This window comes from Lytechinus pictus, unplaced genomic scaffold (genome assembly GCF_037042905.1).
Source record: "Lytechinus pictus isolate F3 Inbred unplaced genomic scaffold, Lp3.0 scaffold_19, whole genome shotgun sequence".
Lineage (NCBI taxonomy): Eukaryota > Metazoa > Echinodermata > Echinoidea > Temnopleuroida > Toxopneustidae > Lytechinus > Lytechinus pictus.
This window is the reverse complement of record NW_026974140.1, coordinates 17,111,383-17,255,561: the sequence shown is the minus strand read 5'-3', so window position 1 is coordinate 17,255,561 and position 144,179 is coordinate 17,111,383. Positions and strand designations below refer to the sequence as shown.

General features: G+C 35.9%; 5 protein-coding genes across 6 annotated transcripts; 2 read left to right on the top strand and 3 right to left on the bottom strand.

Moving 5' to 3' along the window:
* Positions 1-39,108: 39,108 nt before the first annotated feature.
* Positions 39,109-51,237, top strand: LOC129260784 (F-box/LRR-repeat protein 21-like). Its single transcript, XM_054898755.2, has 4 exons — positions 39,109-39,338; positions 42,609-42,877; positions 47,227-47,506; positions 48,052-51,237. The coding sequence occupies exons 1-4, from the start codon at positions 39,140-39,142 to the stop codon at positions 48,705-48,707; spliced, it is 1,404 nt and encodes a 467-aa protein (XP_054754730.1). The 5' UTR covers positions 39,109-39,139; the 3' UTR covers positions 48,708-51,237.
* An 11,092-nt stretch (positions 51,238-62,329) lies between these two features.
* LOC129260785 (MIT domain-containing protein 1-like) lies at positions 62,330-77,416 on the bottom strand. Its single transcript, XM_054898756.2, has 6 exons — positions 77,350-77,416; positions 71,516-71,689; positions 68,619-68,720; positions 67,911-68,134; positions 67,347-67,456; positions 62,330-66,625 (listed from the first exon to the last, which is right to left on the bottom strand). Exons 2-6 carry the CDS (start codon positions 71,655-71,657, stop codon positions 66,472-66,474), a joined length of 732 nt encoding a protein of 243 aa, XP_054754731.1. The 5' UTR covers positions 71,658-71,689; positions 77,350-77,416; the 3' UTR covers positions 62,330-66,471.
* A 5,875-nt stretch (positions 77,417-83,291) lies between these two features.
* LOC129259918 (vacuolar protein sorting-associated protein 37A-like) lies at positions 83,292-98,754 on the top strand. Its single transcript, XM_064114133.1, has 10 exons — positions 83,292-83,523; positions 87,933-88,154; positions 88,815-88,889; positions 89,275-89,389; positions 90,238-90,332; positions 90,678-91,161; positions 92,515-92,710; positions 93,722-93,849; positions 94,131-94,274; positions 94,492-98,754. The coding sequence occupies exons 2-10, from the start codon at positions 88,045-88,047 to the stop codon at positions 94,558-94,560; spliced, it is 1,416 nt and encodes a 471-aa protein (XP_063970203.1). The 5' UTR covers positions 83,292-83,523; positions 87,933-88,044; the 3' UTR covers positions 94,561-98,754.
* On the bottom strand, positions 98,547-112,520 carry LOC129260351 (2-oxo-4-hydroxy-4-carboxy-5-ureidoimidazoline decarboxylase-like). Of its 2 annotated transcripts, none has more exons than XM_064114134.1 (3): positions 112,034-112,520; positions 103,654-103,860; positions 98,547-102,724 (listed from the first exon to the last, which is right to left on the bottom strand). In XM_064114134.1, the coding sequence occupies exons 2-3, from the start codon at positions 103,838-103,840 to the stop codon at positions 102,366-102,368; spliced, it is 546 nt and encodes a 181-aa protein (XP_063970204.1). In that variant the 5' UTR covers positions 103,841-103,860; positions 112,034-112,520; the 3' UTR covers positions 98,547-102,365. The 2 variants fall into 2 exon arrangements, with proteins under 2 accessions (XP_063970204.1, XP_063970205.1); XM_064114135.1 differs by having other exon boundaries at positions 112,323-112,512.
* Positions 112,521-117,001: 4,481 nt separating this feature from the next.
* On the bottom strand, positions 117,002-131,397 carry LOC129260348 (carbohydrate sulfotransferase 11-like). Its single transcript, XM_064114498.1, has 3 exons — positions 131,177-131,397; positions 122,767-122,882; positions 117,002-118,145 (listed from the first exon to the last, which is right to left on the bottom strand). Exons 1-3 carry the CDS (start codon positions 131,250-131,252, stop codon positions 117,267-117,269), a joined length of 1,071 nt encoding a protein of 356 aa, XP_063970568.1. The 5' UTR covers positions 131,253-131,397; the 3' UTR covers positions 117,002-117,266.
* Positions 131,398-144,179: the final 12,782 nt, after the last annotated feature.

Genomic DNA, 144,179 nt, shown 5'->3' with positions numbered 1-144,179 from the left:
AGAACAAGAAAAAAACAACTTAATAATAGGACAGGGCTGCCGAGGATTGAAAATAAAGAGCGGGAAGAAAAATGGACTGCATGTATACAACATTGTGCTATAAGCTTACCAAATTTTATGCAAAAAAGCTACCATGCAGGGCTTTGCCCCAGACCCCACGCAGAAGGGGCTCTTCATCTATATAGGCCTAACATTCAAATGGCTCTATAACGCCGCACCCTGTAGGGACCCTTCCTACATTTAGCTTTTCGTTCAATCACTGGCGTACAGGCGTGGGGGGGGGGGTCTTGGTTCCACACCCATGCAAGGGGAAATTTAAAAAAAATGATAGGAGACAAAGTAATGAAACGAATGGAAACAATGAAATGTGTTCTTTGCTGAATATAATGGAAAAATCTATCACATAATTAGAATTTAATTTCAATAGGCAATTAATTTTTTTCCAGCTCGATTTGATCGCTGGCGACTTTTTACAAATTTTCCCACATCGCTATGTTTTGCCCCCCTCAAAATATTTGGTTCATTACGCAACTGGGTTGAATAAATGTGTTGTGTAAAAGCTATATCCTGTACATACCCCGATTTGATTAAAAATAGCGGCAATCTGCGAGGTTTAAATGGCTTTGATATCAAGAAGTTCCGGGGCTCCGCCAAGGACCCCAACCGCATAGCACTGCCGTAGATGAGTATAGAAGGGTTGGGCCATGGCCCCCAAAAGTTCTGCAACCAAGAAAAAAAAAGGAGGAAAGAAAATCAAAGGAAAAGTGGAGGACTATGATTTTATTTACTGAATATGATGTCAAAAAATATCTCAGTTAGATTCTCATGAAAAGGTGATTTTTTTTCTCGCTCGCTTCGCACGCTCGGGATTTATATTATGCAGCTTTTTAGCACATGCGCCATACTGCGCCCCTGGTTTTTTTATTTTCTCTCTTCACGCTATTGCCGAATAAATCCTGTTCACAGTGGTGTACAGACCACAAAAAAGGAATGGAAAGAGGAAAGATTGAAATATATTCTCTGGATATCATGTCAAAATCTATCACAAAATTGAATTTTTGCATAAAAAATGTCAAAATTTTTGCTCGCTCGCTTCGCTCGCTCGCAACATTAAAAAAATAAATTCTGCCCGATACGCAATATCTGGCCCTATCAAAATCGTCGCCTCATTACACCATTAAACCTGTTCATACCATGATAATGACCCACTCACACTAGTACGAGGTTAGTATGCTATATGACCGGGAAAATGTTGGCTCTTGCCCCCCCCCCCCTGGCCACCAACCCCTGTTACGCCACTGGCCCCCGCCCCGCAACCAACCTCTTGCCCTTCATTGTCGATGCAAGTTAACGTCACCCTGTTCTATAACTTTTAAGGATTAATGCAGTTGCTGATCATCCGTCGAATCATATATTTCATAGTTCATACTGCAAGTGTGAATCGAAGTAACACAGCTCTGGCAGAGGCAAGTAGTTCATTATAATAATAATAATAATAATAATATAGGGTATTTATATTGCGCACATATCCACCTTGTTAGGTGCTCAAGGCGCTCCTATATTACCCGGCTAAGCTAGGCGTTCATAGCGCACACAGCTTTATTATTATAGGCGGATCCAGGGGGGGCGAGGGGCCCGCCACCCCCCCCCCCCCATTGGCTGAGCAAAAAAAAAAGAAAAAAGGGGAAAGAAAGAAAAGGAAGGGGAAAGAGAAGAGAAAAGAGAAGGGGAAACATACTGAGGAAGACGAGTGAATAAAATAAGATGAGAGGAAGAAAATTTAAAAATATCTTTCATGTCACTATATAACATTTTCGCTCGCGCTTCGCGCTCGCATTGGTGATTTAGATGATTTACGTACTAGTATCTTGCTCAATATGAAGCTTAAAGTATCAAATTTTGAAGTCAATATACAAAACATATTTCAGCTCGGAAATCGAACTTTCATTATTTGGTTTGATTTACAAATTGATTTTTAAAAAGTGTTCTGTAAAAATTTATGTTTTATGGTCTGAATATTAACATTTTTTGCAAGCACTGTGCGCTCGCAAAATTTGATTTGTCAGGTACCTATTACTTTCCTGTATTCCATAAAGTTATCAAAATATCCATATTTAGGTCAAATTGTCAAAAAAAACATCAGCGAGCGTTGCACGCTCGCATTTTGATTGGTGAGTTATGTCTCAATATTAATTCTATATAGAAAACTACTTAAATCCCCGTGACAGCTTATCACAAATTTCGGCTCGCGATTTGATGCGCTCGCATTGATTGTTGAATTAACTCATGCATCTTATTCATAGTTACAAAAGTGCTTTAATGTCCAGTTTCAGGCTATAATATTAACAGATTTCTCGCTCTCATTAGGCTTATTAGAATTATAAACATTAATTTAATGATCAATTTTTTTTCAGAATGGAATATCGACAAGTTTCATCTCGCACTTCGGAAGAGAAATAGGAAGTTAATCATCATTTTCATATGATGACATAATGTTCTTAATATTATGAAACATAATTATCTGCTCCTTTTTTAACTGTGATCCATATCCACCCCACAATACAAAGTGCTTGAAATACAGAGCTTAATTGACCCTTTTTCAGATCGGAATATCAAATATTTTAAGCTCGCTCTTCGCGCTCGCTTTATTGATTTTCATGATTAAAAAAGGGAATTTAGAATGCCCAGATTTTACTGGGTCGAAATCTGAAACACATGCGCGCATGTTTATTCAGATACGCATCTTGTTCTCTATTTAAATCATTATCCAGTTAATAATATAAAAAATGTTCTGCTCGCGCTTTGCGCTCGCATTATAAATGTAGGAAGACTTCCAATTACTCATCCTTTTCATGATTTACAAAACATGAATAGAGTGTTGCATTTTTAGGCGTAAATCTCGAATTTTTCCGCTCGCGCTTCGCGCTCGCCTCAATTGTTTAGTTACATACTGATCCTTTTCACGATTACTAAAAGTTCTTAGAATTTCCATTCTTCTGGTAGAAATGGAAAAGTTTTCAGCTCGCGCTTCGCGCTCGCATTATTTGATTGTTGAAACATGCAACGTCTTCATGGCAAACTGCAAGCAGCCGCGTATCCTTTTTTGATCAGATCAAAACGTCACTGATATCTAACATTTCTGTTCGCGCTCGCAGTAATTATTTAGTTGTATACGCATCTCGTTTAGGATCACAAACATTCCCCAGAATGTTTTAATTTTAGGACAAAATACAAGAAATTAAAAAAAAAAAGCTCGCGCTTCGCGCTCACATTATTTAAATAAGGCTGAGATGTTGTTGTTTCATCATGACTTTATTCAAGTTCAAGGACAATGATATATATACATAAAGAGACTGGTCCACCGTTTCCATTCCAAACAAAATGGCAGGTCAGTACATGAATTACAAAACAAAACAAGTAACACGTACCAATATAGAAATTATTTAGAGTAACATAAATGCAGGAAAATAATCAGTTAAAGCTGTCATTGCTATCACGTTGAAAACAAAAACTTAATCAATTTTCTCAATTAGAATTGGATATGCAAATGGAATTATTAATTGTTGCATTTAATTTGAAATGTACAGATAATATCATGAGAGGTGTAACGTATATACAATGGAACGGTAATGGTCATCCAATTTCCACTACGGTATCGTCTTAATTATAAGACGCGATCAATAGATGTTTTTTTTTTTTAATTCAGATCAACTTGATTAGCTAGTGACATCACAAAGTTATGAAATTAATATTAATAAAGTACATTTGGGTTACGCTAAAAACATAACCATAGTATAGGCAAATTATCTTGGGCCCTTGGGGATTGTTATGGGTCCAAGTGTCGTTTCTCCCCCAGGTTCGCTCTTTTCTTGCGTAAAATATAGAAAAAGAGGAGAGTATGGCGGGTTTAGAAAGGGTATGAAAAAATTCGGTTGGTCGGATTGTTATTCTGATGTGTTTTTTTTAAGGCGGTGTTTATTAGTCCGGTCTACTTAGGCCCCTTGCCCCGACTTAGATCGTAGAATGACACGTGTATCTCTTTTCCTTGATGTCCCTAACAATCGAGTCATACTTTGTGACTTTCCTGTGGTGTGCATCGTTAATTTCAAATGGGATTGTTAATTCGGTGATAATTATCTCTTTCTAACATGTTCTTCCCGTAAAATGACTAAATCTGGGCGCATATTGGTTGTGAGAATGTATAGGGTTTCCCCCGGCGATTGAATGCCCTTTATAAGTCAATATAATATTCCGGTTAGTCAATTTTTCCAGAAATGTTTTGTGCATGAACCTCAAAATGTTAATATGACGCCATTTATATTTATGTTGATTTATAAGAATAAAGCTAAGAAGTGACTATTAGGACTACCCTTCAAAGAAACAAACAAAAATCAGGATTCGAGTGGCCGATCGGGCCGGGGAAATGTGGCAAAAAAAAAATTCTGGGCCCTTCCCCCAATTGGCGGAGGCTGCATGCATGGATCCGCCCCTGTATATAGTTTAGATTGTTGGTGAAGTGGAATCCTATGAGCATCTGGTTGAAGAGGTATGGTATAGAGGGTTGTTGTAAGAGGAATATAACAAGACATGGTGTAAAAGTTAAATTGGTGTAGATTATTTGGAATCACATGAAATGATTTGATACAAAATAAAAAATTATATATTAAACGTTTTGTTTAATAAACTCGCGCGATCACCAACCTTCATGCATGCGTGTAAATGACCTAAAGGTCACCTTTACATGTGCTTCATTTTTTTCTAACCTAGTTCCATTTTCCATAAGCTTTAATCTGATACCAAACATGATCTCTTCATTTTGTACACTATTATAGATAAGTCATAATTAAGAGGTTGACCTATGTGAAAAGGATGGTGTGGTTTATAGCGTCAGAAAATGACGTTGCCCAAGGTTCCCAAAGTCAGGCGCGTAGCCAGGGGGGGGGGGCGGTGGGGGCGGTCGCCCCCCCAAAAAACGTCCCCAAAAAGAAAAAAAAGGGGGAAAAGGAGAGGAGAAAAGGAAAAGCAAAGGAAGGGAAGGGAAGGGAAGAAAGGTAGCTTTGTGGGTTTTCCTTTTATTCTTTATTTTTTTCTCTCAAAAAAGAAACTCCTTCACTATTGCTCTAAATCTATATATATGAATTTTGCTTCCGCGCTGCGCGCGGTTAAATGACAATATTGCAGTTCTCTTTTGTTTCCCTCACCCGTTCTCTAACCCTGTTTTTCCACCTCAGCTATATGTGTTTCTTGCCAGTTAAAGTTCAAATATATACATAAGGGCATGAAATTAGAGTAAGGATAGGCCGAAGTATACGAAGTTATCTTTTTTTTTATTGGTCGCGCAAGTTGGGTCGGCTCCGGGCGGGTAAAATCTTTTTATCAATTTCTGCCGTCACCTCCATATAGGCAACTTTTCCCGCTTTTCAGCTCATTACTAAACAACCATAATTTGGGGGCAAACAGGTTCCTAATTTAAAAAGAGGAAGGTATAAAATTCGTGTCGTAAAAAAGTACAATTTTTTTAAAATCAAATTCTACTAAAAATTTCCTACACATTTCCTACACGTTCATCTCCTGTCCTGTTTTACGCCCTCAGTTTGAAATTTATCATTCAAAATGAAGCGCATCAGGATAAGTCAAAGAAATTATACATCATCCTGTTTTATATCATTTCAACAGATCACAGAAGTTTCAACGTTTTGCGCACCATTTTCCTTGTAATGAAGTTCAATAATCTTAGAGGGAAAAAAATTGTAGAAACGTCCCCCCTTTGAAATTTCAGAGTTTCATTCCTCTGCGCGGGGAGGTCCTCCCGGCATATATCCTTCTTCTCCTCTGTTTTTCGAGTTAAAGATATGCACTGTCGCTAAATTGTTTGTAATCGAATCTGATCTTTCCAAGGGAAGTATTCAATACTGATAACTCAGAGAATACCCTTTTCTCGGGACCCTTTTCTTTAAAAAAAAGAAGCAGATAAAACGCTTTAGCTTCCGCGCTTCGCGCGGGGTCAATATTATTTTAATTTCCTCCATTTCATCCCTTTTTTTGTGCGTTCACAATCACTTTTGAAAACAAGGTTCAAAATCACAATAACGACAACTGAATTGGGGCTGATATAGGTACTAGAGACAAGAGAAACGGCTCCTTTTCATTTTAATTTATGAAACACCGAAAGCTTCGCGCGGGATGGGGAAACTCCCCCTCCCTGGACCCACCCCCTATGGAGCGCGCTTCGCGCGCTCTGTAAGTGTTGGCACGCTTCGCGTGCATTTACCGCCCCCTCCAAAATGAAATCCTGGCTACGCGGTTGCCCAAAGTAGGCCCTAGCTAGCCTTCGTCAGATTCTTAATCTGCACATCTTCAACATAACTTTCAACATCATAACCTACATAATTAATGCCCAACTTGTTTGTATTCCAAACATTATATATTCCACATTATGTTGCATTACATAATGCAACATAGCCCTGGACATTTTTAACTGCGTAGCGATTCATATTATGTGGATTTTATTTTGCATTTCATTTTATGTGATTTCAAACGTGATCCGCTAAATAGAAAAGTCATATTTAAGAGGAATGTAACTGAAAGTTGGTGTGGTTTATGACGTCAGAAAAATAAAATTCCTCAAGATGCCAAGGTAGCATCCATCGGATTCTTAATATGCACACTCTCAAACTTATCCTTTGCAAAAAAGCATGTTTGTATATATTTAAAGTATGGTATTTTCCGCATTATATGTCTTACTTACATTCAGTACATTTGTAAGGCAATTTGACCTTTTATGACCTTAAATGACCTTTACCTGACCTATGCGTGAAATGCCCATTAATCCGTATATTTGCATTTGATTTTTCATTAGCTTTAATTTGATACCAAACGTGCATGACATGATGACGTCAATAAAAAAAATGCCCAAGGATGCCCATGCAGGTGGAATCCGTCGGATTCTTTGAGTAGACACCCTATACTACAACTTCCCAGCAGCCAAAAAAAAAGTAGTCATACCCAAATCGACGGTTATGTTGGGGTTCTACTTGACTATATAGGCATATTCTCTTTATGAATTACACCATAGGTGTCGAATTCTTGTGATGATTGGTGTCGTGGGAGGGGGATACCCCTCCCACGACTATCTAAGAAGCATGCGGAAATCGCATTTTAGAGCATACTAAAATCACTTCCTAAGTCATAACATTGTAGTCCACTTTCACTATTAAATTAACAAACATTGTAAAACACAACAAGTTTCAAGTTTACATGCAATTAGTGTTTTATTTCAAGAAAAAGGACAACTCAAAACATTGACAGAAAAATGAAAGTAGGCCTATATACTTGAATACGGAATAGCATAAGTATAACTCTCGAATAACCAATAAGAACACATTTATTGATCATAAGGTAAAAACAAGAAAATACGAAAATACAGTTCTGTTAGCCTTCGGCATACTTTGTAGAAAAAAATACAGTGATCTCGAGATTGATTGACGGAAAGCAATTTATTGTTTAACGTTTGCTCGGACCGTCTCTATTCATGATATACATTAGTTTGGTATACACGGGAGAATATTTCATTTTATCACCACCTCTCTCTTTTGGCTCGCACTTTCACTAGTTCTTACATCACAATTTCTTTATTTTAAACTCCACTCTGCTACGTGGTATCTTTTGTATCCTATCATTTTCATCCATTAAATATCAGTTTCTTTTGGATAGTACGGTGACAGGTATTTAAAATAAACCCATTACGATTGTGAATATATAGTGACCAGTCGATATTAGGATTTGAAATTAATCCCTATAAAGATTTAAATGTAAATCTTAAAGATTTATTTTAAAATACAAATTATTTTAATCTTTAAGGATTAATTCTAAATTTTAACATCGACTGGTCACTATTCATAGCCGTAATGGATTTATTTTTACAAAATCCTTGTAATTCAGAGTGTATAATTTTTTAGTTGAAAAGTGATATCGGCCTAAATTGCATAGGCCATTACCATATTCTAGGCCTATATAGGATAGTGACCAAAGGGAAAAAATGATGAAGCTATGTTCCCAACCAGTGTAACTTTTGCTAAATTGATAAGAACATAAAATGCATTAATTTGTTGTTAAAACAATTTTGCTTTTATGCACCATCGACATGAAAGAGAGCCTATATCCATTTATCCATGGCACATGAAATTACCCTATATCGGCAAGTTAATATCACATATGAGTGCGTTAACTGTTTTCAAAAACTTCAGGGGAAAAAAAATTGGATTAACCGATTTGAGGAACAATTATTGTTTGCTTTTCTTTCCTTTCTTTGTATTTCTGTGTTTTCAATTTTTATTGATTTTATATATTTTGATAAGTTTATCAAATTTTTTTTTTTTTTTTTTTTTTTTTGGGGGGGGGGGGGGGGGGTGAATGTACAGGCCATCCCTCCACCTAATTTTTTTTTATATATCCCCCATCCCCCCCGGCCTGGATCGACACCGATGAATTACACCTATCAATTCTATGAGTGTCCTCTTTCCAAAATATATCGATTTATTAATTGAGTGGTTGTCATTTTCATTTGAGTTAAAATTAATATGTAATGGTTGATTGTTGTTTGGTAAAACAAAAGCTTTAAAAAGTTTCTTCATAAAAAAATGACCTCCTTACCAATTACCAAACCTGCTAGCCTGAGCTTTTGAAATAATTTTCTGTATGTGAGCATCAAATCCGCCATCTTACCCATCTATGCCCAGACCCTTCATCGATATTAGTGACCCTTAATTCTTTCTTTCCTTTTCTATTTGTTTTTACTAGGTCGTAAAAAAATCTGCACACAACTGGCAAAATGAGATATTTTGTTTGTAAGAATAAAAGTGAAAGAGAACATGGAACCAGGATAGGTGCCATAGCCTTCTCCAGTTGAAGGACAGTGTCGTGCAGTCACACGCGTGGTGCATTTGTTTTCGGTGCAAATTACATAGTGTATCAATAATTTCACACGAGTAAACACGCTCCTTGCACCGAGCTGAAAAGTGTAGCACCCATTTAATATTGTAAGATTCCCAGGCAAAACAAAATATTATTGATATTAAAAAATAAAAATATTTCAGATTAATACTCTTTGTTGATTTCCATGCATATTTTGCAAATAAATACGTCAAATGTTATTTCAGAATGGCATTTCTTGAATAATCTTGAGTAATCTCCTCGATTATAATTTATAACAAATCTTGCTGGAAAAATACTGTCCCCAATTCATGGAACCTAGGCTAATTTAGTAATCTTATGGAAGACGATGACATTGGGTATTCGCGAAGCTCTTCCACTTGTTTGGACATGGAAAATTGTTCTTTTTCAGTTGAAGTAATTGGTATAGGCCTAGCTTTGACTCTCTCTGTGTAAAGCTTAAGATTACCTATTGTTTTTCTGATGAACAATCTCGTTATTACCTAAAAGTTGATCGAATCCAAACGGAGTCCTTGACTGAGTTTGACTGTGTTCGTGTTCAAAAGACATACGGTACCGTACCGTACCGGTATAGCCTTGCCGCAGCTCAGAGCAACGCAGCGCACCGACTTGTTCTAGCTACCCTCACCAGGCCAGGCGGACTTAAGTCTTAAGACAGTTAAGCTGGAGTGGCGAGATAGACCGTCAAGGAAGTAGTTGAGTTTGATTGGAACAGTGCACCGTATGTGACGAGGTTTGTAGAAAATGTTTCATAGACTTCACATTAACATCATTCTAAGTTGGTTTAAAAAAAAGAAACAAGTGAGGCTGAGGCAGGGTTTTTAATGATGAAATCCCTCAACTGTCAGTGTCAGCATGGTCAGTGTGATGTGAAAAACTTGTTTTTTAGTCACAATCAAAGTCAAATTGAAATAACAATCTCACATCAACATGACTAAAAAGTGACACTTTATCATATGATTTTTGAAATTTGAGTTTGGATTACAGGAGTTGAGGTTAATTGTTATTTTCCTCTCCAATCAAGTTAGCGTGATGTGCCATCTATTTTTGCATAACCTTGTTTATTGAACGAGTGGTATTTTGCTGACTCAAGACAATGTCTAACCCAGAGAGCTCCCGCCCGCGCAGCGGGCGGGAGCCCAGAAGCTCACAGTGTATTCTACCATTGCCACCGAACAAGGGTGATTTATGGTCTAAATATTTCTCCAAATGAATTGTGAAAACAAAAAGTGTACAATTACCACGATTATATGGATGAAGGTCTAGCGAGTGGCAGATTCCTGACATCTGAGCACAGTCTGGAACCTCAAAAAAGCCAAAAGTTCTCTCCTTCTACCCAGTCTCGATCGGCCATTTTGTTACGATTTTTAACAAAAATGGCCGATCGAGACGGGGTAGAAGCAGAGAACTTTTCGTTTTTTTGAGGTTCCAGACTGTGCTCAGATGTCAGGAATCTGCCACTCGCTAGACCTTCATCCATATAATCGTGGTAATTGTACACTTTTTGTTTTCACAATTCATTTGGAGAAATATTTAGACCATAAATCACCCTTGTCCGGTGGCAATGGTAGAATACACTGTGAGCTTCTGGGCTCCCGCCCGCTGCGCGGACGGGAGCTCTCTGGGTTAGACAATGTCCAGATTGTGACTGTGATTTTTACTCTGAAGAAGCCGCCTGGCTAATATTACCATGGTTACACCAAAATTTTCTGTCAATGTATCAACTATCATAAAACTTAAATTACCGTACAGAAAGAAATCAGTGTATTCAATTACTCCTCTTCTCATATTAGGCTGCAGATGGCCATGACAAAAATCTATTTCTTTTTTAAATTGATAAAAATAAGAGCGAAATCAAGTTATAATCTGAGGTAAAAAGAATTATTTACTCACTGCTGATTTTCTTCTCCTTCTACAGTTAGACCACTTTCCAGGGTTTGCGGATTATTAATTTAAATCTCTATGAAAAAATCATTTGAATTTTTTTGTGGCAGTTTTATTTTTTACTCAAAAGAAAAAGATTTTATCAACTTAATATCATGAAAACCTGAATAAATCCTTCATATCTACTCAGAGCAATGGAAATCAAGTCAATAAAATCAGGTTAATCTTACAAAACCAAAGATGTACATGTAGCCTATGAGCAGTTAACACTGATCCCTATTCCACTTTAATAAGTGGACTGACAAAATTTTCCCTGTAAATTTTTCTTTGTTGATATCGGTAGTAAACAATGTTCTTGTTTCTTTTATGTCTAAATAAAGTGTTTTTGAAGGACAGTGTTTAAGAAAATAAGAGTATGGTATGGTTACGGTAAGTAAAGGGCTATTGGCAGTTCTTCTATTCTGATCATTCACATGAACTTCATATTGCTCTCTAACACCAAAAATTTGTTCATTTCTGTCCGTAGCAATGGCACTTCAGAACAAGGGGGGGTATTCTGAAAAGTCTCGTAAGTTTCCACTTAAGTTTCCTCATAAGTTACCCATTTAATGGAGCGCTAATGTACCTCCAAATTCGTATTCTGAAAACTCTATTAGCGCTCAATTAACTCCCTTTAGGCCACGCCCCTACTGAGCCGAATTAGCCAATCAAATGCGCTCTTACAACGTAAAATTTTCTCCCAGCGCGTAGTGTCTCTTCACTTTGCTGGCTTGCAGCGCAGCGCCCGGCTGCTGCAGGTGGACTGCACCACGATATTGATACCAGTGTTGTAGTGCCTTGATGCTCGGCCTTGGCCTTAAGGCGCCTTAAGGCCTACTTTTTCAAAGCCTTGGCCTTGAACATTCAAGCCTTGGCCTTGAGAGGGCCTTGGCCTTGAGGATTTTGAGCCTTGAAATTTCAAGGCATTTTCAAGGCATTTTCAAGGCTTTTTCAAGGCATTTTGTTTTTTGTACTTTCATTTGTTTTTAAATAATTAAGTAATTATAAATGTTACTATGTTATTAGTAATTGTTCTGTATATTCAATGGCACTACTTCCAGTCAGCAGTAGTAAGTGTACTAGCAGTGCCATAAATTGTGATTATCACCATCATCAAGAATTATCATCATATTCATGTATGTGACAAAGAAAACAGTAATGATGAAAAATAGCATTATTTATTGGTAACGTGTTGTAATCATGACTAATGATGATAATGATGGTAATAATCATTATGATAAAGATTACAGTGATTTGATGACAGGAATAATTCTGACAGATCTGACAGCTAATTTTGACAACAATTTTTCATAAAGAATAATAACAAGGACTTTCATTGTATTATTTCCTTTGGCCAAGAAGAATGTTTTAAGTATTAATGATATTCTGAAAAGATTTGGTAAACTTGAACACAATCTTCAATTTTATCATATCCAAATGGGTTATGTCAATGGCATGATGAACCAAAAGTTTTGAGGGGCCAAGCATGGCATATATATAGAGCAAAATTTCTGCCAAAAAAAGTTGAAAGCAATTGAAGTGGGCGAGCAAAATTTTTCACCCTCTTACTATAAGAAAAGCTAATTTTTGTGATAGATTGTGACAATATGTTAAGAAAATAATATCACATTTACTCCTTCAATCCATATTTTATTGTTCGAAATAGACACCAGAAATGAAATACTCCTAAAATTTGTTTTGCCCAATTGATCGTGGGCCCGGCAGCCGCTGTGCAGCGCCAGATCGACAAGGCTCTATCCCTTTAATTATTGAACGCCAAACAGGGTAGCAGCAACTTCCATCTTTAAACGTCTTTTGGTCTGACGCGGCCGGGGTTTGAACCCCCGACCTCTTTTTTTTATTTTTTTTTTATAGTAAATTAGGTTCGAAAATTGCCAAATTTTGGATCGCGCTTGCATCATTTATTGTTTAGTACAGTATTAATCCTATTCATGGTTACAAAAATGTTTAGAATTTTCAGGTTAAAATATCACAAATATTTGGTTCGCGTTCTGCACTTGCATCAATTATTGTTAGGTACATGTAAGGTACTCAATATGTTCCTGTTTACAAAAAAATGTTTAGAATGTCCAATTTTCAGGTTGGAATATCACAAATTTTTGAGCTCGCGCTCTGCGCTCGCATTATTTGATCAGTGAGTTATGTATCATATTTATGAGTCACTAAACATGCTAAATGCAGTCCTTATTAACAGCTTACTTTGCAGACCTGTCAGTATATTAAAATTTTCAGCTCGCGCTTAATTCTTAGTTAGATGCACATCTTTTTCATGAGTACAAAAACACCCCGGAATATTTAATTCTTATGTCACAATGTCAAAAAGTTTTTGCTTATGATTCGCGCTGGCAACATCTCGCAATGATGTCCTTTTAAAAGTGATTAGCCCTGTAATTGACCAAACATCAAGTTTTTCAACTTCAAAATTGATTTTTTTTAAACCACTAAATAAAAATATCTGTCTTATCAATGAGAAATCACTAAAAAGGCTTTGGTCAACTTAATTTCCACAAAATACACAACTACTTCACGTAGTTGATAATCTCATTTTGAAAACATCTGTTTGCACCAAATGCCAATTTTGACATATAAGTACCCCCCCCCAAATAAAATACGTTCTGCCGCCCCTGTCCCAGGGAGTGGAGAATGACATACGTTGAGAACGGGCACGCCAGGATCAGATGACCGTGGTAATAATAATTATTGCATTGTAAATCACATAAAAAATAATAAATTATAATAATAATTTAATAATAACATAATAATAATAATTATATGTACAAAGGTAACTATATTATTATTTTAAAATAATGTCTAAATCTACCATGAAATTATTTTTGTTTTTCATGTACAAAAGTCAAAATTTTTGCTCGCTCAGTTCGCTCGCTCTCACCTATTAAAGTTTGAAATGCCTTGGCCTTGGCCTTGAGGTTTTCAGGCCTTGGCCTTGGCCTTGGGTTTCCATGCCTTGGCCTCAGCCTTGGGTATTGAAGCCTTGGCCTTGGGAATTAAAGCCTTGGCCTTGGAGGTTTATGCCTTGACTACAACACTGATTGATACAAAAAAAATTTGCTGAAAAATAATGCTAAAAGCATTTGCATCGGAGATTAACAGGAGGGTCATTATGTTGTTGAAGCTAACTGTTGTCTTTTCCCTTTCTCTCATTTATTGTATCTTTGTGATTTTCTCTTTTTTTTCGAACGCGTTCTGATTTCACATCCACCTATTGTAGCTTTCTTTGTTTTGTTTACAATATTTTATTTGCCTCTGTCTCGGGGTCATGATGGGGGGGGGGTTCTTCTTTAACTTAATTCCTACTTATTTTAAAAATAACATACTTTTCATTTTTATGAGAAATCTTCTTCAACAAAATGCTGATTTGAATAAATTGATTTTAACAATCAAACTAGCATAATCGTTAAAAAAGCCGAAATTTTATTGAAATTGGATGTACAAATGTTATGATATTTAAGATTTTATAGGTGGGGAAAACGATGGCATCCCTCACTATTCTTTTACTTTTGTACCAAAGGGGTCATTGCTTATTTTTTCATTGTCGGAAACAAGGTTTGATTCCCCCCTGAACATTGCTGCATCTATTGTTACGTGGCAATCTCATTATTGTCAAAATAATGTGCAAAAATACTTTATGATGCTTATAATAAAAGAAAATATAGAAAAATAATACTATATTTCCCCTATAAGTACACAATTTCTGTTTTCTTTTTCCTTCTTTTCTAATTTCTTTATTACCAAATATAGCCCCCATTCCTTATTTTACTTGTATAAATTGTGAATATTTTTTGATCAAATTTAAGCCTGAAACATATTGTTTAAAAGTCCGCCAAGTTTGGACACCCATACCACCTTCTTTCCCTTTATTCCCTTTGTATACCTTTCTCCTTTATTCTCTTGCTTCCTCCTAAATTTGGTCGCAGTATTAAACCGTTTGATGATATTTATACGAAATGAAAGCCACATTTACATGTAGCAAGAGAAAATGAGACTTAATGGACCTCTTATCACCATTATCTTTCCCCACTGGAAAGTCCGCTAATTGAGCGCTAAGAGACTTTTCAGAATACCAAAAGTCTCGTAACTACTCAATTAAGTCTTCGCGCGGTCATAACGCGTACTGTTGCAAGTGCGCGCAACGCAACCCTGCCAAATAAGGAAAGGGGCACTTAAGTGACTTTTCAGAATACCAAGATGCTAATTGACCGCTAATTGAGCTTTCAGAATACCGCCCAAGAAATATGTAAAAGTTAAAAAGAGGAATTTAGAAAAAGAAATCCCTAACTTAAGACTGAATTCCATCAGAGATTTTGCCAGAATGGGTTTGAACCAGGGCCTGTTCAGACTTTCTGTATATGAACGTGCTTCATTCAGCTGGAACATTGAGAAAGGTTCAGTTATCCATGAATAAAAAAAATGTATGCATGCTCTTGGTAAAGGACAATAAATCATGGCAACAGCCATAGGTTTTGTGCCCTATGCCAAAAGTGAGCATTTATTTTTTTGCATTTCTCAGTGAATGTGTTGAATTGAGTGAAAAAATACATACAGTCTGCATTGTTCCTGGTAACATATAGTGAAACATTTTATTCTTTTACAATTACATGTATTCAAACTCTTACAATGTTGTAGCTGTAGAACCTGTTTTCTTATTTTTATTAAAACTACTAAAAACTGCTAAATAATTACTACTATTCAAGTTTATTGTAAAAGAAATACTTCAAATCAACATGCAACTTTTTTCCCAATGGCAATCGGTCAGGGCTTTGCAAGTGAATGCTTTGAAAGAGTCAAAGAGTTCAACTATATGGCTCAAAGAACTAAGGAGGTTAAAAAAAATGAATGGAGTTTTCTTTAACATATGATCTTCAGTCCTTGGCTTGAAAAAAAATGTTTCTCTTTGGAGAATGTGAGTGTCAGAGTCATGGAATTCTTCCAAGTAACTGATCCTCATTTCATTTTAATAGCTTTGAATAGCCATGAACAACAACTATGCAGCATTACCTAGATACCAAGACAGTCCATCAACTTGGATTGAACCAGTCAGTAGGAGCTCTCTACATCAGAGGACGCTGACACAAGCAGAAATTGTCAGCGTCTTCATGACGTTAATATTTTCTATAGATTCTATTTTGACTTGATTTAATTATGAAATAGAAAGCTAAGAATGATTGTAAAAATTTAGTGAAATGTATGATTTTATTAAAGTTTATGTCAGTGTAAAGGATATATTTTTGGTGTTTATGCTTTGTTCGAAAAAATGATTTAAATCAAATAAATGTGATTTTTTTTTATTTAAATTTTTTTTACAAAAATAAAACTTAATGTTGCCAACCCTGCTATTTTCAGTTGAATGGAGCTTGTTGTGTTCTTTTTTAATCAAGTGAATTGAGACATTTACCATACCACGATACACTTAAGCCTTGGACTACATGTACACTACAGAAGACAAAGAGGAGATATGATCGAGGTCTTCAAGGTTTTGAACAGACTTCTCAATGTTCACCCTAATTATGAGTGTTCATAAAAGAAAAAAAATAGAAAAAAACAATGGTGAGTGTTTGAATAAAATCTGTTACAAAAATACAGTTAATTTTTTTTAAGTTTTGGTTTTGTGACATCACAGATGGGCACTCTAAAAAATGTCATTTTCTCAAAAAATTGAAAATATAATATATATCTTCAGGCAAATCACTTCATAGACAATTCAATAAGCATATTTTCATTCATCCTGTTCTATTGAAAATTTGGAATTCATGGAATTGGAATTTATATTACATGCATTATGGGGGAGCTGGCTTCACAAATTAACAATCTTTCTTTGTGGATTTTCATCAATCTTCTCCAATATTTCTTAATTTCATTGAATTTAAAACCAACTTATTATCAGGGCGAACTTTCCCTTTAATGGTTACAAATCAAGTAGCTCTACAAACAAAGCAGTGGTAATTGCATCTAGAATGAAAAAATCAAATGGTCTATTTATACATGTATATTATAGTATAATTCTTTAATGTTTGATAGTTGAAATATGTATGGACTAGAATTTTTTCATGAGGACCAATTAGATGGTCTGTCAACATTTTTTATGATAGTCTTATCAGAGTTATAATGCCATAATGAAATGGGTAAATTAGTACCAAAAAATTATTGTTTATTGAGAAATGATCAGATGATCGAATCACTGATGAGCTGATGAATTCAGTATTGAGAGATCATAATCACTATGATTATCATGATGATTATGATGACAAAGATCGTGAATCTGTAAATCAAAATCTTGTGCAGATCATCAATATCATGATCATCTTGCTATTACCTGCCATATCAAGCTGTACAAGTGTGTTTAATGCACCAAAAGTGTTGCTTTTGTAGGGTTTATACTTTGTTTTTACTTCTTCACCCTTGGCCATCCTACATGTATGCCCCCTACAAGGGCGATTCCACACAAGAACTTCAAAAATATCATAAATTTAAACATGCTTTCAATAAGTCATAAGTAGTGTAATGTTTTACTATGATTCCTAAATTTTATGAAAATTATAAGTTTTAACCAAAAGTGAAGTCAGATATAGTTTTTTTTTGGGGGAACAATGGAATTTTCAATTTTCAATAACTTTGCTAATTAAATAGTCAAATACAAACACTGCCTGAAACAATTATTGGCAAAGCACGAGAAGATTGAAAATATTGCAGGTCAATGGAATAATATATCATTGATGGTTCCAAATAATGTCTACAACATTTTCATGATCCATAATAGGGGCAGCCCTGATTTTTCTGAACCTATTTTTGGCAATGTCCCGTACGACACATGAAAATGCAAAAGTTTTTCCTACAATTTTATTTTTGATGATGCAATTTCATAATATCAGTTTCTCTTTCTTTGACCCATGGGTGATCGATTTATCCCATAAAGATCTAATTACTGCCCTTCATTTTTCAATAATTGTCCTATTAAAAGTTGTCCCGTACGACACACAATTTATAATGCATTTAATTGCAGGATTTGGATTAAGAAACTATAAGTTGTAGGCCTATTTTAATTCAAGTAATTGATTTGACATAAAGTGAACTGAAAAAATACCTTTTTTATCTCCATAGAACATGAAATAGGTGATTCTAACCATTTTAATTGATTTCATGTAGGTGTATTCTTTTGTGAATCCCTTCAACTAAACTGGTGATTTTCACTCGTCAGAGCAGGTTAATTTCTTTGTCATTGAGCATGAGAAGAAAACCTTTATAATTGACTCACCATAGCCTGGAAGATGACTTCCTCTTGCATGCTAATGTGGAATTATTATAAGATGTAAAAAAAAATTACATATCAATCATCTATTTGAACTTCCCTTGATGATCACTTATTTTTTTATATACAGTATTGAAACTCCTTACTTTTTTCAAGTTGTAAAAAAAAAATCTGGAAAATAAGACAAACCATATGGTTTCATGAAATGCAGAAAGGTTTGAAAAAGTAGAACCGCATTTCTTTAGAAAAAAATATTTTGTTGAATTACAAGTGACAGTTGTGACATATATCATGTATATATACATTTTATATGAAAAATTATAACATTTTAGCCCCATAATTTACACAAACAGTTTCATTCATTCATTGTTAGTGTATTGGAAATCAATTAATTCACTAAATATATTAACTTCACACAAAACCTCAAGTTTTTCAGCTCGTAAAAATGCTGTGAAAACTTGTACATTTCCCATCATGAAAAAAAAAAGATAACATATTGCTCCCGATTGTATATATTGAGGTTACTTAATTATATGGGCAATTCCATGGAAAATGTTCACTTTAGAGAAAAAATGAAGTTTCAGATTTCACTTAAGCAGTCAAATTTTCTTAAAAAGTAATCTATAAAGTCTCAATTTCCAAAAGAAAAATTGCAATATTGATAAAATTTTGTAGTTTTTTCCATCATCAAAAAAAAATAGAATAGTAAATTGCAAAATGTAAAAAATGTGGCTATTTTTAAACAATTCATCTTTCCTGTCTCTACTAAAAGCAAACAAGGTCCCAGAGGTCTCTTTTAACTTTTGAATAGTTGATTAATGTTTAAATCAACAGAAAATCATTGTTAAATTTTATGCCATTCATCAATTTTAGACAAATCTGTCTTCAGATTTGTGTGATTTCTTTACCATTATCAGTGTCATGTCCGTTACGTTTTTCACTTAAAGTTTTCACAGCTTACAGGAAATTTGTCTAAAGGTACTGCAGATTCAGATTCTATGTTAGAATTAAACCCCCTACCATGTGTAGCAATCATTTTCCCTTACCACTTCTCATTTTCTTTAAAATGGCGTAACGGACATGACAATTCGCGTAACGGACATGACGCCTTATATATGACAAAAGGCAGCATTCACAAAAGCAAAATATTAGGCTCAGTGTCACAGACTGAGGTCAGTCTCAATTGCTTGAGGATAGCTGGATGTAATAACTCCTAGAATCTGCATGTCATTCAAGCTATTTTTAGAAGTTGGTGAATGATGAAAGTTCAGCTCTTGTTCTGGTATATTTTTCAGAGAATTAACGGTATGCCACATAATATTAGGATATTAAAATGCAGCTAGATCTGGCAACATACTCAGATCACAATCTGCATCATTTGTGTTTGAACAATACAATTGATTATCTTAGGTGTTTGCACTGACAGTTTGGAGCATGATAAAACTCCAACTTGTGAATTCATGAGATCATTGATGATATTGCTTCAAAGTATCTGACTTTCACCAACCTCTACTTCTTTAGTGATGGCACGGGCTCACATTTAAAAACAAGTCTGTATTCAGATATCTGTGTTACATGATGTAGCTCTATGAATCCATGAATCTACAGTGGCACTTCTTTGCATTATCACAAAGCAAAGGGGCTGTGGAAGGAATGTGGCGCGATCAATAAATTATGTCATCATAGTATTTTGTTCAGCCAATATCACGATTTGAATGATGTACATGTATCTTCATTTGTACACAAGCAGCAGGGACAATGCAACAAAATTAGATACAGCCACATTTGTCAGCAAGCAAGATCGTAAGATTTAGAACATCCAAGATTTGATGAAAGGATGATTATACTCAGGATGATATTTATTTTGAATGAAAAAAAATCTCAGAAGCCAAGGCTCCACATTAACTTTTTTTGGTGGTGGCCCGTTCGGGCCACCAAAACCATCAAATAATTTTTTTTGGTGGCCCGATATTAAAGTTTGGTGGCCCGAAAAATATAAAGAAAAACATTAATAAAAATGAATAAAACAAACTTCTGAAATATTAATTCTGCAGCCACTACCACTAAGTTCCTTTCACTTTATACATCTTAGTGTAGTAGGTTTCACGGTACACCATGTATCTTTCTTGGGCATATGTTGGTCCTGAAAAGGACCACCCAATCTCGACGTATCGACAAGTGTGTTCTTGTCGTCCTCCTGAGGAGGAAGAAGCCATTACATATATTTTCAACAGCTGTGGCAACAGTCTATTCTGACTGGAATATAATTAAAAGCCAAGCATATAATTTTCACTTACCTTTTGGGAATGGCACATTTCTATTTTTATATCCTTTAGTTTGTATTATTTTATTTTCAGTAGAAACATATTTTTTAATCAGGCATATTCAATGGGAAGGGGTATAAATGGTTTAACCACTGTCAAAAAAAAATGAAAGAAAAAAAAAGAAAACGGAAAAAACTATATTGGAAAAAAAGTGTGAGAAAAGTCCTTCCCTATATTCGCCAAAATGTTGGAAAAAAAATCACATTTCATATCAATGAAATGCCTTCCCAAAGTATTTACTTTCTCAAGAGTGGTTTAAGAAGTCATTTATATAAACAAGAAAGAAAGAAACTGTCTGTTTGTTTAAGGCTAGAAAATACACAGCTTCGAAAGAAACCAAGTATCAACATACATACAAATGCACACGTGGGACTGTGATGTACTTGCCTATGTGTTTTTATGTGTATTAATTCATGAGGAAATCGGTCTTTTTTAGTCAAAAGAGAGGTCATAATTCCTCTTCTTAATACTTGCAAATAATCAAGGTACACCAGATTTTCGTAATATAGACTGTAGAATTTCATTTCATCGGTGTAAAAGGTGACTTTGACTTAGATTTTCAAAGTTCTGTGGAAGATTTCTCAGCAGCAACATTTTTTATCGCAGCTCCCTGAGTCTGAATAGGCTGAGCTAGATCTAGAGCACAGCTAGCTGTATGCAGTGGCTTCATGCAAAGCTCACGCCAGCCGGCCGGCGCGGCTGGCTGGATAATAGCTACTGTATGCTATAGCTGTAGGCCTAATATGCAAACTGTGTGTGTGTGTATTTGTGTGTAGATCAACAAAAAAGGCGCATGACGAACTGGCTTGCAATTTGAGCTGTAGAAAGTTGATAAATGCGTGCAAAATTGGGAGAAAAATTGCGCTACTTTGAAAATTATTGGTTGCCCGATTCGGGCCACCAAAACTTAACATTTTATCAATAATGGTTGCCCGAGGTGAATTTTTGGTGGCCCTGGGCCACCGGGCCACCGCTAATGTCGAGCCTTGCAGAAGCGATATACAAACATTCCGATATTACCTTTCAACTCATACACAATCGATAATGAAAGACTGGTTTACAGGTACTGCTATCAAATTTTAAAATACTTTTTAATATCATTTTTTTTAAATCTTAAAACTGACATTAATACTAGTACATATTCTTTATCATAAAATACATTTCATAATATGTTCATCTTGGATCATACAGGTCTGGTATATTTTGTTTTCTTCTCACAAAAAATGAGACTTGGTCTTCTCAGTGTGCCGTAGTGGTATGTTAAACATTGTATTCTATATAAAATTATCATGTAGGCTATAGCTATTAAATTAATGATACCTGCCAATAATATCTAAATATTTTTCTTAAGAATGTTAGTATAAGGTACTTTGCTGTTACATAATTACATTCATTATTCATATTTCTTTCATTTTGAAACTAAGAAGTGCTGATGAAGTTCACTTCATAAGGGTGTCATGTCCGTTACGCTAGTGTATATTATCAAATAGTAAGCCATGAATAAAAAATAATCTTTACTATCAACTTTTTCTCCTTTAATTAGGTGTGGCGGATGGTAGTAACTGGAAAATACTCATTAACTGTTGTTAACTGGTGTAAAATAAATTTTTCTAAAATTTTTTTTGTTTGATAAATATTGTACAAAAAGCCCCCCTCTCAAATTGCAAAATAATAGGAGATATTACAGATTACCAGTTATGATGTGTGTCTTTAACCTCTAGCCTTAACATGTAAACAATTAGACTTGTACCATATCTTGTAATAAAATAATTATATTCGCTTACAAAAAGTGGACGAAACTGTCATGTCCGTTACGCTTCGTGTGTCATGTCCGTTACGCTACATTTTGAGCTATAAATACAGAATGCACTGCAAAACTGTTGTTAAACACCATTTTATGGATAGAGCATGATCTTAAGGTTAAATTAACACCAACATCAGGTGCATGCAATCTAAGAATTCACAGGAATTTTGATAAGCAATAGGAGGTAAAAATGCTTCGTCCATTTCGTGTCATGTCCGTTACGCTCACAAAGAGTGCAATTTCTCTGCAACTGTTCAACGAAACGATTTGAAATTTTATGTGTATGTAACTGATACTTAAATGTGTCTGATAAGCTTAGTAACAATTCTCAAAAGACTGCTAATTCTACTGTATGAACCTTTGAATTACAAAAATTTGTCTGAACGTCATGTCCGTTACGCTGGAATTGACCATATTGTCCTGAATGACTACTTAATAAAAGACTTTTCATTAAAAAGGAAGAATTTAGGGGCAATGCTCCCCTTCTGATTGATAAAAAGTTCATTGTTTTATTCAGGCTGCCGAGTACAACACGCAAGTGCCTGTACAACACACAAGTGACCAGTACGACACACAAGTGTCCCGTACGACACATTATTTTGTTTATGATAATTGACAGAAATATTCAGCCAATAGCGGTTTCTAAAATATTGAATGTCTTTAGTTTGATAGGATTATCATTATCATCAGCCAAATAAAGTGATTGAAGAAGTCAAAGAGACATAAAGTAAGAAAGTTTGGCTTCAATTTAGAGATGTCCCGTACGACACATTTTGAGTGTCCCGTACGCCACAATGTTCTCGAAAATTGCAATTTGCTTTATGTATTCATGAATGTTTATTTTTTGTGTTTGTTCTTGGGTAATTGAATATCAATTTGAGTTCAGTTTCTATAAAAATTATCTGTCCAACTCACAGACTTTTGAGTACAAACTTGAGGTTTCTAAAAAAGCCACTTTTTCTGCGTCCGTACGACACATTACTATTTTAAATCTGTATTATACAGGATGTGAATTCAAGTCATGTTAAGTCTTGGTTTTTCTAACACTCTGGTAATACTTGATGATCACCTTTAGTTAGTGGAATATTTTTTGTTTTTCATGTCAAAAAACTGTCAAATGTTCTCTAAATGTCCCGTACGACACGTATGGAATCAGCCTGAAGCATTAATTTATTTAAAGTCTCACTTACATGTAACTTACAAACAGCTGTTATGAAACACCCATCAGTATTTATCTTTGCATACATGTACATGTTAGATGATGTACTGTATGTTGTACAAGGGCAGGTCCAAGCTATTGTCCCCTCTGAAGCCAAAATTAAATCTTTGCCTAAATCTAACATATTGTATGTCATTTTAAAGCTTATACTCTGAAGTTTTTTGCCCTATATTTTTTTAATGAATGCCAAGGTCACGATTCCAAGAAATCATTAATTGGCGTGACGTACGGGACATCACATTTTTTGATCTGCAGATAATGCAAATTATATATTTGAAAATATTTCTGTGGGGACTTGTGCTAAGTTCATGCAAACATTTGAGAAAAAAAACGATTTGAAAATTAATTAGTGAAGTTAATTATCTGGTGTCCAACAGGCAGTGTCCCGTACGTCACAATTTAGCATATTTTAGATTGTAATTAAGAAAAAGTTGAACAGTTTTCTTCACACTTTGGAGAGTTCTAATTTATATTACTATACATCCAAAAATTAAATTGAATTTACTGAATTAATTTTATGTTTAATTATATCAGCTAATTAAGCTTTGTGACGTACGGGACAAATGTGTGACGTATGGGACACACCATAGGATTTCTATGTAATTCTAATTAGGGTTATTTTTCAATAAGGAGCAAAGATATTGTAAATTGGGATAAATAATATTATATCAGTGGTTGAATATTGGTAAAGGCTGATAATAAAGTTATGATTTGTAATAAATAACATTAATTATTATTAATTAATTAAGTTATTAATTAAATCTTTCATAATTATAAGGTCATAAAGTTTGTTCATGTTTTGTTTAATCATATACTATAATAGAAATATATATCAATCATAATAATCCATGTAAAATTTACTTACTTTGCTTTACATCCAGTTAATTATAAATTTTGATGAAATTTCTTTTCCCCATTCGTTTAACACATGGAATTATTTGCGAGACATCTTTCATAATACTTAGAAGGTTGTAAAGTGTTTGCTATGTTTTGTTCCAGTGTATGCTATTAAAGAAATATATATATCAATCATGATAATCCATGTAAAACTTAACTTACTTTGGATTACATCCAGTTAATTATAAATTTTGATGAAATTTCACTTTCCCCATTCGTTTTACACATGGACAAATGTCCCATACGTCACATGTCCCATACGTCACAGGATGTTTATATTTCGAGCTATTACATAATAACATCAATGAGTTCTATCATTTCATTCGTGGCTAATGAAACTTGATAAGATACAAGATGAACACATGAAAATGAGAGATTTCCAGCTTATTCCAATTCACAGAGTTTTAATGACAAACTTTTTTTCAAAAAAAAAATCAGCTTTTGTCTGGTCCCGTACGTCACAGTGCATATTAATTAAAATATTACATCGTTAGTGGAATTGTAGATCACTAATTTTTTTAATGAATAAAGAGGGCACGACTGGCCTTCCAAAATCCATAAAAGATTCTCTGTTATGCATTCATTTTTTATGTTACACAACTTTAAAGCCTCTAAATGTCTCGTACGTCACAAGTCAAATAGCTTGGACCTGCCCACAAACAACTATGGAGAGGATACTATTATAGAGCTTTGATAGTCTCACATAGTCATTTCATATGACTGCTTAAATTTTGTCCACTAGGGAAGTACTACAAACATGTATACTGTATGTAGGGGGCAGTGAAAACGCAAAGTTGTATTGGCAAGCACTCTATTAAATAAAGTTTTGATTTGTCCAATGTCCATATGTTTTGAAAGGGTCTTTTTAAATACGCTGTCATAATTGCTGATTGAAGCCTCTTGTCTCTTTGGGTGTGTTCAGTACCATTAGGTATATTTTTGTATCACTACATGTGCGATGAATTTCCTCTTCTCTTCTTATTAATCTACTCCCTTCATGCAGGATGTTTCTTGCAGAATTACCCATCCCTGTATTTTAATCCATCAAGTAAAATTTTCCTAAGAATTTTGGTTGCATGGTGATATAGAGTCTACCAAATACAATAATTTTGATTGAACATTTCTTTCTTCTTTCAGCCATTTTGGCTCTAATACTGTTTGCTGATCATCATGGGCTGATCACCGGAATCGCACAAATCACATTACGATTGATAGATTACCTGCATCTCATTGAAGCTGATTGCCATCTTTGATTGAAGAGAACTAAAGAGGGATTTCTACCAAAGAGTGGTGTATACAACCAGTTGCTACACACTGTATTACAGGTAGGTAAATTCTTCTGAGTATTACATATATGCTGAGGGGTTTGTTGTCAATTATTTTTTTGTCAGTTAGTGTAGAAGTACAAGATTTGGAAAAGATATTGGGGATCTGAATGTACTTAATGTGTATGTTAGAAACAGATTTTGCAGGTTTTTAATTCTTTGTCTATTTCTCTTCTCATTCTCATTGTTATCGATCTTCTCATTTGCCAATGTCTTATTTTTTTCTTCTCTTCCTCCTCCACCACCAACACAACCATCATGCCCTCCTCCTACTCCTCTGCCTCATTCTCCCTGTTGTTTATATCCTTTGCTGCCAATGTCTTATTTTTTTTTTTTACTTTTCCTCCTCCTCAACCACCAGCACCATCACCACCACCTCCTCCTTCTCCTCAACTCTATTCATACTTATTCTCCCTGCTCTTCATCTCTTTTGTTTCCTATATCTGATTCTGTTTTTGTCTCTTCCTCTTTCACCTCCCCTCCTCTTCCTCCTTCTCCCACTCCCACTCCTCCGCCTTCTTCTTCTCCTTCTTATTCTCCCTGCTCTTCATCTCTTTTGTTGCCTATACCTGATTCTGTTTTCGTCTCTTCCTCTTTCACCTCCCCTCCTCTTCCTCCTTCTCCTCCGCCTTCTTCTTCTTATTCTCCCTGCTCTTCATCTCTTTTGTTGCCTATACCTGATTCTGTTTTCTTCTCTTCCTCTTTCACCTCCCCTCCTCTTCCTTCTCCCACTCCTCCGCCTTCTTCTCCTTCTTATTCTCCCTGCTCTTCATCTCTTTTGTTGCCTATACCTGATTCTGTTTTCATCTCTTCCTTTTTCACCTCCCCTCCTCTTCCTTCTTGCACTCCTTCTCCTCCTCCTTATTCTCGCTGCTGTTCATCTTCTTTGTTGCTATTGTCTTATTTTTTTTCTTCTCTTTTTTCCTCCTCCTCTTCCACCACCACCATCACTAGCCTGCAGGCACATACCCTTGGTTTTCACAATTCACATACTGCATAATGCAGAGTCTGAAGTAGTGAGACTAGATTCACTATACATGTACTGTGGCTGGCTCTACATGTACAGACAGTCTTTGGCGCCTAGTCTTTTACACTCTAGACCTGTTATTGGTTAAAGTGTCAGATATGAGCGTGTGCTTGCAGACTTCACCACCACCTCCTCCTCCCACTCCCCCTCCTTCTTCCCCTTCTTGTTCTCACTCTCCCTGTTGTTCATCTCTTATTTTCTTCTTCCTCCTATTCATCCTGCTCCTCAACCTCTTCTACCCCACCTTCCTCCACCTCATTCTTCAGCTTGAAAATTATGAAATTTCAAAGCTTAATTTATTTAACAAATGATATGATATATAATTAATAACCTTATTTTGTAGCTTGGTATAAGTGTCTATTACACCCCCGAACTGGCCAACTTGATCTAAAAACTTCTCTGAGATAATAAAAACATTTCTCAAAGAGAAAAAAAAATGCTCAGGTGAAAAAAAAAAAGATTCCTTTCTAACTTCACCAGGCTTGTTGTACATGTGTTGTCTGTAATATGGTGGATGGTTGCTGATAATGGCAATACATTGAGGGCAGTATTGCATACATTTATTTAAAGGCGTTAAAGAAAATTACAATGTTTCAACTTATCCCACGTTCCAACTGACCCCGATCTCCCTTAAATGCAAGAATATTTGCAATATGAAGGAGCATTTTTTTTCAGTTGAGGTATATTTCAGTACCTTAAAGGTAAAATAAACTTTGCAGCAAATAATTATTTCATGAGAAAGTCTTCAAATCAAAGTTAATTGTGGCCACATAATCATAGATGCAGATCTGGGCCCCGTCTTACAAAGAGTTGCGATTGATCTGATCAATCGCAACTATGAACGGCCAGCAATGTCAACATATAAAATGCTTGTTTGTTCAAAGAATTTTCTAGATATGAATGTATATCCATAATTTCATTGATTTCTTGACAATTTGGTGTGTTCTCCTTTGTTTACATACAGTAGGACATTTTACAAATTTCCTGTGGAAGAAATTGTGACACTGATGGATTTCCATAGTTACGATTAATTAGATCAGTCGTAACTCTTTGTAAGACAGGGCCCTGATAATTAATAACTTCACTTTGTGAAATCATGAAATCTTAGCTAAAAACCAATAACTCTGACTTCAGATTAAACAAAGAATGGCGCATGGGTGGTAGTGTATTAATATTGCTTGGAAAAATACAATTTTATGAAATGTTGTGCTTATGCTCACGGGCGGATCCAGGATTTTCCAAAGGGGGGGACACATTTTCCCCAGGAAAAATTGACAAGCAAAAAAAAAAGGTCCTCGCTTTCAAAAGGGGGGGGGGGGGGCAAGGGCCGGCTATGCAACATTTTCTTCCTAAATAACACATATTGGACTATACAAACACTTGGATGGTAATTTTATTGGATTCTGTTCCAATTTCGAGGTCATTACCACAACTGGCATAATTTATCTTTTAATAATCGTTGTAGGTTTGTAGTAGGCTCGTAGCGTACATCTATGTGTACATGTTACATGTACACTGTACATGTATGTAAACTTAAGCTGTAATTTATGTATAGGAGCCTCTAGGTGCATACAAGTGATTACTCAAGCATTAGTAAGTGGCTGGTAGGATATATTTCACCATATTCACATCTACATGTAGATGAGTGGAAACCTGTAACCTTTAATGGGTGACGCTCGAAGCGGTCTCGGAAGCATACTTACATGTGAGTGGTCTTCCAAGCCAGATTGGAAAACCACCTCGCGATGTGGTTTTCAAGACCGCTTTGCCTTGTTCTTAACTATTTTAAGCGTAGGTGAGCCATTTTTGCGAAGCGATCTTCCCATGAAAGTATTTAAGGGAAATAAATTGTTGTGTTGATGCCGAGTGTGTGCATGTTGGGCATGCTACTGTGTGTAGAATGCCTCCATGTACATGTAGATCTATGCTGCAGATTGAAATTTTGCGCGAAACATGTGACTCCATTGAGAGCATCCCCACAGCAACAAGATGGCCGATTAAGACCATTTGTCTTATAAGCAATTATATTGTGTTATCTTTCCTGGAGAAATTGTGTCTCATAATTCTTATACCAAATATTGTAGAGTACGTGTACCGGGGGGGGGGGGGGGGCAGTCAAATGTATTGCTGTACACATGTGTGACCAAATTATTTCCAAACACCCCCCTAAACGTGTTTGTCTCTGTGTGCAAAATAACCCCCTAAACACATTCTTTCGCTGGCTTTATTTACACATTTTGGCCCCTAAACAAGTTGTTGCCACAATATGATGCCGGGGAATAAGCTTGGGGAAAAACATACCCTAAACACGTTTGGCTAGTCTTAAAAAAAAGCTTTGGAGAAAAATAACATACCCTAAATACGTTTGACCCCACGACTGAACGTTGACCAGTCTTTCAAAACCACCCTTTAAAAAAAAATTGGTGTTTTTGATACCCTAAACAAGTGCACGCACAGGCTGCGTCCAAAACTGAAAAAGCACCCCTTTAAACAGGTTTTTTTTTGGTCTCGCATGTGTACAGCAATATACATGTGTTTGACTGCCCCCCCCCCCCCCCCCGGACATGTACTTTAATACTATAGGCCTTTCAGCCTGGATGGACTATGACTTTGCAAAAAGCAAGGAGATAGCTACATCAGTGTAGCATGTTCAGAAATTTTATTTGTAACTCCACTAGGGACATGTACATATTACATAATAAAGAAATAGGAATCCCATAAACTAGGTAATTCTTATTGTTGACTAAATTTCCTTGCTGTTTTGTAACAGATCATTGAATAGAACATTTTGCCACTTGGGCCTTTTTTGTTACCAAATAATCAAAATTTGTGCTTGTACTGAAACTGGAAATGAAGCTGATGTAGCAGTTACAGTGTATAAAAGTAATATGTCAATGGATGATAGGATTTACTGCATTATCACATCATCATAATCAGAATAAGTTTTTGTTATGTGCAGAGCCTAAGCCTTATCTACAAGAAAACAAAACGAGTGATGCATGTAAACTTTCCTTGAACGGCAGTGCCTGTCTTGTTGGTATGTACAGGAAAAAAGGGCTGAGACCTTTGAAACTGCTAGGTTACTGCACTTTTCATCTCGGAGGGTTAATTTTGTTCTTTCAAATTTCCATGATTTGTTTGTCTATTTTCTCTACATCATGGATGATTGGGGAGTGGGACTTTATTGTATTCAGCATGCCAATGATGCACTCCTTCAAATTTTTAGTGCTAAATTGAATAATCTATCAGATACATGTAGGCCTGAGTAATTATTAAAAACGTAAGTAATAAATTAATGGGTGTACTAGTATTTGGTTTTCCAGCGGGGGTAAAAAAAAAACCTTCACCAAAAGTTGCTGAAATTCTATTTTGCATCTTGAAATCCACGAAATGGCCATCTATTTTCCATTCCTTGAAATTGTCAGTAAAATGAAGAATACATGTATCTACTCTTCCTTACACTAAAAATAGGTAAACATTTATGCTTTTAACGGTCGTTTGAACACTGTTGAAACGTTTTGACTCCACTCTAATTCTGACCATACTTTGTGTACATGTAGGAGAAGGCGGGATATTAAAGCTAAATGAAAGTAGCACAGTAAAACACTGATTTCGTGAGAAAATCTGTAAAACCAAGGTTAAGTATTACTATATCATCCAGGGTTGGCATATTTCCCGCTTCGGAGGCTTATTTCCCGGACGCCGGGAAATAAGCGGTATTTACCGCTTTTTTCCGGTATTTACCACTTTTCACCGGGAAATACCGGGAAATATAATTTTCCACTCACTTTTCTATAGGGATTGTCAAATTTGAACATAAAAACAAAGGTGGTGAGTATGGTTGCTCTGGTGTGTACCATTTGTGTGAGTGTGTGTGTGTTTATGTTTGTGTTTGGGTGTTATCCATGTCTGTTATCATGAAATGCTGGAAAAAACACAATAAAATACTAAAAAGATCCCAAATATACATCTAATTTAGATATGATGTTCTTCATTAAGTAAGTCAATAATTACCATATTCATGAATACCTACATGTACATGTATTAATGAGCATAAACTTGTTTTAGCATATGAACAAAATGCCATGTGCTTCAAAATACATAAATATCATAAACATTTGGGCCCCCATTTTCATTGTCAAATTCTTCAATTTCTCTGTCATCCTCATTGATGTCACTATCTCTGCTATATCCTTCTTCGTCATACATGTATATTGAAGATATCCTTGTCTCAATGTGCACCAGACGTTCTTTTGAAATTTTGTTGATCTCACTATGACTGATTAAAAAGAGAAGCTATTGTAAAGGGAAACAATGGAGCGTGCTCCAAGATTGATTTGTTTACAATAGCTTTCAATCAATATGAATATGACAAACTATACAAGTTGTTTATTTTACATTTCCCATGAAACTTTCAGTAGCTAAAGTATGTCAATTATGTTGTTATTGTATTCATTTTATATTTCTTAAAGGAAACAACTTTTGACACCTCTTTCCACTTTTGTGTACATTTGTATAAGTTATGCTTTTTAATTTTTGTGTTTGCTTTGTTAAACTTCTTTTAAAAGTTATATTAAAAGAATTGCAATATTAAAAATGGCATAATCCGAGTTGTGTAATTTTTTAGGCTACAAAAAGATCTTTTTCTGTAAGCAATATCAAAATTCAAAACCAGCAACCACTAGTACACACTAAAACTCCTTACATACAGTAGAATACTGAGCTTTATTCACACTTAAAAACAAAAATCATATTGTAATGAGATACAATGGCATGTAAAAAGTTAAACCCCGGGAGAAATATTTGTTTGTTTTAATATGATTACCGGTATTCAATTTCCAGGAACATAATTTGAGTTTGTGTACGTATGTGTGGACTTAGACCCCTGTTACATCTGAAAGTTTCCTACCAGAGACCCGACCGAGTCCACTTGCAACCTTGACTGGATTATTGGTGGATTAGCTTCGCGAATGGACAGAGTCCGAAATGTGGTCTGTTTACATCACAGCGTTCATTCCCTCCCCTATCGGTACGGTTTCGAGCGGTATCCGATTGCTGACACCAAAGGGCGCTCTCGATCTAGGCTCTGAATAATTTGCGCGCGCTAATTGAAGTTGTTTACATGTGCCGATCATTTCTAGAGAGAGTCGAAACGACTCCTTACCTTTACCTTTACCCGAGATTCTAGAAGAATGCTGATGATCCCAGCAGTCGTTGAAGATATGATCGACTTGAAAAGGATACGTTTAAAATGCTTCCTTCTTTCCACTCAAATCAAAGACTTTATTAATCACAATTCACATGTCGCATGCCGCAAAACATTCGAAGAACGTCGGGGCTGGGGAGGGGATAGCGCACGCTATGACGTAATTTGACAGCTGGCGAACGGACCGAGATAGGTTCGAAAGCTTGTGTGCGTTTACATCTACGAATCGGTGGACCGGGGCCGGCCCAATACCTACCCGAGACTACCTCTGGATGTGGTCTCCGGTAGGTTCGCTAAAAGGTGGCCCGAGGTAGGTTTGGGATGTTTACATCTGATTTCTTTCCGACCCGAGGTAGGCCCCGGGCCGGCCCGAGATAGGGAATCTCTCAGATGTAACAGGGGTCTTAGATCCTATGTGTGTTTGGGTATGTACATATGTATGCAGTATGGATTTTAACTGTTTGTGTGTTTCTACTATGAGTTATGTGATTCTAATTATTTCAGAACTTTATTTTCATTTGTTGAGGTTAAAAACAACTAAAATTATTGAAAAAAAGGAATTATAAATCATATTTCCCGTTTTTTACATATTTACCGGACGCCCATCTTATTTACCGGACGGTATTTACCGGTATTTACCACCGGTAATTACCGCTTCCGGTATTTACCGCCCAACCCTGATATCATCGTGGATCTAGATCTGGTACAGTTACATAAACTGAACTTTCTGAAATCATAAAATCTAAGCTGAAGGTCTCACGCGCGTAAAACATTCCCCATAGACTTGTGTGTTAAAATGGCACTTAAGAAAAATTCATAAAAAATAAATGTGAAATTAGAGGGTCGAATGTTTACTACCTTTGGATAGGATATATATCTGACATTCCATATCTGACCAGAGAAGGGTATCGTAGCCAGCTCAATTTAAAAATAAATCGCCATTTATGAAGATAACTATGATGGGATCAAATTCATCAACTGAAACAGTAAAATAGCCCCAATTCTTCCGCCAGTCAAAAAATAGTTCCAAATCATTGATATATCTTCCCAATTTGGGCAAAGGAAGTTCAGTAGTTACCATTTCTAGAATCAGTGTTAGATTTTGAATCATATTCATACACTTTTGTCAATCAGCAATATCAAATTGAAAAAATTCGAATGGATTGGGTCGAACGAATATCTTTAGCCCTCCTGATGTAATTAGGCTCATGGCACCTGAAAAACGATCACACTGAAGATCGCCAACACAGATAGGCACACGTGGGACAGTGTATTATTTTTGCTGGAATAAAGACCCGACGGAAGTGTCCAAACTCGCGCTTATTTTGCTTATTTCTCAGCAATTACACAATTTCTTCCAGAATCCTTTGGCACATATTTTTTATTCATACAAACACACACTTGGGTGGTCATTATATTGGATTCTGTAAAAAGTCATTTTGAGATCGTTACCATACCACAACTGGCATTTATCTTTAAGTTGTGACACTTTTTGCATTTTGCATGTTAGAATTGATATGACTAATAATATTGTAGAAATAAGTACCTACATGTAGCCTTTAGATTTGATTCTTGGGAAGTATTTTTCACCTATATAACTTTCTTCCCCCACACTGAAAGTCATTGTGACCTTTGAAAAAAACGATTTCAAATGGCTCAACTTGCCCCATCTATGGGTAAATTGTGCCATCTTCTGGGGTAAGTTGAGCCACAAAAACTATGTACAAAATGTATGCGGAAAGAGCCATCATGTTAATTTTTTATTAAGTCTTTTCACTTGCTAATTCTCTATAAATACTAACATTCTCTAAAAGTAAAAGAATTGTCATGTGAATTTGCTCCTTTCTGCCTGCATATCAATGGCTTTTTAAGGACGTTCCACAGTTAAAGTGAAATCCATGTCATTTTCACCAAACTTTGCACATAGATACTTTAGAACCTTAATATTCGAAATATGCAAAAATTAACATAGGTCCATGTGCTTGATTTTTTGCTATAGAGCTTCAAAGTTCACCCAAATTGATGTTCTTAAAAATTGCGCATTCAAAAGAATTTGGTATTTTTAGACCACCCAAGATTACTACAATGAGTTTAAACCTCTATTACTCAGTCAAAATACATGAAAAAGTCATCAAATTTCGCAAGAGAGTTAATAATTGTATCGTTAGAATGGAGAATCTATTTATAGTGCTATTTGTTTGCAATTTTAAGTTTAACAGCACTGCCATTTCTTAAAAATTGCGTAAAAGATAACAAAATCCCAATCTAAAAAATGTGAAATTTCAGTTACAAACTACAAACGTACAATAAATGCTGCACTTTATTCAAAATCCATGTCATTTTCACCAAAATTTGCAGAGTTGTAGAGGGAGGTATACCTAAGCGGTACAAACATTAAAAAATAGGGGTTCATGTGCTTGTTTTTAAACTATCAGCATTTTTATTAGAGCAAATGTGCTTTTTAAAACACCAAAAATGCGCCGAATGCTTTGTATCTATGTGAAGAAAAAATCAAAACCACTCTACCATTTATTCAAACTCGGGGTAATATTCGTGATTCTTGGCAGCACTGCAGAGTAAAGTATTTTGAAATTGTAGAGAATGTTTTTTTGAATGGTCCATGGAATAATTCCACTTTATAGCTTCATGAAATAACACATCGGATCTGCAGTTAAAGTGCAGAAGATGAGAAAAATCAGCTCATACCCGCAGCTAATTAATCACCTGTTCATCCATTGTGACGTCAGCGCGCAGAGTGTAAACTATGCGCAGATCATAATGCGCACAAACATAACTGTGGAACGGAGACTACATGTATAGGCGCCGCTTTTCCGACGGCGGCGGCGCCGTCAACACCAAATCTTAACCTAAGATTAAGTTTTTGAAATGACAGCATAACTTAGAAAGTATATGGACCTAGTTCATGAAACTTGGCCATAAGGTTAATCAAGTGTTACTGAACATCCTGCCTGAGTTTCATGTCACATGACTAAGGTCAAAGGTCATTTAGGGTCAATGAACTTAGACCATGTTGGGGGAATCAATATCAAAATCTTAACCTAAGGTTAAGTTTTTGAAATGTCATCATAACTTAAAAAATATATGGACCTAGTTCATGAAACTTGGACATAAGATTAATCAAGTATCACTGAACATCCTGCATGAGTTTCACGTCACATGACCAAGGTCAAAGGTCATTTAGGGTCAATGAACTTAGACCATGTTGGGGGAATCAATATCAAAATCTTAACCTAAGGTTAAGTTTTTGAAATGTCATCATAACTTAAAAAATATATGGACCTAGTTCATGAAACTTGGACATAAGATTAATCAAGTATCACTGAACATCCTGCATGAGTTTCACGTCACATGACCAAGGTCAAAGGTCATTTAGGGTCAATGAACTTTGGCCGAATTGGGGGTATCTGTTGAATTACCATCATAACTTTGAAAGTTTATGGATCTGATTCATGAAACTTGGACATGATAGTAATCAAGTATTACTGAACATCCTGTGCAAGTTTCAGGTCACATGATCAAGGTCAAAGGTCATTTAGGGTGAATGAACTTTGGCCACGTTGGGGGTATTTGTTGAATTACCATCATATCTCTGTAAGTGTATTGGTCTAGTTCATAAAACGTGGAAATGAGAGTAACCAAGTATCACTGACCATCTTGTGCGAGTTATAGTAGTTTTCAAAGTCAGCACTGCTGCTATATTGAATCGCGTGATGCAGGTGAGACCGCCAGAGGCATTCCACTTGTTAGTATTATACATTTAAAGAATTACTATGGCTCAACTTGCCCCATGTTGGCTGGCTCAAATTACCCCAGTCCGAACTTAATGCGATATTTTCACATCCAAACATTTCTTACGCATCCAACATCTAAAAGACTATGACAAGAATGAGAATCCATACCTGGACTAACAATATTGTTCTTATTTCTTTATTATATTCAAAGACGTGTGGGGGTAAAAAGCACTTATCAATTTCACACCCTTTTTTACTTTTTTGCTGAAATTTGTATTTTCCCCTCTAAAAAATTACTTTTTGTTTCAAAGTTGAAAACAATGTAGTGGGGTTAAGGGTTATGTAATGGGTCATCAATACATGACACCACCACAATGTCTGACTCATTCATTATTGGCCTGGGGGTGGTGGCTCAACTTGCCCCTATGCTCAACTTGTACCCCGCCTCCCCTACACTGTAGGCCTGTGTGGAAGATGCATCATTTCTTCTTGGGGTGTAAGCCTGTAAGGGATAATTCCTTAGGGTATCAAAAATTTATTTAGAATCATTAGCATCGAAAAATAATTTTAAAACATGTCTCGATTGATCGGCATTGATGTTGGAAGATCTGTCATTTTATCATGTTTTATATATTGTTTCGTCAGAATACTGGAAAGATCTGCATCTTAATCATCCTGACCCAGGCTTGATTTATTTTACTATTTCCATACACAATTGTATTTACTGGTAAAGTGAAAAAATAAGGAAAAAGAAATATGTTTCAGACACTTGCACAATAAAATTTCCACATACAGAGGCCTACATACATATATCTCGTTCAGCAATCATTTGTACACTGTAGGGATGCAAATGCCTCTGGCCCAGAAATTATGGTAATCAGTTGGCTCTACATTTACCTATATGTACATACATGTATCTGAGAAATCTAGGGAGCTAGTGAGCTCTATAGAGGAATATATCACAAGTAGGCGTTGTAAATAGAAGCGGTTCATGATAAGATCTTGAGCATTCATTATTGAAACTTGATTCCCTTCTATTAGATGTGATCAGAAGCTGGAGTTATTACATGTTTTTGTCACAAGTGTTCAGCTCATTTTAATTCATTTCATTTTTTCCCCGCAAAAACGTGCAGTTACAAACATGACACATGTCAATAGTAGTTTACCTGTATACTGAGAGGGTAGCTCTGCCAAAGAGGAATTTAAACCCTATCTGTTGCCAACCTTACTTACAAAAAGCTCTAAATTGAAATTAATGCTATTTTGGTAAAAAAAAAAAAAAAAACTGTGCGTCTGACAAAAAGAAAACCGAGAATTATTGTTCATTTATCTTAACTTAACCATAAATATAATCGACAAATGACCTACATGTATCATTGTAAAGCTTAGAATCTCCTCTTACAAGTATGTCTATAACTCATATAATTACTCTTTCATGAGTTTCATGCATGAATGAGTAAAAATAGTTCTTCGAAGAAAGGATACCCAAAAGTTCCCTGTCACAAAGAACTTGGTCTTGCCTAATTTTAACTTTGAAATAAAAAGTCTAATCTAATTCTTTTAAAGGTCCAGCCAGTCTAACCCAGAAAAAGAATCAATTAGAATCAAACAAACATAATTCTTGAATTTTCTTCAAAATCGGATGCAGAAAAAATAGGTTTATGTTATTTTCAAGTTTCGTTTGTTTTTTTCAAAACAGTTATATGCACAACCCATTGATAAATGAGAGAGAGCCAATAATGTCACTCTCTATATCTTTTTATTGCTTTTATTATTTGAATTATTAAATATTTCAATGTTTGAAGATTTGACAATAAGGACACTCTTTATTATAAAACCCTCAAAATGTTAAAATGATGGATATTACACATGTTCAGGAAGGAATAAAACATTGTGTCACATGACAATCAGGAGGAAGATAAATATTTCATATTTCAAAAAAAAAAGAAGAAGATATAGTGAGTGATGTCACTGACTCTCATAATTTGCATATTACTTACATGTAGTTGTGCATGCATACAATTGTTTAGTGAAAAAGAAGCGAAACTTAAAAATATCACATAACTTTCCTATCTGATTTTAATTTTGTTCAGTCTTATGCTTGCTTGATTTTTCTCTTTTTATTCAAGTCAACTATTTGTTGGGATGGACTTTCCCTTTCATGATACCTGTGGGGCATACCATCCCCCTATAGTAATTATCAGAATGAATGTGTGATTGTGAGTATTGCCATGTCATATGATAGTAACGTTGACCAGCAGCAGAAATTGAGTACCTGAAAGGATTTTCATCGAATATACGAATATCCCATCTTCTGAAATTATTTGATGGAATTTTGTCTTTCCTTTTTTTTAGATGTATCCTCTTTCCCCATTAGTGTCAATCAATCTCAATCTCTAGATCAACCATTTTCTGGTTTAGGAGTAAAATTTTATACCTCAGTCACACTCCTACGGCAAGTAAAAAACAGCTCTGTTTAAACATTTACTAATTTTTGGGTTTGAATAAAAATTGATAAAACGGCTGTTTTGTACGGTCGCTGTAGGGGAAATATGACTGCAGCATAAGGAGTTGCCTTGCCTTTTATTTACCACAGAGTACAGACATTTAGTGCAAGCTTTACCACATTAAAGCATACATGATTCTTCAGTTTTTGTAAATCACATAATTGTCACTAATCCATTTTACTTGAAAACAGTTGTTGTCTGAAAGATAGGTAATATAATAAAATCAAGAATTATACAAATGCAAAAAAATAACAAAAATAGCAAAAACAAAAAAACATTAGTGATGATGTAAATGTGAGGGAGTAGCAAAAAGCAGTTGGATTTATCTTGGCTACTCCCTGTATTAAAGGAGGAGTAAACCCTGGCAAAATGTTATTGTGAATATAGCTGAAATAAAGGATATTGGTGAAGGTTTGAGAAGAATCCATCAAAGAATAATTTGCGAGCAGCTTTCCTATATCGTATGGCAAAAAATCAATGAAATTTTATTTTCTTGAAAATGTTTTTTTATCGTACCTTCAGTATATAATTGACAAATCATTTCACACCCGCTCCAAAAAGAAAAAAAGTCATCATGAACCATTGAAAAAATGAAATTTGTGTATTTTGTTTATTACATTACATACATGTACATGTATGGGGCAGCTGCTCATATTACGTGGTGTCACAGATGAAAAAATTAAAATTTTAATAACTTTCATAATGTTTGACATAATTTCCTCAAACCTTCATTAGTATTTTTATTATTTTTTTCTGCTATTTTTACAACAAACTTTTTGTCAGGGTGAACTTCCCCTTTAACATTCATTAATTGTGCTTCCCTTCAAGAGAAGAGACTTGTTGCATCACTCGCTGTAATTATTATTTTTTCCTTCTTCTTTGCTTCATTTCAGCACTGTAGTAGTGTAGTATCGAGGCATGGCTTACAGCAGTCCTTTCATGAAAGCTGTAACTACCGCCAAGGACCCGATGAGTTGTATCGTTGGTCCTCCTCCTCCACCAATCAGTAGTAAGAAGGTCATCTATACACCTTTCTCCAGGGTAACCACTACTGATAAGAAGCAATGTATCAGAGGGCTCATCTACAAGAATTTGGCTTCATCTTCAGCCAACCACTGTAAGAAGTTTTACTTATTTTTAATAGGTCTATTTTATAAATGCTTGTGGTGATATTATCCAATCCAATGCAGTGATATTCCCGGGGGAGGGGAGGACTCAAATTATATTTTGATGGGGGTGTGCCTCACGGAACCCTGAAATGGGGGTCTAAGGAACTGACCACAAGGGTAAAATACAGGGTATGGGAACTGAATATATACCGGGCGGCAGTGTGAAAAACGGTCTATGGAACGGGATTGCGGTACAGTACATGTGGGTGTAGTCTGCAGGCATGAGTAGGCTGCAATTCAGACCCTTTACTCGAGTGAAGGGTTTGCACAGCAGACTAATGGGGCGCTAGCGTTGCATGGAGCTGCTAGCGGAGGGAGTTGTGAAGCCGTGCGTGCAGCTCTCACATGCCGTGCTCGCGCTGGACAATTTTGACAGGGCTAGGGAACCGAGATGTTTCGTAACGGGGGTCTTGCGAGCGGGGCGGGGCAGCTTCTGAATAGAACTTTTGTCATTCGGAGTATCTAAAGAACTGAAAAAGGGGGTCACCAAAGCAGCACGTCCCCGTACCACCAATATATGTGAATGCCCCCCCCCCCCCGGGTGATATTATCTTTGGTATTTTGGTAACTACCATGGAAATGCTGGTTCCTTTTACTATGGTATGTACTTTGAATAACCACAATAGTTAGTTATATGAAATAAGCCCCTGAATTTCTCATCATTATCATCATACATACATTTTTATTGATATTTTAATCAAAACAAATTGTCATTCTGTTTAATTTCTAGCTAATTCATAAATCTATGGCCAATGATGTATATTTTTGTATACAGAGAAGGTGAAAATATGTGCATTTTTAATCATGAATCATGGTGCATACATGAATTTTGTAGTTTTAAAACATAATTTGGTTTCTCTGTTAAAAATCACGTGGGTTCCGTAACACAAAGGTTTGCAATCAATCGCTAAATACCAATGACCAATCACGATCATTGTTGCATGCGCACTCTGTTTAAAGTACTGACTGGGAACCGAAAAATGCAGTTCTTTCATATTTGCAATTCATCTCAAAACTTTGTGTTACGGAGCCCTGGTCGGCAATCAGCATATCAGGGCATTACAAAATTAGTGCTGATGATAGAATCAGGAAATGTCTGCCAAAAATACACAAATTGGTAACTCAATACATGTATGTTTGCCATATATTATGTCGACCTTTTTGTTTAAATCAAAATCAGACTTTTTGTAAGAACCGTTCAGATTATAAGAAAAACCCCACAACAATCAACTAACAAAGAGAAGTCCAATCCAGTTTCACAATGCTTTGCATAAAGTAAAAATATATATTTTGAGAGGGTAATAAACTTTCACTACTTATCAGTCACATTAAAAGTGCAATTTGAAAAGAAAACAAAAGAGATTATCTGTCAGAGAAGTTTGGATTAATTTTTGTCATCATCGATTGGTAAAGACACTGTAAAAAAGGTGAAAAAACCCCAAAACAATATACAATCAAAAATACCCTTACCCGGAACAAATTGCAACAAATGATTTTTCATCAATTTTTGATGCTATTTGACCTCAGGAATAACATACTAAAAATCTACAAAAATCCGGTTGCGGGAAAGAAGTTATTTTCAAGATGGCTGCCATTCACTGAAAATGGATACAACTCACTCATTATCCACCCTAGAATCCAATATCGGTTCATATTCCATGGTCTAGGGGGAGAATAATTTGTTGATACAGGCTAAAGTATACCTGGAAAATCCAAGATGGCGCCCAAAAGGGCTGCAGTAGGCTAACAATCCACAATTCATATATTACTTATTTAAGTGGTTTTAATTTGGTTTCTATAAAATGGTTTGAGGGTGAAGAAGTACATTGGGATAAGTTACAAGGACAGTTAGTGGTCAGGTGTGTCCAAAAATCCAAGATGGCTTCAAAAAATGAGTTTAACATGAATGTTGATACTTGAAATGGTCATAGCTCATTTCATATCCACGTGGGAGATATGACTATTGACTATGGTTTCAATGGTCAAATATTACATTGGGACAAGGACGGTCAGTGGTTCGGTATGTTAAAATATCCAAGATGGCTTCCAAAAATGGAGTGTAAAATTGATGTTGCAACTTAAAAAAACCCTTGACATTGTTTGTTCAATGTCCGGGAATATGGTTTTTGTGTCTATACCAACTGTAGGGAACACTACCCATGTCCCCATACCCCCCCCCCCCACCAACATCATGCCATATCTTCCTTCCTCAACCACTTCCTCTCTCTCCCTCTGCGAGACTCTCCTATTAATGATTCAGTGGTTTTTAAATCTCACTTTCATGCCCATATTGTGTTTAGGGATGCATACATTGAATTAATTTAATCAGCACTAATTTGCTATCACCAAATCCTCTTTTTAATGCAATATTAGGCTGCTAATGTCTGATCGAGTATACTTCTTAAGAAGTGCTAATTATCTTGTCTTTTTCAGAATACAAATCACATTTGGATAGTGGGGAAAGGGAAATTAATGATTAAAAACTATGCATTTGAGTCAGAATCTACTTTCTGTGGTTTTATCCTAGTTTTTAGGCAAGTACCTGTACTTTTGGTATGCCATAGTGTGTCATGAAGCTGTTCTTATTTTGATGTTACACGCAAGTGGTATCTTATGGATGGTGGATGTTGAATCAGATTATCATTTTTTATTTCCATCAGCTCAAGTTGATATCCAATCTTTATAGATTAAAACATTTCATTATTAACAAAGATTTGAATGGAGAATTCTTTTTTTGTTCAGATCATTGAGGTTTCAGATGCCTGCAATTAATGCAATACAATTATTCAGTATAAAACTAAAAGTCACTTTAATGTTGTATTGATGGAAAAAACAATCCAGTTTAAAAACAAATCATGATGATGAATTAAAAAACAAAAATATTGTTGAGAAGGAAAGGTATTATGGTGCTGAATCTAACTATTATAAGATGAAAAATGAAGGTTCCATGACATTTGTTCCAGCGACAATTGCTCAGTTCTAAATTCCACACACTAATCAAATGACCAACTTCAACCCTGAGTTTAATACTATACCCTACCCTAAACCCTATTGCAACCCTAACCCGACATCTTAGACAAAATCAAAGCCCGGAGCAATTTTCGCAGGAGCAAATGTTGTGTCACCGAAATAAAACCCTACTCAAATGATATCAATATTCAAATATATACGGTGCTGTAAAGTGCTGTTAATGTTATTTTATTGCACTCAATTTTCAGGTCAATTAAATTGGAGCAACATCCCCGATGTGGTGCTGATCAAGATCTACAAGAACCTGTCGTTCTTAGACCGAGCGAGGGCTTCCAGCGTCTGCAAACACTGGCATGACATCTACAAGCTACCGGAACTCTGGCATAAATTTGAGTTTGAGTTTACGCAAGAGTCAACATCTTACATCAAGTCTACTCCACCCAGATTGGTGAAGCAGGTCATCCAACAGTATACTAAGCACCTGAAATATGTCACCATTAAAGTAGATAGCCATCAGGTCAGTTAAAGCACTCTAACAAAGTTCTATGCATTGTTGTCTATTAGCAGGGATCCAGCTCAGTGTCCTTTACTGTACTAGCTTTTCTGCATTCCCCAATGTGCTGTCTATGTTAAAGGAGAATGAAACCCTTGAAACCAGCTGAATCCATATAAAAGAGAAAAATCAAAGAAACATATTGTTGAAAGTTTGAGGAAGATTGAATGAATACTAAGAAAGTTATGAGCATTTGAATATTGAGATCACTAATGCCATGTAGATCCTCCCATTGGCAATGCGACCAAGATCTGTGATGTCACACACGTACAACTCCCTCATTACTTTAGTACTTATTTAACTTATATTCTCACTTTTATAGAGTCTATCACAAGGTGAGGTGTTCTCTTTATGAGAGGACAAGTACAGAGGTTTCACAACATTATATCATTGATGAATCGTTTATCATATGATTAGAATGAGCAAAAAGAGATGTTTTGGGGTATATTTTCAGTGTCCAAAACTGGACAACTCTCCCCTTTTGGACACTGAAAATGTACCCCAAAACATCTCTTTTTGCTCATTCTAATCATATGACAAACGATTCATCATTGATATAATGTTGTGAAACCTCTGTACTTGTCCTCTCATAAAGAGAACACCTCACCTTGTGATAGACTCTATAAAAGTGAGAATATAAGTGAAATAAGTACTAAAGTAATGAGGGAGTTGTACGTGTGTGACATCACAGATCTTGGTTGCATTGCCAATGGGAGGATCTACATGGCATTAGTGATCTTAATTTTCAAATGCTCATAACTTTCTTATTATTCATTCAATCTTCCTCAAACTTTCAACAATATGTTTCTTTGATTTTTCTCTTTGATATGGATTCAGCTGGTTTCAAGGGTTTCATTCTCCTTTAAAATGGTAGGATTATTAAGGAAAAAATGCTTTTAGCAGGGATCCCACCCAGCGTCTTTTAAAGCTGCTTTCCCAACAGTTTTTCTGCATTCCCCAATGTGCTGTCTATGTTAAAACGGTAGGATTATTAAGGGAAAAATGCTTTTAGCAGGGATCCCACCCAGCGTCTTTTAAAGCTGCTTTCCCAACAGTTTTTCTACATTCCCCAATGTGCTGTCTATGTTAAAACGGTAGGATTATTAAGGGAAAAATGCTTTTAGCAGGGATCCCACCCAGCGTCTTTTAAAGCTGCTTTCCCAACAGTTTTTCTACATTCCCCAATGTGCTGTCTATGTTAAAACGGTAGGATTATTAAGGGAAAAATGCTTTTAGCAGGGATCCCACCCAGCGTCTTTTAAAGCTGCTTTCCCAACAGTTTTTCTACATTCCCCAATGTGCTGTCTATGTTAAAACGGTAGGATTATTAAGGGAAAAATGCTTTTAGCAGGGATCCCACCCAGCGTCTTTTAAAGCTGCTTTCCCAACAGTTTTTCTACATTCCCCAATGTGCTGTCTATGTTAAAACGGTAGGATTATTAAGGGAAAAATGCTTTTAGCAGGGATCCCACCCAGCGTCTTTTAAAGCTGCTTTCCCAACAGTTTTTCTACATTCCCCAATGTGCTGTCTATGTTGAAATGAGATTAGTATAAAATGATATTGAAAAGAGGCCGAGTGGGATGCCTGCTGAAAGTTGTTCAGACTGATGTTTAATGTGCCTAATAGTACAATTCACAGGACAAGAGTTAAACCTCAGTTTTACTTGTGGTTATCTTGTAGGTTTTAGGTTTAGCATTTAAGATATGACCAGCATGGATTTAGTGTTTCTTTTTTCAAGGAAAATTTTTCTATTCAAGTGAAAATTCTGATTAGTTTGTTTTCAGAATGCAGCTTGCTCTAGACGTACATTGGGTCATTAAAAAAAGTATTTGTGTTATAGCAAGACCAACACCCCCACAACGTTCCACTTGAAATGAGGCTGATGTTTGGATTGAAACTGTGAATATGGTGTCTGTTAGGTACCTTGTGAAAAGTCAGAGCTGCATATTTTATGGGGGAATCCCGCAAGCAGCCTTTCATTCTTAATTCTCACACTTCATAATAGACAATTTCAAATATAGAATTGACTCATTTGGTTTATTGAAGTGATTTCAGACGTCACATTCTGTACAAAGAGATTTATTCTAATTTCTCTTTATTGTCACAACTTCTGGCATGAAGTTAAGATCATTGGCAAAGGTGTGACATCATCTGGTATTGAGCCTGATGAGTATCGTCTTTCTGAGTTTAGCATGTATTTGAGCTTTGTCAGCAACCATTATTACACTGTCAAGAACACCCACCAACATACTTGAAATGCGCATTTCAGTTAGTATCATAAAATATGTTTTTTGTCTCGCCCACCAGAGGTGAAGGCGAGACTTAGGGATCCAAATGTCGTCCGTCCGTCGTCTGTCATCCGTCCGTCGTCCGTGTGTCACAAAACTTATGACACATAACTCTACAACCGTAAGTCACTTTTCAACCAAACTTGGATGGTAGATGGACTTGGGGGACCTGCATGTTATGCTGCAGTCAGAGGTCACATGATAAGGTCAAAGGTCATTTTCAGGTCAACGTTAACGTTTACATGCAAGACTCTTATGACACCTAACTCCGCAACCGTATTAAAGTCACTTTTCAGCCAAACTTGGATGGAAGATGGACTGGGGGGACCTGCATGTTATGCTGCAGTCGGAGGTCACATGGTAAGGTCAAAGGTCATTTTCAGGTCAACGTTAAAGTTTACATGCAAGACTCTCTTATGACACCTAACTCCGCAACCGTCAGTCACTTTTCAACCAAACTTGGATGGAAGATGGACTTGGGGGACCTGCATGTTAGGCTGCAGTCGGAGGTCACATGGTAAGGTAAAAGGTCATTTTCAGGTCAACGTTAAAGTTTACATGCAAGACTCTCTTATGACACCTAACTCCGCAACCATAAGTCACTTTTCAACCAAACTTGGATAGTAGATGTACTTAGGCTACCTGCATGTTATGCTGCAGTCAGAGGTCACATGGTAAGGTCAAAGGTAATTTTCAGGTCAACATTAAAGTTTACTTGCAAGACTTTTATGACAAGTGTTATTCCATTCCAGTCATTTCACAATGAAGTTTCGATACAATTCTGTTGCGTGCCCTCGCAAATCACGATATTTCTGATTATTTTCATAAGTGGGCGAGACACAAAATCGCTTTTGCCTTGTTTTTGTCTCGCCTGCATAGCAGAGCGAGACTATAGGCGCGGCTTTTCCGACGGCGACGGCGGCGTCAACATCAAATCTTAACCTAAGGTTAAGATTTTGAAATGACATCATAACTTCAAAAGTATATGGACCTAGTTCATGAAACTTGGACATAAGGTTAATCAAGTATTACTGAACATCCTGCCTGAGTTTCAGGTCACATGACCAAGGTCAAAGGTCATTTAGGGTCAATGAACTTTGACCATGTTGGGAGAATTATTTTCAAAATCTTAACCGAAGGTTAAGTTTTTGAAATGACATCATAACTTAGAAAGTATATGGACCTAGTTCATGTAACTTAGGCATAAGGTTAATCAAGTATTAGTGAACATCCTGCTCGAGTTTCAGGTCACGTGACCAAGGTCAAAGGTCATTTAGGGTCAATGAACTTTGGTCAAGTTGGGGGTATTTGTTGAATTACTATCATAACTTTGAAAATTTATTGATCTAGTTCATGAAACTTGGACATAAGGTTAATCAAGTATTAGCAAACATCATGTGCGAGTTTCAGGTCACATGACCATGGTCAATGGTCATTTAAGGTCAATGAACTTTGGCCGTGTTGGGGGTATTTGTTAAATTACCATCCTAACTCTGAAAGTTTATGGATCTAGTTCATAAAACTTGGGATATAAGAGTAATCAAGTATCACTGAACATCCCCTGTGAGTTTCAGGTCACAAAACCAAGGTCAAAGGTCAGTTAAGGTCAATAAACTTAGGCCATGTTGGGGTAATTGTTGAATTGCCATCATAACTTTGAAAGTTTATAGATAGAGTGAATGAAATGTGGACATGGATGTAGTTGACAAGTCTTAAGTCACCGTTCAAATGTCATTTATGGTCAATGAACGTAGTATTATGTCATTATATGAATGGAGTTTTTGTGAATGATTATTTTATAGTAGTTTTCAAAGTTAGCACTGCTGCTATATTAAATCGCGTAATGCAGGCGAGACTGCCAGAGGCGTTCCACTTGTTTATAGAAAACTATTACTAATAAACTACATTGCAATGTGTGTTTTATATGTATGCTATCAAAAACATTTCAAATGAAAGTTTTACACACTGTGACTGTTAGTCATCATTTTCATCTTTTGCAACTCCTCTCTTCTTTCCCTACATAGGCGTCAGCGGAAGCAGCATGTGATATCTTATCTCGGCTGGTCAACTGTTCTCTCAAGACCCTAGAATTGATGTTAACGGCCAGACCTAGCTTTCACTTGGTCAATCCGGTCAAGCTTCTAACTCCATTGACCGTTGTACTGGTCAACTCACCCACCTTGTCATCTCTGGCCTTGGACGAGACACCTGTTGATGATCCATGGCTTGAGAATATGGCTGTCTCAAACAAAGACTCTCTTATGCTCCTTAAGATAGCAAGCTGTCCACTCGTCTCCTCCAAAGGTTAGAATCACATCCAATCCTGATATCTCTTTTATAGACATCTGACCATTTTAATGAAAAAAAACAACCATTATATCTTTCTTATTAATCTTTAAATTCCTTTTCTCTCATTTGAATCTTCACCTATTTTTCTACCTGAATTTAAGATTATGAAAGAAACAAAGAATGGAAATTCATGGTATCAGAGTCAGATTAAATTTCTTATAAAAAGTGAGGAGGGACTCACATTTCACAAAAACTACCACCAGGCCAATATTTTTCTTTGCACTGATTATATTGTAGATTGGATTTTAAAGAAGAGATATCAATCCCTCTTTATTTCTTTCCATAAAATTTTTGTAATGACTGGATATGAAAAAGAATCATGGCACTATTTGTCAAGCAATGTATGATTGGTTCATTCAGATTGTATATTAAGTGTCTTGAAATATCAACATTAAAATACAAGGAGATTGAATGATAAACAGTGTTCTATTTTGATGTCCATGTAATCCATTGGAAAAGAAGTAATTCTTTGAGATGTTATGTGTTTTGTTTTGTTTCAGGCATGCTCCATGTTGCAGACACATGTAGACAGCTGCATGAGCTCAATATAAACTACGTCCATGTGAGTGACAGCTTACTACTGGCTCTATCAAGGGAAGAACACGTCAAGTTGAAGCACCTATGTGTTAATGTCATCTGTGAGAACAATGACACACCAATGCAGCATCATGTCATCAAGAAACAGAGCTGGGACGCCCTCGCCAGCCATTCTCCAAGCACCATTGTCTCAATGTGCTTCTATGTGCTTCGAGACACAGATTTCACACCCTTCTTCACCTATGTGACACCCGCCACGCATGTCTACTTTGGGCGTTCTGTGTCCAGAGATGTCCTGATTCGCATGGGAGAGAACTGCCCCAAGCTTCAAGAGCTGGTGATCTGTGCTAATGGTAATCAACCTCTTGACGAACCAATCGTTACAATCGCTCGTAAATGTAAGGAGCTTCATTCCCTTGGTCTTGGTGAGTGTGAGGTTTCCTGTTCGTGTCTGGTGAAGGTAGCAAGGCTCTGCGGTGAGAGGCTGACAGAGTTCTTTGTCAGAGAAGAAGTAGTCTTTGAAGATGATGAATACGACCTGGACACAATGACTAGCGAGGTATGCCAGTACCTGGGCAGGACCTGGAGTGCAGAGTGCATGCCGTTCTGGAATGAATAAACTCTGAACTTTAAAAGCCTTACTGGACTTTTTAAAAATTGAAAAAGAATCAATATGAACATTATGATCGTCAATGTTGCCTCACGGGAATGATCAGGTGTCTTTCTAGAATGGCTAGATTAACTTCTAGATCTTCCAAGAGGTATGTCATGGAAAAGAACTGATTATTCTCATTGAAGACTAATGACCTGATCTTTTTTTTAACCTCCATCTACAGATGTGTGAGGTTATTTTATATGATCAAGCAAATGCTTGGATCTTCTAAAGAATCATTATTTAGTGCCCATGGATTTTGGTATTATTTGTTCCAACTTGTATAAAATATAGTAGGGAGCATGCAACTAAAATTTGGAATAAGATATATATTATTTTAATGTATTTCCTTGAGGAATGTGGTTGCTTCTGTATCAGTTATGTTGCAATGAGAATTTACAGCAGTCTCTGGGTTTCATCTTGCATGACTGATTGTGTAAAATATTGATAAAGTTATGCCATAACAGCATGGATTTATGTACATAAGTTGACTGCCATTCTGTACAGAAATACATATATATGTTATATATTATATATAAATTTAAACTGTGAAATTAAGGAATGTAATTTATTTTGTTATTCAGAAAGTTTCAAGATCATCTGTGTGAACATCTTTATTACACTTGCACTGATAAGAAAAAAAATGTGTTATCCCCGCACCCACATTAAACATGTATGAATACTATATTGTAATTCAAATTACCACAATTATCAAGAAAAATGTGGGACTGTCAAATCTTTTATGCATTTCAGCTATTTGAATGTCTTTTGTGCTTGATAAATTGTACTCTCCGTGAGTTAAAAATGAATTTCCAAGTAAAGAGTACAAATAATACCTGTAAGTATACATACACACCTATAATTAATAATAATGATAGCTGGATTTTTAAAGCACTTTTTTGCCCGAGGATACAAAGCGCTGCTATTACCCCGGCTATAGCCGCGCTGCTTGCAGGCGCTCTGGCGTCCGAGCTATTTCTTCATCCCGGGCACCCATTCACCTACATGTGGGTTGAGTGCAGCACAATGTGGGTAAATTTCTTGCTGAAGGAAAACAGACCATGGCTGGGAATCGAACCCACGTCCCTCAGATTGAAAGACGAGAGTCATAACCACTACACCACGACTCTGCAGTAAGATATAATTCTAGGATATAACACTTTTCTCCTTTTCTTAAAATCATGAATTAGACAATTTGCCAGAATTTGCTCCCTCCTCTTAGATACATGTACAGTGATAAACTTTTCTAGTTGGTATTGTTTACTTGTACTAGTGGCATACATAATTATGTACAGCCTTTCTTTACGAGAATAGAGAAGTGTATCAGTTTTGCCATTTTGAATTGAATGTGTCAATTGTAATGTCATAGTCATGTTGGTTACTTATACATTATGATGTGCGTAAGGTATGTCATGTAGTTCACTTTGTTCTCCAAAGTATTTCCATTTCATTTGATGCCATCTCTCCCATTAACTTTGGAACAAGATAGCTTGTGCGAAAACAGAAAAATCAAAGAAACAGATCAATGAAATTTTGAGAAAAATCAGACAAATAATGAGGAAGTTATGAGCATTTGAATATTGCGATCACTAATGCTATGGAGATCCTCACGTTGGCAATGCAACAAAGATGTGTGATGTCACTTGTGAACAACTCTCCCCATTAATTTATCATATATTTCACTTAAGCTGCCTCTTTTATCACATCTATCAGTAGGTTATGTGTTCTATCTATAGGAGGGCATGTAATACAGATTTTTAAAGAATACATCATGGATAAAGAGTTTGTATCACCGTAAGAAAAAGCAAAGAGACATTTTGGGGGTATTTTATAGTCCATCAAAGGGAAAGTTGTTCACATGTGACATCACACATCCTTGTCGCATTGCCAATGGGAGGATCCCCATAGCATTAGTGATTGCAATATTCAAATGCTCATAACTTTCTCATTATTTGTCCGATTTTTCTCAAACTTTCTTTGTTCTTATTCTGTGATTTTTCTGTTTCGACATAAGCCTACTTGTTCCAAAGGTTTCATTCCCCTTTAAATATGGGGAGATCAGGCGTGTAGGCAAAAATTGAATTATAAGAAAATTCCAGAAGTAAATGAAGCAATGCTTAATACTGTTGAAAGTAATACACATATTCTTATAAGTGTTTACACTTCACTTTTGGGGTCTAGAACGTTGACAATCAGATGAATACTGTAAGCCTTAGACTTTTCAAGTTAATTTAACTTAGATGTAAACTATTCGGTAAATTTGTGCAGATTTAATACTACTCCCCAACATTGTGCTTTTTGTTACACATGATCTGTAAGTGTATTCTATATTGTGCATTATTAAAGTTTCAAAAGTGCACTTTGTTTTTTCACATCTTTCAAAGCACAGTAGCTTGCGAGATCGATACTCTTCTGCATATAATATCACAGGCACTAAATATGTTAAATGTGTAATGATTTGGCTTTGCAATTTCACTGTACATGTTACTCCCCCCCCCCAAAAAAAAATGTCGATCATTATCTCTGACATACTATTTTAGTACATTTCATAGTGCATACCTGTACTGAATGTATTTGTACTTCATGTGCTTTTCTTATTAAGATGGTTATAAAACAAATATATACATGTAAGACAATTATGTGCACCCACGTATGTACCTGTAGAGATCTGTAATGTGATGTTTGTTCTCCATTGTGTAGTCATGTGTAATCTTTACATAGTAAGATTTCACTAAGATCATCCCTCAAATCTATATACTATCAATCCATTATTATGTGGTACATATGGGAAGTACACCAAAAATTGAATGAAAGCAAGGTCTAGTGGCATACATACTTTTGTGTTTTCATTTATATTTCATGATATCTTGTCAATAAATACCAGATTGATGATGTCATAGTCTTTGTTGCAGCCAGACAGCTGTTTACAAACAAGAAATCCATGCACTTGGACATCAATCAGTATGTTTACTATGCCACTAGCAACCATTGTATAATAAATTATATACAGACATGTGTGTAAATGTATTTCATATTTTGTTCAATAGTTTACCAGATTGTTGATGTCATTGCCTTTTCTTACAGCAAGATGTTTACAAACAAGAAATCCATGCCCCCAGACATTAATCAGTGGGCTCAACCTATGCTGTGAGCAATTATTGTATCATTGATAGAACATACTGTTGGCTCTTTGAAATGATAAAGAACCAGTTTGCCATGGAAATGAATCAATGTGATATCTTACTTTGTATTAATTAGGCAAGTCTATCATGAGCTCTGATGCTTTTAGCTACCGACTTTAAGAATTCCATAGCTACATCTTCCTTGTTTTTTTTTAGAAGAGTCATTTTCTTCCAGAAATCACCATGTAATGAAAGGCACTGTCACACATCGCTGTCTGTCAGCATCTAACAATCTTCATCAAATAGACACAAGTACATTTTCTTTTAATTCCATGAATGGAATGCACATGTTGGAAAGCATTGTCAGTCAGACTCTAGATACGACTATAAACTAAGTGAATAATGAATTAATGAAGTCAAACAATATTATTAAGACAGCATTATGTGACAGGCTTTCATGAGCAGAAATCTAATGTTTGATGAAGAAACTGTTCTGAAGATCAAATGTATGGGCATCACTTGGACATTACCGGTTAAAACAGAGGCCTCTGTTACCGCTAACAATGTCTCTTTGTGGCCAGTAGAGTTGCACAAACTATTGACATATTGTTATAAGGAGTATGTTAAACAAACAATTGCTGTGTACTCAAGTTACATGTCTATGAAGTTTCCTCTTATTCAAGAAAGTTGTGTTATGATTCTAGCTTCTCTCACTTATTATGTGGACTACTTATGAGTATTGACCGGGCTAGAATTCAAAGGCCAAGTTATAAAGAAAAAAATTGATTTGAAGCTCTTAAGCTTGTCTAATGTGAAAATCATACCAGCATAATGCTGACATTGAATAAAAAGAAAGTTATTATAGTTTCCCTTATTTTCACAAAACAGTTGAATACACATCCTGATGAATATGAGGAAGCTGATGATGTCACCCACTCTGACTCTTTTCATTCTTATTTTATCATATCGAATAAACAAATTTGAATTTATAGATTGATGTGAAGATATTTTCAGTCTTTGTATGATAAAGAAGACATCCACCAAACCACACCAGATTATGATAAATATGATTTTAAATTGCTCATGGGGCCTCAAACAAAAATGTGAATAGTTGATATTCCATGAATAAAATGCAAAAAGAGAAAGTGAGTGTGTGGCACTTTCAGCATATCACTTCATTGACTAAAAAGACCCTGTTCATACGGGAGAGTTTTCATAGCCGAAATAAGTGCAAATGTCACCAACAATCAAAGAAAAAGGGATAGGCATGTATACATGGTGTTTTAGCCTTGAACCTTTTGTATACTAGTCTTGAGACCATACTTCGTGGTAAAAATGGTATTCATCTGTAGTGCTAGTCTTGCTCTCCAGCCATTTAATGCTAATGCCTAAACCCAGCCATGCACCTAAAATATACAACCTCAATATTGATGAAATGTTTAGTGTTATGCTTATGTTTTTTTCTTGATTGAAATCAACTTTTTATTTGGGCAAGCTTGACCTTTTAATTGAAGATGCTACTTTCAGATTGAATAGAGGATTTTATATTTATTTAAATCTTATGTAATCGGTATTCCATTTGTCATTGTCAGTTTGATGTAGAGATATTTTCAAAATTTGAATTGGAAAAAGTGAACAGATTCACAGATATGCACTCATTATTTCATTATGTCATTTACTCAATCTAATGTAAGTAAAGAATTTTGTTTTGAAAAAATAAGCTACTAGTTTTAAAGTTTACTATCTCAGAGCATTTATTCTAGACAGATCTGAAGCGCTGGCTAATATTCAGTTGCTTGAATAATTTATTCTTATACAGTATACAGACAGAAACGTGTGGGATACCTGTATGCACCTTTATATGCAGGAAAGCAGTTGTGAATTGTATTTTTGTACACCTGTTGAATGCAATTTGTGCTCAATTCATGGTTTTGTCTTTTGAGTGGTTTTACTTGGATGTCTAAATGTGTAATGGCCTTCAGTGGAGTTTGGCTGCTCTATCATGAAAAAATATTTTTTATGAAGAATTCTGGTTCAAATAAACTTCATATAATTGTGAACTAGAATGTTTTGAGTGTTTTTGTCAGGTGTCGTGTAAGTGCTTTCACCCCAGAAGTGGGATAGGGATTGTGTGTGAGTTGGCAGTGTTCATGATACGATATCTTCCCAGTTCTCCCAATATTGAAGTCAAACCTTATTTTTAGTGCATGTTTGTTGCAAGTTCAAGGGGTGATTTGAAGTTCAGTGATGGTTTTGATATTGATATATCAGACTGTCTACCTTTGATATCTACACCTGATGGTTAATAAAAATGATATTAACCAATCATATCATTGATAGTTCAGTGCTATGACTAGTGTAAATGTCAACACAACTGAACTTCAAATCTTCCATTGTTCTCTTTTATTGCTTATACATTACATCTGGAAAATATTGTGAAAAAAATATGCATTTTAGATGTTGACGTTGCTGGCTCGTTGCGGGTCCAGTTGTGAGGGATTGAGTGTGATAGAAGGGAACATTAAGATGAAAGGTTATGGAAGAGGAAGAAAGAGAGAGGGGAGGGGAGTGGAGAGGGGAAAGAGATAGGGAGACCGAGTGGAGGGTATAAAGAGTGGGGTGGGTGGGTGTGTGTGTGAGAGAGAGAAATGGAGAGATAAAGTATGCCTTGGGAGAGAGAAGAGAACAGTGTGTGTATGCTTGTGTTAGGAGAGGGGGAAAATATGAGACAATATTGATGAAACACCCCCATAATAAGGGAGGAAGAAGCATGTGAATGGGGGAGGAAGAATAGAGTCTGTGGAGAGAGGAAAGGGAGATTTAGTAAGGAAGAAGAGTGTCACGAGGGGGAGAGAAAGATGGAGAAAGAAAAAACAATAAGAGGGATACCTAGGGGAGGGGCAAGTATGTGACTGTATAGATGTGTGTGTGTGTGTCTGAGAGAGAAAGAGAGCAAGGGGGGCAGGGGGTACAAAGGTACGTCTTCAAACTTCTGCCTGATCACCACGATCCTGTTAAATAAGAGTTATGTTGGCAAAATTACATTCATTGTATTCATATTATGACATTGTGAACATGCATAAATGAATAAATACACTATTCAAAGCTGATATGTGGTATTTGAAAGGAAGACGGCAATTTGTGATACAAATTTTGTATTTGTTGTTGATGACAATGTTCACGAGTTGAGACCCAGATTAAAGTGTGCCCTTGAAAGTTGAGCCTTTGGTAGCTGGCTGACATATCATCCCTAGATACACCATTGATTAGAAATAAAATAGTAGCATGAAAAAAAGGTAGCTGGGTTACTTCATTATATACAAATGCTCCAAGCACAAGTACTACACTGTATGTACATATTGAGGTGATAAGAATAAACTTTCATCAAAAGAAAGATCTCTCATTTAATATCAATGTCTATCTCGACATCTTGATGTTTACATCTTTTCCCTTTTGAGGCAATTATATTCAAAGATCCAGACCAGTCACAAAAGTGAAATTGACAAATCATATACCAATCGAAAGTTTATTAACTACATGTACTTAATGAGCAATGCAAGCTTTATGCATTTTCACCACTTACCAGCTGAGTATTTTCGTTAAGAATAGCTCCAATTATCGTGCTTAGAAAATAGGTTTTTTCACTGGGCTCAAGATCATGACATCATGTTTTGTTAGAAGCGTTGTGATTCCATTGGTCTGTACACAGAATAACTGGGTGATTTTTCTGTTTTTTTTTAATTTCTATCACATAGAGATATCTTAAATTTCTTTTCCTGCAAGATGGAATTGATGAAATCTACAGTTTTAGGCATATTTTATTTCCTGCTTATTTAGCGCAGCTCTCCAATTCAATCTGCATTCAGACTATGTGTAACAATTTTTTTTTTCTAATTCAGGCCCAATAAGAGCCAAACAAAGAAATCACAAAAAAAAATACCTTGCAAAGAGTTCAAGGTTTCCATCCATCTGCAAACTGAATAATTGTCAATAAAAAAAAAATCCTGGAAATCAAAAAGTAATCCTTTTTTATGTACACAACTATGGAATCACAACCATCCAGACACAACATGACGTCACATAATTCAGGCCACTAAGAAGCGTGATAAAGCCTATTGTAGAAATCATTCATTTTAATTTGCGTTATTCTAAAGCAAAATACTCAGCTGGCAAGCAGTGAATATGCGTAAAACTTACATTGTTGTATAATATCGCTTATGTATTTCCCCATTTGTCAATTTCACTTTTAGCTTGGTCTGGTTCTCTATTAAAAGTTACTTCTCTTATTTTCATACCAGTTTGAAAAAATGAAAAATTTGCAATTTCCGCAAATGAAATAAGATACACTGACTAAAGATTTATAGCTTAGAAATGTATTTAATTCATTAATATCAATGCAAACATAAGTAAATAATCTCTACAAAACATACTTTAATTACAATGCATACATTAAATATAATACCATACATTTCATACATATAAAAATATGAGTTCAAACATATACATGATATATGAGTTTCATCTTTGTTACATGAATTTCAAATGTGTGTTCCATAGAATTGATGCCTTACAAATCGCATTATACATCAACATAATGACATAATTAATCCCAATAAACACATAGGCTTCACATACATGCTTATCCACATAAAAGTGAGCAACAATAGTACTTACAGTGGCAGTAATAGTGTCAGCAATGACAGTAGGAAGTCAAAGAATGTTCAGTTTTAAACATTCATGTACATTTATAAAAGTATAACAAAAATGAAAGAAAAATATAATTCAGGAAGTTTTAGAAGTGATTTGGGCCATGTATTGGGTTGATTAATGGGCTGAGAATATGTAGTTTATTAAGTCCTAGATGTGGAGTAGAATCAAATATGGGTAGCTTGGAAGACCTCATATACAGCAAATGACATCATTTTAAGCACATGTACTTTAAGGTATTACCAGGTGTTTTTAGGCCATTCATCACACCTCATCATCATGAGAACTGGAAGGGAGTTCCCGTATTCACTTCTTGCCCTCGAGTATCACAGGCCTTATTTTACCCTTGATATTTTTTACTGGTCAGCAGTATTTGAAAGGGAAGTCTTGTCAGCACTATTCAGATGGGAATGCATGCCAAAGACAATACCCTGAACTAACTATTGATTTGTAATTTCTGTTGCCAAGGGGAGGGGTGTTCCTGATCTTATGTTGTTTATCATATTGTCCAGGAGAGGCAAGGGGTTCATTTGCATAGAGGGTGCTAGAACTCCAGGAAACTTTAGAAGGAAAAGGAGGATATTCAGTGAGACCGTGTTCTCATCTAATTGCTTTAATTAGTTTAGTGGAAACCAGTATAACATGTAATGGGGACGCTTGATAAGCAGTCTTGAAGTGGATTCCAAACCAATGCCTCTGGCATTCTCGCCTGCATTATGCAGCAGTGTTGAATTTGAAAGCAACTATAAAATAATTATTTACAAAAAACACCATTCGTATAACAATAAAAATACTACATTCATTAACCATAAATAACATTTGACCTTGATCACGTGAACTAAGACTTGTTCAAGAGGATCAGTGATACCTGATTATGTTCTACATGTATATGTATTCAGATTCTTTGTATTTTACTTTGTATTGTTTGTTAAATTGGACTGAAAAATCTTGGACATGTACAAAAAACAAAACATAGACAGGTAGCCTTAGACGCATTCTTGCCGGCACAAAACAAACAAAAGCAAAATTTTACATAAATGTACAGACACTTACCCCCAAAGTTCTTGTCCTGGATCGATGTATAAAGGAATATATTGTTTTCTCTCAAGGTTATATTTATAAATGTAACAAGCAGAGCAATTTAAGATGTTTGCCTGACAAAAATGCTGCAGGTGTTGCCATTACTGTATTGTACACATATAAATGTGCTGACATGTCAAAGTTCTTGTCCTGGATCGATGTATAAAGGAATATATTGTTTTCTCTCAAGGTTATATTTATAAATGTAACAAGCAGAGCAATTTAAGATGTTTGCCTGACAAAAATGCTGCAGGTGTTGCCATTACTGTATTGTACACATATAAATGTGCTGACATGTCAAAGTGTGAAATAGGTGTGTGAAGATAAACAGGTGTCATTTTAATGTATTTCCCATTTTAAAGCAGTGTGAGAGATATATTTCTTAATTTGTAAGTGGCTGAGGTTCTGGAGAGGCTGGTGGCTGATGCCAACAAGGCTAAGTTGAAGGGACGCATAGTGCTTCCTTGGCTACTACAATGCTACATGCATCTGTGCAGTGAGGAAGTGAGGAGCTTGAAGATGAAGCTAAGGCAGTGTAGGGTAACATGATGGAGGTACTGGTTGATGGTTTGAAATGGAAAAACGGAAAGGAAAGGATCCATCATGGAAGCCCCAGCCAAGGATGAGGACCATTTGCCATCAATCCCTATCACCAATGTGGCATTCGGAAAGGTGTTCTGGACTGTTGGGAAAATAGGAAAGCCCCAACAGAAAGACAAGCTAACATTCTCTAGCCTTGCCCAGCAAATAGACAGCGGCCTTTGAAAGAAGTACCCTGAAGATGAAGTCATAGAGCAGGTCATCCAGGCCATAAGCCCAGGCCTTCGTATACGTAGCTACCTGGAGGGGAGGTCGAATCTTGACTTACCAACACTTTGTAAACTCCTCAGATCAGAGAGAAGGATGCTACAGAGTTATTTCATGAGTTATCCAAAGCAGCAAAGACAAGCCGAGAATCCGAGCATGACTTCATCCTGAGGGCCATGGACTTAAAGCAGAAGGTTCTTTTTGCCTGTCAAGAAGCTGGCTCAGGTGTGAGGTATGACAAAGGACAAGTGCAGAAGATGTTCCTGCATGCTGTAGCGACTGGCTTGTTAAGCGACAACATCCATCAGATATCTATTGGTAAACTTATATTTGCACTTGCAGGCATGGATCAAGACTGTTACTGGGTATTATCTTTTCAAATTTGATGGGGTAATCCCACACCTTCCACAACCCCCCTAGATTTGCACCTGACATAATCAAAGTAAATGATGAATGACTCTCCTTCCTGCTCTTTATCATGATTTATATCTTCTTTTAAAATTTCTCTGATTTATTAGCCCCAATGATACGCAGTAACAACACAAGACTAATATCAGACAGCTTAACCAATCTTCTGATGCAAAGAGACATGTAGATTGCAGAATGAGAAGTTGAATTGATTGGTTTGTTTTATCTTCTAAATGCCAGTGCGTTCCATAATGAAGTAATAGGCTGTCAAGATACTAATCCTTTCAGTTTAGTCTATTAAAATATGTAAACACGATCCATCCTTTATCATACTCAATTTGTCAGCAGAACAAAAAAATTCCTGTCAAATTATTGTCACGCTGGATCCTGCTCAGGGGGGGGGGGGGGCAAAGTTTCAGCTAAGTTGGTGGGACAGAGGGGGCAGGAGACTAAAGGCCCAAAATTTCAAATTTTAGGCAATATTTTTTTCTCACATTTGGATGTGGGGGGGGCAGGCATGCCAGGCTCTTCCCCCACCTCTCTATGTGGGTTATTTTCTATGGGTAATTGTCCTGGTGGTATATGGCCTAGGTGTAGATGTTTCAGTTTGTCTGGACTGCAAAGACAAAAGAGACACAAACTACTTTTCAATTATCTTTTGTTGTCCGCCACAGGTACGCAGGTAAAAATAACTAAGACTGTTAGAATGCGGGATAGGGGGACTCAGTATGTACCTCCTCAAGAGACAGACCCAACAAGGACCAAAGGGACCATGTTCAATGTTCTGGAAGAAGAAAATGCCAAGCAAGAAAAGACTATAATATGAAGTTTGTGCCCTTGTTTGCTGAGATATCTGTTCCCTTGACAAACCTCACAAAGAAGGGAAAACCCAATAGTTTGGAATGGAGTGAAAGTGAAGAGAATGCTTTCTGTTATCTGAAGAACAAGATCTCAAATGCTCCCATATTGCATTTGCCGGACATCAATCGCCCTTTCATTCTCCGAATGGATGCTTCTAAAACGGGGATAGGCGCAGTATTACTACAAGACTTCGAGCATGACAAGTTCCCTGATGCGTTCGTGAGTAGAAACATGGAACTGCTGAGGCTTTGTCAGGATTGCAGGTCAGGCAATGTAGCCAAGACAAAGAGGGAAATTTGGACGATGCTGGTGATAACAACTGAGTGCCTGACGTGTGGAGATAGAAGAAAGTGGGAAAGCCAGCTGTACTTCGATAGGAGGCCTGCTGGGAACATTCTCATGGCAGCTTCTCTCCAGTTTGCGGGAGGAAGTTGGGCCAAGATGGAACAGGTTCTTGGTCACCTGAGGGTGGCCTGCATCGCAGAACAGACCTTTTACAGCGTCCAGAAGACAATATTGCAGCCTGCCATTGGAAAGAAGTGGGCCGTAGAACAGTGGAAGGTGATACAAAGACTTCAAAGGGCAGGCAAACCATTGACCATCGCGGGAGATGGTCGGGCAGATAGTCCAGGGCATTCAGTGTAAAAAGGGCCTTTTTACCAAGTTTAGACAGATGCAACACTTCTGCCTTCCTGATCGGTCATTGTTTGACGTAAACCTGTAAGCTGCCACAATTGACAAAATATTACACGTACTAAAAAAAAACATGGGTTACTTCTGCATAAACTTGATACAAGGTAATATTCATACTGTCTATATTAAAGCCTAAGTGCTCGATCGTCTATGACAACATGGGTATAAGTTGAGAATTTCCATTGAATTTTTTTTGGGGGGACACAAGACTCAACACGTATGATTACTATTTATGTGCATTGTCTCATTTATTTCAGAGCAATGAGGTCAAATCAAGTTACCATATGGAGCTTGAGGGCAATACAAGGTTTGAGTGGTTTCTGGCCAGGGGCGTCGATCCATTTTTCAGATTGGGGGGGCGAAATCATTAACGTTCCAAAGGCGCTCGATCGTACAAAACACCCACCCACACACACACACACACACACACACACACACACATACATATATATATATATATATATTATATATACACACACACACATATATATATATATATGTTTATATCTATATATATGTATGACTCATGAGACACAGACACGTATCTCACTACACAGATAGTATGAGTGCCGAGAGTGAGCTCAAATTTCTTTATATTCTGAGCTGAAAACTTGATATTCTAAGCATTTTTGGTACCAATGATTAAGATTTGTATCTAAAAGAGAATAAATGCGAGCGCGAAGCGCGAGCTGAAAATTTTGATATTTCGATCTGAAAAAATGACAGTTTACTGGACGTTTTTGATAAAGAACATGATAAAGAACAAGCTATATATCCAAGAAAAGATGATTGCAAATTGAAGCAGTTCTTTTGAGGCTTAGAACTGAAAATGGGACATTTACATTCACCAATTTAATCATGAAAAGTATGGGTTTTTGCTACAGAAATGATGCGAGCGCGAAGCGCGAGCTGAAAATTTGTATATTCCAATCTGAAAAGCGGACATTTTGAGCACGATTTTAAATAAAGAACGAGTTGTGTATCTCAATCTCGCTTGCTGAACATTACAATCTTGTTTTTTTTTAATGCATATCCGGAATTATTGGGGGGGCAAAATGATATGTTTGCCCCCCCAATATTTTCATTGGTGGGGCGATCGCCCCCCCTGCCCCCCCAGGATCGACGCCTCTGCTGGCCAATAATGACTATGAAAGCTCATCACTGACAGACATCAGCAGCTCGCTTAATATGTGATGCTAAACTTCCCTGCAATGCTTCACACCTACGACATCTGGCATCGCGTAAAGGGTAAGTTGTTTTAGCTTTTTTAGTTATCATCTGCATTATTATTAAGATTTTGGATTTTTTCTTTGATTGAACAGAAACCTGAAATTCCAACAGTGATGTATGAAAGAGCAGATTCTTCGCTGAAAAGAATACAGTGGAGTTTTGAGGAGATCAACATGACAAAGGTGGAAATGAAACAAATGATCTTGTGGCAAGACAAGCTCCTCCTAGACAGGATTGGAAACTGTGTCTGACAGATAAATATGACATGGGTCTGTCAATAATCTTGTGGGGCAAGGTGAAGGAACTGAGAGAAAGGATATCTTAGTATAGCCTTAAACTCATTATTATCAAATATAAGATTTTGAATATTTCTTTAATTGAACAGAAATCTGGAATTCCAACAGTGATACATGTATATGAAAGAGCTGATTCTTTGCTGAAAAGAATACAGCGGAGTTTTGAGGAGATCAACATGACAAAGCTGGACATGAAGCAAACGATCTTGTGGCAAGACAAGCTCCTCCTAGACAGGATTGGAAACTTGTGTCGGACAGATAAATATGACATGGGGCTGTCAATAATATTGTGGAGCAAGGTGAAGGAACTGAGGAAAGGACATCTTAGTATAGCCTTAAACCCATTATTATCAAATATAAGATTTTTGATTTTTTTTCTTTAATTGAACAGAAACCTGGAAAGAGCGGATTGTTTGCTGAAAAGAATACAGCGGAGTTTTGAGGAGATCAACATGACAAAGCTGGACATAAAACAAATGATCTTGTGGCAAGACCAGCAAGAACAGCTCCTCCTAGACAGGATTGGAAACTTGTGTCTGACAGATAAATATGACATGGGTCTGTCAATAATCTTGTGGGGCAAGGTGAAGGAACTGAGAGAAAGGACATTTTAGTATAGCCTAAAACTCATCATTATCAAATATAAGATTTTGAATTTTTCTTTAATTGAACAGAAATCTGGAATTCCAACAGTGATACATGTATATGAAAGAGCTGATTCTTTGCTGAAAAGAATACAGCGGAGTTTTGAGGAGATCAACAAGACAAAGCTGGACATGAAACAAATGATCTTGTGGCAAGACCAGCAAGAACAGCTCCTCCTAGACAGGATTGGAAAGTTGGGTCTGACAGATAAATATGACATGGGACTGTCAATAATCTTGTGGGGCAAGGTGAAGGAACTGAGAGAAAGGACATCTTAGTATAGCCTTAAACTCATTATTATCAAATATAAGATTTTTTGAATTTTTCTTTAATTGAACAGAAATCTGGAATTCCAACAGTGATACATGTATATGAAAGAGCTGATTCTTTGCTGAAAAGAATACAGCGGAGTTTTGAGGAGATCAACATGACAAAGCTGGACATGAAACAAATGATCTTGTGGCAAGACCAGCAAGAACAGCTCCTCCTAGACAGGATTGGAAAGTTGGGTCTGACAGATAAATATGACATGGGACTGTCAATAATCTTGTGGGGCAAGGTGAAGGAACTGAGAGAAAGGACATCTTAGTATAGCCTTAAACTCATTATTATCAAATATAAGATTTTTTGAATTTTTCTTTAATTGAACAGAAATCTGGAATTCCAACAGTGATACATGTATATGAAAGAGCTGATTCTTTGCTGAAAAGAATACAGCGGAGTTTTGAGGAGATCAACATGACAAAGCTGGACATGAAACAAATGATCTTGTGGCAAGACCAGCAAGAACAGCTCCCCCTTGACAGGATTGAAAACTTGTGTCTGACAGATAAATATGACATGGGTCTATCAATAATCTTGTGGGTCAAGGTGAAAGAACTGAGAGAAAGGACATCTTAGTATAGCCTTAAACTCATTATTATCAAATATGGATTTTTTCTTTAATTGAAAAGAAATCTGGAATTCCAACAGTCATATATGAAAGAGCTGATTCTTTGCTGAAAAGAATACAGTGGAGTTTTGAGGAGATCAACATGACAAAGCTGGACATGAAGCAAATGATCTTGTGGCAAGACCAGCAAGAACAGCTCATCCTAGACAGGATTAGAAACTTGTGTCTAAAAGATGCCTAAAACATGGCAGGACAAAAGAGAAATCCACAAAAGATGTGGTCTAACAATGATCATTTCCTTAACTGTAGACTTTCTATTTAGTCATTCCATGACTAGAATATGATGTATTACTATGCAAAATATCATACCTACATGTAGACCTATACTGAAAGTCAAAGTAAGTGAACTACAGTTTCAGAAAGCAAATTTAACTTAGAAAATATGTGTCAAGCAAGTAATCCACACAGCTACAGCAGATGTCTGCGACAAAACTCTTCAAAAACGGAGAAAAACTGTAACCAACATCAAGGAGGCTCTACAGATAGCTCAGAATGCAGAACGGACTGCCAGTCTGTACCTATCAGCAGAGGAGATGCTGGACCTCAAGGCCATGACAACAATGTCTTGGACTAAAATGAGGAAGCTGAAGCAGAGTCAGTTGTAATTGTAATCCATATTTAAACAGTGATTTATTAGATCCTACCCGAATATGCAATATAGGAAAGTAAAACTAAACAGACATGAAAATGATTGCTGTTCTATCACCTTTCCCTCCTCAAATGCCAGAAATGACAAAACTATTATGCAGATGGCAGCTTAAAGGGGAATGAAAACTTTGGAACAAGTGGGCTTGTGTGGAAAGAGAAAAATCAAAGAGTAAGATCAAAGAAAGTTTGAGAAAAATCTGACAAATAATGAGAAAGTTATAAGCATTTGAATATTGCGATCACTAATACTATGGAGATCTCCCATTGGCAATGCGACAAAGATGTGTGATGTTACATTATGATAATGATCTAAACTTCAAATGCTCATAACTTTCTTATTTTCAATTCAATTTTTATGTTTCTTTGATTTTTTTTGTTTTAACACAGGCTATTTTGTTTCAAAGAGAGGAATAGCTAGAGGAGAAGAAAAGGTGACCATGAAGATCTTAAAGGGAATCATAGATGGAATGCTACAAGGCAATCTTCTGCCATTGCAGATCTTCAATGACATTGATATACCTTGTGAATTTATATAGAAGCCTGTAATAACTGTTCGCAGTCTTACGTCAATTGTGAATCATCTGTTGGACAAATACCACATCAGGGAAAGAAGATAGCAGCCAAGTCTCCACATTATCACAGCAATTTGAGGAAGAATGCCCTCTGGCTCTATGCCCTCGTTATTGAATATATGGACAGAAAGAAAATGTCTTGTGATGTACATGTTGAAAATATTGCGTATAAAAGGCTGAAAAAATTGTGTAATAAACATGTGTTGAACATATATTTTACAAAGTCTGAATTCTGAGTAATTGGTAGAAATTCTTATGATATAAAAAATAATTGGCAAAGAGGATGGTTGGATTAAAACCTCCCACCGTTTCTGCCACATCCAGGCTCTCAAGATGAGCCTTAGAAGCAATGGGAGGACTATTCACAATCTATTCTTTAGCCAGCGAGCAAATAATTTCAAGAAGGATCTCCACCTTGCCTTGTTAATATACTGCCTTGGACCCGAGGGGCAATGAATTCATTTGGGAATGGTTAGTAGAAAAAAAAAACAATTCTTAAATGATTCATGAGAGTCATCCAAAAAAGGCTGAAATGAATAGATATGCAAGAGCCTATGCTTGGTGTCCCCAAAAAGACACAGACATTGAGTTGGTCAGTGAAACAATGTGAAAAATGCCAACAAATGAAACTCTTCCTCAGTAGAGATCTCCTGCACCCATGGAGTTGGCCAAGTAGCACTTGGTCATGACTGCACATTGATTATGCAGGTCCCTTCATGGGAAAAACATTACTCATCGTTGTGGATGCACATTCAAAGTGGATTGTGGTAATAAATTAATTAATTCCTACAGGTTAGCCATTCACCTCATCTTAGTTGAGTGAAGCATAATGTTGATGAATTCTTTGCTGAAGGAAAACATGACATGCCTGGGATTCTAACGAACCACTGGACCATGATTAATAATAATAATTGAATTTAATAATTCAATTACTCAAAGCCTGGTATAGTTGTATATTATTGTAACAAAGTTCAGTCAATTTATATGAGCGTGCACGTAGAGACTGGTGCAGCACATAGCACCTATGTCTGTCAATTCATTCACGATGGCTATCGCAGTTTGCAAGGCCTAGCGTGAGGACCTAGCATGCCGTGTGCTCCTGAACATCTCCAGGTGCCCATTCATGTGTGATACTGTGTACATTATTATTTGAGGGTAAGTTAAAGTTTAACGTGTCCTACTAATAATGGTCTCCAGTTTAATTTGAATGAGTTGTGGTTACATTTGAGGGATCTATCTTGGCTAGAAGCCACTCTCTTAGGACCTGCCTACTGCTAATCTTTATTAAATTATTGACTGCTCGAGTCAAGTGGCATGATCTTATGCAACAGTAGTGAAGTTCTTAATTTTATAGCTGCTTGAAATAATCAGTTACTGCTAAGGTGACTGTTTTATGTAGATAGACACAGTGCTTTGGTCCTTACAAATTTCAGAATTCATTACACCGTGTTTTAATACACAGCTACAATATCATATAACTGCATGACTGAGGTGTTTCAATGTACCCTTTATTTCAAGGTGTAAATAGTATAGAACACAAATTTCATATACCATAATTGAGTTGTGTTATTAGATCTTCAAATTTCATTTGAAATAAATTGCACACTGGTTCATCCACACCTCAATTCTTTGGTAGATTTACTGAATAAAGATGACTTGTCTTTTGTATGCTTGCTATGGAAGATACAGTGTACTAAGATACTACCTATGTCATCTGTCTTTTGTATGCTTGCTATGGAAAATATCTACTGTAGTTTCATGACATCGTCTCAGATCCATATCACAAAATCCAATGCTATACTGACCAGTCCTCTTGAAGTAATCTAAACCTCGACCAATCTTGATGATCCAACCATTGTTGAACCTTAGAAAAGGGAAAAGGAGATGTGAAAGTATAACAATACAGCATCATTGAGCTGTAAAAAGTACAAGTAGGATATATTTCTTACCAAGTAGGATTATAAATGCAATATGGATGCTCAAGTTCAACAGGGGGGGGGGGTGATCTTGTTATTCAGTAAATTACAATATCATCTTTATCATAATTATCTGTCTAAGCTTGGAAATTGTTATCAGTTAAACAAAAAAGAGATGAAAAAAGCTTTCCTCACATTTCAGTGATATATATTGGTAAATATTCCTAGTCAAATGTTTTGGGACCACATATATCAATTTGACTTCAGAGAAATTTAACTTTTTTAATACGTGGTTCATGAACCACGAGTCTCGCATTATTTCACAATTTCATGATTGAACCAACTTGAATATATAATGAGCTGTGACCTTTGACCTGCGGGCTCCTAATTTGAACTTAGCCTGTATTTTGGTGTCATCTACCTACACACCCAAAATTTTGAAAATCCATTAAATATTTTTCGAGTTATTGTGCGGAAACCAAGTGGGGGGATGGACGGACAGGGGCAACGCTTAATGCCCCCTCCGGACTTCGTCTGCGGGGGCATAATAATGAATGAAATTATGAAAATGGAACTTGTGTTCTCGTTAGGTAAATGACTGCACTGGCAAACTGAATATGAGAAAAGTTCTGAGAAGTGATAAATGTTTCTCTTAATTAATAAACTTACCTAACTTGTCTATCATGCAATGTGTCTGAATATGAGACTATCATTTCTACACCATGGTCAGCAAGGCTTCTTTGTAACTCATTGAGCTTATTCTGCTGCTGATGAGGGTTCTGTCAAGAAAAAAGCATTTTTTCAAAATTGATTATGCTATACATTTAATATCAAAATTAAGGTCAATCCCACCCCAACGATGAGTTGATTTCAATTTAAAAAAAAAAGGAAAATCAATAGGTATAACATTGAAACTATCAACATACTCCGATGAAGAATAAGAAATATTTAAAAGTTGCGTCATATCACAATACCTGGAATATGAAACAGCAACTCCATCACTATTAAAATGCAAAGACTTTTTTTAATTTTTTCACATTTAATGGATATTTTTTTTTTCATTAAATCTATACCTTTTGTATTAACTAAAAAAAATCAGTTTGTAATTTGGATTAGGGTTTAAAAGCATATCATACTGTCATTATAAACAAACATCTCAAAATTATAAATAGATTTACATACTCTTTAAAACTTTACTTTATAGTTGACCTGATGAAAATTGAGAAAACAAACCTCATCTCTGCCAGTTAACAGATGAATTCTTTTGACAGGTGCAACAGATATGACAAGAAGTTCACAGAATCTAAGAAGGTTGTAAATCTGATGATTACTACGAATATAAGGGTCTTCAATATGAACTTCTGTAACTAACTCGTCAAGGTAAGGAGTAAACATAGAACGATAACTGTGACCAGTCGAATCATTAGAGATCTGTATCTGTTGATGATATTTGCCAGCTGAAAAATAAGGAACAATAGAAGACTGAGTTAATATTACAACTGACTATAATGAAGATGTATGGTATTAAGGAGAGAAATATTCAGTCTTAACCCCCTAAAGTAGGAGTACCTATTTTCAGTATGTAAATAGAAGAATTTATAACTGAAACAAACAGATAGTCAAAGAGTGTCTTGCCAAGCTACACGTACATTAGGCTATAGTCAAGAGGTTTTTTACCCCTTTGTATTTATAAATTTGAAAGAATAAAAAAAAAGCACTTTGGCTAATAGTACTCTACATCACCTCTGGTGGAACTATCCTTTTATGGTACTTGTAATATGACAAATGAATAAAACAAATACATATTTATCCAAAGATGGTATTTTGATCTTTTCAGGTAGGTTGTTTTTTATGACCCCCCCCCCTTGGCCTCTTCTTATTGCATTACTGTATGTTTTAATGCTTGACTAAAATGTAAAATTACATCATGATTAAACCCACCTTCAATCTGAGAATCTACATGATTTTTAAGCTTTTCTGCTCTCTCCATATATTGCTCAATCTTCTGTCGAAAAGCCTGCTTCTTAATCTGGTCTGTTGTTTCTGTAGATAATGCAATAATACATATACACTATAACTTTCTTATTTTACATCCAATTTTGATGAAATTTTCAACATGATGATTGTTTGCATTTTTCTATTGATTCAAATCAACTTTTTTCTGGGGTGGACTTGACCTTAACAATGACTGCAATCTATGAATACATTATATAAATAATATATTTCAAGCTATCATTGCATATTAATTTCTTACTAATTTGTAATTAAAAAAAATCTTTTTGATGTTTCATTTTTTGTATTTATTTCATATATCAATCTTGATCTATACACAACAATAAAAGTAAGTTCTCCCCTAAAACAAAATGTTGTAACTTTGGTGGAACAGAATGATTTTGAGATATAATTTTCATAGGTGGTTTTCTACACTCATTAAGCAACTCAAGGAAAAAAATGAGATTGATCAGTTGAGTCATACATGAGTAATCGTAGATTTAATTAAAAATTACAATTTTTTTGAGTCACCAGAGTCGTTTTTCAGATTGTGTAAATACAACTTTGGGCGAAGGTTGCTTTTTTGGGGGTGAATTTTATGGTGCAAATGCCGTTTCACTATCCATCATTTAGTCACTCCACACAAAATTTTGATAACATATGTTCATGGTTGAGTGAGCACAATTTTTGTGACGTATCATCATAGGGGTTTATGGTACTAGTATCCTCTATCACTAAAAAAAAGGTGTTAGAATTGAAAAAAATTTGGTGGCCCCCCTTCCCATTTTCAAATTCTGGATCCACCACTGATTTGTCCATAAATTCAACTGATCCTTGAACTTTTCTTCTCATTTGCATAATTTTCAAATATTGTGTGCTCACTGAAGCATTTAATAGACATTGGGATTTTCATAAAAATCAAATCAAATGAACTATGCAAGAAGGTTTGAGACAGATATCCATAGTTAGCAGAGTATCTGAATATAAAAACGGCCCAAGTCCAATTTTTGGCGAGATGGAGTTAAATATGGGAAATTGTTCCTTATACAATGATTCATATTGTGTATAAATGATAAATCTGAAATCATCTCTGAAATGCCTTAAATAAAGGAGGAAAATCTGGTATGAGTTTAAGAAAAGCCAGGACTTGGGTTTTTCTTGCATTCATATCATAGCGCCCTCTCTCATTACTTCTACTACTTATTACAGAAGTCTACCATGTACATGAATGTAAGAATGACCCAAGTCCATATGATTCTAAAAACTACCCAAATCCACCAGACAAAAGGCCCCGCCCACAAGTAATGTTAATGTGTATGCTTAAATTTGTTTTAAGATGTTCTCCGATTTCTTTTGGCCAAATATACCTAAATTGCCCAAATTTAAATAATATCCAGTTTTTTCAATTTTCTCAAATTGACCTCCTATGGACTCGGGCCTTTTTATATTCATATACTCAATTGCACTTTTTCCAAAGAGCTATTCACATTCCACATGTTCATTCAAGCGTGAATGTTTAATTAAACACCTTTGAATCAATGAAGCATGTTAATTGGTTATGAACACAATGAAAAAAAAGTTGATGAGATAATTTCAGTTCCCAAAATGAAACAATACTTGCCTAAGATATTCAAAAATCATATTTTTTATTTTCATTAAATGTTCATTGAACCGTAAAATGATGAATATTGTTGAAGATACTCTTCCCAAAAATATCTGTCATCATATTCTACCGTTTTTATCGATAGAAATGCGTAAAAAATCCAATCATAGCAAATTTAGACTTGTGTTTATTCAACCGTGAAATTTAGCAAAAAAGTTGTATCGTCTTTTAGAAAGTACCTTTTACAAGCCTTCTGACGATTTTCATGATGAGAATGTGAACTTCGCTCCAATAAAATGGAATAAAATTCATATTTGGCTTGTGACTTTTAAAAAGTGACAATTTTACCTTATGGTGGTGCTCACTGGAGCATGACATAAAGTTTGTCCGCAACATTCACTCAGAGGGTAGCTTATAAAATTACCTACATGCTCATGTAAAAATATATTAAAAACTCCCCGTGGTTCGGAAATTATGGATGTTTGTTTAAGGGGGCATTTACCTTTTTTGTTGTGTATATTTGTATTTATTATTATGCACTTGCCAGAAAGACGTCTATTATAGCTGAAGTAATATGTAAAGTTTTCTGTGAATAAATAAATCCAATCAATCAGAGAGTGGGGCGGTGTGGAAGAAAAGAAAATGAAACATGGGCTCGGAGTAAAGGGTGAGACTTAAAATGGGAATAAAAGCTGACATAAATTCAGGGACAGTCATTATAACGACAAACAAATTCTGAACAGGACTCCTTCTCAGTATGCTTTGTCTATATGTACTGAGTAAGTCAGAAAAACAGTGTCAGTCTGAAGTTGTTTTGTTTGAAGTATTAACACATTTCTGTGTGTGTGTGGGTGGAATGAATGATATGTGTCTTTTTGTGTGCACGCAATTACTTTTTTCACACTTTGTTTATCTCTTCACCCAGCAACTTGCCCCAACAGTCACATATTTTAAAACCTTCTGTAGACTGTCGACCTCATAGTCAGACATGCATGGCAAGTTTGATATGAAAAAGGTACCAAAGTAACCAAAATGAGCAGGGGATATAACTCTATCAAGACATATCAATAAAAAATTAATGTTCATACTTTAGACAATACAACTTCAAACTTAAGGAATATTTTTTTGACTCACTCTGTACATCTATCATTTAGTTTCCCTTTTCTTATTAATAACAAAATATGGAAAACTGAAAAAAAAGGATATTTAAGACTAAAAAGAACAACTTCTGATATATACCCACCTCTCATAACATCCATAAGAAGTTTAATTCCTTCTTTATAGCAGACTAATGCTTCTTGTGCTTTCCCTTTCCCATCTTGCTCGACTGCCCTCTTGAGGAGACCAATGGCCGAGGCTTCTACACCACTCAAAGCTGAACTCATCTTTCATTTTTCTTTACCCTTGAAAATTCAGTCTGAAAAGAAGTTTTATGCACATATTATCAGTATTTGTGGGCAATATATTATTTAGAGTTCAGACATGTCCTTTTAATAGTTTTAATAAGTACAGGCAGAATAGATGAAGAGTTCATAATGAGAAGGAGAAAGAGGAGTATGAGAAGGAGAAGGATGGGAAGGAGAAGGGGAGGAAAATGTTCATGATGTTGTCAACAAACGTTCCAGTCTTTACAGTAAAAAGATTGGACACTTTGCAGACTTCGCGTAACGCTTTGCATCGATTGACGTGTAAAATAGTTTTTGTGCCTAGTCTTTCCCTTGTAGTGTCTTTGATATGAAGATAAATCGTGCACCCTCTTTTTAGCTAATTAGACGAAAAATTTCAGAAATAGAAGAAAGCTCTGTATTTTGTCGAGAAGAAAAATCAGCGCTTAAATGACGCTATGTGAGGGATATTCATATTAGGTTGACTTCACATCATTTGGTACGTTCGTAGGACTGTATGTGTACCCCCACCCTCCGCTTCCGCCAGGAAGTAAAGACTTAGGTGGAACGCTTGTTGACAAACGAACGGTAGCACTGTGGGCTTTGTTCAAGGTAAGTAGAATTTTCTATTTTTTTTGGTTTAATTTGTCATGGCTTTGAATGTTTTACAAAAAGTATTATCGTCAGCAAAAATAATATAAAAAGCATGTTTTTAATTTACTTCTTCTTCTTCCGTTGAGTACATTCCTCTTTACAGAGTATAGTCGTACTTGACTGAGGCCACAATTAACAAAAACACACAACATTTAGTGCAGTTGGACAAAACTATAGTGCAAGAAAAAGATGCATATCAACTGGAGGGTGAGTGATTCCAGGTGGCTCCTGAAAGACTCAGTTGAAGGAGCCCAAACTGCATTTATTGGTGTCTATTTTATCAAACAATCATGGGAATTGCGCATACAATGAATCTAAATCTACTATGACTATCGACACCAAGGCAATTACCTTCCTTTTATTTCCGTGGAAGAGACGTGCGAAGCCACTTTCCAGGCCGAGGACGTAAAGCGATATTGCTCTTCTTTATGACTTTATGTGCATTTTATATAACAAAAATAATTCAAAAATTGAAAATGGAACGCTTTTCACCAGAAAAAAAAAGCCCTAGGCCTGTCCTGGTGAATAGCGAAATGAGTTTCGGCTAACATTATTCCCATTATGAAGTGATGTTAACCGACAACTCAAAATTCCATTGCGTAAACATGTTCGTATAGTGCGAGGTTAGTATAGCATTTACCTCGCAATACGTGTGGACTGTGAGTGCAGTAGTCCAGCTCCATGCACCCATGGGTACATTACCATCGCCGACTACAGAATAATTGAAGGCACGGCGCATTCAACAAATAACGTTACTTTAAGAAAAATGAATACGAGGACTTACAGAATGAAGTCCTCCTACAAAACTTACCAAACGATGTTAAGTCAATTCCTCATAATTTGATGAATATCCCTCAAAAAGCGTCATTTAAGCATTGATTTTTCTTCTCGTTGACAAAATACGAAAGCAACCTTTCTAGCTCTCAAATTTTTTGTCATGAGTGAAAGAGGGCGCGCGATTTATCTTCATATCAATACACAATTGAAAGACTAGATACAAAAATTATCTTACACGTAAATCGATGCAAAGCGTTACGCGAAGTCGGCAAAGTGTTCAATCTTTTTACTGTAAAGACTTTGGTGGAACATTAATTGACAAACGAACGGTAGCACTTGCGGGGCTTCGTTCAAGGTACATAGAATTTTCTATATTTTTTGTTTAATTTGTCGTTTTGAATATTTTCCAAAAAGTATTATCGTCAGCAAAATAAAAATAATAAAAAAGTATGTTTTTTAAGTTATTGCATTTATTGGGGTCTCTATTTTATCAAACAATTAATATTGGAATTGCGCATACAATACAATAAAGTCAATACAATGAATCATGAATCTAGTTTAAAAAATACCACCAAGCTGAATTAAGGTTGTGAACTGTATTAGCGCCACCCAACCAAACAAGTGGAATGCCTCTGGCCGTCTCACCTGCATCACGCGATTCAATATAGCAGCAGTGCTGATTTTGAAAACTACTATAACTCGCACAAGATGTTCAGTGATACTTGGTTACTCTTATTTCCACGTTTTATGAACTAGACCAATACACTTATAGAGATATGATGGCAATTCAAAAAAAAAAACCCAACGTGGCCAAAGTTCTTTGACCTTACATGACCTTTGACCTTGATCATGTGACCTGAAACTCGCACAGGATGTTCAGTGATACTTGATTACTATTATGTCCAAGTTTTATGAACTAGACCAACACACTTTCAAATTTATGGCTGTAATTCAACAAATACCCCAATTTGGCCAAAGTTCATTGACCCTAAATGACCTTTGACCTTGATCATGTGACCTGAAACTTGCACAGGATGTTCAGTAATACTTGATTACTATTATGTCCAAGTTTCATGAATCAGATCCATAAACTTTCAAAGTTATGATGGTAATTCAACAGATACCCCCAATTCGGCCAAAGTTCATTGACCCTAAATGACCTTTGACCTTGGTCATGTGACGTGAAACTCATGCAGGATGTTCAGTGATACTTGATTAACCTTATGTATAAGTTTCATGAACTAGGTCCATATATTTTCTAAGTTATGATGACATTTCAAAAACTTAACCTTAGGTTAAGATTTTGATGTTGATTCCCCCAACATGGTCTAAGTTCATTGACCCTAAATGACCTTTGACCTTAGTCATGTGACATGAAACTCAGGCAGGATGTTCAGTAATACTTGATTAACCTTATGGCCAAGTTTCATGAACTAGGTCCATATACTTTCTAAGTTATGCTGTCATTTCAAAAACTTAACCTCAGGTTAAGATTTGGTGTTGACGCCGCCGTCGCCGTCGCCGTCGGAAAAGCGGCGCCTATAGTCTCACTCTGCTATGCAGGTGAGACAAAAATTACACGGGGGCGGCGGGCGAATTCGCCCCGGAAAGTCCAAAAAGAGCCCCGGAAAAGGGCTAAAAACATTCACACGAGGGCGACTGCAAAACTCATAATCGCCCCCGTCAACTAGGCTTGGGAGCCAGCGCCGGGTAATCGAGTCTACCCGATTCTCAATGCCAGAGTCGGGGAGTCGACCCTGATCTCTGGAGACTCGAGTACCAAGCGGCGGTGGTTCTGAGATAAAGGGACTCGAGTCTTTGCCATGCTCTCTCATTCATGGACGAAAATCGGCCCCAGCGCCGACTCCAAGCACTGAGATAAAATAAATGTAGAATTTGGAGCCGAGGAGTCATATACTTCGAGCAGAACGTTTCTCTGCTTGTGTGCTTTAGGCTCAGTGTGACTGCATGTGGTATGGGGATGCATCGTGTGCATTGTGTGTAGTGTGTATTTCTGTGTGTGTGACTGTAAAATGCCAGTAGAGACCACGTGCGCATGTGTTGAGCGACACTTGTGATTGTATCATGAACTGGGATTTGTGTGTGGATTGTGTGAGAAGTTTGGTGAAGGTGTAAGATTTTGGGCGATAGATGATTGCTCCCCCCCCCTCCCATTTATCTAGCCCCATGTCGAGCTGCAGCCACCCATCTTGATCCTTCCCCCCAAAGCTTGTCTCTCCTCATTCCTTCTTTTCTTCCAAACTTTATTTCCCTATTATTCTTGTTAATTTCTCCTTTTACAAGTTGTAATTCACTACGAACTTCATTATAATTTTAATGAAGTGTTTATCACCTCTTGTTTGTTTTTAAATATTTTTATATCTCTGTTCAAAACAAGAGTCTCGTCTTGCCTTATTGGAATATTGGCAAGAAGTTAATAAAAAAAATGTTATTGTTCTGTCAGTAATAAAAGTAGAGATTCAACTATGGATATTTTTCAGTCATATTTCATTTAATCTTCGTTATTTTAATCCAAACATTCATTTTTTTTCAATGATGTATTTCACCTTTGGCCAGTTCGCCATTTTCTTAAGTGACTGAAAACGTAGACTAGCCCCTTAATTCAGGGACATCAACCCTCGGCAATTTGTTTACAGAACTTTCTTTGTCTCCGTCATGTATTGCACAATCTTGAGAAGCACATGTTTGGAAATCTGATATTCTTGTGGTGGTGGTGGGGGGGGGGGTACGAGATTGCCGCCCTTTTCATTCTGTTTTGGTTTGGCTGCCACATGGCCTCTCTCACTGTGTGGAGAAATTAGGTCAGGTAAAATTTGCAAAGACGTGGATAAGTTCATTTCAATTAGAGGCTGTGCAAGGCTAGGCATTCATGATGGATGATGGAAATTGCCAGTTTACGTTCTGGTAGGCCTTTTTGTCATGAATCTGTGTAACTGATACGAACGCTTAACAATTCAATGACCTTTATGATTTATATCATTATTTTGTATGAATAATTTTAAGTCTTTTTTAAAAAGTGTCATTTAAATAACTTTCAGTCAAATATGTACGAAGGATATTTGTTCAACTTCATAACATTTGCAGGTACCTATATTGTATGATAAAATAAATTACCTCAGAATTGTACAAATTCAGAACTTTCTTTTTCTTTAACATTGTCTTTAGACACGAATACAGATCTTTCTAGATTAATTTGACAAATGGGCTATAACACTAAATAGTAAACACGCAAAGCTCACGTCAACCAAGTATCAAACATTCAAACTTGGATTAATTCATGGAGGTTCTACCTCCATGATTTAATCTGAATAGGTCTGTATTAGGTCCATGAATCAACTCAGATATCGTTCAAGCATCAAAATCCATCTATCATCACAACACTAAAATCATAAACAATCACTTCGAAGAAACAATGCGAAGGTCAAACCAGGGAAGTGTTATACTTCCCTGGTATATGCTAGCTACCGTGTATATATATACACACACACACACACACAAACGCAAAAAAGCCGCGAAATAGCTCCAGAAATTGTAGCCCTGGAAAGTAGAAATTGTAGCCCTGGAAAGTGGAAAAAGAGCCCTGGAAAATGAAAAAGTAGCCCTGGAAAATTTTTAAGTTTCTCCAAAAAGAGCCCTGGAAAGAAAAAAAGTAATTTTTTGGTTGGCGCCACCAACGACCTTCCTTTTATTTCCGTGGAAGAGACGTGCGAAGCCACTTTCCAGGCGGAGGTAAGCGATTTTGCTCTTTGTTGTGTCCTTTTTAAATTAAAAAAATATGTAAAAAATTGAAATTGAAAATGGAACGCTTTCTACCAGAAAAAGCCCTGTTGGAGTAGCAGAATCATTGAGAATGGGTTTAGAAACTTTCGGCTAACATCATTCACGTTATGAAGCGATGTTAACGACAACTCTAAAATCCACTACAAAAACACGTTGGTTGTGCGAGGTTCTTATAGCATATTACCTCGCAATTGTGTGAGTGAGCTGAGCTCCATGACCATGTCCATGAGTTGACATGTCATGAGGCATAACGCGACAAGAGCAGCATCACACGCTTCTTGGTATGTGGGACCGTTATACGGTCTATTAGCGAAAGTATTTCTGCACGACTGAAGTTTCCATTATAATTAATATTGATAGATTTATGTCATCATCATCATCATCATTGTACCAAGAAGATATCCTACAAAATGATTTAGGCTAGATCTAGAATAGTAGTGAGCAAAAATAATAATCTTACCGGAATTAAGGTACCGGTTCCGTATTTTCTTTTACGTGGGTTGAACCTGGCCAAAAAAATACGTCGAAAAGCGGTATACGAAAAAGGCTGATTTAACGTTGCCAAATTGAGGATGATTTTATAGAAAGTAGCGATCGAATGCCGCGTAGAAGGCATGGGAAGTTGTCGCTGGATGTCACCAGTATGGAAGCAGGGAAGTGTTATAACACTTCCCTGATGGAAGCTTAAAGGTCAAGTCCAGCACAGAAAAATGTTGATTTGAATAAATAGAGAAAAATCAAACTAGCATAACGCTGACAATTTCATTAAAATCGGATGTAAAATAAGAAAGTTATGAGATTTTAAAGTTTCGCTTATTTAACAGTAATATATGCACAATTCAGTGGCATGCAAATGAGACAGTTGATGATGTCCCTTACTCATTATTTCTTTTGTTTTTTATTGTTTGAATTACTAGTATACAATATTTCATTTTTTTTTTATTTGACAATATATGGACCAACTTGACTGAATAGTATTAAACAATGCTAATTCTATGCAGGGAGGAATTATCATACCTAGGGAAGTTTCTGAATGTAGGCATGTTATGCCTCTGTATTCAGTTCTAGGTTTTTCCTCCTCAAGATGGCTGGCTCACTTCCGGGAACAGGGCTTTCGTAGTCATATTTTATTGGCTCATTTTTCCAGCATCTATCCAGGGCAGCTTCAAAACTGTGCACACTTGGGGCAGTGACAACTTCATTATTTAGGCTATTCCATGTCTTACGTATTCTAACATAAAAAGAATTCCTATATTTCTGGGTCTTTGTCCTTGGTATGAACAATTTTTTACTGTGACCTCTGGTATGTTCACTATATTTTTCTTCTAAATTAAGTTTTGTACATAGATCATAATTATTAAAGTGTTTATATGTTTCAATCATGTCACCCCTAACTCTTCGATACGCCAGAGTTGGGATTTTTAACTGTTTAAGTCGTTGTGGATAGGAAAGCTTCCTTAATTCTGGGACTAATTTTGTTGCCCTTCTTTGTACGTTCTCTAATGCATGTATATGTTTCTTCAGTACGGGGTTCCACACAGCATGGGCATACTCAACTTGTGGTCGGACAAGCGACTTATACAACAATGCAAAGTTATTTTTGTCTAGATAAACAAAAGTTCGTCTGATCAAACCCATTAGCCTGTTGGCCTTGTTTATCTTCGATTGCATGTGCTCTTCAAAGCTGAGTTTATCATCAATTACAACACCCAAGTCCCTTTCGGAGGTGACATGTTCAAGCGCATCATTCATTAAAGTGTATGCAAAAGCTTCCTGTCGGTCCTGCGTGTTACTAATAGAGAGTACACTACATTTCTTGGGGTTGAATTTCAACAGCCATTTTTCTGACCAGCATTTCAGATGGTCAAGATCACTCTGGAGGGAATTGCAATCATTCTGATCTCTTATATACTTGAACAACTTGGTATCATCAGCAAAAAGATAAACGTTACTTCCAGTAACAACATCTGGGAGATCATTAATATATAACAAAAATAACACAGGTCCAAGGACACTCCCTTGCGGAATTCCGCTATCTACATGTCCCCAACTTGAGAACTCGCCATTCACACACACTCTCTGTCTCCTTCCAACAAGAAATGCCTCGATCCAACTAATCACCTGTTCATTTATACCAAAACTATACGGACCTTTTCAAGCAGTCGACGGTGAGGTACCTTGTCAAAGGCCTTCATAAAGTCTAAATAAATTACATCGATTGTACCCCTTTCTTCAAGAGCTTTAGACCACTCATCAACGACATTAAGCAACTGAAGCATAGTAGAACGACCAGGCAAAAAACCATACTGCCTATCACTGAAAAATCTATTTGAATTCATATGATCAAGGATCTCATTGCGTAAAATGGATTCCAAAAGTTTACAAGCTATACATGTAAGGCTTATCGGCCTATAATTTGATGGAAGTGATCTATCACCTTTTTTAAAAACAGCACTCACATTGGCAGATTTCCAGTCACAGGGAACAACACCTTTCTGCAAAGAGGTTTGGTAAATGATACTCAAAGGTAGAGCAATTGCTGGAGCTACTTCACGTAAAGTCCTAGGATGGAATCCATCTGGCCCTGGAGACTTGGAAACATCAAGTTTGGAAAGCAAAGAAAGGACATTATCTTCATTTACCACAATTTCACCAAAATCTTCAACTACACTATGCTGAGCAGTGGTAGGAATATCACCAGGAGGCTCAGTGGTATAAACAGTAGAAAAATAATCAAGTAAAATGTCTGCTTTATCTCGATCTCCCTCAGCAAGTTCAGCTGTTTGTGGATTCCTAAGAGATGCCACTCCAGTTCTAATCTTTGTTTTGAAATGCGCATATTGCCAAAATCTCTTTGGATTCAATTTAACTGCCTTAGCGATATTTTTTTCATAGTTTTTCTGGAGTCGTCTAGTAGCTGTTTTGACCGTATTTCGAAGCCTGTTATAAGTCTTCTTCTTGCTTTCTGTTTTATCTCTAAGATAGCGCTCCCAACTCCTATGTTTTTTTCTTTATTAGTGAAAGAGTATCTTTATCTATGGGGAAATCTCCTTTCTTGCCCCACGATTGTGTTCTAGAAATTGTTCTTGTTGGAATGCACTTGTCCTGAGCAGCTTTCAATTTACCTTTGAAGATGCACCATTGCCTTTCGACATCATTATCTGTAGATGCAAAGAGAGTACGCCAGTCTAATGAAGCCAAGGCTTCCCTCATATCAACAAAATTAGCTTTGTCATAAAGAAATACTTTTTCATGCTACTGGACTGATCATAATAACAGTTTAGTTTGAACAGCAATATAGCATGGTCACTAGAACCCAAAGGACTGCAGTGTTGTACTGTTGAAATAAGATCATCTCTATTTGTAAAAATTAAGTCAAGGATGTTCGGTTTGAAACCATGCCTAAACCGGGTAGGGTGTGTTACATGTTGATACAAAAAGGCATCACGTACACATTCAATGAAGTGAAATTCTTCACTATTCTCATTCTTGGAAGTCGTCCATGAATCCCAGTTGATATCTGGGTAATTGAAATCCCCCATTAATAGAATATGACTATAATTCGCCCTTGAAATACTCGCTATTGTGCTTAACAATGCCATGTTATTTGCCTTACTTCCACTGTCACTTCTATAAAAACAACCAATTAAGAGCTTATCTTTACCCCTTAAATGTAATTCAACCAAAACGACTTCATCAAAGTCTTGGCACGATGATACGTCGACGGCATTAGCACTCAAAGATTCATGAACATAAATGATAATTCCCCTACCAGGGGCATTATTAACATTAGTGAAGTGTATTACATATTCATTCAAAGTAAAATCTTCGAGTTGAATTTTTCTGAAATTTTTTGGTTTGACTTCAGTAACAGCAATAATGTGGGGTTTTTCGTTCACAATGAAAGTCTTAAGTTCAGCCATTTTATTACGTAATGAATCAGCATTTGTGTATATACATCTCATAGATTTAAGCGTGTCATCGTTTGACTGTGAATTGGAGAAAGTGTCCCCAATTGACTGTGTATCAAAAATAGTGTCATCAAGTAAAAGTTTATCATCAATTGATTGTGTACTTAAGAGTTTATCATGAATTGGATTTTCAAGTAAAATGTTGGTTCACTTGACTATGAGGAGAAAATTTGAACATTTCATATAATAAAATACAAAAGAATTAGTGAGTGTATGATGTCATTAGTCTCCTCATTTGCATACCGATCAGGATGTGCATAGCTGTTTTGTGAAATTAAGCGAAATTTTAAAATGTCATAACTTTCTTATTTTACTCCGACTTTGATGAAATTTTCAGTGTTAATATGTTTCTTGGATTTTTCTCTTTTTATTCAAATCAACTTTTATCAGGGGTGGACTCGTCCTTTAATTTCTCCTCGTACACAGACGGCTCGCGATCGCGTGAGCTCGATCTGATATTCCGAGTGACAAAGGTGGGATTTTATGGGGGAGAAACATAATTCATGCAACATCACGATCTTTAAAAACAATTAAAACTAATATTCTTACTTTACACAAAGTTTCACTTCTTATCCATTTTTGCTATCAGTCTCAAAATTGGTGATTTAGAGCCAACATGAAAGTCATAGTGTGACATCAAAGATTCTTTTTATTTTCCAAGTCTTTCCCTCATCTTATTTTATTCACTCGTCTAGTCGTCTCCCTCCTCTTCTTTTTTCTTCTCTCGTTTTCCTCCTTTTTTTTTTTTCTTCTTTTTTTCCCCCTTTTTTTGCTCAGCAAATAGGGGGGGCGGGCCCTCGGGCCCCCCTGGATCCGCCTATGGTTTTGTCTACATTATTTACCAAATCCCCTAACTTTGTTTGATAACACTAATATTAAGTCATCACTTTGCCACATTCCTTTTTTTTTTGGGGGGGGGGGGTGATAAGTGGGTAAGGGATATGAATCAATGTTATTCTATTGTTTTTGTTATTTTTTGTTTGTGAAACCAACTTGTGTTTATGTGATTTTCAATCACTTAATAATCATATTGTAAATTTTGTAATTGACTTTAAATTGTTATAATAGAAATAGAATTTAATTTTTTTTTAAAGGGATATGCTCCAGGCTAAAGATCCCGAAGATCTCAATAAATAGAGTAACTCACAAAGCAAAATGCTGAAAATTTCATCAAAATTGGATAACAAATACATTTTTCAAATAAACAACTTATTGAATTGAAAAAATTGCAAATATTGTTCAGGTGAAACAGTTCTAGGCATGTCTTCATGAATATTCATTATAGGTGGGATGATAATCATATCGCCACTTGTTCTTTTGTATTTTATTATATGAAATAATGTTTATTCAATAATTTTCTACCAAGAACTAAAACAATTGGATTGACAACTGATAGTTATTGCCGCAACTTATTTCATCATAATGGAGACACATCATTTACACATGTATGAAAAAAATGAAACAATTATGATTTCATGTATAAGAGAGGGAAAGTGGGGATGTGACATCAGCAGCCCACCTAATAAATATTCATGAATACATGCATGCCTAGAACTGTTTCACCGGAATAATGCATATCTTTAAAATTCAATAACTTAGTTATTTGATTGTTATCGGATTTTGATGAAATTTTCAGCATTTTGCTCTGTAAATTTTACTCTATTGATATAAACATATTCAGCCCGGGCCTATATCCCTTTAATTACCCATAAATCCATTCGACATTAGACCCTATATATGGTCCCGCCTTATTTGGAACATTTTCCAAACAATATCAAATCATGCTCAACTACAATGAATCCTTGAAAGCTAATCTTAAAAGGAACACCATCTGCATCACAAGTTAAACATATAAACTGCTCTCTACTATACTGCACCTACACCTGCACTAATTGCACCATGACCATGGACCTTAGGTCCATTGATCAATGAAGATTACACGGTACTAGTATGTGGGACATATTTCGCCACCTTTTTATGAGGCCGCCATTATTATCGCTCACGATGGTGATCTCCTATATAGCTGCGCATTCTTTTAAAGTGTCTTTTTTGTTCAATTCTTATTGATCCAATGCTTATACCTCAACAATATCATTATTTTGTTCTATATTACATTGATATACATATTACTTTGAATATAGATGCGTTGAATGCAGAAATAAAAGCAATCAATCAAATCAATCTCATCATTTCTTCTACATAATGGACATGGCGCATCTCTCCCACGGGATGTCGATATCTTTTCCCCACAGGAGATGTAGACATGACGAGTTGATTATGAATATACTGCATGCATGGTCACATCATGTCCAGCGACAACTTCTCATGCCTTCTACACGGCATTCGATCGCTACTTTCTATAAAAATCATCCTCAATTTGGCAACGTTAAATCAATATTTTTCGTATACCACTTTTCGACGTGATTTCGGCCATAGGACAACGATATCGGCCTAAGCTACAGCGGCTACGGATGTGACGTGATGATTAATATTTATAATAAAGTTGACGTTCGTTCTATCCTACCAAGAAATTGTAGGGTTAAGTCGTTATTGCCAACTTCCAAGCTACGTTAATGTTAAAAGTCTGGCACCTGATTTGGAAAACGTATCTTCTGAAGTTCTGAGTTCTCTTCTGACTACCCGGTACCCGGTAGTAAAAACAGGCGAGTACCATTTTGCAGCTGGAGTTTGGTGGTGGGCAAGGGCAGGCAAGGGACAGGTTAACCCAGGCCAGGGAGCGCCGGCCCGCAAAGTGGGCCGGCGCCCAGGAGCTCTCCGTGTATTTACCCATAGGGCCATACTCACAGGACAAGGGTAGATTATGCAGGGGCGTCGATCCATTTTTCAGATTGGGGGGGCAAAATCATGAATCAACTTCCAAACGGCGCTCGATCACACAAAACAAACAAACTCACACACACACACACACACACATATGCCTATATATATATATATGACTCATGAGATAGAGACACATATCTCACCAACAAATTAACGCGAGCGCGAAGTGCGAGCTGAAATTTCGAGCTTGATATTCTAAGCATTTTTGGTACCAATGATTAAGATGGGTAGCTAAAAAACAATATAGATGCGAGCGCAAAGCGCGAGCTGAAAATTTTGATATTTCGATCTGAAAAAAAATTGAGTTTAATAGACGTTTTTAATAGAGAACGAGATATAGATCCAACAAAAGATTATTGCAAATCGAAATGGGAGTTCTTTTGAGGTTTAGAACTGAAAATGGGACATTCTATTCAGCTATTTGATCATGAAAAGTATGGGTTTTGCTACAGAAATGATGCGAGCGCGAAGTGCGAGCTGAAAATTTTTCATATTCCAATCTGAAAAGCGGAAATTTTGAGCACGATTTTAGATAAAGAACAAGTTGTGTATCTCAATCTCGCTTGCTGATTTTTCTGTAACATTACAATCTTATTTTATTTCTTGCACATGCGGAATTATTGGGGGGGGCAAAATGATATGTTTGCCCCCCCAATATTTTCATTGGTGGGGCAATCGCCCCCCCTGCCCCCCCAGGATCGACGCCTCTGAGATTATGGTCAAAATATCTAGCAAGATAAATTGTGAAAACAGAAATTATGCACTTACCACAATTATATGGATGAAGGTCTATCGAGTGGTAGAATCCTGACATCAATTCAAGGCACAGACTGGAACCTCAAAAAACGAAAAGTTCTCTCCTACCCCAGTCTCGATCGGCCATTTTGTTATGATTCATAACAAAAATGGCCGATTGAGACTGGGGTAGAAGGAGAGAAATTTTATTCTTTGATTTTTCTGCTTTCACAAAAGCTAACTTGCTCCAAGAGTTTCATTCTCCTTTAAAATATCACTTTTGTGACCCAAAATACAAATTTCCATACAGTTTCAATTTATTTTTCATTAGTAATAGTAACTTGGGGGTAATTTTTGTATTCACCAGAGCGCTCGAAAACTTGAATTTTGGGCATATTTTTGTGCATGCCCTCTATTGGTGGAAAGTAATATGGCAATACAATTGTAGTTTTTCAATCTCTATTTTCAATTAAGAAAAAACAATTTAAAGAACCAAATTTACTTAAGAGCCAAATTATATGATAAGTAGCTGTAATGGAGCCTGACAGTGTAAAAAAAAAATCAGGCATTTTCCCAAAGAAAAAGAGAAAATAAGCCATTGCCAACCTTATTTCACCACACAGGGAGGAGTAAGAGAGAACAAGGTTATATCATAACCTTGTTCATAGAATGAACGTTTCTTAATGACGTAGTGGCATCACGTGGGTAGACTATGACATGCAAAAGTGCCTGGAAATGTTTAAATTATAATCTTACGTTATCAATCATAGAGGTTGAAATTACATCACAAAACAAGTGGCATAATGCATTAAATGATAATTGTAATACAAAGAAACTATATACTGTTGGTGAAACGCGTCAAAAGTTCAAAACCATTCATTTTGAAATAGTAAAATGATTTATTAAATTGATATAAGATTCTACCACGTCAGGCCATCCATAACTGAACTCGTATTTGTTGTTTTCAGACCTCTATTAACAGTTGGATAAATTCTATCTCTAATTTATGCATATAATTTGTCAAATATAGTATGTTTCGGTTTCAATGATTAAAAATATTTTGTTTAACTATATTTTGATGACGTTTAGAATCGTAAAAGACTGTATAATTATCATCATTTTACAAAGAAAACCATTATGGTTTACTTTCGTAAACTATTAAAATTGGATATCCCGGGGGAACCCATCTCAACGTCCACAAGTTATTTTTTAGTCATGAAATGAATTATTCATAATTTAATTTTCTCTGCAATTGAATGCTCCAGTCTTCATGGTCTAAGTATGTATGATACATAATTCACCTGTGCTATTTTGAAAAGATTTATTTCCCAATTCATCACAATATTTGCAATTTTGTCATAATTTTTCTTTTTGAAAATTATGCTATTTTGTGACTAAGGCTACGTCTCGTCTGCTCTTTTTACCGATAGTATCGATATCAAGGTATTCTAGTTAGGAAGCCTTTCGAGAAACAGGTTTAGTAAGATTGGAACTAACTCCGTGGTTGGTGGATAAAGATATGACTAACTTGTCCATGTGTTGAGAAACGGGCCCCTGGGACCCATTTTATCTCAGATAAAATAAAATATTTTATCTCCGTTAAAATCAGTGAGATAGAATACCCTTCAAATCTCTCCGTATTCTGAGAACAATTTTATCTTCATTTTATCTCTGTAAGACACACCTATTTTTTAATCAATATCCAATTAGAAACGCGCTTTTATAGCTCTCTCATATCACTCAACCAATGGAGATCCATTCCGCTAGGAGATTTTGCGAAGGAGTGAGATTGCGTCAATTTATTGACTTCAAATACGCTTGCACTATACGCTTGCGCGTCTTTACAGAGATTTCTTTTTAACAAAAATGACAATACTCTCATTTTTTTCGAAGTCTATATCGCATCTTTGAAGCATCATTTCAAAGAAAATATTAGTCAAGAAAAGTCTTATGAAATACTACCTAATTGTACAGGAATTACTTTAAGGTGTTCTCATCAGTTTTCTTAATTTTCATGCCAACATTTGGAGTTAATTCACCTAGAAATATTGACGTCTGGAGGTAAAATAGCCCCTACCCTCTTAAGTTTATTTTATTTTTTCTTCAAAGTAACTTTGAGGAGGCGCGATAGCTCAGTCGGTAGAGCGGGGTTTTGGATTCCGGTGACCTGGGTTTGATTCCCAAATGGTGCGCTCGTGCCCTTTGGTAAGGCATTTATCCTCATTACCAGGTCCCTCGGAGAGGACCTTAAGCCGCTGGTCCCCTGGTTGCTTGCTCACAGGCATTCGTGCTTTCTTAGCAGTCAGGTAAAGAACCTTGGTAAACATCACCCGCGTTGCAATGGCCAGATACGCGATGGGTATATCTACGCAGCCACTGCTCTGTTGCGTATCATCATAGATACGCAAGATAAAATTTATACGCAAGATTTCATGAGGAATCTGCTTATTACATTTTTATTTGCCGCCAAGGTAATCCTTTTGCAGCAAATGTAAACAAAGAAAATTGGTCTCTCAAACTGGAGACCGTCTCTGAAATTGGAGGAGATTAAGCATGTCAGTGATATGACATTAATCTCCAGGAGCTTCCTGGCTAGGTGTGACCTTAATTCGTGCGTTACCTAATTTTGCGCACGGTCAAATATCTATTTATTTGATATCTAGAAAAACTAATATCACCAACAGAAAAAGCGACCTAAAATTACTCAGTATGGTAATTTTCTTGAAGGTAAGTCTCAAATTGTGAAAATATTGGCAAACTATTGGCGAATTTGTTACCTTTTCCATCCGCTTCGAGAAAATCCGATCTCGACATGCATCAAGAAATCGCCAGTTTGCAAGCAGAGGTCTCCAAATATGGAAGTAAAATGTGATACCAACCGAATTTGTGGCATTTTAACCTCTATCTGATATAATTATCTTACCTTTGTCTGCTTGACTTCTTTTCTAAAGCTTTGCAAAACGATCGTGCGCAAATTAAGGTCACAATTTTTTATGACATTTTTGAAGCCGAACACGCACAAGTCGATCGTCATGGAATTTTGAGATCGCGATACAAGCAAAACGGAAAACCCTTGACCTACTTTATAATTCTGTATTTTGGGATCTTGCCTTCCGTCTGGTATTTATGATTTAGATCAATGTTTGAACCGTCCGATGTTTGGGGGTTTTACAAATAGATCTACACGTGTATGTAAAACAAAAGGTTCCAGTTAACTCTGCACCGAATCATGATAATCAATTTCATCATCATGCCCATCAAAATCAATAACTTGTTAGATGTATTCTGTTCTGATTATTCATCAATCTGACGTCATCATCATCTGATCATGGTCATTAAATATTAGGCCTTTAAATTGTTTTTTCATGATGTCATGATGATGATGGTGATGATGAATGTTGTCACCAAGGAAATAATCTCTCTTTGTCACAGAGTTTCAAGCTTATCATTTTATGTTATCAATATACAAGAACATCATTTTTTTTTTAAATATTAGGAGTGGTACATTTGCCTACATAGTCTACCATCTTCATCCATCTAATGAAGTGAACTAAGCTGCATTTCCAGAAGTTCTTTAAACACTCTTGAAGGGCAAAGTAGTCCTGACAATGTCTTGGTTCTCCGGATTTGGTTCTCCAAAGAGCAATCTGCCAGCAGTCACACCTCTTCAAGCTCAACGAGCAAAACAGATTGAATCACTCAGAACCCTCAATCCCAAGTAAGAGTATATTCAGGGGCTTTCACAATTTGGTCACAATATATTTTGCACACAATCAAAACGGTTGTAAGCAGTCGCACCACCGATTGTGAAAGGGGTTTTAAGAGTTGAATGGATTCATTAGAATATTTTAATTGACTGGCCTATGGATCCAACTATCCCAAGTATCTATGTAAAAACATGATAGGCCTAAGTATTATCACCAACACAAAATCTAGTTTGACTTTATTAAGAACTTACATAAACTGAGTGTTAAATTCGTGCACATGATTGAGCTCCATGACTATATATCATATGATCATGAACAACGTGATCTTTTTTTATATTTGAGTGCAAGATTGAGAAATGTTCTATTTAGAAGTGATTGGAACATGATAACATCAGTCACTAAAAATCACCCACTTAATGGACACTATATTTGATTGGCTATTTATTTCATATTTCAATTCAATTTTGAATATGAATTAGGAAAATCTTTTGAAATTAGATTGAATGAGAAATGTGAATTTCTCCCCACCCATACTAATATGCGAATCTGTTTAAACCTCACAATGCTCAATCCAACATACTTATGCCATGAACGAGTTCTCATTATTTTGATTAAGAGAGAAAGTGAATCCTTGGTTAACTTTTTTATTCCTTTTTTTTTCATCTGTGTAGTGTGGTGGAACTAAAACGAGATGAGGAATACAGAGTTGGATTCTCATGCGGGGCAAATAATGTAACATTCACTATGTAAGTACTAAATACCTTTACAATGCTACATTTATTACAATAGAAGCTAATTGCATAAATTGTGATTTCAATGATTTCAATGCCTGAATAGTGACTTGATAGTAAAACTGGTAATAATGCTGAAGCAATTGATAATATTCATTTGGTCTGATCTCATTTCAAACAAATGAAATCATTTTTTTTTTGCATTCCTGTACATTTCTGAACAGTTTTTAGTTGTATTCCATATGAGAATGACATTTTTGGGTACAGTGATAGCAGTTTGTTTCTATATTTCTATAATCAGTTCTATTATTTGATTTAAATAAAAAGAATATGATTTAGGTGTGTAAATTGGTCCATGATGTCTGCATTCATAATCCTTGTTTATTTTGTTGTTTTGTAGATCATTGCCAGCAGATTTTCCACAAACGAAGCCAGTCATTACAGTAGCGCCATCTATGAGGCATGGCTTAGTAGATGAATCTATGCAAGTGGTTAGATACCTTCCTCTTATCAATGTAAGCTCTCATTTCAATACAATCCAATTTTCATTTCAATGTTTTTCAATTCATTTTCTGTTCAATTCAATTCATTTAAAATTCATCAATGGCAAATCCAGGATTTTGAAATAATGGGGGGCAGAAAAAATAAATTTGGAAATGGAGGGGATTGCTGACAATTTTCTTGGATTTTGCTATATTACATGTTGTAGATATGTTGATTGGGTGAGTGTAATTGTAGAGAGCAATCATTCATTACGCCCTGGCTTGATCTGCCACTGATTCATTTACAATTTTCTTTCATTTCTATGCTTCGTACTAAAGTATTCAGTGACACTTAATTGTAAGTGATGCATGATACAACATGCCACATAAAAGCTTATGCTGTAGTATAAGGGCTACTTTCAAATCAAAATCATCCCAATTTTTAGGAGAATCAGCTCTTTGTCATATTCGGATTTAGGTTTATTTACTTAAATGCAGTGTAACTGGATGATTTTCAATATGACAAAAAAATCTACAAAGAAAACATTACAAAACAGCATAATGCTTCATATGCAATAAGTGAACAACAACAAACCTTGCCTTCTGAATGTTATACTGTACAATTCAATTAAATAACTTTTCGTCCATAAAGGGACAAATGATTGCATTAAACAAGTTTTCTTTGTGCTATGTGCACATAAGCGAATCCCTGAATGGTTGAAAGTGAAGCTTTTGTATGTACTAACTGATTACATAGTGCTGCTTCATACATTCTAGTACAGTAATAATCTGTTTTTAGAGAATATATACATGTATGTTCCTATTCTTTAATGATTTTTTGTTTGCTCAGTTTGAAGTGCTGTTCATATTTTCTCTTACAGTTCAATGTACAAACTGATTTGGGAAGACTTGTACAGAATTTGATTCAAGATTTTAGTAAAGTTCCAATGTTTATCCAGCCGGATGCAAGTCAACAGTAAGTTCATATGATATAATTTCTCTTTTTACTTTCCTCTATTCTCTCTTTGGTTGGAATTATAGTCCTTTGTGTTTAGAATATTTTATCAATGTTTTCTTTAAAATACAGGTCACTGGTACATTTGGTCAGGAAATGTTTAAACTTATTTTGAAATAGTTCATTCTTGAACTCTATTGAAAAATGTTATGGTTGATAGCCAGCAGGTTCTTTCACATTTTATGTATATTGCTGTAAAGTTCATGATATACCTGTATTGTGCCATACTTATTCATTATTTTATGTACATGAACATCATGACAAAAAATTATTTTTTATTGATTTTCCTTTCTCTTCTACTTCCAGGAGGACCATTCCAACAGTGCCACAGTACCAGCATTTCAGGCCCCAGCCTGGACCTACCCAACAGCAGCTTCCCCCTTTACAACACCCTTTACCACCTCACCATTCATTACAACACCAGACACCACATCAACCATCACCTCCACACCATGCCTCATCACACATAACTCCACCCCATCCTAACATGACCCCGCCCCAATCCAACATGATCCCACCCCATCCTAACATGACCCCGCCCCAATCCAACATGATCCCACCCCATCCTAACATGACCACACCCCATATGAACATGCCCTCAGCCACACCTCCCAATCAGTTCACACCTCAGATGCCCACCCCCCATCCTCCATCCAATCCTTCATCTTATCCATCATCATCATCAGTACCTGTAACCACATCATCATCATCTACAGCTGTGATCTCTATGAATGGTCTGAATGTTGAACCCAATACACCGGTTCCTGGTATATCGAGCAGTTTTGGTCTGGTAAGTCAATAGCACTGCATCAAGGCAGATCCTATTTCAGATATGAAAGCAATTCAAGATTGATAGAATACAAAGGTTTGAGTCGAATTGAATTCATTGATATTTTCAAATGCTGACAATAAATCCGAAGGCTCAAGGGTGATTGATTCAAATGCAAGTATCATAATCTTGACAGAACTTCTTTGAGAAAGCACTTGGAAAAGCCCTACAGGCTACCTCAATTTTGCATTTATATAAACATTTACCCCCTCCATAATCTACATCAAAATACTTTGAAATTCAGCATTCCAATAGTAACCTAATCATCAAGTCATTGCAGTATTGAAGGCAAGTACTCCAGGTAATAATGAGCCTATCAATTCTCGCTACCCCAAATAGCGATTTCGCCGAGATCTGGGAAAATCCCTGTAACGTGCATTGCATTGTGGGATAGCTTTTTCGGTATTACAACTTCCTGTTCGGAAGTCCAATGCACTGTTTTGCCATTCAGATCAACAGTGCCGTCATGCACAACAACACAACGTCGCTTTCGCTCGGAAAGTTCGTGATCACAACCCTCTCTTTCACGATACAGTTTAACAGTTTTACAGCCTTTTCTGCTAAAGTCACTAATTCTGCCCGATGCTTTCCATTGCACGGTATTCATCTGTCAGTTAAGATTTTTTTAAGTTCCGAAACTGATTTTTATCCATTTTGTGGTCGACGAAAAATTGAACGAAATTAATGCTGTATATATTTAGCGTCTAGTTGAATACGATCGTGATGTCAGGCCGGTCGCTAAATGCAAAATTTTAAGATATTCATTATTTGTTTGATTTTTTATAACCAAATAAAAACATGAATAAAAATTATTTTCACGTGAAATATATATTTTTTATTTTATTTATAATTCAAATGGAATCAAAACTGACCAAATGTAATAAAAAGTATTATACTCTGTACATATTACGCTGATTGGCATCGGTTTCAGCGTGGTGGAAAACTCAGTATCGCGAACCTTGCGCAAGCATGACTCTAAACCGGAAGTGGTGATGACGACCCGACGGAGTGAAAATTATCTCGTCTCGCGCATTATGAGATTTTTGTTCCTATTTGGGGTAGCGAGAATTGATTTTTTGACCGATCGCATACAGTGATCAATGTTATCGATTATGAAAAAATAGTCGTACCATTCTGTATGCTTTGTGTTGCTGCGTCAAGATTATTTCAAGTCCAATCCATCCCAATTTTAGAAAGTTTTATTTTTGTCTTAAGAGATTTGACTTGGGCCGAGTCACATGTAAATCACAGTTACGGTGAAAATCTCTAAACATTGAAATGAATATAATGATTTTTTTTTTCTTTTTTTTTCAGAGTGATTTTCATCGGTACACCATGCCAGCCATCCCTCCTTCATTTGATGATTTATTCAAAGACTACACCCAAGAGCAGCTTCAAGATCTGATAGAAGACGATGAGAAGCTTGATGATATCTTTAGAATCGTTCCCCAGCTTGCTAAGATGCATACAGACAGGACAGAGCTGTATCAATCATGTGAAGAAATAGCAAGTAAGTCAACTCACTGGCAATTTTATCAATCTTTCTTTCATTGGATGCCCATAGTAGAAAGAGTGATTAAATCATAGTCCAAAATAAGTGCTCCTGATTAACTGAAAATCAAGTTGCATTTTAATTTTGAATTTGCATTTACTTGTAATTATTTCTGCAAAGGGCCTCTGAAAAAGGAAAGCAAAGCCATTTACCAATTTTTTTTAATTACACTTGTATATAGGTTAGAAATGGGAACTTACTTTAGATAGACAGTCTGGGTTGACATTTGGTGCAATATTGCAACTTCTCGACTGGAACAAATTTCCCCTCTGACAAAGAAAATTAGAAGATGATATGAAAATTATAAAAACTGACTAGTTTTTACCTCTGCCGAATCTTCATGGCAAGCTATCGGACGAAGGCTAAAATTACCTGACAACAAACCAGGGCCCTGTTGTACAAAGAATTGTGATTGAACCGATCAACCACAACTATGGAAAGCCAACAATGCCAACATATAAAATGCATATTTATTCAATCTATGTTCTAGATATGATGTATATTCATACATTCATCATTTTCTTGACAATTCAATGTGCTTCTCTTTGTTCACAAAGTACATTGTGCAAATTTTCTGAAGAAAATAATTAATATGACGTTTTATATGGACTTCCATATAGTTGACGTTGATTGGATCAATCGTAACTCTTTGTAAGACGTGGCCCTAGTGACAATTGACAAAGTTGGTTTGATTAGAAACTATTATGATTGTAGTATTACATTTATATTGCATTATTAAAGGCTCCATATTTACTTTTTTGGTTGGCGGCCCGGTCGGGCCTTGTCTTGTTTTATTTTTCAGGCGAGACTCGTGGTTTGCGAACCATCGTGTTCAATAATCGTTACCCGAGATATATTTTTGGTGGCCCCAGGCCACATGTTGAGCATTGCATTATGCAAAAGATTATATTTGTGTTAGTAAGTATATAGCTGTACTAATGGATATGACATTGTTTTCTCTCTTTGTAGAATTGAACCTTAGTTATCAGCCTGAGATTGAAAGACTGAGAAGAGAGTTAGGAGAAACAGTCATATTTAGAAATGAACTTAAAAACAATTTTGAATTGAAGTGTCAACAACAACAGAGCTTGAATGAGGTGAGAATGTTGAAATTAATCTTCGTATTAAAAAAATGTTACTTAAAATGGCTACATTTGTCCTTTTACACAGCTAATAGAACTAATAATTTCTTATGCAATTGTAGTTATTTTATCTTACTCTTTTTCTTGCTCAATATTTTCATGTATAGTATGATCAGATATTGGAAATAGTAATTTAGAGAATGTAACTTGGTATAATTTGTATGCATTAAAAGTGTGAGATGCTATTCGTTATGAACTGAACCAATTAACATAATCTATTCTATTTTCCTTTTCAGCAATGTTCCCTTTCTCATCTGATGGATAATATGAGAGTATCTGCAGCTGATGCCGAGCATCAATCGGATGACTTAGCCGAGAGGTTCTTAGAAGATAAGATTACTCTAGATGAATTCTTAAAGCAGTTCAGTGAACAAAGAAGAGTAATAAAAAATTACTTGTTTATATTCTTAGATAACTTTTGAATAGATGTTTAGGGAGATAAATTTTGGGGATGTTTAAGTTCAGAAATAATGTAACAAGTTAAGATAGTTTTGTTAAAGATTTAGATGATGTATAATTTTCATTACTGCTGGCATCTATTGTAACTTTCAACTGATAATTATTCTTTTTCTCTCTCTCTCCTTTATCCTTATGCAGCTTCTACACATCCGAAAAGTCAAGGAGGAGAAGCTAAGTCAGCTGATTCCCAATCAAGAAAGATACTGAATTAATCCATCGTATTTTGCAATTTTGAAAAAAAAAATTAATGTTATTCTTGAGAAAGAATTATTCATTGATTGATTGAAAGCAATGAACAAGTGTTATAAGATGAACATTTTCCAAAATATCCTTAAAAAGTTTTCTCTTGAAATTAGTTTTGGAAAACAAAGACTGTATCTCATTGCAAGGACTATTTCACATCGTCAGGTATTCGTCTGTCCTTTTTGAAAATGCCAAATCTAGTCTGCTCTCCATGTTCCTGGCCACCATCTGTTGACTTTGCATTTATACAACTTTGCAGTTTGTATTAGCTTTGTCATTTTCATTTGTTAAGTACCTTTACTCAAGTTATATTCTTAAATTTATTCAAGTCATATTCTTCAATAAATAGAAAGAGACATTATGAATTGGGTGTGGGTTAAGGATCAGAAGTCTGCAACTCTTCACTGATTTTGCAAAGTGACCAAACTGAAATGGATATATATTTTAAGTAGATTATACAACTTCCGAAGATAAATGAGATAGGACATACCTCATGGGGGATTGTATTGTGAGGAATCATGAATGGGAAGGTGGATGATAAACACAGAAGAAATACAAGCTGGATGAAGTCTCAGTATTAGGGCAGAGTCATTACAAGTATTTTTTGACAGGAGACTGCCAGTGATTTTTGGACAGAAACAGGTCAAGAGCTAAACTAAGGAAATAATTAGGAAATTCAGTCCCTAAAGACTATGAATATCAACCACTTTAATTCCCATATTTCCTTATATCTATATGTTGAAACTTTCACATGATACTATAATCTAGTTGAATTGGCATGGCCATTTTGTTTCTTCTATTTGTGACTTAATAATTACTCCACAACAGAATTGCAGCGCAGTAACTGAAAGTCGCAAACAGAACAAAACAGACTCCGGCTTTCTCTAGATATGACAACATGATAAAGATTGATATAGATACATATGTAGGACAAGAAGACTGTAATATGGGAATATTTTAGCAGAGAGACAAGTTAGCTGTATCAATTAAGACACTAAAAATGTTGATAGACCTTTTTGATAGTTCTATGAAATAGAGTAGTGTGAATAAGCTTAAGAGTTCCTTTGGCACACAGTCAACTATTTCACCCGTGCACCATTTTCTGAATGGTTTTACCTGTCTCTATTTTGTGGAGCATAAGTTTTATTTGAGTTAATTAATATAATACAAGTATAATGTATTTAAAGGGGAGGACTTGTCATACAATATCTGACTACATCTTATTCTGATGTAAATACTGTATATTGGGAATATTCATATACCATATGTACTTTGGACACATTTTGATTTTGCAACAAATTCATGAAGGCTTCTAAACTGAGAATGTAAAATATACAATATGTCATATGTAACAATTGCACTAATTTTCAGACTGTGATTGCACCAGATAAAGTTGCAGGTATTAGGTGTATGTCACTAAGTATAATTACAATACATACAGGATTATTTGACTCGCATGATAATGTGAATATACAGTTGTGCTCAAAAGTGAGTGAAAGCTCAAATGCCATGACATAACTAACAAGATCTGCAATGATCTCATTTGTTATATTCCAGGTTTGAAGTCACCTCAGCATTATGTTCACTGAGGTGACGTCACACTCTGCTTATAAGCTGCACAATCAGGGGGGTGTTTCATAAAGCTGTTCGTAAGTTAGAGCGACTGGTGAACCATTCTTACATGCTAAACCATCACCAATGAACATTTTGGTGTCTACCATTTACCACAAGAAAGGATCACCAGTCGTTCTTAAAGTCATTCTTATAAACAGCTTTATGAAACACCCACCAGGTAGTTTGCTTGATATATGTGCTAGTGAAGATCGCTGCAGCAAGCAGTGTGAGTTACCGGTATAAAGCCAATACAGACTATGATGGTTAATCTACAGTATAACAGATATTGCCTTGTCTGTCTATATAATCAACATTCCAACTTCCCTCCGAAGCTATGTCCCCCCCCCCCCCCCCCCCATGATCACATTTTCTCTCAGAGCTGTTCGCTATGGCAAAGTATAATCACTTGGGGGAAAAGGCAACTCCATTTCGGAAATGAAATGTTATAATCAACCTCTAGGTAGGCAATATCTTTAAGGTATGAATTTTGGAAGAAATAGTAATGAGAGGATTAATTTCAAACATGGAACAGCTATTATTCCCTGTTTATACTTGATCAATATATATTTTTTTGTAGTGATCTGTGATCTTGGGGTTATTACTTTGGTGTTTACAATGTATTACTATGAGCTTTTTTTTTTTTTACTTCCATTATGCACATTTTATAGAAGATATTGTGTGACATTATCTTTTTAGATCATACTATATCTAGGAAAAGAGAGTAATGGAGTTAGCAATGAAAGCACTTCCTTACAACATATGATGCTTGGTGGTTTATCAGAATAGTATTTTAAAGTTTTGCTTTATATGAAGGGGGCAACATGTTTGGGCACCATAATTTGTACTATTGTACTTAAGTTTAACCATGCATTTCTTAAGCTTGCAATGATTTTTTTAAAGTTTATTTTGTTCCTTTAAGAGTAAGTTTACCAACATTTTTGCTAAATGTAAATTTCTAAGGAAAAACCATGCAATATTTAGATTTATTTGACTAATACAACAATGGTAAGATTTTGCACAGGATTCAGGCATTTCAATGAAAGAGAAATCATTTTGAGGCCTTTACTGGCCACTGGATATAAACTGTTAGTGTCTAATGTACAGATCGAAAGTGATACCAGTCTTTTCAATTACACAATGCCCATTATTATCACACTTGTTATTATTATCACTCCATAAAACATGTCCTGGTTTCTTGTGTTAAGTTATTGGAAAGTTTGAGATGTCAGTATAAGGTTGAACATCTTAATTCTTGTATTGTTATTGTATAATTGGTACTAATCTTTGATTTGTTGTAAAAGTGTAGGCTCTATAACTGTTGTTTTAAAAGTATCTTTTTCCAACAATCTGCTGTTTTTGTAAAAATATAAAATTATATGTTAAGATATATATACAGTATATGCAATAATATATTGATAACAATGAAATAAAGCCTAGATGTACTGTAAATTATGCATTAATATATATAATTTCTTACTCACGTGCATTGAATGAGCTTTATTAAACTTAAGAAGTCCATCACAACAAAACATTTATTTGAATAAAGAGAAAAACAAGCATAATGTTGTAAATCTTATCAAAATTGGATGTAAAATATGAAAGGGAGGGAATTTAAAAATATTTCACTTATTTTCACAAGTTATATGGGAATGAGAGTCAATGATATCACCCACTCACTATTTTTTTTATAACATGAATACACAGTATTTCATTTTTTGCAGATATGACTATTAGGGGACTTTCATCAAATCATAGCTTTAATGGCAGTGCTACATATCTAGGAATCAAACCTTGTTTCACATTTCATAAAGAGGTAAAAAACTACATTATATCCTGTAGTGAAATATAAGAGATATAGTGATTAGCTTACATCGTTGGTTCTCTCAAATGCATACTGATCAGGTTTCCAATGTTAGGTGATATTAAGAGAAACTTACACTGCCATAATTGTTTTATGTTGCATCCAATTTAGATTTTTTTTAACGGTTGAGCTTTTGTATTGTCATTTTATTCAAATCAATTTATTTGGGAGAGGACTTCCTCTTTAAAGTGGAAAGGAATTCAGAGATAAGGGATAGTTGTAATAAATATGTACGGATAAACGTTTCCAACATCCAAATAGTTAGCATGATGGTCTGCATTCAGAATATAAACTACCCTATCAATATTTTTTTCATGAAGTATACTGGTAGGTGATAACCCCATTGATGAAAGTAATATTCATCTTCATTCTTCATTAGTGAAGTTAGTTAACCCCAATACAAAATGCACTTCTTCATGCCGATTGCAGCTAGATGTAGACAACAACACTACAATGTCCGGCAAGCCCAAAGAAACAAGCTTTATTAAATATATTTTATTACCTGACTTCACAATTAAATAATTAAAACGTGACAGAATTTGAACACTGAATATGTTCATTTTCTGGTGGGGTTTACTAACTTTTGAGCACCAATGTACATGTGGTATGTCACAATGAAAGAAAAATACATGTATAATGAGTTAATTAAAGTTTTGAAGAAAAAAAAGAGTCAATTTAGTTTCAAATAAGCAAGTTGTGAAGTGATATCTATTTGTCCTTTCTGGAAACCAAATCTAAAAAAAAACTTTTTAAATTGTTTTTCCAATTTTGTACAAGCTTCATAAATTTGATTTGATTAATTTCTCATCACTCATGAAAATGCTTCAAAAACATCACAAAGATCCGATACAAATTCATATTCTGTTTAAAAAATTGTATTCATACCCTTGATTCTCACAAAATACATGATTACATACTGCCTATAATTGAAACATGAAAATTATACAAGAAAAAATTGAAAGGAATTGTCATCCCTCATTAGTAAATTAAATATCATCTTGAGAAAAGGATAGGGGTGGTTTACATGCAAAGCATGAATATAGAAACTAAAAACATTTGAATTAATTTTCTTTTGAAAGTAGAATATGTTGGATATTGTATTATTTCCTGTTACAAGGATTCCACAAGATACACAATAAGGAACCGTACAACTGATAATTAAGAGATGCTATTTAACTCATGAAAATTACAACCACATATCTAAAACATAAAAAAAAATAGGATCTGCGAGCAAAGAGCTTCTTAACTATATACATGTACACCACATGTACCACATATGAATCTGTAAAGATATCAAACTCATAAAACACACAAATCAGTATGAAAAATACAGGTAAGCAGGCATAACTTAACCTCATATTTGTATTAAAATATTTTCTCATTTCAAAGCAATTTTCCTAGAGATCATGCAAAGTGTGTTGTATAACACTTCCAAGTCTAACATTTCAGTGGTACCAAAATATTTAAAAAAGGCAAAATTACCTCTAACGAGAATTATCACCCTGATTGCTCTCTTCTGCTAAATAACAATATTACCTTTTCAGTTTATATCCCTATACATCAAATCATACAATATGATGAATGAGGTGAAACCATGGAGTGTTAGAGTGGCATTTATATATGTAAACTTGCAGTAGTCTTATATTATGCAAAATATGTGTTATATACCTCTTTGATGTCAAATTCCTCTTTAAAGTCAACAGATTTTTGTAAATCTATACCAACAGATTTGACTTTAAAGGCAAAGTTAGCTGTACATGTATTTCCAATGGAAGAATTACTTTCAATTTATAGTCTATTCAAAATACCAATTGCTTGAGATAATCTGGTTAAAAAAAGAATCTTCAAGTGAGATTTAATTACACTTGAGAACTACATGTACATGTACTCTAATACTAAAAACATTTAACTTAAACATAATTTGTTGATTTTGCAGATCATTTAACAGTCTTATTGCTATTTTAGAAATTATAACTAATTCAACTACCAATATACATGTATATATTTCTTTGAGGTGTTTTTTTTAAATATCATCTCTGGAAGTATATCAACTAAAACATAAATTCTGATGTTATGCAAGGTATCTTTACATTAATGACAGAGCATAACTTAAGGATTTACTTGAGCGACACAGTGGAGAGTGGATGGATTGAATTAAGAAAGTTTGATGTCAGCACTGGCAGATCCATGGGGGGGGGGGGCACAGCCGGCTCATGTCCCCCTTTGGAGAGGCACAATTAAAATTTGTAATGTAAAAATGCCATTAGAACACAAGTGTGCACCCCCCCTTGAAAGTGAGGATCCTTATTTTTGGGGGGGCTTGTCAAATTTTTTCATCGGGAAAATGAGCCCCCCCCCCTTTTGGAAAATCCTGGATCCGCCCCTGCAATAATAGACTGAATAACACCATGTCACATGATGCAGTTTTGAACAACCCGTGATAATCTTCAATACTTGCATTTAATTTCAATACTTTAATGTTTTTTACAATCACACACAGAGATAAACATGAATATTACGCACCAGTTGGGTGTAATTTTAATTTGGAAAGAAATAATAGGAAAGACCTGCCTTCTGTCACTTACATACATTTTCAATTTTATGACCCATGTTCTGAACTCAGGTTTAACTTAGACCATGGTGACATGGTCAACTTGATGCTAAAATTATGAGAAGTACAGAAAAGAAGACGTCAGTTGCCATGGTGTCATGGCAGCCTGGTTCTAAACGAGTGAACTCGGGGGCCATTTCATAAAGCTGTTCATAAGTCAGGAACAACTTTATTCGACTGGTGATCCTTTCTTATGTGCTAAACCATCGCCAATTTATCATACCATTTACCACAAGAAAGGATCATCAGTCATTCTTAACTTACGAACAGCTTTATGAAACACCCACCCAGAAGTATTGCGACTTGCTCATATTGCTCTATAGCGCGTGTTTCTATAGCACATCACCATTTTTGCAAATACAAATTGTGTATAGACAATCGTCAGCTGCGACTCTATTTAGAACCAGCAGGTTCGTTGTCATGATATCGTGACGTCACACTTGGATACTCTATATAGGCCTATGTGAGTTCGAATCCCAACTCTGCCATTGTCTCCACTTTGATAAAAAGACCCGAGAGTAATATCTGTCGTCTATGAGGTCAGACACTATGCCCGATTAACCTATGCATAAAATGTTTCCAATGTAATTGGTTATATACCAGCTTGGCATTTTGCCAGCAAAAAAGGCTGTCCTGCTGAATTCCTATGGGAGTTACAATAATTGACACACTAGTATTATCAATCTACATACAAGGATTTTACATTAAAGGCTTTCCATAGTTCATGTTGATTGAGACAATATCAAAATGGTGAACAAATTACTTTAGCCAACAATGAAAATAAAATCTAAAAGAAGAATAAAAACAAAACGAATAGCATGAGAGATACATTACAGGACTGATAATTTGCACAAACAATTGCAATCAAGTGTGGACCATAATTTAAAAACAGCACAATGATTAAAATTAGGCAAGTCTTCTATGATCAAAATGAGTAATACTGTCATTCTATGTTGAGAGAAATCATAAGTTTAAAGAGAAAATACATTAAGCATCTCTGAAATACAGATTCCTTTGAAATGTCCATATCATCATGGATAGATTGAATACTAATAATAATACATCAGTATGTAAACAGATCACAAGTGGTTTATCCTGATTTGCAATGAGATAGTCATCTTGCTTCAACTATCCAGCATCTGAATCTAAATGAGTGAGCACTCCTATGATATGCCACCATCACTAAATTTTTCACTAATTTTTTCACCGGTAGCCTAGACCTGCTGACATACATCTAGACCATACTGACAGTGTCTTTAAGTTTCATCTAGTGAACCCCGCCATCCCCCCCACCCTCCACCACTTCCGTACACTCAAATGCAAAAAAAAATCCAAAATTATTGCAGTGGATTACTTCAAATAGAATATCTGTGGCTGCAAAGTCTTCTTATTTAACGAGAAATTATATTTCTTATCATTATAAAATATCAATTTTGCAATGAGGGAGATGACAACCCTTTCTCCTTAACTCCACAACCTGTGCCAGTAGCATCAAATTAGTAAATGATCATGGGGATGATTTTTTTATGATTGATGATACACAATAATCAAAAGAATCACTCGTAGACATCAGCTCCATGATCATTTACTAAGCTTTATGTCACAGGACCCAGTCATGATGACAATATGCCATTTCTTTGACATCATTGAATAACGAAACTAATGGCGCTGGTCCTGAAGGCCTCATAATTTAGGGTGGTTTGTTGATGAAGCATCCTGAATCTTATCAAGGAGTCTGTAATAGACAATCTTTTTTACTTCTTCAACTCCTGTCTGAAGCTCAAGTTCCTCTGAGTTTTGAATACGAGTCTGCAGTCCTTGAAGAATAGAAGCAACCTTATTCTCCCTCGCGCATATCACAAACGGGAAAGAGAACTTCTCACGGTAAATGGCATTGTTCTTATTGATCTGGCTGAATTGTTCTTCAGTTAATGATGACAGACCTGCACTAGCTTGTTCTTGCTCTGATTCTGATGTAAGTTGGCCTCGACGCGCAAGCTTTCCAGCAAGGTTAGGATGACATCGCAATATTGACTGCTTACCTGTTAGTAAAACAAAGAAACAAAGTTTTTGATTTATGTTTTTATTAATAAATCAACATACAAATCCTGTACATCAAAGTTGATTACTAAAGATTTCATAAAACAAATCAATGACAAATCATAGGGCCTAATATTTACAAAAGATTGCAGTGATCAGAAAAAAAAGGGGGGGGGAAGAGAAAGTTGAGCTACATGCATATCATTTATTAAAACAATATCATACTTTTATTCATTTGCTGTGTTACTTTGATACTTACAGGCCAAATAGGCAACAGATAATAGACCACATAACACCACTGACTACAGATCTCCATATCACAAGGCCGCCATCATTATCAAGCATAATCGCTTGTAATGGCGGTCTCCTGCATTCTTTAAAAACTGTTATTTTGTTTAATGAGTAATACATTAAAAAAATATATTATTGATCCAATGCTTATACTACAAGTACAACTACATGTATATTATTAATTTGCTATATACATTTGTACATATTACCTCGTGAACTTATATCTGATACATTGAATGCAGAAATAAAAGCAATTAATCGATGAATATAGCAAGACCGAATCATACCATGACCATAAAATGTCATTTTGTTTACAAATTTTCATCCACAGATGAATGGTATACAAATAATTCACATCATCTATATAGGTCATAAGTAACAGTTATAAACACAAGGTACCTTTGGGACAGTTCTAACAATCGGATCAGTTTTCGCATTTGGAATTTTTCAAATGTAACTAGTAAAAGTAATGTTAATGTTTTATAAGAAAGTGATTAGAATCCTTGATATTTGATAAACTATCCTCATATCAAACCATGACTTGTCATTAGTAAATCTAAATGCCAAATAAATGACCAGTCACGTGCACACGTACGACTGATCACATCATTTAGATCCACTTTATCATCTTTATCCTTACCAGCCGCTGGCAATGAATCCATGAAATCACAGAAGCACTGGTGAAGATGATCCAGGTTGCGAAAGGGTCGATATGACCACACTGCTCCAGCTATTAACATCCCATGCTCAACAATGTTCTTGAAATTCTCAATGAATTCCTCATATCCCTGCTGGTTCACTGCTTCCAAGCTCAATCTCTCTGCCATTGCTTGTGAAGGATCTGGGTCTACAATTTTGAAAGGAATACAAAGAGTATTCAATGATTAATAGTGTAGATTTCAACTTCAATTATGTTTTTTATACTGCATATTATCGTGACAGACAAGCATGCATTGGATTGCTTATTGCACGTGAGGCACACATTTTCACACATTTCTGCATTACACCTTGCAATATGGTACCACATTATGCAAGTCCTTGAAATGCAAGTTTGTACTGTAGTCTATGAGATATTTGTGAACTTTCAGTGCTTGCATATTTATATACTAAACAGACATTGTGAGCTAGCACTTCTTAAAGGAGAATAAAACCCTTTAGAACAAGCAAGGTTTCAAGAGCGAAAACGTTGCCAAATGTCTGTTCCTAGCCTAACTTATCTGACCAACCATCATGGTCAAAGCGAATCCAGCCAGTTCACTGCCAGAGAGATTTTACTGAACAGTGAACACCAGTCAAGGTCAGAAAAGTCTGTAAGCCAACCACACCATACTATGCTAGGCAAGTCTGACTACCAATCTCAGTCACTCAGAATCATCTTCAGGACAATATGTCATACGCAGCCAGGATAAAACTGACCAGTGTCAAGCAGATTCACTCCAAAACCCTTCTGATGAGTTCTGACCACTGATGCATCAGCCTAACCAGACCCAGGGTTGAAATCATCTAGGGCCCATCTTACAAAGAGTTGCGATTAATCCAATCAACCACAACTATGGAAAGCCAGCAAAGTCAACATCTAAAATACATGTTTGTTCAAAATATTTTTGAGATATGTTTTTTCATACCCACTATTTTCTTGACAATTCAGTATGCTTCTCTTTGTTTTCAAAGGACATTGTGCAAATTTCCTAAAGAAAAAAATATGACATTGTTGGATTTCCATATACATGTACTTGAAGTTGATCGGATCAATCATAACTCTTTGTAAGATGGGGCCATGGGCACCGTCTTTAATACAAATTAAAGAGTTACGATTGATCCGATCAATCGTAACTCCATGGAAATCCATCAGTGTCACAATTTTTTCACAATTTTTTCAACAGGAAATTTGCAAAATGTCCTTTGTAAACAAAGGAGACCACACCAAATTGTCAAGAAGTCAATGAATTATTGAATTTATGAATATACATCATATCTATTAAAATTTTTTGAACAAACATGCATTTTATATATTGACTTTCCTGGCTTTCCATACTTGCTAGTGATTGGATCAATCGTCACTCTTTGTAAGACGGGCCCCAGATGTCCGACAACCTGATGCTCCTCGTGAAACTCATCAACCCCATGGACAACCATCTAATGAGAATGTACACTATGGATGAAAAGTTAAAATGCCAGAAAGATTTTACAATTTTAAAAGATAAGAATTGATGAGAATTTATTGATAATGTCAGATCTTCATATGTATTTGAAGACATAGCAAGAATCAAAGAAATAGCAAAATCATAAAAGTGTCAATTTATTAATTGCATCAAGTCAACTCATCCAACTGCAACATTTAAACTTGAAGAAATATTTGAGTAATGGAAAGTGGAAACTTGAATTTATGAACTCTGATACTTAAATTCATCAAAGTGTAACATTTAGAAATTTTGTAGAAACAGCCAAATATAAATTCAAGAAGATGAACAGTTGTTATTTTGAATCCTCATCTTTCATTAAAAATTAACACTTAACATCTCAACTACATGTATAGGGAAATAATTTGAACATCAACAAATTATTATGGTGAGAAGAAAGAAGATGATTTATTTTAATTACAAAAATTGTTGAAGATATTCTGTTTCCAAAAGAACAATTAAAAGTGTAAATGTTGGAATATTGTCATTGAGTCATAAAGGGATCATCCATTGTAATCAATTATTAACAAGTGAATACATTGTATTTCAACCACACTTAAAGGGCAAGTCCACCCCAACAAAAAGAAAAAGAAAAAAATCTAGTAAGCATAAGACTGAAAATTTCATCGAAATCAGATGTAAAATAAGGAAGTTATGACACTTTCAAATTTCTTAATTTCACAAAACAGTTATATGCACATCTCGGTCTGTATGCAAATTAGGGTAGTGATGACATCACTCACTCACTATTTCTTTTGTATTTTATTAAATGAAACATGAAGTATTCAGACTGAAAAATCAGCTGTTTCACAGGAGTTTTTAATAATACTGCGGAGTCATACAAAATTTCAGCGGAGCATATCCCTGACAGAAATAGACTTATTAATATCCTACATAAATTAAATCCTGTGTGCTGATTGGTTGGATTGGTTTAAATATAATCATGTGACTAGACCAAACATATTGTATTATGTGATGATGTAGAAAATGAAATGTCCACTGAAATTTTTTTACTATTCCGTGATGTCAATAATGGAATAGTGCACTATTCCATCATTGACAGCGCAGGAATACGCGTTCCGCGTGGCTTCAGGAGAAGTAGGTCAGTCAGAGCAGTGAGTTATCTATATTTGGATCAGATTAAAAAAGGAACTACGAGTACAAGAACTAGATTATCAAGATCTATTTAGGATATAAAACAAATATACCAGGCCTTTAGTTTTAAAGTATAGAGGGAATTATTCATCCTAGGTTGTACTGGCAAAATTACTTTTCTCGGGGCTTCGCCACTCAAGAAAAATTGTAATGCCAGTCCAACCTCCGATTAATAATCCCAGCGATACTTACTCTAAGCCTGGTAAATTTGTATATTATCTGTCTACATAACCCCTGAATATCTTCGGCGTCATGCCAAAAGGGCCTATACCCAATTTGGGGGTGATTCGAGTTATATATCATCATGTACATCTTGACATGCTTTTTAAAATGATGTCCTTTATTTGTCAAAATGCATTATATTTATTAATTCCATCCCTAAACAAGTATCCCGGCTTTTCCGTCTGCAAAAAGGACCTTAAATAGAGTGCCAATTTACCCAAGGGTATTACCATACATAATGCATTACAACAATGTGTGGAGGAGCCGTGGTGTAGTGGTCCTGACTCTCGCCTTGTAAACAGAGGGTCGTGTGTTCGAATCCCACCGCGGTCTGGCGTCCTTTGGCAAGGCGTTAATCCACACTTTGCCACTCTCGACCCAGGTGCTAAATGGGTACCCGGTAGGATGTGAAAGTCATTGTAGCTTGTCCAGTACTGTGTGCGCCTCATCGGCGACTGACTGGAATACTCCCCAGGGAGTGGAGGATGTGCACACATTGTGTGCGGGAATGACTGATTGAATCCGATGACCGGGGGTAATAATATATCTGTAAAGCGCTTAGACACGTCGTTCCGATGTATTAAGCGCTATATAAAAAACGGATTATTATTATTAACAGACCTTTTGGCATATTTATATTCATCGCGCCTTCTTTATAGTTCTTTATAACAAAAAGTCACTATTGTGACTATTGTGTGCACACACACTGTTTTCAAGGGCTCTTTTGACGAAGATACATGCCAGTTATGCCTCATGCCAAAAGGGCACAACTGTAAATACGCTTCGGTTACCACCCTTCTCAGTTCTGGCAAGTCTGGCGTATATTATCTTTCAGTTACAGCCCTTTTGGCAGAAATATGCGTCCATTTATCGATATGCCAAAAAGCCCTTAACACATTTTTTGTATACTGGTATATGAAACTAAATATTTTGATCTTTCATCAAAATATTTGATATTGTAAATTGTGAAAATATAGATCTAGTCATTAAACTTGTTGAGATTTATTTGAGTTCAGAAACAAAGAAATGGACACAACTTTAGGGGAGATTGGGGTTAGTTGGAATTTTTTTTACAAAAATGGCTGTAAAATCCAAATACCGGTACATGTAGATTTTGTTCGAGAAACAATCAATATATCAGCGTAGAGCATATATCTAAGGGCTTCAAATGTACCCCTTAACATTTTTTACTCTATGATGGTTACTGAAAAAAAAATCCACCTTGAACAAGACCATCGCAAGCGTTCCAACTTACATGGGGTAAGTTGGAACATGGTATGGGGTGTGTTGGAACACTGCATGGTCAATTAAGAACTATACTATAACTACTTACAACTGTAATATTACATGGTTTTAGCCTATTTGCTTTATATTTTTTGGATTTCAAAATATTAAAGTGTGTATTCTGATTTGTTGAACTTTATGTTTCTATTATACAGCCACTCACGCAAGCCGACTGTGTAGTAGAATTCCGCATATTTGTGTGCGTTTGATTTTACAGGCAATTAAGTGTATCAGCATTTCATGTACTTAGACTGCATGAAATTAACATGACAAAAATTAATTGTTTATATTTTTTAATTAATTATGCAAATAAGCATATGAAATCTGCCCTAAATTTGTTTTTTGTATATGTTTTTGCCTTTAACTCAATTTATTTAGCTATTAGGATGCTAATTTTTGGTGAGTATCAATTTTTACATTTATAACAAATATATATGAAAAAAATTGCAAAAAATATAATTTCTTATGTATTTTTGTGCTTTTTAAATTTGTATTTCTTTGTTTTTTCGAACCTTTGTTTTTTATTGTTTTTTCCGATGAACTTTGTCGGGGACCCTTTTGCGATCATACATAGCATAAAATAAATCCATTTGAACCAACAAAAGTGAAAATAATCAAACACTTAAGATTTTTGGTTGAAAAACACAATTTGCATTGACCTTGTACATGATATCACGTTTTTGAGCAATTTTCGGTCCAACATGCACGTACAAAAAGGTGCGTAATTTCAAATCGCGCACCCGGACATCCCAAATTTGGTCTCAAATGATGGGCAAGACTTGAAAGTAAAAAGTCAGCGAGCAATGTGGTAAAAAAATTTCGCGCGACGGCGTAGTGACAAAATTTTTCGAGGGGGGTCTCAAATTAACCCCCTTCCAGTTTGATAAGGGTTAATATTGCATTAGGGGCCTACAATAGGCCTTAAATGCACACGTAGACCTAACTGAGAAACAAAAAAAGCATGGTTTACAATACATTGCTAGAAAAATAGTGGAGGAGCCGTGGTGTAGTGGTTCTGACTCTCGCCTTGTAAACAGAGGGTCGTGTGTTCGAATCCCACCGCGGTCTGGCGTCCTTTGGCAAGGCGTTAATCCACACTTTGCCACTCTCGACCCAGGTGCTAAATGGGTACCCGGTAGGATGTGAAAGTCATTGTAGCTTGTCCAGTACTGTGTGCGCCTCACCGGCGACTGACTGGAATACTCCCCAGGGAGTGGAGGATGTGCACACATTGTGTGCGGGAATGACTGATTGAATCCGATGACCGGGGTAATAATATATCTGTAAAGCGCTTAGACACGTCGTTCCGATGTATTAAGCGCTATATAAAAAACGGATTATTATTATTATTATTACATGTTCAAAAGAGTGTGAAATACTGTATACATTTTTTTCTCAAATCCAATGTTTTTATTCATAATTATGTTTGGGGTAAGTTGGAACATGTTCCAAATAGCCCCTTCAATTTTGTTCCAACTATCCCCAGAGGATCATGTGACATTTCGTCAGCGGTCATCCGAACCATCGTATCCACATACGACGGTTGAAAACCCATTTCAGAGAAAATTGACTTCAAAGTTTACTATAAATTTAGTTCTCCGGCCTTACAAAATATTCATTGCTAGAAAAATGCATGGTTGGAAAGACCAAGACAATTGCTTGACAATGGTATCCTTATTTTTACACAAAACCGAGGATTATAGATAATATCGCAAAAGAGCTCCGTGCTTGTAATTTCGGTTTGAGCGGTTTAGATTTCCCCTGTACAAAAACGCCATATGGAATACAACAATCCTGACCGCGATTTCAATGCGCTTGGTCAGTCAAAACGCTTTTCACGTACAAAGTCAATGCAGTGCAGATGGCCGATACAACAGTTTGGTTGACTGCGCGCACTGAAATCGCAGTCAGTCCAAACATCGTACCGTTCTGCTACAGTACACGTTTCCAATGGGATTTGCGCATTTTCTAAAAAAATTGTATGGCATCGTCGTGAAAATCCCCTCATATCTCAGAAACTAAAATAAATTGCTGCCTAGAAATTCATTTATGAATAGAATAGGACTTGTACATTCATTTTCTGCAAAAATCTAAAAAAAAATGTTGACCAAAATTGACTGATACGACGGTTCGGATGAACGCCAACGATTTATAAGCTTACAGCACAAAAAAGGGACTTCACCATGGCATATTAATAACCTTATTTTGTAGCTTGGTACAAGTGTCTATTATACCCCCAAACTGGCAAACTTGATCTATAAACTTCTCTGAGATAATGAAACATTTCTGAAAGAAAAAAAATTACTCAGAAGGTGAAAAAAAAAATCCTTTCTAACTTCACCAGGCTTGTTGCAAATGTGTTGTCTGTAATATGGTGGATGACTGTTGATAATGGCAATAAATTGAGGGCAGTATTGTATAAATTTATTTATTGGCGTTAAAGAGAATTACGATGTTTCAACTTACCCCGCGTTCCAACTAACCCTGATCCAATATAATGGAAAAACTTTAAAGGCTTTTATCTCGGAATGCCAAAAAAGCAGCTACATGTAAGGCCCTGTTCTGGCATAAGGCCGACGATATGTGGATATACATGTATACCATTGTTTTAATGGTTCAGTCAAGTTGGACCTTACTGTCAAATCTTTAAAAATTTAAATATCTTATAATTCAAACAATAAAATTGCCAACTTAGGAGGACAAAATTTGGCAAAATCCTTTCCAACACATTCCTCTCATGATTAGATCTACCACCATGATTAGCCAGTCATGTCAGTATAGTACTGTACTGTGAGAGTCTTATAATTAGAAGACTGTAATTAACTTGTTAGTTTAAATAAGAGTTTATTTTTCTACCCTCAACTTTGTCAGGACAGAGCAGGACAGTCAGAAAGGTATCTGATTTATGATGGTGGTCCCCAAGTCTGCGCACCTAACGATTTGAGTTAAGAAGATGTAACATGAACTTCTTTTTATTTCACAAAATCTTTCTGTTAATAATGTTCCTTATATTATAATGAGTATGGCAGTGAGTCCAAACTTCGCGCGTGTCCATACTTTGCGGACGGTCATTATCTCAAAAACTAGCCGATATCCTTAAAATCTGACATCATCAACGTGAAAAGCGACCTTGAATTACCCTTTGGTGTAAGTTTCTTTAGGATGAGTTCAGTAATCATGAAAATATTGACAAAAGATCGGCAAATTTGTCACCGTTGGCCCCCGTTTTGAAGAAATCTGATATTCTCAACAAGCATCACGATATCACCATTTTGCAAGCAGAAATCATCAAAAATGTGAGTTAAATGTGGTACTAACCGATTCTATAGCATTTTGCTGTCAATCTGGTATAAATATTTCACTTTTTGAGCTTGAGTTTTTGTTTAAATCTCCACAAAAACTTTGGTCCGCGAAGTTAGGTCACACTTTTCAGAACGGTTTTCCAGCACAGCGCGCATTCGCCGATCGGAATAGAATTTTGAGATAGCGATACCGGCGAAACCCCTTGACCGGTAGACTTTACATTTTCATCCATGATTTTATAGTTTAGGATCTTGCCGTCAATGTGGTAAATATTTCTTGAATTGGTTTTGTATAAATTATGAATATTTTGTGAACAAATTTAAGCCTGAAGAATATTTTTGAAAAGTCCGCGAAGTTTGGACACCCCATCATAAGTGTACCAAATATCTCAATTTGAAAGAAATATAGGATTTTCTTTGAAAAAACCTCGGGCAGTCATTTTCAGATTGAAAAAAAAATGGTACCCCATGTTTGCGCACTCATTCACTTTGCAGTTTGCACACGATTCGGGTATTTTGATGAGAATTAAAGGCTGCATTTTGAGGCTGTCACATGAAATGCCCCAAATTCATAATTTTTCCATCATTTTGAGTCGAATTTTTTAATGAATATCTTATAATCTGTCTATGTGGTGCATGTGTAAAGTTATTTTTCTTTGCGTATCTTCTTTTACTAGAATCGCGCAGATACGCGTGTGCGCAGACAAGGGGGACTGCGCAGACTTGGGGGAACTTGCCATACAACAAACAATTAACGTTAGGCCTTGGCCCTTGACCTTGTTACTAGGAGAGTTAAACGTCATCGTCACTCAGTCTCACTCAGGTCATTACAAAAGAAAAGATAGAATTCGTTGGGAAAAATTATAATTATATCTACCTGGCTAGCTCAGTATTGTTGCTGTCTTCTCAGCTTGAAGTTGCACTTAAATAATACCACTTATTTATACCAGAGAGTTGAACTTGAAGTTCGTAGCCTGGTTCGAAATTCTCATTCAGTGAAACTCTGCTATGCAATGGAGGCAACGTTAAATTGGCCGCTGGTATACCGGTACGTAAACCGATTGATCTAGGTCAACCATGGATGGAGCTACGTGTTAGTACTGTTCGCTCCATGGGTCAGACGAGTTCCGGCCGACTGAACTTTATTTGACACCAATGACACCAACCTGGCTTGTTTACTGAGCCCGTCCACAAAAAGTCTAGAATTAGATGACATCCGCCAATTGTTGATCACATAAAGAAGTTCTGTAATAGTTTAATTCAATTCAATTTTTTCAATAATTTATTACTAGTGTTACTATTACAAATTACAGCCTGTGCAATGGCAAGACTCATGTGCGCCATCTTCGGGGAATCCCCGAGGCGAAGATTACGCGCACGAGTCTTCGCGGGGATTTCCCCTCACTGATCAGAAAGTTTGAAATTTTGTTAATATAATTGACTTTGAAATTCTAAAAAATCATTCAACCAATCAATCAATCAAATAATCAATCAGACATATTTTTCTTTTTCCTTTCTGCTCTGATCCTTTTTTTTCTTTCTCTTCTTGTTTTGGCACCACCAATGGAGGGGGGGGGGGGGGGGGGCTAAAGCCGTATTGTGTCCGTAAACTGTATCAAAAACTATGAGCCTATCGTATTGACCTACGCCCAGTAAAAAGTACACATATCATATTTCAAGAAGTATTGCACAAATTATTTTATTTGCTGTCTGCATTACCATCCAATTAAACATGCAATATAACTTGCAGCGTGTCCCACACAAAAAATGATGACAATCTTGATGGGTATTGCAACATCTTTACCCCACCCCATAAACTATGTTTTTTTTTTTACAACTGGATGACATTATTTTTATGTGATATGGTCCAATAGATATGAGCACTGAAAAAGGTTAGTTACCGTTTATTATAATTTTTATGTTTGAATGATGTATCATATTTGATTAAAGATATCATGCCAATTTTTTTAAACCTTCATATTTTTTAATTCATACTATGGACTCGCAAGTTGTTGGCGCAAAATCTTAAGAATGTGAATTTAAAAAAAGAATGAAGACGTTCAAAGTAATAACAAAATATTGGAATAAGAGGTTTTCTGATGAGTGCTGAAAGAAGGCTCATATCACTGTGTAGGCCTATATGGCCCATATCGCATAACATTTAAATTTAAGTAGTATTAAAGCAATGTTAGATTACGATTATGATTTGGTAATATTCACATTCAACTAATTAGATTGTCATTGGCCTTTCTTGTGGGACATTGCGACATCAAAATGTGGATTAATTTATGCTTAAAGGGGTACTCCAGATTGAAAATATATAACGAAAGACAAACAAAACACTAACATTTGGATCGAAATCGGACAAGGAATAACGAAATTATGACATTTGAAAGATTCGCATTATTTCGGTGAGACAGTTCTGTGCAAGTCTTCATGAATATTCAATGACCAATTTGATGATGTCATGTCCCCACTTGTTCTTTGTGATTTAATTAATATGTTTATTTCAATGTTATCTTAAAAAAAAACGATTGATAGCTAATTCAATACATTTTAGATATTCATTGGTATAACTTATTTATTATAAGCCGGAGACACGCATACATACCCATAATATAAAAATATGAAATGTCTATAATCTTCTTTTTTCATGTAATAGCATAAGAAAAAAAAAGTAGGTACACGACATCATCAGTCCACCTAACGAATATTCATGATGACATGCATGCAATTTTTTTTCTTCAAAATATTGCTTAATTTTGAAATTCAATAACTTTGTTATTTGTTATAAGATTTTTATGAAATTTACATGATATTGCACTCTGATTTTCATCCCGGCGGAGTAGGGCTTTAATTCAAAGAGAATGAAGTTGATGCTCGAGAAGTGGATGGGGGTGTCATACAAGGTTGACCCAGGCTTTTCAAATACACCCTAAACATGGAAAAGTGCTCCGTCATGTTTTCTCTCTCTAAATAGTGCTTCAAATCAGAGCCATGGAAACCATTTTTTTTACTGGGGGTGCTGATGTGAATTTGACAAGCAAAAAAAAAAAAAAAGGGGGGGGGTTAAAGGTAACTTTTTCCCGTGATATTTGACACTGAGCAAAAAAAATCACTACTTAATGATCTTGGTTTCAAAAAATTTGACAAGCCAAAAAAAAAAGGATTTCACTACGAAATATAGGTCATTTTGGTTACATTTTTCCATTCTATAACACCTACCAGAATTCCAGGGGGTGCTGTCTATGGAGAATAATACACGCAGCACCCCCAAGGAAAATATTGGGGATGCTTCAGCACCCCCAGCATTAGCGTAATGAGCCCAAAATTTTGAGGAGGCTCAATATGGCGTATCACGTAAAATTGATGAAAAGTTGTGAGCGAGCGAAGCGATCGAGCAAAAATCCAAGTTTGTGATAGATTTTGACATTTACACCCTTATTCGTTTCCTTTTTTTTCCTATTCTCTTTTTTTTTTCTTGGTCGTGATTTTTTTTTTGGGGGGAAGAGTCCCCCAAGTCCCCCTTACCTGTACGCCAGTGATCCCCAGCAACCCTGCTTCCCAGGGCCATGCCACACATATTCTATTTTTATTATTAGGAAAAAAAAAAACTCTTTTGCAGAATTTGACAATTTTAATACCCTTAATTACTCTTTACGAGCGTATAGGATCAGAAGTGGCGTATACGGAGAAAGGGGGGCGGGGGATGAGAGACACCTGGGCCCCATCTTAGAAAGGGTTACAACTGATCCGATCAATCGCAACTGTGGACGGCCAGCAACGTCAACAACATCTGTTATGCATGTTCAAAATATTTTCTAGCTATGATGTATATTCATGCATTCATCGTTTTTTTTTAAATTCACTGTGCTTCTTTTTGCATTCAAAAGGACACTGTGCAAAATTTTCGTAGAAAAAAATTATGACACCGATGGATTTCCATAGAGTTACGATTGATCGGATCAATCGTAACTCTTTCATGATTGTCTTTGTAAGACGGGGCCCAGATACGCCACGATGCGTCGCCGCAATCTCATCGACCGTGCAATCTTGGGGACCCCTTTGAAACCATGGAAACGTTGTCGCGACGTCTCCGTTGGTAAGATACGGCATATATAGTGAGAAGTTTGCAAATGTAATCAAACTTCACTCTAAAAATTATTGGGTAAAACTGATTAGGGTAATTATTGTGTCCAACCAACATTGGGCATTTCTTTTGGGCATTTTTATTCATCCAGTGTGATGATAATTTTGATGCTTATTTTTTAACCTTACTGGACAATATGCTTCCCGAATAGGGTAAAATACTGCCCAAAATTGGTTGGACACATAATTACCCTCGTGCTGGTTGAAATTTTACCCAATATTTTTTACAGTTTTGTAAAAAAATGCTTTTCAATCAAGAACTATTTAATAAATAATAAAGAACATTTATAACATGAAACAATGTCCAATGGATAAGGTATGAAGACCCACATCTGGGTGATTGTCATTAGAATTCGAATATTATCACCAATATTCTCATGGAAAATATAATGGAAAAATAGAATGCGAATATTGATAAATTATTAGCGAAATTCTCATTCTATTTTTCCATTATGATCTCCAATGTATGCTTCTGGTGGGTGTTACATCAGATACGCCACGATGCGTCGCCATAATCTCCTCGACCGTGCAATCCTGGGGACACCCAACCCCCTTTGAAACCATGGAAACGTTGTCGCTACGTCTCCGTTGGTAAGATACGGCATATAGTGAGAAGTTTGCAAATGTAATCAAACTTCATTCTAAAGAATATTGGGTAAAACTGCTCCATGAAGGTAATTATTGTGTCCAACCAACATTGGGCATTTTTTATTCATCCAGTGTGATGAAAATTTTGATGCTAATTTTTTAACCTTACTGGACAATATGCTTCCCGCATTGGGTGAAATACTGCCCCGAATTGGTTGGACACATAATTACCCTCGTGCTGGTTAAAATTTTACCCAATATTTTTTTACAGTGTTGTATGTAGCGTTAAAGTAAAAAAAACGGCTTTCAATCAAGAACTATTTAATAAATAACATTATAGCATGAAACAATGTCCAAAGGGTACGGCAAAAAGACCCACATCTGGGTGATTGTCAGACCATTAGAATTCGAATATTATCACTAATATTCGCATGGAAAATATAATGGAATAATAGAATGTGAATAGTGATGGTGAATTATTACCCAAATTCTCATTCTATTTTTCCATTATATTACGATCTCCAATGTTTGCTTCTGTTGGGTGTTTCATTAAGCTGTTCATAAGTTACGAACGACTTTGCAAACGAATTTTGACCTGGGGGTCGTTTCATAAAGCTGTTCGTAAGTTAGGAGTGACTTTAAGAAAGATTTGTATCCTTTCTTACGCCCTATAAATAACACGATATTACCAATGAACATTAATGGTGAATAAATTGATATATTATTATTATTATTAGCTTAGCCGGGTAATATAGGAGCGCCTTGAGCACCTAACAAGGTGGATATGTGCGCAATATAAATACCCTATATTATTATCATTATTATTATTATATCATTTACAACAATAAAGGATCACTGCGTGGGGTCTGGGGCAAAGCCCCGGTAGCTTATTTGCATAAACAGCTTTATGAAACAGCCCCTGGTTCTGTCCTAAATGAGATACCCCAATGTTCCTTTATGTTTCAAAGAAGATCAGGCCTATGCCTATTTTTCATAAATTATAGACTTTTGATTCCAATTTGAGTAAAAAAAAGTATTGCTGTATACGCAGACCATAATCATCATCATAATTAGAAGACTTTAGCAGATGGGAGTCTTTTTTTTTTTGGTTGTTTTAAATTTTCTCATCAGTAAAACATCATGTCTGGAAGAGGAAAGAGTGGGAAGGCCCGATCGTCAAAGGAAAGACTCGCTCAGATTATTGGGAGTCTGATTAACATTTATTACCCAAGAACCGTTTCAATGGTTTGAAAAAGTCGTACACAACTCACAAAACACCACTGATTAATAGCTACTTTTCTATAGACATGATAGAGGCACATCAGCAAACAAATAAAGATAGATCACAATTATCTTAGGCACTTGCTATCATACTAAAGTCCATTATGAAGAGAAGAGTTTAAACGATCAGAAAGAAAAGACGGAACTCTGTAGTTGAATAATTCTATATCTGTCGCGAGTCTCTTGTAGAGCGATTCTAATTGTGTCGAACTAAGTTGCAAGTAGTATTTAACCAAAGTGTCCAAGTCACCACTTTTAGTAGGATTCGATGACGCAGGGATTTCTATGTCAACATCTTGTGTAATTTTTTGCAAACCCTCGCGAACATCTTCGTTAAATGTTTCAAAACGTCCAATAAAATCGTAAGGAACTCGGCATGGATAGCATAGGCGGAACATCTCCCTCCAATGTTCTTCTGGAGGATCAGCGAGCGTATTCCATGGATTACTGACGTAATCAATAAAATTACCGAAAGTAATGTTGAGGTCTTCATTACCAGTAGCCATTGATCTAACATCCCTGTTGATCATACGAGGCAGAAAATTTTTCTTGAAAGGTCCCTTTGATTCGAGTTTATCCCGATATGCGGACAAAATCCGTGAAAACGGTTCGCGAACAAATATCAGTTTACGATATCTTTTTATTTTCTCTTTTGCATCTTCCTGACTGAACTTACCCAATGATGGAAAGTGCTTCGAGGCAAGTGCATGAACTTCTTCATGGCATATGTTAGTTGAGTTTATATGGCCAGTGAGCACAAGAAGCATTCGCTTCATAGTTGTACAACCAGCTTTGGGAATATAACAATAAAGAGTTTTGAATTTATCTATAACGAAAATGTTATTCATTTTCTTTAAGGTGTCGGCGCTCAGACCATCAATGTTTTCTGGATGTTTCCTGGCATTCAAACCCTCACACGTTTTCAGGAGGTGTGAACGTCGTTGCTGCTGAGTATCGAGAGGCACGGATATCTGGGAAAAAAAGGAATAATATAGATATTCATTTATATTATCAATTAAATAAAACATCATAATTGTGGTCTTGGGAAACTGTCTCCCAAAGCTGTTCGTTTGGCAGCGCAACTATAGTGGAAATTGACTCAATATTGACCAAAATGAGAACATACACGCAATATTTTGTTATTTTTGTAGGTAAAGTAGAAAGCAATAGGTATCTTTTCCAGTTCCATGGTAAAATAACCTGGTATCGGTCTTAGGTCACTCATATTCTAAATAAGTTCTGACCAGAACGAAATGTGGTCACAAATTGACGGAATTTTCAGGTAAATCTTATATTGTTTTTTTTATAGAATGTATATGTTCCGAATATGCGAATATTATCATGATTTAAAGGCGAATTCGGGAGGCGGTAAAAAAAAAGGATAAGACAAAGGGAAGGGGAATATATTTTTTTAATTAATAAAGATAAGATGAGGATAAAAAGTAAATAAAGAGGAGGGGGAGACTTGGAAAATAGACAAATTTTCAGGTCACAACGTAATCAGAAAAAATTCGTTCGCGTTCAATATCTGTCGATATCCCGTTCAAGAGGAACAAAATATGGCACGTATAGGGCCTACAATTATCCCGTTTGTAAACTAATATACAAAATATTTCTCCCAAAGGGTCGACTTTCATTATTATTAGTTTAGCTAGATCCCAGGCACAGGGGACGCCAAATAATTAATAATAAGATACGCACCCTCGTTGTGATAAAAAAAGAATGTCGCACCATTACATGTTTCCTTTTTACAGATCATGCACAAACCGTCCTTATAAAGCAATTTTCAAGTCAATATATCAACACAAATATTATTTTAGCATGCGCTTCTCGCTCTCATTATAGTCTTTTTTGACTTTGGTATACCTATGCTTGTGAATTGTTCATGGTTGCGAAAAGTGCTGAAAATAAGTGCTTAAAGTCGTGCTCGCGTTATTAAGGCTCCATATAAGTTATGAGATACATTATCTCTTAATGATGCTAAACCTAAATAACTAAAATATAACTGAAGTATTCTTTTAAAAACTTCTTTTTAAAGCACCACTTGATATTTTTAAAGCACCATGGGTTATGTGGTCCAGTGGTTAGAGCATTGTACTCATAATCGCAAGGTTGTGAGTTTGAATCCCACTCTGCCATTGTCTCCACTTTGATAAAAAGACCCGAGAGTAATATCTGTCGTCTGTAAGGTCAGCCACTGAAACTAGACGTAAAATGTTTCCTAGGTAATTGGTTATAAACCAGCTTGGCATTTACTAGCAAAAAGCTGTCCTGTTGAGTTTCTTCTACGGGAGTTACCATAAACAGAAACAGAACAGATTAGCTCTTCGAGCGGGTGAAATGTAAAGGGGTCTATGGAATCAACAAAATTCTTCTTTGAATCGAGTTCATGACTCCAGACATTATCCTCAGAAGTCTACTGATCAATGTAGGAACTGATTTATGAAGCTTATCAGCTCCAACTCACGTTGTATTCTATGGCAGAGTGACATGTAAAGACATTGTGCCTCTCAAAAGGGGGGCACGGGCCGGCTGTGCCCCCCCCCCCCCCCCTGGATCCGCCAGTGTGTAGGGACCACTACTCCTTGGCCAGTTAAAACGAACAGGGCCCTCGGGGACCTCGTTCATAACTATTAGAGCCATGACAATCTGTGTTGATTACTTTCATTAAATGGTGCCCTCTACGTAGAGAGAATCGAGAGAATTGAGCTTTTGAATAAAACGTACCATGCCATGTATGCCAAGCTTGAAGGGGGGAATTCAAACACACGACATTAAATTAGGAGTTCAAATACTCATTAAAAAAATAAAGTAAGAACAAAACAAAACTATAATAAGACGAACGAGAAAAAAGCGTAGAGAAGAGGAATAAGAAAATACACATTACACAGAAGTTTGTAAAATAAAACAATCATGCATCACGCGCGTTGTTTACAATCTGTATTTGTATATATTCATTTAGTATTTGGCGTAGATTTTATGAAATTCTGTAGGAATTACTAATAGGTGTATGCATGGGTGTCGATCGGTATTCTTGGTTGGGGGGGGATGATTGACACCAATGTTCTTGTGGATGGGGATCTTTCAATATTACCCCCACTAAAATCACAAGTTAGGACATTTGGGAGTGGTTGATCTGCATGGTGTTCTTGCAGTGGCGTACCGTGAGTCACGGCATTGGGGGGCACCAGCAAAATTTTTGAGTCACTTAGCAAGCGCGCGAAGCGCGCTCAGTTGCCAGGTATACTGACCTAATATAGGGACATTTTAAGGACAGTGCCATTAAACGGATATGTATCTCACTGCTCAAATAATGCGAGCGCAAAGCGCGAGCTGAAAATTTTTGATATGCAGACCAAAAAAGGACATTATAAGCAAATTTTTGTAATCATGATACATACCTGTCTTGCTAAACAAACAATGCGAGCGCGAAGCGCGAGCTGAAATTTTTGTAAATATTGACCCCAATGCCCCCCCCGTAGTTACGCCACTGTGTTCTTGGAAATTCTTTCATTGTTGCAGTGTACTGTACTTATATAATTTTTTTCAAAATTCAATTTGTGTTACAAGTAAGCCTATTCTAAACTCATACCAAAGAAAAAAATGACAAAAATTGTCTGGACCATGTACAAAGTGATCTGTTTATTGAACATGATGTATACAACTTCTCTTTTAAATCTAACCCGACTGGCATTATCTTTTTTCTTCTTAATGCATGATGATAAAATGCAGATTCGGACAAATTAAGACTAGCACAGATTACAAACTGTGTGGCTTCTAGTGCGCCATCGGGCCCCGCATCGGGCTTACCGTCATTCCTTAGACGATTTTAACCATGGATTTTAACATGTTTTAAATGCTTTATAAGTGCATGAAACAAAAACAAACATAAAAACAATCAAAACTCAACTGTCATGTTATGATATTTCTCCCAACATTTTCTTGAACCATCAGTGTGTAATATCAGCTAATATATGTGTTAAAATGAAATTTACGTACCGCATGAGTGTGCTCATATAGAATGCAAAACTGTCATCCCTTTCCAAACTCAAAACAGATTTCTTTTTGCCAAAATAAGAAAAAATCAATCAAGTTTAGTTATTCAAGTCCATAACAATAACAAGAATAACATGAAAAAAAAACATCCGATGTTCATATCCAAAGATACGCTTTAGAGAGAAATGAATGATTATTCTTTCTGAAACCATTAATTGATTTCACTTATTAAAAAATTGTAAAAATATGATCATATTACCACTGGTGGGATGGAACACCCTATAAACAAAAGTTGTTTTTCGTCAGGGTCCTTTTATGTCATGTGTTAAAAAATATCATATACATAAACATTTCATTCTTTTTCATCTTGAACCTCCACCCATCTGTTTAAAAGTCCTGGAAAATAATGTTTTTATTTAATAACAATATACACGAATTGCGAGGGAAACAAACTGATTGATGGCATACTATAATCATCGTTTACATTGTTAATTTCACTGATGTCATTCAAGAGTTTAAGGATAATACTAGAAGCTTCCAGAATATAGTGGAAATTTATATATAAAAGCTGACAGTTTCTTAGATCATTATCAGAACTCAGAGTTTCAAGCCAGTCTTCATGTCAGAGCACAGTTTATCTCCAACTGGAATACAATATTAACTTCTGTGGAAATTATTTGTACACCATCAATAAAATTATTGTTTGCAGTTATATTGAGAAAGGGATTCTCAGTTCTCATCAAGCTCTTCAACCTGATCTAACGAACATTTGTCAACCCATGGATTGCAGAAATCGACTGTTTATCATCATCAACTTCGTCTTCACGAACATTTCATCAACTCGTTACAGTGACTCTAATTATCCATCGCGTTTCAATATCAATTTCATCATCGCCAGCATTGTGGACTTTGATTTAAGGAACTCCTTGCCAGCCAATTTGAATTATTTGAACTATCATCATTTTGGATTAATCAGAACTCACTCTTCAAAAGATATGTAAGATAAGTTATTTTTGTATAGTATATGTTCTGTTTACCTGTAAATATAAAAAAAACGATAATGATAATAATTTAACTATTTTTTTCTGTTATTTCTTCGGTATTTGTTCAATATCGTAACAATATGAAATAATAATTACATAAAATATAATAAGAAATTGAAAGTGGGGATGTGACATCATCAGCCCCTCTATTGCATATTCATAAGGGCATGCATTTAACTGTTTTTACGAAATTCTGCCATTCTTTAAAATTTGATAACTTGATCTTCTTCTTCTTCTTTTTTTTTTTGGGGGGGGGGGGGATTTTCAAATGAAATTCCAGCGTTCTGCCGATGGAATTTTATTCTATATGTCCTGAATTTCATCCATAGTAACCCCGCACACACCCACGCACAAATAGTATGGATGGAATCTCTAAATGAAAAAAAATCAAAGAAAATGTATAAATCGCAGAATTGTATATTCAATTTGCGATTCTCCTTTACACAATTAAACAAAAGGAAAATCTGTTCACTAGTTAAAGAGATTAGGAAGGGGATTAGAGTGTGAGGGAGAGAGAGAGAGAAAAAAAGAAAGATGTATCAATTCTACTTACTTTTATAGTTGTATATTGTGTCACATTATTTTGATTCATTCCTGCGGTCGGTCCTTTTGGTATCTCTATAGAAGCACTTTGATAATGACCGTTGAAGAAAGAATTACTATAAAAGTCTGAAATAAGGGAAATGAAAAAAAAAACATTATTCAGCATAGATGGTCCTTTTTTGATGAATTCAAGAAAAAGCGACAGGTTCTTCAGTGCGAGGTTGGTGTGCATAGTAAAGTTTATTACTTGTACTACTTTACATATATTTGTGTTTAGAACATTGGTAGATGATGTTCCAATATATTAATTCGATTCAATTCATATTGTACATCCAAAAACAATCACAATCAAATGTTTATCATTACGTATTTGTACACGTTATTGCAAAAAGTGTGTGTGGGGGCGGGGGTGAAGCAAACCCCCTCCCCCAAACCCCAGCCTATCAAAATTTCATGGCCTCTGTGGAACTCGGGGTTGCGAATAATATCCCCTTTAAATATAACAATTAGCATTAAGTAAGGGGCAACCAAAATATTAAACACTTGTAGGCATTACTATTACATTATTATTGATTATTATTTATATCATAATATAATTGATTACAATAATAATCTCATTAATGATAAAGAGGCTGATATCGTTCTTAATACTGACTCATTTAAATAATTCAAGTATAGATAAATTCTTATATCAAATCTTTCGCTGTTTCATTTTCAAGTATCAAATTACTTTTTTTCCATGAAAAAATATGTCCAGGTGAATCTCGAGTATGGGTATGTCCCAAGTGAATGTCCAACGTAAATAAATAACTATTCTCAATGCACATTTTCCAATATGACTCCTTGGCTATGATCATAATCGCCCAATCAGTTATTAACGAGTAGAAAGGCAAACGAAGCGAGTCTGGCTATTCTCTCGAGACGGTTTGACGTGTGAATTTATCCTACTATATTGAGTAGGAGTATGGTAAGCCCATCAGGTTCAAACTGTTGTGATGCATGGCTTTATATTTGTCTGGGAAATATTATGTAAGAATGATTGTGCTGGTTGATGGATTTGGGGAATGTGAGTACTCTTTGATTCTGCCATGTAATGTGCTAAATCAAAATGATTTTCACATAATTGAATTCCTTGTATATCCATCCCTTTTTTCCTTGTATATCCATCACTGTTTTGTTGTACATAATATATATATATATATATAAAGAACTTAATTGTTGGCATTGCAAAAACTGCATCACTCGTGAATTTGTTTCGCATTTCTGATGTCTTATTATTATTGCTAATACGTGGAAAACCAAGATGCTTATATATATATATATATATATATATATATATATATATATGTATTGGGTGTGTGTGAGAGGGTGTGTGTGTGTGTGTGTGTGTATTAAAGATTGGGAAAATAAAATCATTTTGAATTGAAAATTATATTGAAAAAAAAAATCCTACGTCAAGGTTTCTTCCCAGCTACAGCCGGGGTAATGATAATATACCAAGTATATTTCAGCGCCTTGAGCACATAATCAATGTGGATTTGGCGCTTTATAAATACTCTATATTATTATTATTATTATTCAGCTTAGGCAAGAGTGATTAGAATTTCATACCAGCCCTTAAATCTATTTTGCTACCTTGAGGCATTTGCTCCAGCCTCTATACCACCATGCCTCAACTAACGCGTCATCTTTCGACGTTGAAAATGAAAATGGCGCCTGGATTATTTATATGCCGTAAAATGAATTAGAACCCACTTGGGATAAGCTCTTCATCTTAGAGGGGGTGAAAGTGTAAACAGTGGCTTGAATTTCAATCAAGAAACTATTCGGAAGACCGTATACACAGTACAGACAATCCTTTCGCAATCTCAGCTGAAATTTAAGAGCGCGAGATGTTTGGCGCGCGATGTATGGTGCATTCTCTCGCGTTATCGTCTGATTCATTAATGTAAGAAGAAATTAATTATGATAAAAATTGATACCCGTCTTGATTCGGGAATAATTCTTACGCATAAGGGACTAATAATTATTGTCGAAAGTGATTTACTATCTATTTAATTTAGTTCTGCAGTTACGGAATTTCTGAAGATAAATGGAGCTTGAAAATTTCATTTTCTTCGCTTATGGGAGTATATAGAGGCCCGGCTCTGAGACAGACTGCAGTGCTTGAGTGCAACCCTCCATGTATACTTTTTATGAACCATTTTTATTGACTATGCATACAGTAAATTGGCTATGATTCCAGGAAGGAAGAATAGTACACTTTAAAAAATATTGGGTAAAATTTTTACCACCACGAGGGTAATTATGTATTCAACCAATTTGGAGCAGTTTTTTACCCAATGCAGGAGGCGTATTATCCAGTAAGGTAAAAAAAAAGCAGCAATTACTTTAGAATGGACCAAATTTTCATCACACTGGATAAATAAAAATGCCCAAAAGAAATTCCCAATGTTGGTTTGACACATAATTACCCTCATGGAGCACCTTCACCCAATAGTGTAAATGACAGGTGATGTATCAGTTAACATTGCGTTAACTGGAACAAAAAATATTTTATATACAAACATGCGTTCTATAAATATCCCAATAAGATGAATTGAATGATGATTTTTTTTCAGGAGTTACGTTTTCTTTCCTCCATTTCAGCAATCAGCTAAAATCAGAAAAAGGTTGTTAGCGCTAACAGGTAGCGCTAACACGTAGTGAAAAAAACAACAACAACAGTAACAGAAGATTAAATGCGTACAAGTTATTGCTTGATAAAGATTAAATATAGGAAAGTTAACTGAAAGTCTATTTCATCAAAAGATGTAGTTGTACGCCCATCTCAATCTTGATAAAAACTTAACTGAGGCAAAACGGCAAATCCAAATCCTTATATGCAAACTATTCAGTGTTGGTTGTGTAGCATGTATATACAAACGTAATTATTTAATTCATGTATTCCACGGTGATATCATTTCTGTCTTATTGAGTAGTAATTTCACGTCACAATTCTCAACATCGTAAAGTATTGGCTGGGCCGAATAATCATGTTGAGACTTATTTCGGGAGTGCATTACATCGGCATAAAGATGCGGGTTGAGAATAATCGTCCATGTCATTGACTAATGTACGAATTAAGAAATAAAACTAAGCCAGACGATCATAAAGCTTTTAAATTGATGATAAAAAAATTATGACAACAAGACGTAATAACATGGAAGATAGTAATAAAAAATGGGTGAAGAAAATCTAAAAAGCCTGCCCTAGCAGAATGAATTTAGATTTTAATATTTATGTATGTTTCTTTCTTATAAGAACCTGGTAACAAAGTACACTGTAAAAATATTGGGTAAAATTTTAACCAGCACGAGGGTAATTATGTGTCCAACCAATTATGGGCAGTATTTTACCCAATGCGGAAAGCATATTGTTCAGTAAGGTTTTAAAAAAATAAGCAGCAATTACTTTAGAATGGGCAAAACTTTCACACTGGATAAATAAAAATGCCCAAAAGAAATGCCCATTGTTGGTTGGACACATTATCACCCTCACGGCGCATTTCTACCCAATATTTTTATACCCTTTTTACACACGCTAAAATTTCCTTAACCCCGTACTATAGGTGGGGCTAAATTGCCATTTAGCCCCACCTATAGTACGGGGTTAAGCTTAGCCCACTTTCTTTTTACACAGCATTTTTGCAAAGTGGGCTAACCCCACCTTTAGTACGGGATTATTTGGCCCTGCAAAAAAGCAGGGTTATCCCAGCAATTGCGGTGCTAAGAGCGATAGTACGGGGTTAAGATCGCTAGTGTAAAACGAAAGTGGGCTAAGCTTAACCCCGTACTATAGGTGGGGCTAAATGGCAATTTGGCCCCACCTATAGTACGGGGTTAAGGAAATTGTAGCGTGTGTAAAAATGTACGAGTGAAGTACTTGTACTACGAATGATCGACAAAAACCACTAATCCGGGGTTAGCGAGTTTCGTGTGTGAAAAGCAAGTATTCCTTATCCGGGGTTAGCAATAACAATTTGGCATGTGTAAAAAGGAAAAAAAATAGTACGGGGTTAAGGATAGTACGGGGTTAGCGATAGTCCGGGGCTAAGAAAATCCTGTGTAAAAAGGGTATTAGAGTGTAATTGTTAACTCTGTTATTGATAAAGAATTATAATAATTTGAATATAATTTGGTTACATTACAAGATGCTACGTCTGGCAAGCCTAATGGTATACTTTCACGATACTAAGAAGAACTATTGTCTGATAAGTATACATCAAGTTTGTTATGAATAGGTCTAAATGAAGGCAATAAATAATGTACAAAATAAAAAATCTTTGTTCGTCTGTACAAACATGGCATCCAAGTGGGTCGATTGTTTTATTTCTAAAGTTTACGTCCGATATATTTGAGTTGAACAATAGGGAATATTGAAATACATTTTGATAACGTTATTTTTTATACTCTTTAATTTGATATATATTGCATTGTGCTAGAAATTATATTGAACACAATACTACAAAATAAAATGATTAACAAAATCAATTTTATTGGAAGTTCTCTCTTTCCAAATACCATCATTGCAAAATACATATCCTTACCGACACACATACAAAATTATTCTGCAAATAAACAAAACATTTTAATCCCTTTTGAAGAATAAAATTTGGATCCCTTCGGCACTTTTAACAGGATGATACCGCTTTCTACCCTTTCATTTTCAGTGATGGATACATTTCTTTATACTTAATGCCTTTTCAAAAATCAATAGAATGCATTGTATTCAGAGTTCGAGGTTTTTGTCCACACGTCATTTAATATCAAGAACACAATATGAATGATAATACAAATTCCATTAGATTTATAAGGAGTTGTTTTATAATCGGGATGTCTGATGGCGTCATCCGCATCGCATTTTTAATAAAGATCCTACGGTCATGCACGCGTGAATAAACCGATTTAAATGAAATATCCATCCGTTGCTCCTGAAAGCTGATAAACTAAAGCTTCGTGATAAAAATATGATTTAGAAGCGAGAGAATAAAAGGGGTGCCATCATGTACAGACCCAGAGAAGAGAAGCTGTATCTTCATGTTTTTATCAGACAAAATATTATATAAATATCAAGATATCAATTTTTACTTTTATTTCATCTATATCTCAATTTCCAACGATACGACTGTAATATAAATGTATGTTCAGTTCAATTTATTTATTTAACCATCATCAGGTAGAATACAAATGCACAAATACATACCATAATTAAACAAAAACAAATACTAAGAATATACACCAGTAAAAAGCAGAATGATGGTTTAGTGACCCCGGAGAAAGCAGAGCTTATAAAAGGGGACACCGAGTTAAAATACACACTGAAAATATACAATAACTAATGGAAATTACACTAAGTACACTTATGCAACAGCCAAAATATATTTAAAAAAAAGAGGGGGGGGTCTTTCAATGAGATAAAACAAATAAGTGACTGAAGGTTTTCTAAACACAGGTTAATAATTTTCTGATAAGTCTCTTGAATCTAAAGAGAGCGTTGAGCTGGTAGATAAATTAGATTTAGAGTTTTTGACAAAAATATAGTTGAAAAGGGGAGGCAAGATTTTAGCACAAAATGTATACATAAATACGAGGGAACCAATGATATTAAGTCCTGTATTAGCATTGTGTTTAATTGAGAAAATATAGGCTATTTATGACTGCAGTATAGGGGGGGCATTTTATATAACGTGAATTACTTGAAAATAAATAAATAAAATACTTAGTTTATATAATTGTGGTTTGAGTAGCCTCAGATAACGTTGCAATAATTCAAATGGGGTAGTATGGTGCTATTTGGACAGAACACCAATGAATCTTGATATCTTTGTACTAATAGAAATAATATGAGATTTCCAAGAAAGATGTTCATTCAAAGTTACAGCAAGGAATTGTATATTGTCAACCCTTGTAATAAGATTACCACCAATGTGAAGATTAGGGAAATTAGATGGGACATCTATTCCTCTTGTTCGAAAAATTATATAGTTGGTTTTCTTAAGATTTATGAATAATTTATTGCAAGCAAACCATTTTTTTATTTATCCAATTCAATATTTGCTAACGATATAAGATGATGTTCCTTTTTATGTGATATTGAAACAGTGGTATCATCAGCAAACAGAGAAAAGTTACTTGGAGAACAATTAATAATATCATTTATGTAAACAAGAAAAAAGAAGCGGGCCTAATACAGATATATTACTAAGATGGGATCTGACACCATCGATCACCGCATAATGATTTCTGTGTGATAAGTAACTATATAACCATCGGAGTGGGACCCCCTGATTCCCTAAATTTTTTTTTTTTTTATGTGATCAATGGTGTCAAAGGCCTTAGATAGGTCCATAAAAGCACTTAGGCAGTAATTTTCAATGTCTATTTTATCAGATATCACATTACATAAATTCAGTACACCGAGATCCAGTGGCAGACCGTGACCCGGAGGAGACAAAGCATTGGAATCCACACTGCTGGAGTATTAAAATGTAATTGATTGAAAGGAATTTATAAAGTCTACTGTGAAATATTTTTCTAACAATTTGGAGAAAAATGGCAATAATGCAATTGGTCTGTAGTTAGTAATGTCATGTTTGTCGCCCTTCTTGTAAATTGGAATGACCTCATCTGTTTTAAGTTTGTCGGGAATACCCTGAGAAAGTGATTCATTGAAGATATACATGTAACCATGGTGACAGAGGGGATAGGATTGATAATAGTGTAAATGCATTCCTTGACAACACGAGCTGCTATTGAATCAGAGCCTGGAGCAACTGATGACTTTATGGACGAAACAACATTAAGTATTTCCATCTGTATTTGACTTTGGATTAAAAAATAGTGAGTTTGGTACATGGTTACATAAATAATAATAAAAATGCGATAAAAATTTGGAAATTTTTTCTTGTGTAACCTTTCGAATATTGATGAATAACTATTGAGTACCTGAGCAATGGTCGATTTCTTAAAGATTTTTTCCTGATTGAAATACATAATAAGATGGTAAAGTGTTTTTTTGGGGGGTACCCAATAAATTGATTATCCGCGACCAGGATTTTTTTACATATCACTCCTCACTTTATCAAATAAATTGTCGTAGTAAATCTTTTTGCTTCGGCAAATAATGGGCTTACATATTAATAAGTTCTTAATATATTCAACGTATTTCAATCGATTCCGAGAGTCGCCATATTATATATCGATATAGTATAAGCTATGTTTTTTTCAAAATGCCATGTGTAATCCAAGGTTTGTCGTGCATGTCTTTTCTGTTTTGTTTTTACAAGGGGGGAAAGAATCATTGTTTAGGGAGCTGAAGTTTTGAATAAATGTGTTATAAGACATGATATATTTATTGCTATTAATATCATTCCAGTCAGTCAAACTTAGGTTTTAATTTAAAATATTGTCTTTCGTGAATTTCCTACTGTTTATGTGGAAAGGCAGGAATATATTATCACTCAGGCAAAATATAGGAAAATGCTCCGAGAAGAAGATAATTTCTTACTAGAAATAATGGGAAAGATTATGATAATTACCGCAAGCGAGCATGGGTTGAATTTTCAACATTTGAGTAATTCCTGAAGAACAACACAAGTCATGAAATAAATATGACCAATGCTCACAAACCATTCGACATAGCTCAAGTAAATGAAAATAACAATTCCTCTATATTCATTTTCCCTTCTTCTTTAAAAAAAAATTCCTCACGCATTATATTCCTATAGCAAGATGTTTATAATGACGTATATCTCACGAAGAACTATTGACATTGTATCTTAATGAATTTAATATAAGACAAATAAGAGGTATAATAGTTATAATTAACCATATTATACTGAAATTCAGTCATTATTTTGTTATCAACTACGCTTTAAATATGAATATCTATGATCGCTCTGGAAAAGTAACAAAGGTAAATTATCAAAGCTTTATTATGGTTGGTTAAGGAGATTTTCAAATTTATATTAAAAATTCAAATCTATTTATTTCACATCTCTAAAAACAAACAAGATACACAGTACATCGATATCAATCAATCAACTGATTCTATAATAAGGTCAATAACAAGGAAAATTGTAAAATTTTAACAAAATAGCAAAATACAAAAGGTTGTGAATGAGATGTGAGGGAGTAGCAAAAAACCAATAGACCTATCTATACTACTCCCTGAGCTAAGGGTGTGACCAGCAGGACACATCCTTAATACATGTCACATCATTGGACCGGATGATGCCCCAAAAGAAAGAATCCTGATATATAGCATTTCATAATATCAACTTTTGAATATAATTCATAATTATGAAGCACTGAATGGGCCTGCCGTAGGTTTGTCTATTAATTAAGTTATTGTTAAGAAGGGCAAAGATGATAACTCACTCTTCATGTTGAATAAGATCACCGATGATGTTGCAAGAAACAGAACGGTAAAGAGTGGATTTACAATCCTAGCCATGACGATTTATTGTAGAGTTATTGTCAAGAATGATATCAAATTGTAGATAGCGTGCGAGATCAATCCCATTGTAAGGATTTGCTGACTCCAAACCATCGCTTCACACCCCAATCCCACCCTCTCAACGAGATGCGAGTTGTAGAATGTAAATAATCTGACAGGGAATACACCATAATATAGACTAAAGCTCTCTGTGATCGGGGGTGCATCGCAAAAATGCGTCGCCGCGGATAGCTCTACCCTCCATGGTAGTAGCCATGGCCCTGGGAAGCGGAGGTGCTGGGGGTGCAGGGGGTGAAGGCAGCACCCCCTGGAATTCTGGTAGGTGTGTACAATTTGAGAAATGAATTGAAAATTGCCAACATTCTATGTTGAATCTTTCCCCCTTTTTTTTTTGGGGGGGGGGGGGTGGTTGTTAAATTTCTTGGGACCCAAACGCCCTTCATTTTGTATTGAAAACATTTTTTTTTTGCTTGTCAAAATTTTCTTCAGCACCCCCAGCAAAAATAATCGTTCCCAGGGCATTGGTTACAACTTATGTTTGTTGCAGCGATCCATGTTTGAATCTGCACCTTGGGATTAAATTCAATTCTATTTCGGAGCAAACGTATCCCTTTTTCTCCTGTTCAATTGTCGAGTGATACCGTTTTCAGGACCCAGCTTACTTAGGTTTTAGGTTGTAGGTGTTACTTAGGTTTTTCTTATGTTTTACTTAGTCTTCTCCTCACTTAACATTCCTAATTTGTTACCCCTGCAATTAAAAAAATCAACTAAAAATGATGGCAAGTAAAACCTGACAATGCATGGATTCGAATTGGTATACTGTAAGCAAAGACTCTAGCCCTCTGGCAGCGGCGTAATGAGCCATAGATTTTGAAGGGGCAAAACATGGCGTATAAAGCAAATTTTCTAAACAGCTTCTTGAGTGTGCAAAATTTTAACCTTTTCAAATTGACAATTGAATTCTTGGAATAGATTTGGTATAATATTCAGCAAGTGCTTTCATATTTCACTCTCTTTCCTTTTCTTTTGCTTTCCCTTTCTCCCTTTTTAAAGAGTGGGCCGGGATCCATGACCCCAGGCCCCCATCAGTGTGCCTAACTCGGATATTAGTCCCCAAAAAGAATGACACAAATCTGACTTTAAAATCCTACTTGGAGACCACCAGCTTGGATCTTAAATTGATGAAGGCCTCGAAAGGAAAGGGGGTGGAGAGAAAACCATGCAGAGACTTATCTTTTATTGCATAAATAATAGAAATATAACAAAAGAACAACAGATGCAACCCCCACAAAAAATACTCAAATATGTTCTAAGTTGTACGGCAGATAAAATTTAAATAAAAAGAAAATGAAATTAATTTTAATCGTGTCTCAAAATAATATATAAATTTAAATAATTCCCCTTTTTTACTCAGAATTTTCCCCAAGCATATATCATGTATATACGCAATGGTGTACCAGCTCAAATCTTCGTTAATGGCCGCAGCGGCTGCCATCAGGTATCATCAGACATTCTTTCTATCCATTAATACCCCTTTCATAAACCCATCCTCCAATTAGCCGCCTAATGCGGATAATTCAATAAAAATTGCGTTCACAAACTCCGAAAATAATCCGCATTATTTTTACGAGCGCCCGTCCTGAAAAAGGCGGATAATCGTCATGGCAACCGCACACACCCCCTCCGATGCGGTTGTGTTGGAAAAGGGTGACCTTGTGACCGCACCATGGCAATTATCCGCATTACTTTGGATTGCTTTCATAAAGTCAAAATCTGGTCCCGATGCCGCTATTATGCGGATAATTGCAGCATCAAAATAATGCGGATAACTCTGGTCCTCCTCCGATTTTACGACCAAATTATGCTGCTATTAGCCGCATAATTGAGTGTACTTCAACATAATTATTTTTCGCCAGACAGATACGATAATGTAATGTCCATACCAAGCTTACGAAAATAGGGACTGTGAAAGAAAGAGAGAAAAAAAATAACCAAAGCAACACCAGAAATATGAATCACACTCCAAAACTACAACGGAAAGGAAATGACCCGGAAAATCCAACATGTTCTCTGACCTGCCGATCGTGGTACAAAGAAACCTATTGTTCAATCGGTGACCCGACAATATTATTGCTCCGCCGTCATCTGCTCCGCCGACAATATTGCTATACGCAAAATAAGACAATTGTTCCGCCGACAATTGCTCCGGACAATTGCTCCGACAGTTGCTCCGCCGACAGTTGCTCCGCCGACAGTTGCTCCGCCGATATTTGCTCCGTCGACATCGTCTTGCTCCGCCGATATTTGCTCCGCCGACATCTTCTCCGATTATACGACAATTGCTCCGCCGACATCTGCTCCGATTATACGACAAGTGCTCCGCGACAATTGCTCCGCCGATAATTGCTCCGCCGAAAATTGCTCCGCGACAATTGCTCCGCCGATAATTGCTCCGCCGATAATTGCTCCGCCGATAATTGCTCCGCCGAAAATTGCTCCGCCGAAAATTGCTCCGCGACAATTGCTCCGCCGATATCTGTTCCGCCGACATCTGCTCCTTCAATATTTGCTCCGCCGACATCTGCTCCGCCGAAAATGGCTCCGGCGTAAATTGCTCCGATAATGCGACAATTATTGATTTATTTATTCGTACTTTCATATCATGCGCATAACAATAATTGTAGCACAGGCTGATTGCGTCAATTTACAAATTTGTATATTATAATATATTGCAAAGTTAACTTAAACTATGCTTGCATGATATACATGACATACACAGGGGCCGCGGAACGGTTTTCAAAGTGGGACTCTGAGTCAAAAGTGGGGGGCTGACCATGCTAAAAATCACAATCATAAAATTATGGTAATTATAACGTTTTTGCACAAGGTTTTGGAAAAAGTGGGGAGGGGGGGGGGGCTGAAGCCCCCCAGCCCCCGGAAATAAATAGAAAGAAAGGGATAAGCACTAAGGAGGGATAGATATTCTTCATTCTTATCCATGGGGGGGGGAGCATTTTAGTAAGTTTTATTACGCGCCTGGTGATTGAAATGAAAAAAAAAACGCGTTTTCATGTAATTATTATGACAGTACAAAAAAAATTAGATATACCCCATTCTTAGCGTCAAAATCGCTCTGGCGAAATATGCTCCGAAGTGGAGATATTTGCTCCAGGTGAAATTCAACGGTACCCCACCTTATTTGTCGAAAACCTGTACTGTAGTCACGCAGAATGTTTACTGTCGGCAAATGTTGTCCTACACAAACATGACCAAGACATTCAGTAAGTAAAAATCAATATTCACGAAAATACCAACTTGTGATAGGCTACCTTCTCGGCACACCCCTCCACTCTGGTTTCCATATCCTCTCGTATTATACACAGTACTCTGGTGTCCACATCCACATCATGTCATATACACCGTAGAATTTTAGATAAATATGATAATATATAATAGTGAGTTGCTTTTGTGTTTTAAGTTGATCATGATTGTTTTCTTCACTGATAGAAAAAAGGATAATTAAATTTTTTTTTAATCCAAAAATAAAATCTATATGGTCCGCCAATAGTCGAATTATATTCATTATGATATTATAATGTAAGTAACAATTTGTTGTTGATGGGGGATATAATTTTACACGTAGTTTCAAAAATAAAACAAATCAATCAAACAAGATTTTCTTCTATAAATGATATACCTTCATCTGTATATGGCCGCCTATGTATTTTCCAAGAATGAACTTCATGAGAAGAAAACGTGTGTTCATGTACTTATTATCATTATCATTGTATCACCATTATCATCATCAGCATCATTATCATTATCCTCATCTTCATCATCAACATCGTCATCACCATCACCATCACCACCTTCATCATCATCATCATCATTATTAGTATTATCATTATAATTATCATTATTATCATCATCATCATCATCATTATCAACATCATTATCACCACCATCTTCATGACTGTGGATGTGTTGTTGTTGTTCTCTTTAAACAACATTACCTCTGCCGTTGCACACCCGGGGGGGGGGGGCACTCGACCAAAAAAGTGGTAGGGGTGTGCCGCGGGCGAGACAAAAAGCGGGGGCCTTGGAGCGGGCTAATTGTAAAAAGGAGGGTCCTCGGAACGGGCTTCGGAACTACAAATGTTTGTGAAAACGGGGGTCCTTGGAACGGATCGCCAGCGTGTGATGAGTGCGTATGCATCCCTATGGAACGGGCATGCGTGCATGATGCAGCTAGCGCGGCCTCCGCCGGGTGCGCTCGGGCAGAGGCGATGGTCGGACAGCGCTCTGCGGCCGCTTTTCACCAAAATTGCAGCTCCTTGTAGCAGATCAATGCGACCGGAATGGCGTAGCGAAAAATATGCGAAGCTTTGGAGCGGATATTTTTCTTCTTTTTTCTCGATAAGAAGAAAATGCTATGCTTTGGAACGGCTTCCTTTGTTCTTTTTCTCAATAAGACAAAAATGCTATGCCTTGGAACGGAAATTTGAGTGTAAAAATGGGGGTCCCCTCCGCGGCACATACCCACTATGCATTATATACTGAGTGCCCCCCCCCCCCTCCCCCGGGGTTGCACATCTCGGGCAACCGTTGCCAAGGACCAAATGTTGGCCCTTACATCATCCGTTGCATCGAGTAAGTGGTTTCCGATCAGCTGCATGGTAGGGCCAGAGTTTATATCTTGGGCCGCCCTTTCAGCCCCTGCCTTAGGCTACCTGTAGCACTGCGGCGCGAGACTGATCCGGCGGGTGATTATGGGCAACACGCCCCTGGGGGTTGCCATAAGCTGGTGGTCCATCTGTGGTTATTGCCCCACTACAATGGGAACTCCGCTGAAATTTGCACTGCCAGCGAATTTGTCCTGTTTGTAGGCTTCTTTTTTTACGTGAAGAAACCCTTCATGTCCGAGTTTGACCCCCCCCCTTCACGTAAGACGTACACGCTGTGTAATGAAAATACCCCCCCCCCCCGTCAACGCGGTCTAACACGCACGCCTATATCCCATCATACGTTCCTCGGCCCTCCTTAAAAAAATCGCAGTGGGGCGCCCAAGCCGTTCCAGGGAATATCATGGGCGTCAACTGGCGTAAAGATGGGGGCGGCTTGGGGGGCCATGTGCCTCCAAATGTTTCACGACCAAGAAAAAAAGGGAACAAGAAAGAAAATGAAATGGAAAGGGTGAAATGGTATATCATTTTCTGCATATTATGTCAAACTCTTTAAAAAAAAAAGATTTCTGTATCAAAAATTTCAAACATTTTGCTCGCTCGCTTCGCTCGCATCTTTTTAAAACTATAGTTCCATCAGCCATTTTTGGCTCATTATGCCACTGTGAACGTCAAACCAGTAGGCCTATAAATGATCCCAGCTCGCATATCGCGCTATTTAGTAAGGTACGGAACAATGTTCCGTTTTCATAACCAATAAAAAAAAAGTTTCAGCTTAGCTCCCCCATAATTTAATTGGCGAGATACGTATCCTTTTGATTAATTTCTGGAACAGATATCAAATAATATTGAAATATTTAAAAAAAAAATCGTTCCCAGTACCCTGGTTCTAGTAGCAATGAAGTGACGCATATTGTATTGGTTTAATTTGGATTAGCTGAATCAAAGTAGTCTGTTTGTCTTATTTTCTTTAAAGAACTTCATGAATCTAATTTTATGATTACTGTCGAACATTTTAGTAAATATGATACTTGATTTATGAAATGCATTATTTGTAGTTTTTTTTTATTTCTTTCTAGGCTTATCACATTTTAGGATGTACATTTAGGATGTATATTTCATCCCCCTCTATTTGGGACTATTGGTCTATATATTGGAAAGATATTCGTCATTCTGTGTACATGAAATATTTCAGTGCCGTAATCATGGTAATAAGCCAACGTAGCATATCTCAACATTTTCGTTTTATTTTTTGTCATTTTCTTCCTTCTTTTATTTTTTCTTGGTCATATGGGACAGTTTTTTTTTTTTTTTTTTTTTTTTTTTTTTGGGGGGGGTCTCGTCTCTGCAAGTCGACTTATAAAGAGTTGTATGTCGACATGATGTGGTTGACGCATCTTGCCAAGTCAGCATTTAACTTTGTATAATTCGACAAACAATATAACATATCTCGTAATCTCGTCAAGCCGATAGTACTTTAAAGCTTCCGTAGACAATGGGCCAGATGCATTAAAAATAGCAATTGCTTTTGCTAGATTCCGTATGCATAAAAATGAGCGAGCAAATGCTTTTGCTAGTAAGTTCAAGCAATTGCTAACTGACTGCTAGCACTTCCTTGACGATTAAGCTATATTACTAAAAAGCGTATATATGCATAAAGCGAACATAAAGCGAGCACTTGCTTAGGTTTTTCTCAAGCTCTGTAAGAGCAGATTAAGCGTTTGCGTTTTTAAATCATGTTTATGCACCTGAGAGAGATCCCAAGGTGTACCGTAGCCTACATGTATATGTTTTCTTCCTAATAAGTGCAAACCAAATGCCAAATATATAAATGTATCAAAAAGGAACAAGTTAGTTTGACACCACATCCAACGAAAAGATGTTATAGGAAAGAAGCAGTAATTTACACTGCCACAAATTCCGAATACATGTCGATTTCATGCGGTATTCCACAAGGATCAGTTTTGGGTCCAACTTTGTTCTTGTTATATATAAACGATCTGGCAAACTCATCAAATTATTTCCACTTGTTCAATTTACGTCTTTTTGCGGATGACTCAAATTTATTTCATACTTTTAATTGTGATGAACAACATATTGATTTATCAGAAATTAGTCTCAATTTAAACAATATAATAGCATGGTGCAATGCCAAGAAATTGGCAATCAATGTTACGAAAACTAAATATGAAGTAGACGAAAAATATTTTTTAAATCAGGACAATTGTCACTGAAAAGAACTTTATTAGAGTGTGTGGAATCAACATTATTTCTTGGTATATGTATCGACAAAAACCTTACATGGAAGAAACGGGTTGACATTGTATGCAATGTGCTAAGCAAAAATATTGGAATACTTTATAGATCGAGGAATTATGTAACAAAGAGAATCTTAGATATGTTATACAACTCATTTATTTTTGCCACATATAACGTATGGTCTGGAAGTTTGGGGTGGGACGTGCAAAACAACCCTGAACCCTATATTATTACTTCAAAAAAGAATAGCTAGAATAATGACGTTCAACCATCATACTTATCACTCTGCTCCTTTATTTTATGATCTAAATATTCTCGATATATTCAAACAATACCATTATTTGATAGGAGTATTTATGCACGATTTAATTAATAATCGGCTGCATTGCCGCATAGTTTTATTGATTATTTTTCATTTATAGACCACCCTTACAATACGAGAAATAGAGAAAAGCAAAATGTTAATCTTGACAAAAATAATACCAATTTGGGAAAACAATCAATATTATTTTCTGGTCCTACTCAATAGAAACATCTGCCAAGTAATATTAGAAACACCCCAGTTGCAAGATATTTAGCAAATCGTTAAAATTAATGCAACTGGAAGATTATAATTAATTTGGTATGGTAAATACTGCCTGAAAACAAATAATTCTATATAAAGATTTTGTGAATAATTAAGATATTTTTTCTTGTAAATAGTGTAAATATGTTCACTAAATTATGATCGCAATTTTCTGCAACAGTAATAAGTAGAATTAGTACTAAATTTGATGTACAATATTGAGATTTAGTTAAAATTATTGTTTAAACTATTATAATGACATTATTTGGGGCTAACCTCGATTAGCATCTTGCTATTATGTTAGCTCCAATAACCAAATGTTTTGTTCATATGTGATGTACTATTCCAAGTAATTGTACCTGACAGTGATATTTGGTAATAAATTCAATTCAATTCAACTTTGCGTTCGAGCCCTGCCTTTTCTGTGAGTCGTGTTTGCACCAGCGTGACGTCGCTATTGTTCAAACCGCTAGCAGTTGCTTTGTGAAGGCAAGAAAAGAGTTCAAGCACTAGCAAAGGGTTATGTATATGAAATAAAGCAATTGCTGAAGCATGATCTTTTTCTTGGCTAGCTATAATTGTGCTTGCAAGCAATTTCTACTTTTTATGCATCAGGCCCATAAGCTCCCTTGTATGCCCTTTTCAAGTATTCAGTCACAGTTGTTAATATAACATGATGAAGGTCAAATAGACAATTTCTTTTCTCAATAACAATAATAAAGACTCTACATTGTGACAAAATAGTCACGGTTTATAAAGTGTGAACATGTCACACGTACACGTAATAGATCGGTGTTTGTACGGTGTTACTAACCCTTATCACTTCTAACACAATGAGACAGGCATACCCTTTTCATTCCTATACATTATTAATTTCATCATCACCTTCTTCGATACACTTGACACAAATACCAAACCGCCATTTGCATGCCACCTCACAAAACTGGAGCACCTATCACAGAGAATTGACACGAGTTCAAGTTCATGCCTCAGCAATAGCTTTATTTCATAATGCATAACGATGGAAGCTTATAAGTGCCACCCAAATTTAATCATCTCGCCATGTCTACATCTCTCAGACGGAAAAGGGTAAGATGACGAGATCTCATGTCTACATCCCGTGTGAGAGATGATCAGATGACAAGATCTCGGATCTCGTCATGTCTACATCCCGTGTGAGAGATGATCAGATGACAAGATCTTAGATCTTGTCGTGTCTATATCTTACAAAAGAGATGATCAGATGATAAGATCTTGGATCTCGTCATGTCTACATCTTAGAAGAGATGATCAGATGGCAAGATCTAGGATTTTGTCATGTCTACATCTTATAGAAGAGATGATCAGATGGCAAGATCTTGGATCCCGTTATGTCTACATCTTGTAGCAGAGATGATCAGATGGCAAGATCTTGGATCTCGTCATGTCTACATCTTATAGAAGAGATGATCAGATCGCAAGACCTTGGATCTCGTCATGTCTACATCTTATAGAAGAGATCATCAGATGGCAAGATCTTGGATCTCGTTATGTCTATATCTTGTGGCAGAGATGATCAGATGGCAAGATCTTGGATCTCCTCATATCTACATCTTATAGAAGAGATGATCAGATGGCAAGATCTTGGATCTCGTTATGTCTACATCTTATAGAAGAGATGATGAGATGGCAACATATTGGATCTCGTTATGTCTACATCTTTTGGCAAAGATGATCAAATGGCAAGATCTTAGATCTCGTCATGTCTACATCTTATAGAAGAGATGATCAGATGGCAAGATCTTGGATCTCGTTATGTCTACATCTTATAGAAGAGATGATCAGATGGCAAGATCTTGGATCTCGTCATATCTTCATCTTATAGAAGAGATGACCAGATGACAAGACCTTGGATCTCGTCATGTCTACATCTTATAGAAGAGATCATCAGATGGCAAGATCTTGGATCTCGTTATGTCTACATCTTGTGGCAGAGATGATCAGATGGCAAGACCTTGGATCTCGGCATGTCTACATCTTATAGAAGAGATGATCAGATGGCAAGACCTTGGATCTCGTCGTGTCTACATCTTATAGAAGAGATCATCAGATGGCAAGATCTTGGATCCCGTTATGTCTACATCTTGTGGCAGAGATGATCAGATGGCAAGATCTTGGATCTCGTCATGTCTACATCTTATAGAAGAGATGATCAGATGGCAAGATCTTGGATCTCGTTATGTCTACATCTTATAGAAGAGATGATGAGATGGCAACATATTGGATCTCGTTATGTCTACATCTTTTGGCAGAGATGATCAAATGGCAAGATCTTAGATCTCGTCATGTCTACATCTTATAGAAGAGATGATCAGATGACAAGATCTCGGATCTCGTCATGTCTACATCCCGTGTGAGAGATGATCAGATGACAAGATCTTAGATCTTGTCGTGTCTATATCTTACAAAAGAGATGATCAGATGATAAGATCTTGGATCTCGTCATGTCTACATCTTAGAAGAGATGATCAGATGGCAAGATCTAGGATTTTGTCATGTCTACATCTTATAGAAGAGATGATCAGATGGCAAGATCTTGGATCCCGTTATGTCTACATCTTGTGGCAGAGATGATCAGATGGCAAGATCTTGGATCTCGTCATGTCTACATCTTATAGAAGAGATGATCAGATCGCAAGACCTTGGATCTCGTCATGTCTACATCTTATAGAAGAGATCATCAGATGGCAAGATCTTGGATCTCGTTATGTCTATATCTTGTGGCAGAGATGATCAGATGGCAAGATCTTGGATCTCCTCATATCTACATATTATAGAAGAGATGATCAGATGGCAAGATCTTGGATCTCGTTATGTCTACATCTTATAGAAGAGATGATGAGATGGCAACATATTGGATCTCGTTATGTCTACATCTTTTGGCAGAGATGATCAAATGGCAAGATCTTAGATCTCGTCATGTCTACATCTTATAGAAGAGATGATCAGATGGCAAGATCTTGGATCTCGTTATGTCTACATCTTGTGGCAGAGATGATCAGATGGCAAGACCTTGGATCTCGGCATGTCTACATCTTATAGAAGAGATGATCAGATGGCAAGACCTTGGATCTCGTCGTGTCTACATCTTATAGAAGAGATCATCAGATGGCAAGATCTTGGATCCCGTTATGTCTACATCTTGTGGCAGAGATGATCAGATGGCAAGATCTTGGATCTCGTCATGTCTACATCTTATAGAAGAGATGATCAGATCGCAAGATCTTGGATCTCCTCATATCTACATCTTATAGAAGAAATGATCAGATGGCAAGATCTTGGATCTCGTTATGTCTACATCTTATAGAAGAGATGATGAGATGGCAACATATTGGATCTCGTTATGTCTACATCTTTTGGCAGAGATGATCAAATGGCAAGATCTTAGATCTCGTCATGTCTACATCTTATAGAAGAGATGATCAGATGGCAAGATCTTGGATCTCGTTATGTCTACATCTTATAGAAGAGATGATCAGATGGCAAGATCTTGGATCTCGTCATATCTTCATCTTATAGAAGAGATGACCAGATGACAAGACCTTGGATCTCGTCATGTCTACATCTTATAGAAGAGATGATCAGATGGCAAGACCTTGGATCTCGGCATGTCTACATCTTATAGAAGAGATGATCAGATGGCAAGACCTTGGATCTCGTCGTGTCTACATCTTATAGAAGAGATCATCAGATGGCAAGATCTTGGATCCCGTTATGTCTACATCTTGTGGCAGAGATGATCAGATGGCAAGATCTTGGATCTCGTCATGTCTACATCTTATATAAGAGATGATCAGATGGCAAGGTCTTAGATCTCGTTATGTCTACATCTTATAGAAGATGTGATCAGATGACGAGATCTTGGATCTCGTGACTTCTCTTCATGTCTACATATTGTGGGAGAGATGATCACATGACAAGATATCGGATCCAAGATCTTACCATCTGTTCATCTCTCCCACTGGATATAGACATGACGAGATCCAAGATCTTGTCATCAGATCATGTCTTCTAGAGAATATGTTCATGTAGGCTACTGTACACCTTGGGGTTCTCTCTCAGGTGCATAATCATGATGAAACGCGAACGCCCCTGATCGAGCAAACGCTCAAGCTGCTCTGACGGAGCTTGAAAAAACCCAAGCAATTGCTCAAGCAAAATGCTTTTTGCATACGCTCTTTAGCATTAACTTAATCGTCAAGGTAATGCTAGCAGTCAGCGATTGCTTGAACTTACTAGCAAAATAATTTCCTCGCTCATTTTTATGCATACAGAATCAAGTAAAAGCCTAGCAAGAGCAACTGCTACTTTTTATGCATCTGACCCATTGATCTGGAGAACACAAACAAAACACATCACGTGATCCCATGAGCTTTGGCTTCTCTACACACTTGGAATAAAATGTTTCAATTTAGATAATTTTGATAGTTTGATAATTTACCTCGATGTACTGCTAAAAAATTAGTTTTTTAACACATTCTCTTTAATTTCATTGGGATTTGAGGGCCTCTTTTTTGTTCTGCTCTAAAACCAAGATCAAATATATTTTAATCAAAAGAATAATGTGATTGATTATATTTTCCTTCCCTACATTTGAATGCTTAACACCGATGTGTAAATCCACCCAACATATTTTTTTAAATTTTGATACATATTGAATAAGTTACTACAATATTTTCATAAGTTTCTCGTCTTCTCACATGTAAAATAGAGAAGCTATTAGGTTTAGACCGTTTTACCACAAAATGAACATTTACTGTTTGAGGAATCTTTGAATGAATGTAAATATTTCTTCGTGTGTAATAGTTCATAAAGCATTCAAATCTAAACTATATACTTATTATTGCGTTAAAAATATAGCATGAATGACTATTCCTGAGCAATTGTATTTCTTCTCTATATTGTTAATCGCAAACGATTATTCAAATTTAACGCTTAAAAATGCCTTGAATAATTTATTGGATGTAACGTTTGGCATAGTGTTAGTTTTCATTTGCTCTCCAATAAGCCTGTTCACGGTTGTAAACTGCGCACGAGCAGAAAAAGGTCATTGGAGACAACCATGAAGGTGGCTTTCAAATTCACTGACATAGGCATTTGTGATTTGATGATTATTCATGTATTCCTTCAAAATATATATCACATCCAAGCTGAAGAGTAATAAATAGAGCCTTCATAATCACTGGTATTTGACAGTAGCCTAAACAATAGTCAAATGTGCCAAAGGCAGACAATAAAACAGATTTCCAAACTTTATCCCTGATGTACTATTCTAGTCACCTGGTCGATACAATGCATTTTGTTCTTAGAATTTGAATACTCTTCCGGTAAAGCTTACGCAACATCTACATTTGAAATTTATAGTGCTTATCCTAATGA

What these genes read in the sequence shown, in the direction of transcription:
- LOC129260348 (XM_064114498.1), bottom strand. Translation starts at nt 131,252, where the DNA reads ATGGCTAGGATTGTAAATCCACTCTTTACCGTTCTGTTTCTTGCAACA. An exon ending in GATCTTATTCAACATGAAGA is followed by an intron (nt 122,883 to 131,176) that starts GTGAGTTATCAT and finishes CCCTTATTTCAG; the next exon opens with ACTTTTATAGTAATTCTTTC. An exon ending in CACAATATACAACTATAAAA is followed by an intron (nt 118,146 to 122,766) that starts GTAAGTAGAATT and finishes TTTTTTTCCCAG; the next exon opens with ATATCCGTGCCTCTCGATAC.
- LOC129260351 (XM_064114134.1), bottom strand. Translation starts at nt 103,840, where the DNA reads ATGGCAGAGAGATTGAGCTTGGAAGCAGTGAACCAGCAGGGATATGAG. An exon ending in GGATTCATTGCCAGCGGCTG is followed by an intron (nt 102,725 to 103,653) that starts GTAAGGATAAAG and finishes TTTTACTAACAG; the next exon opens with GTAAGCAGTCAATATTGCGA.
- LOC129260785 (XM_054898756.2), bottom strand. Translation starts at nt 71,657, where the DNA reads ATGAGTTCAGCTTTGAGTGGTGTAGAAGCCTCGGCCATTGGTCTCCTC. An exon ending in TCTTATGGATGTTATGAGAG is followed by an intron (nt 68,721 to 71,515) that starts GTGGGTATATAT and finishes CATTATCTACAG; the next exon opens with AAACAACAGACCAGATTAAG. An exon ending in TGTAGATTCTCAGATTGAAG is followed by an intron (nt 68,135 to 68,618) that starts GTGGGTTTAATC and finishes CTTATTTTTCAG; the next exon opens with CTGGCAAATATCATCAACAG.
- LOC129259918 (XM_064114133.1), top strand. Translation starts at nt 88,045, where the DNA reads ATGTCTTGGTTCTCCGGATTTGGTTCTCCAAAGAGCAATCTGCCAGCA. An exon ending in CTCAGAACCCTCAATCCCAA is followed by an intron (nt 88,155 to 88,814) that starts GTAAGAGTATAT and finishes TCATCTGTGTAG; the next exon opens with TGTGGTGGAACTAAAACGAG. An exon ending in AATAATGTAACATTCACTAT is followed by an intron (nt 88,890 to 89,274) that starts GTAAGTACTAAA and finishes GTTGTTTTGTAG; the next exon opens with ATCATTGCCAGCAGATTTTC.
- LOC129260784 (XM_054898755.2), top strand. Translation starts at nt 39,140, where the DNA reads ATGGCTTACAGCAGTCCTTTCATGAAAGCTGTAACTACCGCCAAGGAC. An exon ending in TTCATCTTCAGCCAACCACT is followed by an intron (nt 39,339 to 42,608) that starts GTAAGAAGTTTT and finishes CTCAATTTTCAG; the next exon opens with GTCAATTAAATTGGAGCAAC. An exon ending in TCCACTCGTCTCCTCCAAAG is followed by an intron (nt 47,507 to 48,051) that starts GTTAGAATCACA and finishes GTTTTGTTTCAG; the next exon opens with GCATGCTCCATGTTGCAGAC.